Genomic DNA, 140,754 nt, shown 5'->3' on the forward strand with positions numbered 1-140,754 from the left:
CTACTGAGAGTCACTACTGGGTCAGGGCACAAATAAATAAATAAATTAAAGACTTCCTAGAATTCAATAAAAATGAGTGTGCAACATACACAAACCTATGGGACACAATGAAAGCAGTGGTAAGAGCAAAGTTCATAGCACTGAGCGCCTTCATAGAGAAACTGCAGAGATCCCTTACTTGCAACTTAACAGCTCACCTGAAAGCTCTAGAACAAAAACAAGTAATCACACCCAAGAGGAGTAGACAACAGGAAATAATCAGATTGAGGGCTAAAATCAATAAAACAGAAACAAAGAATACACTACAAATAAACAATGAAACAAAGGGTTGGGTCTTTAAGAAAATCAACAAGATAGACAAACCCTAACTAAAAGGCAGGAAAAATATCCAAATTAACAAAATCAGAAACAAAAGGGGGGACATAACAACAGACACTGAGGAAATACAAAGAATCATTAGGTCATACTTCAAAAATGTGTACTCTACAAAATTGGAAAATCTAAAAGAAATGAACAAATGCCTTGATAGATACCACTTACCAAGTTTAAATCAAGGTCAGATAAATAATTTAAATAGACCAATAGCCCTTAAGGAAATTGAAGCACTCATTGAAAGTCTCCCAAACAAAGAAACAAAAAAAGCCCAGGGACAGATGGTTTCAGCGCAAAATTCTACCAAACTTTCAAACAAGAGCTAAACTAATACTCTTCAAATTATTCCACCAAAGAGAAACAAAAGAAAAAATGTCATATTCTTTCTATGAGGCCACAGACATCCTGATACCCAAACCACACAAAGACCCAACAAAGAAAGAGAATTACAGACCAATTTCCTCCTGACCATTGATATAAAAATACCCAATAAAATACTCCCAAATCAAATCCAAGTACACATCAAAAAGATCATTGGCCATGATCAAGTACGTTTCATCCCAGAGATGAAGGGATGATTCAACATACAAAAATCTGTCAATGTAATCCACCATATAAAGAAACCAAAAGAAAAAAAGAACACATGATCATTTCCTTAGAGGCTGAAAAAGCCTTTCACAAAATCCAACACCCCTTCAAGATAAAAGTCTAGGAGAGATCAGGGATACAAGGGACACACCTAAACATAATAAAAGCAATATACAGCAAGCGAGTTGCCAACATCAAATTAAATGGAAAGAAACTCAAAGCAATTCCACAAAAATCAGGAACAAGACAAGGCTGTCCACTCTCTCCATATCTCTTCAACATAGTTCTTGAAATTCTAACTATAGCAATAAGACAACTAAAGGAAATCAAGGGAATTAAAGTTGGAAATGAAGAAGTCAAAGTACCATTATTCGTAGATGATATGATAGTATACACAAGTGACCCCAAAAATTCTACCAGGGAACTCCTACACTTTCAGTGAAGTGTCTAGATGCAAGTTTAACTAAAAAAATCACTAGCCCTCCTATATACAAATGACAAATGGGCTGAGGAAGAAATAGGGAAACAACACCCTTCACAATAGCCACAAATAATATAAAATATCTTGGGATAACTCTAGCCAAGCAAGCAGGAGACCTGTGTGATAAAAACGTCAAGTCTTTGAAGAAGATATCAGGAGATGGAAAGATTTCCCATGCTTGTGGATCAGTAGGATTAACATAGTAAAAACGGTCATCTTACCGAAAGCAATCTACAGATTCAACACAACCCCCATCAAAATTCAACACAATTCTTTACAGACCTTGAAAAAACAATATTCAACTTCATGTGGAAAAGCAAAAAACTCAGAATAGTTCAAAATAATCCTGTACAATAAAAGAACTTCTGAAGGTATCACCATCCCAGATTTCAAACTCTACTATAGCTCTGTAGTAATAAAAACTGCATGGTATTGGCATAAAAACATGACATTACAGAGATGGATTGATGCAATTGAATCAAAGACCCACACATAAATCCACACACCTATGAACATCTGATTTTTTTATAAAGAAGCCAGAAATATGCAATAGAAAAAAGAAAGCATCTTCAACAATTGGTGCTGGTCTAACTGGATATCAGCACGTAGAAGAATGCAAATAGATCCATATCTATCACCCTGCACAAAACTCAAGTCCAAGTGAATCAAAGACCTCAACATAAAACCAGATACCCTGAATCTATTTGATAGATGAAAAAGTGGGAAATAGCCTTGAACGCATTGGCATGGGAGACAACTTCCTGGACAGAAAACCAACAGTGTCGACACTAAGATCAACAATAAATGGAGTCTCATGAAACTGAACAGCTTCTGAAAGGCAACAGACATGATAAATAAGACAAAACAGCAGCCTACAGAATAGCTCCACATCTGACCAACTCCTCATCTGACAGAGAGATAATATCCACAATATATAAAGAACTCAAGAAACTAGGCATCAACAAACAAAATAATCCAATTTTAAAATGGGGTACAGATCTAAACAGAATTCTCAACAGAGGAATCTCAAATGGCCAAGAAACACTTAAAGAAATGTTCAACATCTTTATTCATCAGAGAAATGCAAATCAAAAGGACTTTGAGATTCCACCTTGCACCTGCCAGAATGGCTAAAAGCAAAAACACAAGTGACAGCTCATGCTGTTGAGGATGTGGAGCAAGGGGAACACCCCACTGCTGGTGGGAGTGCAAACTTGTACAGCCACTTTGGAAATCAACATGACAGCTTCTCAGAAAATTGGGAGTCACTCTACCTCAAGGTCCAGCTATACCACTCCTAGGCATATACCCAAAGGATGTTCCATCCCACCACAGGAACTCTTGCTCAACTATGTTCATAGCAGCTTTATTCATAATAGCCCATAACTAGAAACAGCCTGGAAGCCCCTCAACCGAAGAATGGATAAAGAGAACGTGGTACATTTACACAAGGGAGTATTACTCAGCTGCTAAAAAACAATGGCATCATTAAATTTACAAGCATATGGGTGGAACTTGAAAAGAATCATCCTCTGTGAGGTAACCCAGACCCAGAAAGACAAACACGGTATGTAATCACTTATAAGTGGTTATTGGCTGTAAAGTAAAAGATGATCATGGCTACATCCACAGACCCAGAGAGGCTAAGGAACAAGGAGGGCTTAAGGGGGACACAAGGATCGCTCTGGGAAGGGGAAAGATTTCATGGGTAGACTAGGGGCATGTTGGATCGGGAACAGAAGGGACTAAGTTGGATGGGAGAGTATATACTGGGAAGAATGACGATTTGGGGATGGAGGCATTTCAGAGTCAAGGCGGAAACCTAATGCGAAGGAAACTCCATGGAATCTACAAGAGGAACCCTAGCAAAACTCCTAGTATTAGGGGACACGGAGCCTGAACTGGCCATCTTCTGTAACCAGGCAAGGCCTTGAGTGGAGGGGTTGGGATACCAACCCAGTCACAAAACCTTCGATGTACAGTGTGTCCTGCCTGCAGAGTGTTCTGGAACTGGAGCCTAGCAGAATCCTCATCGAAGAGAACAGAGAGACTTCACCCAGCAACTGATGGGAGCAGATGCAGAGTCCACAGTCACACATTAGGTGGACTTGTAAAGGAGGAGGAGGAAAGATCTGAGGAACCAGAGGGTCGGGGACACCATGAAAACACAGACCACAGAATCAATTGACCTGAACTCATAGGCTTACAGAGATCAGGAAATCTGTAGGGGTCTGACCTAGGTCCTCTGCAGACATGTGTGTGTGTGTGTGTGTGTGTGTGTGTGTGTGTGTGTGTGTAGCTTGGTATCTTGTGGGATCCCTAATAGTGGGAGTAGAAGTGGTCACTGACTTTTTTTGCCTACTTATGGGACCCTTTTCCTCCTACTGGGTTGCCTCATTTAGCCTTGATTTGATTGTATGTGCCTGGTCTTATGGTAACACAGTATGTTTAATTAATGTCTCTGGAAAGCATGCTCTTTCCTGAGGGGAGCAGAGGGCAGGTGATCTGGGGGAGAGGGGAGATGTGGGTGAGAGACTGGAGAGAGGGGGAGGGAAAACTGGTTGGGATGCAGTATATGAGAGGAGACTTTTATTTTTTAAAAAAAAAACTGAACCATATATCCATGTCTGAACATGTCTTGATTATCTTCGAAAAGGATAAGGAACAATCCTCCAGGAATGAAGGCTGGAGTCCAAGGCCAGAGGCAAGGCCACTTCCCGTCTGAGTGGCCCAAATTTCCTCCTGACGTTTCTGTGGCTCTGAAGGAGGATGAGAAGAGATGGAGAGACCTGCACACCCGTACCCACACTCAAATACCCACACTCACACAATACACACACTCACACATACACACACTCACACACATACACACACTCAAGCACACACAGGCACACTCACCTGCACACACTTGTGTACACTCACAACACATGTCAACTGAAGCAGGATCGTGGGGCTGAGGAGCCCCTGGCCTTCTGCAGGCACAGGGTGGGCTGGATCTGGCTGCCAACTCCCTGGTCTCTCTGAAGCTGGAATTCCTTTGCTGCTGTAGCTGGGTGGGAGGAGACCAGGGCTCCACCAGTGGGTGCGGATCATGGAGAGCCCTTGAGTGAAAGGGGTCATACAACGGAGACTCAGGTCACAGTCACTCCTTGCACACAGGATACATATTCAGAGGGGTTCACAGGCCAGTGAGGAGTGAGAAGAAAGGGTTCACACAAGAGTTCCAAGAGGACGAGGACCCAGACACGAACCAGAAGGGGCTGAACTACCTGGAGAAGCATGGGGTAGCAGCAGAATCTCACCATCAGACTTGAGCCTGGGAAGGAAGGCGGGAGCAGAGGACGGGCTCTGAGGCCTATGGGAGCCATCAAGAAAGAGCTGAGAGAGGGGACTTGGGGGCCTACTGGCTTCATAACAGCAACCCCTGCAGTCACCATCTTGAGATTCTCAATGTTCTTCCCTTTGAGCCTGTGCCTGTAAGTAAACAGGACAGTGGTGCCCAGGCAGGAATAACAGCCAGCGTGCCTAGGACAGAGTGCACCAGCCTGGCTCCACGTGTGCAGAGCCCCAGGGAGAACAGATACAGAGAGAACAGAGCTCTGACTCCCAAGGCACAAGGACTTCTGGGAAACTCAAGCAGCCAAGAAACCCTGGCCAGCTCTTTCCTGGTGGCCCTCATTCTGTGCCAGCAGAGGCGGAAGTGGGAACAGGAATAGAAGCAGAGCCGTGAGAGTCTTGACTTAGGCTTGAATAATGCAAGTGTGGCAGTGGTCTGACAGTGACCCAGTTGTGAGGCTGACAGTAGAGAGATGGATGACAATGTGTGTGTGTGTCCGCTGGGGAACACTGGCCCGTACACAGGCCTGCGGCACTGGCACCTGCCACAAGGCCAACAGACCTCAAAAGCATGCTCAGTATAAAAGTCACATTCAACAGGCTGCATCCTTTTGGGTCCCGTGTACGTCATGTGGCCAGAATAGACAAATGCAGAAACAGCGGAGCCATGGCTGCCAAGGCTCAGGGCTCAGGGGACTAGTGCGAGGCTGTTAGTAGGCACAAGCTTTCCTTTGGGGTTGGTAGAAATGACCTGGAATGAGAGGTTGAGGTTACAGTCTTAGAGAGCTTCCCCTGAGACCTTGAGTTCAAAGCTGAGAGGCCACAGGGCACCAGTGACAGACTCTGGCCCGACCAAGGAGTATGGCCTGCACCACGGGCTGGCAGGGACAGCCAGTAAGCACACAGTCACACAGTCACTCTGGGTCGTTACACTTCCCTGCAGGAGAATCAAGGAAATGTCCCAAAAGCAACAGGGCACAGTGCCCAGCAGGACATCCCATCCTGGCCCATGACACACTTGGCACAGTATGGGCCCTTCGGGGAATTGGCCTTCCAATGTGCCCTGCACAGGCAGCTCCTCCTTGATGTCATGATCTCCACTCTCCGCAAAGAGCAAGTGTCTCCTCACTCTGACAGAAAATTTTAGAAAACTCGAGAAAATCACCAGGAGAAGACTAAGTCACCCTGAGATAACCCAACCCCCGAGGCTTGCTCAACACCGCCTGCCTTGTTTCCTGTGTGACTCTGTACGAATCTGGAGCTCAGAATGTCCTTTGTCTGTGAAGGGTTCCAACCCAACCCTTCTAAGTGGCACTTTCCCATTTGTTACAGATGCTATGTCTTCCTTCTCTGCTCCTTGATTTTCTTCATTTTCATAATAAACATGTAATGGCTTTTAAATGGAAAAAATGATCACCCTTACAAAGAACTTTTTAAAAAAACTGTGGCCTCCATTGTGACAGCTGTTCCTGGCAACCTTGGCCTGCTCTGCTTGTGGGTCCAAGAAGGAAGTGTCTTAGGCCCTCTACGGCTACGCCAGCCTGCCCCTCCACCCCCACCCCTCAAGTCTTCCTCCTGTGGGTCCTTTAAATGCACCCCAGGCACTCCGGCTGCTATCAGTCATCTGCCTGCCATTGTCACCATGCGCTGCTTCATCAGCCTCGCTCTCGGCCTGCTGGCCCTGGAAGTGGCCCTCGCTCAGAATCCACGGGAACAAGTCTTCGACTCAGGTAGGCCCCAGCTATTCACCTTACTGCTGGAAGCAGTTTGGAGCGTCCCCCAGACTGATCTCAGCCGTCTCTGCCCAGGGTGATGAAGAGGCAAGGAACAAGGGCTCCCCTTGGGGAGAATCCATGGCTGGCAGGAAATCAGGGCCCTCAGACGGGTTGATGGGTTGATGGGAGTTGCCCTCAGGCCCTGACCACTTCTAGTCAGGTCCTCAATGAGCCTGTGACATGCTTCTTAATGGTCACAGCGGCCTTCATACACTTCTATCCCCCGGGTCACAATTCTGGCAGATCTTTGGCCTTTAAGGCTCTCAGAGACTGAGCTTCTTATAGTTTCTATCCACATCTCCACGTCTCCTTCTGAGAGGCCCTAGAAGTGAGGGTGACAGCTAGACCCTCATTTTTCGCCCTATCTTTTGTGCAGTCCAGGTCATGTGCCCTGAAGCCAGCGCCAGTGAGAACCCAGAGTGTATCAACTGTCGCACCAAAGCAGAGTGTGCCCAGAATGCCTTGTGTTGTCGCAGTTCCTGCAATGCCATTTGCAAGACTCCTGTCAACAGTAAGGCTCTGTCCAGTCCTGGTAGTGGGGAGGGGCCAGCAGGGTCAAGAGTCTGCCTGAAGAGGACACACAGGCCTTTGCAACCACGCACCAGCTCTGTGAGACCCACTCACCTGCCAGAGCCTCCCTGCAACCTCCTGGACAACCTGGGTCCTGAGATCTCTGGGCTACCAAGGGTGTTGCCTAACACCAGGGGAAGGACCTCAGCAAAAAGCCCATCCACAGAATGGGGTCTTTTTAGTCAAGGGGTCAGTAAGGTGGATTCAGCAAAGCTGGGGCATGAAAGGGCTTTGGGTGGTAAGAAAGTGACCATCTCTCCCCAGTTGATGCTCCAAAGGCTGGCCACTGCCCCTGGAATCCAGTCAACCTGATCCCCACTGGCCCATGTCTGGTGAAAGATTCATGTTCCAGGGACAGTGATTGTACTGGCAACAAGAAATGCTGCAAATACGGCTGCGCCATGAAGTGTAAGAGCCCACAAGCAGGTATGTAGCCTTGGGACCCCGGAACCCCATTTCTCCCTAGGCCTCCTCCGCTATCACCTTACCTTCCATCAGACCCAAGAACAGATGCAACGTGAGAACAGCCCCAGGACTAGGTCCCAGAGTAGGAGGAGAATGTCTTGGCCAAACCGCATACAGCATGTTCGGGCTTATAGGTGCTTGATATTGCTACTCACGGTAGGAATGAGTGTCAATGAGCAGGGCCTGGAAAAACAGATGGTTCTGCCACTCAAAGCTAGTCCTGGTGAGTTTATGAGCCAGACTGGACCTTTCACACTTGACCTGAGGGCGCACTGACATGTTCAAAGTTAAGAACATGAGCAAGACATCAGCTCAAATCCAACTGTCCATGTCTACCTGTGACCTGGGTATCCCTCTTATAGGTGAGGGTGTCTCACCCACCTGCCTATTTGGTGATATAAAGAACCGTACACGCTCACCTGCAAAGTAATAAAAGTGCCTTCCCTTCAGGTCCCTGGAATGATGGGTATGACTAGGTTAGAAGCAGCGGTAACCCCCCCCCTTCATCCCCACCCTTTTCTCCTACAGAGCAGCAGCCTGCCCTGGGATCCCTGACTGCCAGGAGTGACCAGTCCTAGCTTGTTCCGCAAGAACCTTCACTCCTGAACCCAGAGAGAATATAATGCCTTCTATCTGCTGCTAATAAAAATCCACTTGGCTCTATGTCTCTTTTGGTCTGTCTGTCTGTCCTGAGATCCTGAAGGAATGACAAAGCAAACCCAGGGCTGCCTTACCCTAGGCTCTCCAGGGTCACCGGTGAGGCAGCCACAGGTGTTCCCACATGAAGAGCTCGTGTGGGAGGGTGGGATACTGAGTCAGGTTTGCTGAGCCACAGCCAAACCCCATCAAGGCTGTGGTACCACAGTGGATCTCAGGACCAGGAAAGGCCTCCTCACCTAGTGCCGGGGTGTGAGAAAGGTCTTCTACATCTGAACCCTTCAAAGGTGTGGCCAATTCCAGCCCTGGGACAAGGCAGAAGCTGAGTCTGCAAGGGACTTCAAGCTGGACAGCAGTATACAATGAACAAGGCATAGTCACTGAGTGTGCAATGAACTAGGCATAGTCACTGAGTGTGCAGGAAAGGGTTGGCCACACACTGACACCACTCCAAGTCAGCGTCGTGTGTCCTACTCAGACACAAGCAGCATAACTCCTAGCTCATGCCACTCCTGACACTGTCAGCCTGGGTTCACATCAGACTCCGTGTGTAAGGGGTTTAATTCCAACTTCAGACAGCAGCTCCAAGTCTAGAGCCTCCCACACTCCTGACTTAGTCACTCCCACTGTCCCTTTGGAAGTGTGTTGGCAGAAGCAGAGATGTTCTAAAGAGACAGTGGCATCCCTCCCTTTGGCTGTTGAGACAATGGATGTCCAGACTGGAATTTCCTCAGGAGTCTTACTCTGGAAGAGGAAAAGAACCATAGCTCTGGTCCAGTCAGAGGAGAAGCCTGCCTCTGGCACTCATTAGTTGCTTTTGCCTTGTTTTTTTGTCAACTAGACCCAAGCCATGGTCATCTAGAAAGAGGGAAGCACATTTGAGATCCCCTCAGATTGGCCTGTAGAAATGGGGCATTTTCCGGGTTAGTAATTGATGTGGGGGACCCAGCTCTCTGTGGGTGGTGACATCCACGGTGGCCCTAAGATGTATAAAAAAAAAAACAGGCTAAACACCTAAGATGAGCAAACCAGTAAGGCCATTCCTCCATGATCTCTGCTTCAATTCCTGCCTTGGATTCCTGCCCTGACTTCCCTTCAAAATGAACTAAAACTGTAAACTGAAATAAGCCCTTTCCTCCCCATGAGCAGTTTTTGATCATGATCTTTATGGCAGCAATACAAACTTCGCAAGAGGAGATTTCACAGAGTGCTGACAACTTCCCACACTGCCTTGCCTTTGGATAAACTGCAACACAGATGATGATGGGCCAGTGGTAGGCAGGATCACATCTTGACAAGGGCTGCTCTTCATTTCAGGACCTCAAAGGTAGACCTGCAGAGTCAGAGGATCTCTTTATTTGTCCCTTTTCCTGGTGTGGCTGCACTGAACAAATCTCCTTTCTCTGGTTCTCACTACTAAATGACTCTTCAGTTGCTGTGCAGGTGACTAAGCCCAAAAACTGTTGTGGTTAATTTTAATTGTCAATTTGACTAGATTTAGAATCAGCATAGAAACAGACCTCTGAGTGTGCTTATTAGGATGTTTCTTAAAAAAAATTTAACAAAGAGAGAAAACTCATCTGAATTGGGGGCAGGGAGACGCCATTCTGGGGACTGAACTACCATACTGAATAAAAAGAAGAAAGTTAAGACTGGGCATGGCGACTCACACCTTTGACCCTAGCACTCAGAAGGCAGAGGCAGGAGGATCTCTGTGAGTTTGAGGCCAAACTGGTCTACATGGTAAGCTCCAGTGCAGCCAGGACTACACACAGAAACCCTGTCTCTAACCCCACCTTCCCCTGCTGTGGGATAATGCTCTTGGACACTATAAAGATTTGTAAATTTCTTTGGGACTGAATGGCTGTGGGACTGGGCAGGACAGAAACTTCTATCTAACCCCCCTCAAAAAGTCCAGCTCACCATCAACATTCATGTTTCTCTGCTTCCTGACTGTAGAAGTAATACAGTGGCAGCAGAAAGGGGCCATGGTTAGCACAAGGTGTTAGAGAGCCAGCTCAGTGGGTAAGAGCACATCCTGTGGAAGTAAAAGGACCTGAGTTTAAATCTCTGGCACTCACATAAAAGCTGTGCATGGCTACACAGTAACATGGCCTGTGACTCCAGCACCAAGGGGGAGACACATGCATTCTGGGAACTTGCTGGCCAGCAGGCCTAGCTAAAGTGGCAAGCCTCAGTTTCAGTAATACTCTGATCAACACTCAACATTCTCTTATGGCCCCCACATTTGCATATACAGGTATGTGCACCCACACACACACAGAGAGAGAGAGAGAGGAAAAAAGCCAGTTACTAGAAAGACTGGAAACCCCTCCCCACCAGAGCAGCATATAACAAAACTGCAGGCTTGAGACAAAGCTGGGGAGATGTCTTGGAGAAAGAAGCACTTATGCAAATGACCTATAAAGGCCAAGCCACTAGGGAACTCACATTTTACATATGGGGCCTGCCCCAGCTTGTTAGCCCACTTCCATTCTCAGGAGTATTTTTCTTTCTCTCTTTTTTATAAACGCTTATTTTACATACTTCTTTTTAAATATTTATTTACTATTTTTATGTTTGTTTACATAAATTTGCATGCACTAGGAGGCCAATTTCCTTGGGGGTACAGGCAGTTGTGAGCTGCCATGTAGGTACTGGAAACCAAATTCCAGTCCTCTGCAAGGGCACTAAGTGCCCTTAACCCCTGAGCCATCTCTCCAAGCTGCTTTTCTTTTTCTCAATAAAACATCTCTGTTTCTATCATAATCTAAGAGTCTCTGGTCCAGTTCCTTGTTCTGGGGCCCAGAAAGCTGGAAATCTCAGCAGGTGCTCCTCTAGACACAGATCCACACCTGTAACAATATGACTAGCTGTGTCTGGCTCCTGCTGCCAACCTTCTCCTCTACAATGGACTGCACCCTCAGAATCTGAGCCAAAATACCCCCTTTTCTTTCTTTCTTTTTTTTGTTTTTGTTCTTACTTTTTATGAAGTACTATATACAAGCAAATATAAAAAGTTATAAAAGCTTTTTTTAAAAAAAACTATCTTTTCTCATTTTATATACCAATCCCAGTTCCCACTCCCTCTCCTCCTCCTGTTCCCTTCCCTCCCCATCCCACACCTCATCCATTCCTCAGAGAAGGTAAGGCTTCTCATGGAGAGTCAACAAAGTTTAGCACATTGCTTTGAGGAAGGACCAAGGCCCTCCCCCCTATAACTAGGCTGATCAAGGTATCCCTCCAGAGAGAATGGGTTCCAAAAAGCCAGTATAAGCAGTAGGGATAAATCCTGGTCTCACTACCAGTGTTCCCGCAGTCTGCCCCAGCCATACAACTGCTACCCACATTCAGAGGGCCTAGTTTGGTCCTATGCTGATTCATTCCCTGTCAGGCAGAGTTGGTGAGCTCCCATTAGCTCAGGTAAGCTGTTTCATTTGGTATCCCCATCATGGTCTTGACCTCTTTGCTCATATCCTCACTCCTCCCACTCTTTGATCAGTCTTTGAGAGCTCCCGGTGGAAAAAAGAAAGCATCTTCAACAAATGGTGCTGGCATAACTAGATGTCAACATGTAGAAGAATGCAAATAGATCCATATATACACCCATGCACAAAATGCAAGTCCATATGGATTAAAGACTTCAATATAAATCCAACCACACTGAACCTTATAGAAGAGAAGGTGGGAAATAGCTTTCAATGAATGGGCACAGGAGACCACTTCCTAAATATAACACCAGTATCACAGACACTGAGAACAATAATAAATAAATGGGACCTCCTGAAACTGAAAAGCTTCTGTAAAGCCAAGGACAGTCAATAAGACCAAAAAAAAAAAATGTATCCTACTGAATGGGAAAAGATCTTCACCAATCCCACATCAGACAGAGGAATGATTTCCAAAATATATAAAGAACTCAAGAAATTAGACGTCAAAATACCAAATAATCCAATTAAAAAATGGGGTACAGATCTAAACAGAGAATTCTCAACAAAAGAATCTCAAATGGCCGGAAGACACTTAAGGAAATGTTCAACATCCTTAGCCATCAGGGAAATGCAAATCAAAACAATTCTGAGATACCATCTCACACCTGTCAGAATGGCTAAGATCAAAAACACCAATGACAGCTGATGTTGGAGAAAATGCGGAGTAAGAGGAACACTCCTCCATTGCTAGTGGGAATGCAAACTTGTGCAACCACTCTGGAAATCAGTATGGCGTTTTCTCGGAAAATTGGGAAGCAACCTACCTCAAGACCAAGCAATACTACTCTTGGGCATATACCCAAAGGATGCTCAATCATACTACAAGGACATTTGTTCAAGTATGTAATAGCCAGAACCTGGAAACAACCTAGATACCCCTCAATCGAAGAATGGATAAAGAAAATGTGGTACATTTACACAATGGAGTACTATTCAGGGGTAAAAAAAAAAATGACATCTTGAAATTTGCAAGCAAATGAATGAAACTAGAAAAAAACAACATCCTGAGTGAGGCAACTCAGCCCCAGAAAGATGAACATGGGATGTACTCACTCATAAGTGGACACTAGCTGTAAAGCAAAGGATAGAAAGCCTATAGTCTATGGCCCCAGAGAAACTAAGTAACAAGGAGAACCCTTAGAGAAACATATAGATACATACCCCTGGGAAGAGGAAATAGACAAGATCTCCTGAGAAAATTGGACCTTGGGGGTGGAGGGAGAAGGGGGGCAGCTGAGGAGGAGGAAAGAAGGAAAGTAGGGAGGAGAACTTGAGGGACCGGGATAGTTGAGATGGGGGAAGGACAGAGATGGAGAGCAATGAAATATCTTGGTGAAGGAGCCATTATGGGGCTATCAGGAAACCTGGCACTAGAGAAATTCCCAGGAATCCACAAGGACCTAAGCTAAGGCCCTAAGCAATAGTGGAGAGGGGGCTCAAACTTGCCTTGCCCTATAGTCAGATTGATAAGTATCTTAAATGTCACCATAGAGCCTTCATCCAGCAACTGATGGAAGCAAAGGCAGAGACCTACATCAGTGCACTGGGCTGAGCCTCACCTTTTTCTCAAAGCTCTACTCTCCACCAGAAGGTTGCCTGTCATGGTGGCTGACCTGCATCTGCAGCTGTATGGCTCTTGCTCCTCACCACTGGGATGCCTGCCACCAAGTGGCTGACCTGCTTGCTGCCCAGCTCAAACTGCCTGGCTCTTGTTCCTTCTCTTCTCCATTCCCCTCCTCTCTTCCAGGCAGCTTCAAGATTTATGGCTCACTTGCCCTGGGGTTTTCTTTTATGAACTCTAATAACTGTCCTCAGATTCTGTTTGTGTGTTCATAAATTCTTTTATTAATAAGTAAGAACCCGCAGAAGGAACCCTGATTCTCCAGGTGCCATATGATGGCTCAGGTGGGATTCCCCAAGATTCTTACTAACATGTCTTTCCTGTCTTTAAATTGTTCAGTTGGCAGAGAAAAATGAACCCGTTCCTATACCCAAAGCTGGCATCGGCTCTGCTGGCACCTGGCCTGTCCCTGTGGCTCCAGGGAACTGTGACTTGGTAAGGGCATGAGGTGAGGGTACGGCCCCCTTGAGGAGCCTTGAGTGGAGGTGCTCCGTCTACAGAGGCTCCAACCTTTCTCTCTGAACACACGGGACTCCACTGTCAGCCCTTTCCTGAAGCAACACTGTTCTTTTTTTTTTTTTTTTTTTTTTTTTTTTTTTTTTTTTTTGGGTTTTTCGAGACAGGGTTTCTCTGTGGTTTTGGAGCCTGTCCTGGAACTAGCTCTTGTAGACCAGGGTGGTCTCGAACTCACTGAGATCCGCCTGCCTCTGCCTCCCGAGTGCTGGGATTAAAGGCGTGCACCACCATCGCCCGGCAGCAACACTGTTCTTAAGTTCACGCTCTGACTTGAGCCTGTGCCTTCATGGTTCAGAACCCAGTCTGGTTTACCAGATGTGGTGTCAAATGAGAGTGACCCTCATGGGCTCATGTATTTGAATACTTGGTCCGCAGTTGGAGGAACTGTTTGAGAAAAATTAGGGTATGTGACCTTATTGGAGGAGGTATGTTATGGGGGTTGGGGGGGGGGGCTGTGAGGTTTTAAAAGCCCCACCATTCCCAGGTAGCCTCTGGTTCTGGGTCTGGCTTGTGGAGCAGATATGAGCTCTCAGCTACTGCTCCTACCTGCTGCCAGGCTCTCTGCCATGATGATCCTGGACTCATCCTCTGAAACTGTAAGTAAACCTTCAACTAAGTGCCCCAAACTAGAAGCTTGCCTTAGTCATGGTGTTTTGACTCCCAACAGAAAAGTAACTAAACTGCCAGAGGTGATTTCCACCACTGGACGGGCTGGGATGGTTGAACTCCCTTCTATCCTGCTCTGGGAAGACCCTTCTCAGAACTTACAAAGAAGGATAACAGTGTACCTCATGGTGAGCCACACTTAAGGGACACCACAGTCACCGGGAGCCTACCTTCACAGGGAGCCCATAATCATAGGAAGTACCTATCTAAGAAACTACTGTCTAATCAAAGATAATAATTTTTTTCCTTAAGAGTTCTATACCTTTATATCTCTGGTCTATTTGAGTTAAATTTTGTTTTCAGCATGAGACTCTGAAACAAAAACAACCAAGGTAAGCTACCATGGCCCTACAGTCCCAGCTACTGGGAAGGCTAAAGCAAGAAAATCTTCCCTGGGTAATATAAGAAACCAGAGTTTACACTCGATTTTAGCTAAAACGAAGAGAAGCAATACACTCTTACAAAAATAAAAAAGCTTTTGTTTCGTTTTGTGCTGTTGTTGTTTGTTTTGTTTTACAAAATTAGAGCCAGCAAGATAGCTTAGTGGGTAAAGGTACTTGACCTGACAGAAGTCAATTTCCAGAAACCAATTCCCACAAGTTTTCCTCTCTCTCTCTCTCTCTCTCTCTCTCTCTCTCTCTCTCTCTCTCTCTCACACACACACACACACACACACAATTATATATATATTAAATACAGTATACAGTACAGGAAGAAAACCTCATAAAGTCAATTGGGGTAGAGTGAATATAATTGGCCTCCATAATCTCATAGGGAGTGACATTATTAAGAGGTGTGACTTTGTTAGAATGGATTTGTTGGAGGAAGTGTGACACTGTAGGGGAGGGCTTTGAGGTTTTCTATGCTCAGGGTACTGCTTAGTGTCTCAATCAACTTCCTGTTGCCTGTAAGATGTAGGACACTTGGCTATTCCTTCAGCAGCACATCTGCCTGCATGCTGCCATGCTCCTCATCATGATAATGGACTGAACCTCTGAACTGTAATCAAGGCACTACAATTAAATGTTATCATTTGTCAGAGTTTCTGTGTTCATGCTGTCTCTTCACAGCAACAGAAACCCAAACTAAGACAGAAGTTAGTACCAGGGACTGGGGTATTGCTGTGACAGGCCTGACCAACCATGCTTTTGTCTGGAATAAATGGATTTTGGAAATTTGGATTAGGAAAACAGTGGATTACTTTAAGCACTGCTTAATGGGCCACACCAGTAGGAGAACGGAAGACAGTGGTGCTGAGTGTGATTTAATGAACTGTAGGGATCAAGTGGTTTCAGAGGAGAATTTTAGTATATGGCCTAGAGATCGTTCTTGAGATGTTTGGTGAAGAAAGTGGCTGCCTTTTGCCGTTGTCCGAAGAGTCTGCCTGAGACTAAAGTGAAGAGTTTTGGATTAATTCGGTTGGCAGAAGAAATCTCAAAAAAGCCTAGTGTAGACTCTGTCATGTGGTTATTGGTGTTCATTCTTTTAAATATTTATAGTAAAAAGGAACATGCTGAGCAGGATAAATTACAAAATGTAAATTTTGAAGAGAAAAAAGAGCATCAGGAAGTAGAATGGAGCGAAATCCTATGTTCAAGGAGATAGATTAAGAAATGGAATACAGGGAATGTGATCTTAGGGCATGACCCCACCCAGTTAAATTTCCAACTAGTAAAAAAGAATTAAAGAGAAGTTTAGAGCCACGTGTGGTGGGCCACACCTTTAATTTCAGCACTGAGAAGGCAGAGGCCGGCAGACCTCTGAGTTTGAGGCCAGAGTAAGTTTCAAAACAGCCAAGCTTAGGTAATGAAGGACACAAGCTGGTAAAGACGTAACTGAATGAGAGGGTCATGTACCAGCCTCAGTAAGCACCAGAACTTGCCAGCTTCAGCTATGTGGTTCTGCTTTAGTGATAAGGACAGAAAAAAAACAGGATATGGAATCGTCTTCTGTGGCAAAAGAAGGCCAAAGAGGCCAGGCATGTGTTGGGGTGTCCCTGAGTGGAGGCTTAGTAAAGAAGGCATTTCCTGAAGCTGTGAAGTTAAAGCCTGCAGTGCCTTGGAGACCCCAAGATGTTGGAGATGCCTGCTGAGGAGAGCTGCTAACAGGAAGAGCTGCTAACATCCCGAGAGAAAGAAGTGTGCTGCAGTCAACGAAGCTGAATGGAGCTGGGGATCCAGAGTATTTTAACATCAGACATGGAGATGCATGCAGAGTTTGGAGTTTGCCCAGCTGGTGTATTTTTCTGGTCCAGTATTTCCTCACTATGTTCCCTTCCCTGCGTTTTGGAATGGTAATGAATCTCCTGTGTCATTATATGTTGGAAGTGTGCAGTATGCTTTTTGATTTTTACAGGTGATTACAGTTAAGAGATTGCCATGAGTCTCAGAAGAGACTTTGAACTTTGGACTTTAAAATATTGTTGAGACTGTGATAAACTACGAAGACTTCTCAAGTAGAACTAAATGCATTTTGCACTATGATATTGTTACAAGTTTATGGGGCCAAAGGGTGGAATGTGGGCATTCGCACAGAATTCAGTTGTGAGGACAGAGGTCAATGGCAGGTGTCATTCCTCAGAAGCCATCTTTAGCCTGAACTCCAGTAGCTTAGACTGGCTACCCAGCAAGTCCCAGAAATCCAGTCTCTGCTTGCCCAGCACTGGGATTACAAGGAAAACTCACCACCTCACCAGCCTATCCAACCTATGTAGTTTGTTTTCTTCTGTTCTTAATGTTTTGGGGAACAACTTAGGCCCTCATGCTTGTATAGCAAGCATTTTATGGGCAGAGCTATCTCCCCAGTCCCATTGGATTTTTGGTTTTTGTTTGATTTTTTGGGGGGGAAGGGGGTGGGTGGGTAGTTTTCCGAGACAGGGTCTCTCCATGTGGTTCTGGCTATGCTGGAACTCGTTATGTAGACCAAACTAGCCTCAGCCTCTAACAAAGTTCCTTCTCCCTCTGCCTTTTGAGTGCTGAGATTAAAGGCGTGCACCCCTTATGCCCCGCTGCTGCTCAGCTTCTTGAATCAGCCTCAATAGTAGCACAGGCTAGCCTCAGACCCCTGCTTCGGCCCCCAGTACTGAAATTACAGAAATATATGGGTGTGTCATTGTATGTGGTGTGCTTTCGTCGTTTAACCTAGACAAACAGCTTATATTTCCAAAAGACCTTCAGAGCTATACAACTCGCTTCTCTGTAATTAGTCGCCGTTTGGCAGCGCTCTCCAGCCCCACACCACCTCCACGGGCTGCACCCCCAGAGACGGACAGACTTTGGAGTCGCTACCCAAACGCCGCACAGGAAGGACGTTCTAGCCAGACGAACCCTGCCTTCCAGAAGTCCCTTCCTCCCCTTCCGTCTGAGTTTCCCATCACCCGCCTCCCACTATGCTTCCCTATACCGGAAGCCTGTACTCAGCGAAGATGAAGAGGGCCGGGAAAAGGAAGAGGGCGTGGCCTGCGGCCGACTTCGCCAGGCTACGTCGCTTCCGGCGGCTCGCTGGTGACGTATTCGAGCGCGCCGGGCCGCGTGGAGACCGTTCGGCGAATGGAGGTCAGCGAGGGTGATCGCTGCACCGGTCTCGCGTTATGGAGAGCCCGGGTTGCTGAGCGTGGGTACCTGGTACGGGAAGGATTGCTGGGGAGGGCAGCAGTTAGAAAGGGCCAGCGGGGCTATTGTGTGTGGGGGCTAGAGGGGATGAAAAGGAGCTTTTGACTCAGTGACCCAAGGGCGCTGGCCGGTTGCAAATTCGGTTCCGGCCTGCTATTGCGCACGCGCCCCTCTGCCCACCTTGGACACGAGGCCTAGCCGGCTAGGCAAATCTACCCGCAGTGACCCTTGCGTCCCTTCCCAGTAGGTTGTCGTGGGTCTGCATTTTAGGTTTTAGGGTTGATATTTACTTAAACGCAGATTCGATTTAAATTGCTCTTAGAAATGTCTTGAGAATCGATACGGTTGGCCAGCGCTTCCTTGCTGTTCGTCAAGTGGTGGCTATTGAACTTGGGCAGATTTCCCCCTTATGAGCCATATTTTATTTACTCGTCAGTGTAAGTTAAGCAGGTCTTTTTGCGGCTGCAGTAGTCTGTTCATCAGCTGGTCATGTACCCGATTCCCGGAAACAAAAAAAAAAAAAAATTAAGGTGCTTTCTGCTTCAGTCGAATCAAGGTTTAGTAACTTCTCTCACCTGGTTTCTGTCTCACTTTAGGGAACAAGACTGGGGCAGAATTGTTGAAAGAAACATGAATATGTAACATGTTCTCGAAGAAGGTCACGTTTTCCAGGACTTGAAAAAAGGTAGTGTGTTTTGCCGTGCCCTGTGGTTAGCCGGGAAGGCAGTTGCAAGTCTTGCACTGTGGGCTGAAAGTTCCAGGTTTATCCTGGTTTGCGGGAATTGGATAAAACCCGGGAAGGTGACTCTGGGTGGTGCCAGTGAGTTTTGCTGTTAAAAGTTTAGGGGTGTGACTCCATTGCACCTGCTTGCCTGACTCACGTAAGACCTACAGGTAGGCTGCCTGTAATCCTAAGGCTTAGGAGGCCAGAGGAATAGAAGGTCAAGGGCATCCTCGGTGATAGAAGTTGATTGAGCCAGCCTGGGCTGTATAGGATTCAGTCATAAAAAGGGAGGAAGAAAAGAAAAAGATCCCATTAAAATTGTTTTCTCTGTTTGTGTGTCCCTGTGTGAGCATGGACACACGTGCAGGTGCTCACAGAGACCCAGGGAGTTAGCTCTCTGGAGATGCAGGCATTTGTGAGTCACTTAATAAGGGTACCGGGGACTGGATTTTGGTTATCTGGAAATAACAAAATACTGTTAACTGCCAAGCTACCTCTTCAGCCCTTGCAAACACACACAGTTAGGGGTGGTGGCATTTCTCCAGACCTAACACCTGTGTCAGCAGTGTTCACATGTTTTCCCAGACATTTCAGGAACATAAGTTATATATCTGAGGTTTCCCAGAATCACTCTGACTTAGACTGTCCTGTCATGTTTCTTTAAGCCAGTAATTTTTTGATCCTGGATACCTTGGAAATTTAAAAAAAAAAAAAAAAAAAAAAAAATGCCCAGATTGGCAGCCAGGAAGCATTGAGCGGGACCTGAGGATCTGGGTGCGATTGGAAGCGCAGCTGGGGCTGGCGCCTCCCAGGCTGGAATGTGAGCTGTGGTGTCTGAGCCTTTGTATGCTGAAACAGAAACTCGGGACTTTGGCTTCAGAAAATGCTGTTATATATGTAATGGGTGTTCAGAACAGGGGAGGATTGGGGCCAGGTATATAGGGTGACTGTATCTTCATGTCATTGCCATGGTTTTCTTCTAAGTTTATGTAATCCTCCCCTCTCTTTTCAGGACTTTGGAATCACTTGCTAGGAGTCTTCCTCCCTCCCTCTCCCTGCTCCCACCGTCATGGCGGTCCGCCTGATGAAGCAGTGTGCGTGCCTGTTGAGAGAAGCTACCCGTCTAGTCCCCGCCATTGCTCCAGTTGGCCGACTGAGACTTGCCAGGGTGGCCTGTAAGCATTTGGCCTCCTCAGTCAGTTCCCCCTCCTCGGGTTCCTTGACGGAGCTGCTGGGAAAAGAGCAAGTGTTTACACCCTACCCAGAGCACCAAGAGGTGGACGGCCTCATTGAGAAAGCCACCAGGCCAGAGGAACTGCTACAGCTGCTAGGTGGGGGTCATCGCCTGCACCACAACCATGCGGCCCTCATACTCATCCGGCTCTCTTACCTGCTGTCCGAGAAGCCGAAGGAGAAGGCTTTGCTTTTAGAGGATGCTCGCTTTCAGCAGCTTGTCAGTCGGGTCAACAGTCAGGTGAGCGCGAACATCTTCTCTTTAGGTCTGTGGAATCCTTGCAAGGAGACAGGGCTCCTGGTATTTCTTCTTCTAGATTGCAAAGAACTTGCCTGTGCTTTTTGTTCCTCCTCCTCCCAGGAGCCTGTTAGGTAAATGCTTGAGTCAAGGACAACCCAACACCTGATATCAAGCTGCAAGGGACGAGCCTGGTTCTTTTCAGTTCCTTTGGTGCTTTGTCCTTACATTTCTGCTCCCACCCCCAGTGTCTGATTGCCCATTGACACCACCTGAAGTCAGGAGGTGCCCTGTGACTAGTGGTGGGCCCTGAACCCTGGGCTGTTTTCGAGTTACATTCAGATCCTCAGAGCATGAACAGGAGGAAAAGATAAGGCCTATTTGCTTGGTTCTGCAGCAGCACTCAACTACAGCCAGTTTAGTCCCTAATCAGGATAGACTCCTTCACAGAGCTGCTTCCCTGGATCCCATCGACTAAGGAAGTACAATCCTACCCTAGCTAAAGGCCTCATTCCCTCATCTCAGTGTGATAAGGAAGGGTTGGGCTAAGTGCGTTAAAACCCCATTTGCAGTTTTTCTGTGTAGCCCTGGCTGTCCTGAAACTTGCTTTGTAGACCAGGCTGGCCTTGAACTTAGGTAGTATAGGAAGAACTCTTGTAGTCTTGTAATTAAGCATGTTACTTAGCTTGTGCTGTGTGTATTCACATCAGATTAAAGTGTTTCTCCCCAAGTATATAATGTATAAATAAACTTAATAAGCCTCTTAGTCTGTGATTTAATTCCAGATGTAGTGTGTTTGGTGATTCTTAAGATATAAGACTCAATATTGGAACAGAATAGTAAGTGACAGTAACTTGGAACAGTAACAATAGAAACAAAAGGAGGTTGTGTGACATGTGGAACTGAGTACACCTTAGAGGCGTCAATTCATCAGGCTTAGCTCCAAGCACTCTCCCTGCCCAATTATCTTCCCTGCCATTCCCCCTTCTTTGGAGGCTGCAAGAGCAGACTCAGGAAACAGTTCCTACGAGGCTGGAATGAGACTAGCTGCTCAGAGTAGTTGTATTAAATACCTTTGGAACTGGCTTCATGTTGTCCTTGTCCTTTTCTGTGTAGATAACTTCGATCTGGCATGGGACTCTTGTGAAGCTGCTGCGGAGCCTGTACACGCTCGTGCTTCCTCAGACCTCCAAGGAGCTGCAGTCGGTGGAACAGGAAGTGCGCTGGCGTCTGCGGAGGCTCAAGTACAAGCACTTGGTCTACCTGGCTGAGTCCTGTGCCTCCTTCATGCAGCAGCAGCACTCGCAGGAGCTGCTGGCTGAGCTGCTGATACACCTGGAGAGGCGCTGGACAGAGATCAATGACAGCCGCACAGTAGTGACCATGATGATGAAGGCAGGACACCTTTCAGAGTCACTAATGAACCGCCTGGAAGACAAGGTATGAGGCTGAGAACAAACCCTCTGGGGCTTTGGGCCTACTCCGTGGGTGACAGTCTTCTGCAGAAAGGGAAGTTTGGAGCCCTAGAAGCCTCTCGGGTCTTATATGGGAAGTCAGTATTAGAAGTCTCAGGTGTTATATGGGAAGGGGTCTAGGCACATAAATCCAACACCTGACGTTAACACGTGAATCCTGAGCTGTCTTGTGTATGGTTCAGCTTCTAGATAAAACTAGAGGTAGCTAGTCTGCTGCCCCTTCCGTGTTGCTTTCTCTGCAGTCAAGTCAAATTCAGTTCCTGTCTTCTCATGGTGGGAGCTGGCCCGGATGACTGCCACAGCAAGCTCTGCTGTTCATGGGCCCTATGTCCCCTGCCCTTGGGACCTAGGGATAAATTTGGCTGCAGACATTCTACTCTGGGCCCAGGAGCCTCTGGGGCAGGCAAAAAGGCTGATTCTGTGCAGCCAGGCCTGTGTTGAGTCAGCTCAGGCCCAGTTGCTATCTCACAGGGGCTGCACTGGATGGGACCCCTGCCCCCAGCTCGTCCCAACCACCTCAGCTGATCCCTGCGCGGCTGTGGTTGACAGTGCCTGGAGCTGGTGGAGCAGTTCGGCCCTGATGAGCTACGGAAGGTGCTGGTGACGCTGGCAGCACAGAGCCGGCGGTCGGTGCCTCTGCTGCGGGCCGTCTCCTACCACCTGGTACAGAAGCCCTTCCCGCTGACGAAAGGCGTGCTCCTGGACCTGGCCTATGCCTACGGTGAGAAGAGGGAGTCCTGGCCATGGACACTGCAGCCGTGTCAAATTCAGTGCCTGCCCCAATGATGGCAAGCACTGGCCCAGAAGGCTGCCATAGAAACTGTGACTCCTGAGCCCTGTTCCCCATGCTTGGTTCCGGGATAAAGTTAGTCACAGACACCAAACCTAGAGGTCAAATCTGAGGTGGGTAGGGCTGTGGATGTGGGGCACTGCCCTACCCACATCTAATCTCTGGTATCTGCTCCATCCCAAAGGTAAACTCAATTTCCACCAAACCCAAGTGTCCCAGCGCCTAGCTGCTGATCTCCTGCCCTTCATTCCCAGCATGACATTTAGCGAGGTGGCCCGTTGCGCCAAGTCCTTTGCCTTCCTCAAGTGGCTCAACCTGCCCTTGTTTGAAGCCTTTACTCAGGTGAGTTAGGACCAGTTCTAGGGTTCTCTATGTAGAGGCTCTTAAAGCCTTCATTGGGAACTGCTGCTTTGGTTATGGAAGCAAAGCCATGATGAAAATGCTTCTTGGTGGGTTGTAAATGCACACTTTCTTACTGAAGCACTTCAGAGCGCTTGCCTGTTGGTTTGTAGGGGGCACCTTTGTACTCCCGGCTGCTGACCACTCCAACCTGCCTGCACTTGTCCCTAGAGCTGTCAAAGAGTTTCTAAAACACCTGTTGGGAGTTGGGTTCTGGGAAGCTGCTGCTGGGTGAAGTCTGGGCTCTCAGGAAGGGAGGGGACAGCTGCTGTTGGGGTGCTTACTTTGTCGCTCTGGCCTAGCACCTGCTGAGCAGAGCCCAGGACGTCTCCCTGTCCCACCTGTCCAGCATTCTTCTCGCTTTTGCCCGTCTGAACTTCCATCCTGAGCAGGAGGATCAGTTCTTCACCTTGGTATGAGTACTGAACTGCCACTAAGAGTGGCAGGGTGGGGAGAGGGCACAATATTTGGCAGGGGAAAGGGGGCATTTCTAGGGACCATTGGAGGGCATTGCCTGGTATGATTCTGAGCGCAGCCAGCCAGGGACAACAGCTATATCGCCACCTAAGTTCTTCCTTCATCACAGTGCCTGTTGCAGAGCATCACAGGGATTTGAGACCTTGGGTCCCTGCTGGTGGGCAGATATGGGTAAACCTGACTAAATAGCACCAGGATACTGGGCTCCTTGTACATGAGCCTTGGATTGGTGCCAGCCTTAGTCAGAATGTTGGTCTTGCTTTCCAGTAGCTGCCTCTGGCTGCACTATGACCAGGGCTTGGCTGCAGGCTTTTCTAGGATGTTGCAGTACTTGGGCTGAGCCTGCTTTCTCCACTATACTCTCCTTGCTCAGGTACATGAGAAGCTGGACTCCATGCTGGGGAGCCTGGAGCCAGCCCTGCAGGTGGACCTGGTGTGGGCACTGTGTGTGCTGCAGCAGGTTCAAGAATCAGAGCTGCAAACAGTTCTCAATCCTGGACTTCACAAACAATTTCTAGGTGAGGATTCTGCCCCGCACACATCCTGTAACATGGAAACTTCCTTGTCTACCAGCCAGGGAAGAAACTGGAGCAGAGACAGAAGGCCAGAGCACACAAGGCATACCCCTGTGGCTTTTTTCAACAGCTCCCTGCAGTTGGCCTACAGATCTTAACTTTGGAGCCCCAGCCTAAGTTCCCCTAAATGGGCACCACTGCCTTCCCATGTTATATCTCTTGTGATCCTCACTTCTGCACCTGCTGCTGAACGTCAACCCACCTTTTCTCTCATTCTCCCAGAGAGCAAGTCTCCAAAGGAGCAGAGCACCTTCCAGAAGTTGGTCCACATCAACACCACCGCCCTGCTGGAGCACCCTGAATATAAAGGCCCTTTCCTGCCAGCCTCAGCTGTAGCCCTCAGTCCCTCGTCCTCTACCAAGAAGATGACACCGCTGCAGAAGGAGCTGCAGGAGACACTGAAGGCACTGCTGGGGGGCACTGACCAGGGCAGCCTGGACGTGGTCACCCAGTATGGCTGGGTACTGGGTAAGGGGTCCCTTCTGCTAGGGAAGGGTCTAAACCTTTCAGGCACCTACCCCGTATGCTTATTTGTGTGTACACTGTGGGGTCTCTAAGGCATCACCTGCAAGTTCTCATCCCACTCCTGCCTCTCCCGCCCCCCAGATGCAGAGGTGCTCCTGGATGCTGATGGCCACTTTCTGCCCCTGAGAGATTTTGTTGCTCCTCACCTTGCCCAGCCAGTAGGAAACCGGCCACTGCCCCCAGGAGCTAAAAGGTAGGTGGCCAGGGATCCCTGCTAAAGGATACAGCAGTACTGCTCTTGACTATCTGTTAACTCCTTGTCTTCATCCGAGAGCCTGCCTTTAAGCACCCTTGCCTCCTGCTAGGATCGCTTTCCTGCGCTGGGAGTTCCCTAACTTCAACAGCAGAAGCAAGGATTTGTTGGGCCGTTTTGTCCTGGCTCGTCGACATATACTGGCTGCAGGCTTCCTAGTAGTAGATGTGAGTACCTGTTGGGCAAGGGACCACTGCCCATACCTGTTTAAAGAGCTAGAAGGATCCAGAGAGGGGCCCAGCTCTGGACCCTAAGCCAGGTTCTTCCCTCCCACAGCCACACAGAGGCTTAGCTGGCCTCCTGTGGGTGCCCCGTGTGCAGCACAGCCACTGGAGCTGCTCCCTCTGACTGTGCTGTGTGACTGGAGCTGCTCCCTCTGACTGTGCTGTGTGACTGGAGCTGCTCCCTCTGACTGTGCTGTGTGACTGGAGCTGCCACACAGGAGCGCTCGGTGCTCCGCGCATGTGGAGGGCGGATTTCCTCCAGAGAGAAAGTTCAGAGCTTTCAGGGCTACATAGAATTTCTATCACATTTTCTTCAGATGCCCTGCTGGGATGGATCTCTCTGGTTTGCAATCTCTTTGCCCCTCCCAGAGCCAGGACCTCTCCACGTGCTTTTCCTGAGGACAAAGGCTGGGTATTTAAATCTGTCAGGCACCAACACTAACAGAACAGGAGGGGCTACTGGCCATGTGAAGACAGGAAAGGACTCCATGGCCCATGTGACCTATCTCCACCACTTTCTTCCAGGTCCCATATTATGAATGGCTGGATCTCAAGTCTGAATGGCAGAAAGGCGCCTACCTCAAGGACAAGATACGAAAAGCAGTGGCTGAGGAGTTAGCCAAATGACCTTTCCCATTGCTTCAGGCTGCATCCCAGAGACCTGACTGTTCAGTGGCCCAGCAATGAGTGCTGGCAAGACAGAGTTGTCACCCTGAAGGATGAACCATCTCTATAGGACCTTGGCCAGAGCAGTGGGGTGCCGAACAGGTGGACCTAATAAATCTGTAGTTTTGGTGGATGCCAGGTATCCTCCTGGGCTCTTTATGTGTCTCCTCTATCCCTGCCCCCCTGCATTTTGGACACAGAGACCCTACCTCCTTCCCCAGTGTACGCTCCTCCCCCAGCTCCCCAATAGTGTCTGTGTGGTGCGGCACAGCATAGGGCTGGCTTGGGAGACAAAACCTGGGTCCTGGACTTGTGGACTCCAGGAATGAGGAGCTTCCCTGGAAACCCACTAGACTAGAAGTGTGAGCAGAATTCTGATTATGGACCTGAGAGGTTCCCTCCATGCCCATGTGACTACAGAGTTTCTAGTGGTAACTGCTGGTCTGGGAGCATTTGGAAGAGAGAAAAGTTCACTTGGCTGACATTACAAGGTTCGTGGCCAGACTGGCACTCTGATGGTAGCCTTAACCTTATAGACAAGTCAGGAACCACCAGTTCAAGATGGCAGCCTAAGCACTTGTTGGATAGCAACAGAGTATCTACCTTTACAGGAGACCCCCATGGACAAGGCTTGCCCAAAGGGGAGTCTAAAGACGAAGGAGGTTTTGTCCTACTCTGCATTCCTTCCAAAGCACCAGTCCTCATCCTGTGTGGCCTAGCACTTCTGTTGTCCTGTACAAGCCTGCTGGTCACCACAGGTGAAGGGGAAGCAGAAAGGTGGCTGCAGGAAAGGAAGAGCTGGCCACAGATTGTCTGAGTTGGGGCGGCTGGTTGGTGTTGAGAAAATAAAGATCCATGCTGCTCACCACATGGACCACTGGCTTTTCTTCAGAGCTACCTAGACAGCACCAATTAATTAATACTCAGGTGACTTCCTCCATGGTAGGGCTGTGCTGCAAAGTCACTGCGGTGCTGACATGAGCAAAAATCAGCGTGGGGGGAGGGCACGTGTTTCTGTCACAGGATCCATAAGACCTGGCCTATCAGAATTCCATTGTTAGTGTCTTCAGTCTAAGAATGTTACATGGAGGACTCAGGATACAGACTTTGGGATTGGATTTAGGGAAATGAGTGTTTTAGATTATCTCATTTAATAACACCTAACATCTTACTGATGGCGTTTGTATTTGTTTCTAGGGTTAATTTTAGTTTTGTGTAGGTGTTGTTTTCATGTGGGTATATGCAGATGAGTGAAGGTACCTGTGGAGACAGACATCAAATCCTTTGGGTGCCAAGAACTAAACTCAAGTCCTGGAAACGCAGCAGGTGCTCTGCGCTGCTGGGCTCTGCCTCTGCTGTCTGAGTAGTTCCTGCGCGTCTCTTGTGATGAGGGCTTCCACTGCGTTCGCAGGCAGGGTCCCAGTTCTTGGGTTGAGGTGGTCTGTCTGCAGTGCTGGGGATCAGACCCAGCATCTATGTGTGCTAGGTTGGTGCTCTGCAGAGCTACACTTCCAACCTCGGTTTGTTTTATGGATTCTAGATCTTAGTCCTTTCTTGACTGCAATTTGCAAATATTTTCTCCTAATGCATATTGCGGTTTCTTTAGTCCTTTTAATTGGGATCTATACAGACTATAAAATTTCCATTAGATTCAGTTACTTTTTTTTTAAATTTATTTATTTATTATGTATACAACATTCTGCCTCGATGTATGTCCGCACGCCAGAGGAGGGCGCCAGATCTCAGCACAGATGGTTGTGAGCCATGTGGTCACTGGGAATTGAACTCAGTACCTCTGGAAGAGCAACCAGTGCTCTTAACCTCTGAGCCATCTCTTCAGCCCCGATTCAGTTACTTATTAAACTCACTTTTATGGGTTGTACCTCAGTGTCAAGTCTTGAGAATTGTGCCTAGGGGGCTGGAGAGATGGCTCAGTGGTTAAGAGCGCTGGTCACTCTTCCAAAGGACCCAGGTTCAATTCCCAACACCCGCAGGGCAGTTCACAACTTTCTCTATGTAACTCCAGTTCCAGGGGATCTGGCACCCTTACACAGACATGCATGCAAGCAAAACACCAGTGTACATAAAAAATATATATTTTTTAAAAAATTGTGCTTAGCCCCAAGAGCCCTGAAATTCTCTTCCTAAAAGTGTTAAATTTAAGGATCATCTTTACCTAGCTTTGTGCACCTGTGTTCATATGCACTTGAGCATGCAGGCCACAGACAAGCCTAGGAGGTGGTCCTTAGGCACTGTCCACTGTTGTATGTTTGTTTGGAGGTTTTGTTGTTTTGAGACAGCTTTTCTGTGTAGCCCTGGATGTCCTGGAACTTACCCTAGACCAGGCTGGTATCAAATTCAGAGATCCACCTGCCTCTGCTTTCCAGGTGTCGAGTGCTAGGATTAAAGTTGTGTACTGCCCAGCTTTGTTTTTGTTTTTTTAAGTTTTCTCTCTGGCCTGGATCTTGCCAGGTAGGCCTGGCTAGCTAACCAGGAAGCCCTGGGGTCCTTCTGTCTCTTCCATGCTATAGCTGGAACGCAAGCATGCATGCAGGCATCAGACTCGGGTCCTCAGGTACATCAGCAATCTGCTATCTCCCCAGTCTTTGCACTTGTGTTTGGGCACATGGCCTCGTGACCAGGTGCTCCAAAACCCTCTGTTGAGAAGCCCTCTTCCCCTGTTGATTTTTATATTTGTACTTCTGCAAGAAGTTTGCATGTTTCCGAGTTCTGCTATCGATAAACTTTCTGTCCGTGTGACAGTGTTACATACAATTACCATGGCTGTAAAATAGCCATAGGCCAGGCATGATGCTCCATATCCAACACTTACAGGGCCTGGGCTGAACAGGAGGATTGCAATTTGTGCTAGCCTGAGCTATTGCTTTGCCTTAAGTAGCCAAGAATAGTGACTCAGAACTTTATTTGCAGGTGGATCTCTGAGTTTAAGGCTAGCCTAGTTTACAGAGTGAGTTCCAGGGGACAGCCAGAAACTCTTGTCGGTCTTTGATAGCTTTCATCACTATTGTGGAGTTTTTGTTTCTTTAGTGTATGGCCAAAGGCTTAGAATGATTGATTCCCGTGGCACTGTGCTGTTTGTTCAGTTTGGGGCAGGAGGTGTTGGAGAGAGGAATTGAGACAGGGTCAGCCCTGGAATTTGCTGTGTAAGCCAGGCTGGCCTGGAACTCACAGAGATCACCTGTGTCCTTAGTGCTGGGAGTAAAGGTGTGTGCTACTACACCAGGCGTATTTTGTTTAAGATTTAATTATACAAGAGCATGTGCAGGGTCCTGATCTAGAGCTGGAGTTAGAGGCAGGAATGAGCTGCCTGCCTGATTCTGGGAACCAAGGGGAGCCTCTGAGAGAGCAGCCCTGTGTTAGTTATTCTTCTCTGTTACTATAGAAACCCGGACTGTCACTTCTGTGTTCTCTTAGTCTCCTGTCCTTGGAAGCTGACCTTGAATTTCTGCTCCTGATCTTCCTGCTACCTCCTCCCAACAGCACCTATTGATGGGTTTGTTAGATCGGCTTACAGTCTAAGTAGTCAACAGCAGATGGATTAGATTGACTCACAGGTTAGGTAGTCAGCGGGAGCTGCTTAGCACACAGACTGGTTTAGAATTGTCTCAATCTGGCGCTCAAGATCTAGAGAATTCCTGAAGAGCCACTTGTCTTCAGTCCAGTTTGGAAGGCTGAAGATGCTGAGTTCCAGTGTTAGTGACAGGCGGCTGCAGCAGCAACAGGTACAGATGTGGACAGACAAACTGCTGCTTTCTGTAAACAGAGACTGCTCGTTCCTTTCCTGGCTGCCCAGACCCAAATAATCACACAGAAACTCTATTAATTATAACACTGTTTGGCTAATACCTTAGGTGTAGTCCTAGTTAGCTTTAACATCTTAAATTAACCCATTTCTATTCTCTATGTCACTATGAGGCCTACCGGTAAGATTCCCACATCCTCTGGCAGCTACGTGGTGTCTCTCGGACTTTGTGTACTCTCTTCCAGCCTTGATGTATTTTGCCCTACTATAGGGCCAAAGCAGTTTCTTTATTAACCAATGTAAATAAAATATTCACAGCATACATAGGGGAATCCCACATCAGCTTTCCCTCTGGCTGGTGTGGGTACATCTGCTCCTTCTGTGGATACTACTTGGTCTTTGGCCTCTGGTGTCTGGTGAGCCACCATGCACAGCACAGGTCTTCATGAGTGGGGCTGTTATGTTTTATCTGTACATCTGGACAGGCCAGAAATGTTCGCAGCTTGTCTAGTGTCTCTTAGTTGGTCCCATGTTCGATCAAGTTGAAAACCAAGATTAACCATCAAACATAAACACAAATGTCTTTCTGTGTGTGTGTGCACAAACTAGACAAACACGTCACTCAGAGCCCTTGTTCCTATGACTTAGCATGTGGCCTTAGCTGGTGTCCATAATCACCTTCCTCTACTCCCCATTCTGTATTCACCCTCTGCGAGCACTTCAGCGGGTCTTGGTTCTTTCCTTTCACCCCTGAATGCTCTGGGCCCTTTTCATCCTACTTGGATTGATTGGATTGGAACTTCCCATTGGACTTAATTACAGGACATGGCAACACCAGTGCCCCTAAAAGGAAGGATCTCCTGTATTCCATACACCCATATTTCATACATATATAGGATTTATATTGGGTAATAATTCAAAGCATATACAAGCTTCTGGAAGATCCTGTCTGAGTCCTTGAATTTTGGTTGAATTTACCCCCTGGTGCACATAAGCTTTACCAACGAGTAGCCGCTACTTTCAGCTCGTTTGGTCTAATCAGTATGGTGTCGTTGATGTAATGGACCAAAAACAGCTAAGCGCTCACACCAAGCTGGGGTCAGAGAGCACGCTGGGATGGCTGAATTCTTTTGAAGTCTCAAAGCCTGCTCCAGTGACATACTTCCTAATCCTTTCTTAACAGTTCCACCAACTGCCGGTGGGGCTGTTTTCACTCAAACCACATGGCTTCACAACAGGCGGTAAGTCTGATTATATCTGAAACTCCCGCAGAGACGTCCTGGCATGGGAACCGTACTAGATACTGCTCTCCTGGGGCTTGGGCACCAAGTACGAGGTTGGGAGGAGAAGAGAAGCGGTTAAAGGGAAAGGTGTTGAATGGAGCCATCCTTCAGTACGCAGTAGGTGTCTGAAGATCAGGTCCCTTTGAACAAGGCAAGGAAGGGTTTTACTTATTTTTCCCCAAAGACTTATGTTTGGTGTATTTATTGGGTTTGGTGCCAAATTATCTGATTTGTAAAATTATGAAATAATCTTTTTTTTTCCTCTGGGAGAAGATTTTCAAAGTTCTGTTAATTTCACTTTAAAATTTTGGTAGAGGGCTGGAGAAATGGCTCAGTGGTTAAGAGCACTGTCTGCTCTTCCAAAGGTCCTGAGTTCAATTCCCAGCAACCACGTGGTGGCTCACAACCATCTGTAATGAGGTCTGGTGCCCTCTTCTGGCCAGCAGGCATACACACAGACAGAATATTGTACACATAATAAATAAATAAATAAATTTTAAAAAAATAAAATAAAATTTTGGTAGAAATTTCCAATCTAGTTTTTTGCAGGTGTTGTTGTTTGTTTGGAGATAGGGTGTCACTAGGTAGTCCTGGCTGGCCTGGCACTCACTATGTATATTAGGCTGGCCTTGAACTTGAACTTAGTGTAATTCTGCTTCTGCCTCCCAAAAACTGGAATTATGGACATAGCTTCAAACCCTGCTTTATGCATGAATTTTTCTTTTCCTATTTTTATTTCTGTTTTGCATTCATGATGGTATGGATATTTTTGTTGTTGTTGTCCATTCGTTTTGGATTTTTTATTTGTTTGTTTTGAGACTGGGTTTCTCTTTGTAGCCTTGGCTGTCCTGGAACGAACTCTGTAGACCAGACTGGTCTAGAACTCACCTGCCTCTGTCCCCCAAGTGCTAGGATTAGAGGTGTGTGCATCACCACTATCTAGTTCCTTTTGGGTTTGTTAGCCAGGGTCACACTGGTTAGCCCTGGCTATCCTGAAACGTACTACCAAACCCTGCTATTAATTATGTTAATACTGTTTTATGGACTAGAAAAGTGGTCTCTTTTGAGGAATAATCTAAGGGCATATTTAAAATACATATTTTCTGGAACTACCAAGATGGCTCAGCTAGTAAAGGCATTTTCTGCCAAGCCTGACAACCTGAATTCAATCCCTGGGACCAGCACAATGGAAAGAGACAGCTGTCTCATGTGAGCTGTTCTCTGACCTCCACATATTCAGTAATGTGCACGTACACACATTTGGGCCCGGCATGGTGGTACACTCCTTCATTCCCAGCACTAGGGAGGCAGAGGCAGGCGGATCTCTGTGAGTTCAAGTCCAGCCTGGTCTACAAGAGAGTTCCAGGGCAGGCTCCAAAGCTATAGAGAAACCCTGTCTCAAAAAATTAATAAAATTTTGGCCGGGCAGTGGTGGCGCACGCCTTTAATCCCAGCACTCGGGAGGCAGAGGCAGGCGGATCTCTGTGAGTTCGAGACCAGCCTGGTCTACAGAGCTAGTTCCAGGACAGGCTCCAAAAAACCACAGAGAAACCCTGCCTCGAAAAACCAAAAAAAAAAAAAAAAAATTAATAAAATTTTGAAAAAAATTCAAACACTTGAAAATTTCAGTCTTTTAAAAGTGTGCTCTCAGCTGGGTGGTGGTGGCGCACGCTTTAAACCCAGCACTGGGGAGGCAGAGACAGGCGGATCTCTGTGAGTTCGAGGCCAGCCTGGTTTACAGAGTGAGTTCCAGGACAGCCGGGGTAGTTAAACCTGTCTCAACAAAAACAAAAACAAAACCCACCTAAAGTCCAGTCTCTTAACTTTGAGCTCCTGTAAAAATTCCAAAATAGGGTACTTCCTCTTCCAGGAGGGAAGAACCAGGGCACGGTTACAATCAGATCAAAGTAAAACCAAACTCCAGCAGTGTAAGTAGTTCAGTGTCTAACGTCTAGACTTCCTCTGGTCTGGGCTTTAACAGGCCTGAGGAGTCTTACATCATGAGCTCTGCAATACTTAACAGTTTGTCTCATAGACTCGGGCCACTCCACCCACTGCTGGGTTTTGGTGTGATTTGGCTTATTTTTTGGTTGGTTGGTTGGTTGGTTGGTTGGTTGGTTGGTTGGTTGGTTGGTTGGTTGGTTTTTCAAGACAGGGTTTCTCTGTGTAACAGCCTTGGCTGTCCTAGAGCCAAGCATAGACCAGGGTGCCTCAAACTTACATAACAAAGATCTGCTTGCCTCTGCTTCCCAAGTACCGGGATTAAAGACATGTGCCACCACCGCATCCAGCCCCACTGCTGTTCTTCGTGTTCTCACAGACCTGGTGTGTCTCCATACACTGGGATCTCAGCTGCTCTCCATAAGCCCTTCGTGTCCTCAGTCCCAGTAGAAAACTTTCAGAGCCATGTGGAATACTCTTACATATTACTAAGCTCAACTGCCAGCCTGAAATTAAGCCTTCACCCTACTGGACCATGGTTTCTGTGTGCTGACCCTGAGAAAATCCTTCTCGGGAGATTTGACTCAGTGAGACTGGTCTCTTAACCACGCCTTCCTCCCTCCACCCCCAGCCCCAGTTAACCATTGTCAATTGTCCCAGTAAAGCAAAAGTTTCACTTCAGTGGTGCTGATCTCTTGTTAAAATCATGGCTAATTCTTCAGTCCCAGCTGACCAGAAACCACAGATTCTTAATGCAAAACATCACACAGATGGCCCCAGTAGAGTCTTTGGAACCTCACAAGCCTCATCTGCACCTCCCTCGACATTCCTGTCTCCCAACCTTCCGGGACAGGTCATTAAGCGCTGAGCATCCAATGACCCTTTTTAACCCAAAGCTCCAGATACCTCCACAATCCTCCCACAAAACAGCACGCTCCGTCCATCACAGCAACAGACCCATTTTCTGGTACCAACTGTTGGATGAGGTTGCTTCCTGTTGCTGTGATGAACACCATAACCAAAAGCAACTGGGTGGGGCACTTGGGAAGCAGGTGGATCTCTGAGTCTGAGGCCAGTCTGGTCTACAGAGCAAGTTCCAGGACAGAGCTATACAGAGAAACCCTGTCGAGAGAGAGAGAGAGAGAGAGAGAGAGAGAGAGAGAGAGAGAGAGAGAGAGAGAGCAACTTGGGGAGGAACAGGCTTGTTTAGCTTACATGTCCTGATCACAGCTGACCACTGAGGAAAGCCAAGGATGAGCAGAGACAGAAATGGTGGAGCAAAGCTAAGCACTGGCTTGCTTTCTTTTTTTTTTTTTTTTTGGTTTTTTTTTGGGGGGGGGGGTTTCAAGACAGGGTTTCTCTGTGGTTTTGGAGCCTGTCCTGGAACTAGCTCTTGTAGACCAGGCTGGTCTCGAACTCGCAGAGATCCGCCTGCCTCTGCCTCCTGAGTGCTGGGATTAAAGGCGTGCGCCACCACCGCCCGGCACTGGCTTGCTAAGAAAGACACCACCCAGGAACCCAGGACCAGCTGCCAAGGGTGATACTGCCCACAGTGAGCTTGCCCTCCCACATCAGTCACCAACCAAAAGAACACTCCCCTAACAGACTTGCCCACAAGCGATCTGATAGAGGCAGTTTTTCAAGGTTCCCTCCTTCCAGATGACAAGCTTCGGTCAAGTTGACCAAAACAGAACAAAACAAAAACCCACAACTAACCGGCCCAGCTATGCATGCCTGGCTTTTCGGCTTTCTTGGTTTTGGTTTTGGTTTTCAGAGGGGGCAGAATGAGACATGAGGTCTACAGTAGCCTGAAATTCACTATGTAGCTAAGGATAACCCTGAACTCCGATCCTTCATCCACCATTTCCTGAGTGTCTGTCTGACCTTCCTGAGTGGCATTTTCTTTTGCCAATGTCCCATCAGGACATCCATAGCGCTGGCAAGGGAACGAATATGGTGCCCAGAAGGTTCCCTGGTCCTAGCAGCCTCTGCTGGTGTGGCTGGGCCTTGATTCCATGTGGAATGAGAGATTATATGGTCTTCCTGCCGGCAGGCTGGGGTAAAGAAACACCAGGCCTGGCTCCACCCATCGGATGGGGCACTGCAGGGTTCCTTCCTGTTGACATTCACCTGGTTCCCCGCTACATTGAGGCTGTTTTCTCACCTTCCAGAGTTCTATTTTAGTTTTTTTCAATTTATAGTTGACCTTCTGGGGGGGGGGGGGGGCGGGGGGGGGCACAGAGACAGACCATACCATCTTTTCTGGGCTGCAGGTATCAGGCCTCACAAAAAAGACTCTGGTTTCTGGAAATTCTGTGATGTTGACAACATGGTAAGGAGCAGTCAGCATGGTGGTGGTTGGCATACAACTGTCTTTTGTTTGTGGGTTTTTTTTTTTTTTTAAGTCCACAGGAGGAAACAACTTGGGAGATGAGGTAAGGGTCTTTAGTGGAACGTATAAAGGCAAGGGAGGAATATAAAAATCGGATGGAAAGATGGGTGAGTTGTCAGCAACAGAGGGTTGGGGCAGTTCTGCAGGAGATGCTGAGCTGTTTGGACACGGTGGGTAAGGGCAGCAGAAGTACATTCGTGCACAGGGCTGCACCTTAAGTCAGGTGCAAGGGAGTGGGGAACAGCACCTGGCCAGCTTCCTGGGCTGACTGTATACCCAGAAGATCCTGTACACGGGCGCTCCCTCCCTGCTTGCCTCGACAACTGCTCATTTCCCCAACTCCAGCTCAAAGACGACAATGTGTCATTCATTCATCTCCTGGTGCCTGGCACTGGGAGGGGAGGGGGAACGAACTGGGCAGTGCAACAGCCGATGTGGAAGCAATAGCATATTTCAGGAAGGGAAATGGTAAGCATCATCTCTGGAGGTGGGGCACAGGCCCTGCCGGGAATAGACTGAGGTGCATTTCTTTTCTGGCCTAGAGATCCGAGGGGTGAAGGAAAGAAAGCCGATCGCCGAGCTAGAACTCAAAGATCGGCCCAGGAGCTCCTCTGACGCCGCTTTCCCTGGCGCACGCAGCTCCATCTCCCGTTGCCACAGAGACAGGAGGTGGTTGCTATGGAGACTGACTGCTACGACCAGCCAATCCCGAGCTGCTGTTTCAGCTCATCCTGGGGCCTGGAGGTAATAACTCCTTCCTTGGACTCCCGGCGTCCTCTGCCCAGTCATTGAGCGATAGGTTGGGCCATCACTCATTAAAGTAGCCCTGCCCACTCTGCAAAATACATATCTATCTCCCCAGATTAACGCGCACCCCTGGTTCTGGCAGCACTTTTTGCCTCTTCCAGCTAAAAGACGATGTCACCTTGGGAGGAGCCCGGACTCCAAGTGGATGCTGGATGTTGCTGGAAAGGCGGGGCAGGGCACAGCCTTCTGACCCTAGACTCAGCAATGTGAGAGAAGTGATGGGATGAACGTGGGGAATGAGCGCCCTCCCTCTGGCACTCCGCAGTGCCTGGCGCGGTGGCGCACGCTCACTCGGCTTGAGAGGCGGGCGGGGCAACGCTGACGTCATCCACGCTCCCCCCCCCCAGCAGAGGGGCGGTGGCCGAGCTGGCTACTCCGAGCACATTGACGGACAGAGGGACAGAGAGACGGGGGACCTGCAGGCACACGTCCAGGCCATGCCCGGGGAGGCTGCGCGTGCTGAACTGCCGCTGTCTGAGGCAGGAGGGCCAGGATCCCGCACAGGTGAGACCGCAGCGGCTCCCCGTTCTGGCCCAATACCTTTCTCTGGCTTTCTCTCTCTCCATCCCTCAGCCTCCTAACAGTCCCCTCCTCTATCTTTCCAGACCGGTTCTTCCCTTCACATTGCATCCTTCCCCCACCCCCACCCCCAGGATTTCATGAAAGCCTGGAGGCCGCAGGGATCATCCTCCAAACCTGAAGACGTGAAGGGCAGTGTCTTTCACTCTGGGCTGGCGCGAGGGGGGTGCTCTTTGGACCAAGTCCCATTTGCTTGAGCTTGTGCGCCACATCGCGTTTCTTTGTCCACAGAAAGCTATGGGGCCACAGGACCGACAGTGGGTGGCAGGTTTGGAAGCAGGAGTCCCAGAGGGTACTGCAGGCTTACCCGGTGACCACCAGAGGGTCCTTAGAAGTACCTTAGGTGTTCAGGGCAGCAAGCGGCTAGACTAAGAAAGGAGGTGTAGGACTGATGGGAGTCCAGCCAGAGGACACTGGCAGAGCTGAGTCTGGGAGGTGAGGCCTTGGGAGGTGTCGTGGCCAGCAGTGGTCTTAATATGTAGACCCTTGGAGAAGCAGGGGCATTATGTTGGTGGGAGTCAGTCCACTTGCAGGCCTGAGGGTACTCTTAAGCTTGAATGGTCCCTGCTGGAGATGAACTGTGTGGGGCTTGGGCAAAGCCAAGGGCACCTTGCTGTGTGCAAGAAGTCATCTGGGGACAGGATGGGCAAGAATGGGGATGGCACCAGTGCTGGGCCAGAGGCCTGACTGAGAGCTAACACAGATACCACCCTACTCTTCTTGGGGGACTGACAAGTCAGGCGGGGGACTCCCCAGACCCAGTGGCAGGCAAGTTCCTTTCTGGCTTGCTTGGTGACTTTGGATGAGTCATGAAACAGACAGCAACAACAAAAATCCCCCATGGACTTTGGCCTTTTATTTCCATTTTAACCTTGGCCCAATTCTGCCCTTCTTCTGCCCTGAGGCCACACTAAGAAGTGGAGATGGCCAGAACCTGACTTCAGGACACCCAGTGATGGCTACTAACCACACCCACTTCCAATGCCAGGTGTCCTTCAAGGGACCTGAAGGATCCCCTTCCCTTTCTGTCAAGACCCCTGGTTGCCCTGGTAGCCCAGCTGCAGGCCGATGAGCCCAGCCAGTGTCGAAGAACCCAGTGCCCTGACACGGCTGAGAGCAGATATCGGGGAAGTGGCTGTCTCCTCTTCAGTCTCCCTCTCGTCCTGAGTGAGATCTACCCAGCAGCTGAGAAAGACAAAGCCACAGTGCAGGCCATGTTGCCCTGTCACCAGTGAGCATGGTAGAGCCAGCAGCATTGGCTGTGTGCCTGCCAGAGCGGCAGGCCCCTAGGCACTGCCCCTCCCCCCCTCATGCAGGACTCGGCCTGGGCTCTGGGGACAGTAGGAAGGCTTTAAGTGGATACTTCAAAGTGATGTGTGTTTGGCCTCAGTCCAGGTGAGAGAGGAGCTGTTACAGAGGTCACAAAAAAGGGGGGGTTTACAAAATGATGCTTTCAGCACCCGGAGTACACTGGTGGGGCTGAGCTAAAAGCCACGGGACTCAGTGACTATGCTGTGATCTCAGTGGTGATATACAGGCCAGTAAGACAGCAGCAGCCAGAAAGTTAGGAGGTGGTATGGGTACTGCCATCTGGAGAGATTTGTCTGCTACCTTCCTAAGTCCCTAATACTTTCATATTCACGGGGCATCATGGCATGAGCATGTGTTTGCAATGTGGCATGTCAGCTGAGGGCATGCCAGCCCATGAGTACCTGTGCCTGAAGAGGCTTAGAGAAGGACCCAAGGCAGGCCAGGAGCTCCCAGAATGGCAGGGGAATCTGTTACCATGTACCATGAGTGGCTGCCACCATGGAGAGGAAGAGGCCAGCCTTCTCTCAGCTGTCCTGTTCCCATGGGCACCAGATCACCATTATTTCCCACCACTGCCCTTTGGAGCAGATTCTACCACTCAGGTGCTGGTACACGTCTGTCTCCGTTCTCCAGAAACTTAGCTGCATGCAGTGCTTTGTGGAGAGCTCCGGGAAACTTGAGGTTGACCTCGAGTACAGGCAAGGGTAGGGAGAGATGGGCTAGAGGCAAAACCTCCTGCTTTTCAGCAGAGCTGGAATGTTCCAGAGCTGTAGTGTGTGGGACCCTAGCCCTTGCCACAGGGAGGAGCTGGCATTGTCCTGTGGATTCTCATAGCCCTGCTCCTGCCAAGCAAACCAGACTCTGAACAGAGACAATGGCCGATTGTACCTTTGCTGAAGTGTCCCCAAGAAAAGTCTGGGTTTCTAGTACACATTCCTCTTGACTCCCCTTCATATATAGCCTGTCGGCAGCTGCCTGCTCTGCTGACATCCCTTGAAAGTCTTCCTCAAGTCCACTTAGCCACCCTCATCTCTGCTACCGTCCCCCGCCAGCCCTCCTCTGTAATGTTAGCCATGGAAACCTGCCGTCCCATGTTCAGCTCTTCACCTGGTGTGGCCTGAGATGTGTCCAGTAGGCATCGCATGTCCTTTCCTGTCTCCACAGATATCTCATGTGATGCAGCCAATGCCACCATCCTGAAAGGGGACCAACGGGAGCCCCATGCCCTGACCCCAGGGCCCAGCCTTCTGGCTCTCACATTCCTGTCCAGCAAACCAGGTGCCCGGCCCCAGCCTGAGGGAGCCAGCTGGGATGCAGGGCCCAGTGGGGCTGCCTCAACCTGGGTGGACCCAGCAGAGGGCAGCCCAAGTCCAGGGGTCCTCCCCGAGGGCCTACCTCTCCAGCCTTTGTCTGCTGATGTCCCTCTCCCCACCACCCTGGAGCCCCGCATCGTGATGGGTGAGGAGACATGCCAGGTCATCCCTTCACCCAGGGCAGCCTGGCCAGCGCTCAGGGACCGGGAGGGTGGGCACATGGCCCTGCATCCACCTCCAGAGCTGTGTTCTCAGGGTGATCCTCCTGTGCCTTTCCCTCCCCCTGACCTTGAGTCCTACTTCACACCCCCCTCCACTCCCACCAAGACCATCTATGGCCTGCTCCCTGACCATGGGCCCCACAGGGACGCCTGGGACCTGGAGGCAGAGCTGCTGGATGAGTTACTGGACTCAACGCCAGCTTCACCCTCAGGCTCCTATATTACAGCAGATGGGGACAGCTGGGCCTCATCGCCTTCCTGTTCCCTCAGCCTGCTGGCCCCAGCTGAAGGGCTGGACTTTCCCTCCGACTGGGGCCTCTCCCCGTCAGGGTCTGTGGTAGACGAACTAGAACCACACCCCACAGACCCTCCAGAGCCTCCATCCTCCGAGTCTAGCCTCTCAGCCGACAGCAGCTCTTCCTGGAGCCAAGAGGGCCATTTCTTTGACCCGACCTTCTTGGCCAACGACCCGATGATCCCTGCCGCCCTACTACCCTTCCGGGGTAGCCTCATCTTCCAGGTGGAAGCCGTGGAAGTGACACCCCTGTCCAAAGAGGAGGAGGAAGAGGAGGTAGCTGCTGCTGCTGCCACCCCGGATGGAGACCTGGCCGGAGAGGGCGAGGATGACAGCACATCTGGCTCCTTCCTGCAGTCACTGTCCGATCTGTCCATCATCGAGGGCATGGACGAGGCCTTCGCCTTCCGGGACGATACCTCGGCCGCCTCCTCAGACTCGGACTCCGCTTCCTATGCCGGGGCAGATGACGACAGGCTGTACAGTGGGGAGCCCCATGCCCAGCCCAGTGCCGAGAGTACAGAGCAGGAGCACAGAAGCAGGGTCACATTTCAGGGGACAGAGCACGAAGCCCATCTCACCAATAGCCAGGAATCAATTGCAGAACTAGCAGAAGAGGCTCCAGTTTTAGGCAGAGAGTCTGAAGCTACTGTGCCCCTCCCTGATCTGCGAGCAGCTCCAGACCCCCAGGAAGAAGCTACCACAGTCACCCCCAGGGGAGGGAACGAAGAAGTTGATGCGGTTGCTCAGCAAGCACCCAGCGCACTGCCCCAGCCCTGCCAGCAGGGGCTGAGCACAACTTTAGGCTCTAAGCCTGTCCCTGCACAACCAATTCTAGATCTGCAGGAAGAAGCAAGCCCCACCTGTCCAATCCTTCCTGATAACCTGAAGGAAGGAGGCCTGGTCCTTCCCTCCACACTGGAGAATGTGGCTGTGGCTTCAGTGAGACCCCAGAAGGCCGAGGGAGCTACTGCAGTGCCCCAGGACTCCCCTATTACTTTAGCCCCGTTATTGCAATGTGCAGATCCCGCCTCAGGCCCAGAGTCTGTGGCTGTAGTCACTCTGAGGCTCCGGCAAGATGAGGGGTGTGTCATAGCAGTGCAGGATGCCCCTGTGGCACCATCACCTCCACTCCTACAGAGTACAGATGTGGCTACATTTGGGTTCCAGCAGGCTGAGGAAGGCATCACAGAACCCCAAGACTCCCCTGTGGCATCATGCCCACCCCTGAAAGGCTCAGACCCAGAACCTGAGGCTCTGGCCACATTGGGGTCCCAGCAGGATGAAGGGATTGCCCCAGTACCCCAGGATTCTCCTATAGCATGTCTACCCCTGCAAGGCTCAGACCCCACCTCAGACCCAGAGCCTGAGGCTCTGGTCACACTGGGGTCCCAACAGGATGAAGGGATTACCCCAGTACCCCAGGACTCTCCTACAGCATGTCTATCCAGGCAAGGCTCAGAACCTGAGGCTCTGGTCACACTGGGGTCCCAACAGGATGAAGGGATTACCCCAGTACCCCAGGACTCTCCTTCAGCATGTCTATCCAGGCAAGGCTCAGAACCTGAGGCTCTGGTCACACTGGGGTCCCAGCAGGATGAAGGGATTGCCCCAGTACCCCAGGACTCTCCTATAGCATGTCTACCCCTGCAAGGCTCAAATCTCACCTCAGACCGAGAGCCTGTGCTTGCTGCCACACTGGGACCACAGCAGGCTGAGGAGGGTGACACCATACCCCAGGTTACCCCAGTAGCATCATCTTCACCCCTGCAAAGCTTAGATTCAACCTCAGAACTACAACCTGTGGCTGCAGCCACACTGGAGTCCCAGCAGGCTGAAGGCAATGCCACAGCAGCCCAGGACACCCCTGAGATGGCACCTCCTTCCCCCCAAGATACAGATTCCACCTCCGACCCAGAGCTAATAGTCCAAGACATCGTTCAGACACTGCAGAGAGAAACAAGCTACACCCCAGAGACGAAGCCTTCAGCCTCTGAGGTCCATGAGGAATCAGGCATGGCCTTAGGACCAAAGCCAGTGCCCAGGGAGCAGGATGCAGACCCCCCACTAGACTCGGCACTCCCTGCTCCAAAGCCAGCCCAACAGAATGGCTCAGAGCCAGCTGTAAAAGCTGATAACCCTGGGGCTCCAGAAGAGCCATGTCCCACCTTGAGCACAAAGACCTCTGAGCCTGCATCTTGTGCGGGAGAGGAAGTAGCAGAGAGTCTTTCTGCACTCAAGCAAGGAGCATGTCTTGAAGCGCGTGATGGGGTCAAGACCCACTCACCTCAAAGAGAGGCCCTGGGGGCCAAGAACAAGCGGGGCAGAGGTCACAAAGCACCAGGGCACGGAAATGGGTCTAAATCGGCATCCCAAGGTACAGGGGAGACTTCCAAGGCACATTCTGCTGCAGGCTCTGAGGTCAGCCAGACACAGCTGACCTCAGCTGTGGAGGGAAGGGCCCTGAGCAGCAAGGACACCTTGGGCCCCAGGCTTCCTGCGGCTCTATCCGTGCAAGCCAGGCTAGGTTCCTGCCCAGGGTCCCCAGCAAGGGCCACATGCACACTGAGCAGAATCTACTCTGAAGAGACTGCCAGGTCTGTGCCACCCTTCCTGCAGCTTGAGCCCATGCTAGGCCTGGGTAGCAGAGAACGGTCTCAGAGGACCCCAGGTGCCCTTAATCCTTCCCTGGCAAACTCCGCTAGTGACCTGCCCACCGCATCCCAGAAGAGGTTCCAGGACCCTGACCCTCCTGCTCCCAGTGCCCTCGACAGGGCATCCCAAACATCCCCAGCCTCCTGCCTGTGTCCCACTCCCCAGAAAGCCTCTGTGGAAGAGGAGCCCCCAGCCTCTCGTGGTCTGATGCCTCGGGCAGGAGCCCAGGGACCTGCTGCCGTTACTGCCTCAGGATTCACAAAGCCTCTGGGGGCCCGGCAGCGTGTCAGCCTCTCACCTCACTCCACCCTCAACCCCAAGGTGAACCCCACAGATGCCAAAGACCTGGCTTGCATCATCTCAAGCCCCTGCCAAGTGCCTCCTCCCTCTGGGACCCAGAACCCAGCTGGCCCTCGAGGGTTCCCAGCCCATGAGCAACAAGAGGATGAAGACAGCCTAGAGGAAGGTAAGGGTATGTGGGGGTCAGGGCCTGGGCCAGCTAGACTTCTAGGGAGACACTAGAGGATGATGGGACTGGAGGACCCTCTGCAACAGCAAGAGGCCCTCATACCTCACCCCTTCCCCCAGACTCACAGAGGGCCCCAGGCTCTGGCCAGCATTCGGATAGCCACGGGGAGTCGTCCGCCGAGCTGGATGAGCAGGATATCCCATCTCAGAAAGCGCAGTGCCCGGCACAGGTGCTGGTCCCAGAAAGGGGTGGGTGCCTGGGCATTTCCCCGGCCCCCACAGATGCTTAGCCTTCACCTTCCTACAGGGCTCAGCAGGCAGCAATGAGGAGACCATTGCCAAAGCCAAGCAAAGCCGCAGCGAGAAGAAGGCTCGAAAGGTCAGCTGAGGGCTCCCCCAGAGAGCCCTGGGAGAGAACATGGATACAGGGAGGCACCCTTATGAACGCCCCTCATAGCCTGTGGCCAGTGAAACCCTAGCCACGAAAAGGGCTTTGAGTTAAATCTAATAACCCTCACCCCTAACACTGGGATGTCCTGAGGCCCTTACAGAGGGAGGTCAGCCTGACACGGGGAACGGCAGCCACCCAGATACAGGTAAAATGGTCTGAGTCCCCTGCCCTCCACCTCAGGCAATGTCGAAACTGGGCTTACGGCAGATCCAGGGGGTCACCAGGATCACCATCCAGAAGTCCAAGAGCATCTTGTTTGTCATTGCCAAGCCAGACGTCTTCAAGAGCCCCGCTTCCGACACCTATGTGGTCTTTGGTGAGGCCAAGGTCTGTCATGCTGTCATGTTAAGGCTAAGGCTATAGCCATGCTGTGGTTTGGGGAAAGGCCAGCGGGGTCAGTGAGCTCTGTTCACACAGCTGTCCTATACTGCAGATTGAGGACCTGTCCCAGCAAGTACACAAAGCTGCAGCAGAGAAGTTCAAGGTGCCCTCAGAGTCCTCAGCACTGGTCCCCGAGTTGGCACCTGGACCCCGGGTGAGGCCAGAGTGCGAGGAGCAGGAGGAGGAAGATGAGGAGGTGAGGCCTAGTGGCTCCCAACCCTTGACTGGGGGCAGAATAAGGGCAGGATGGGATTCTGCCTGGGCAGCACTCTGGTCACGGGCCTCAGGCAGCTAAGCCACCCCCCTATACCCTCCACCAGGTAGAGGAGGCTGGACTGGAACTTCGTGACATCGAGCTGGTGATGGCCCAGGCCAATGTGTCCAGAGCAAAGGCCGTGCGGGCACTGAGGGACAACCACAGCGACATCGTTAATGCCATCATGGTGAGCACTTCCGCAGCCCAGATGCCCCTATGGTGGTCCTGCAGAAAAGGCCCCTTTTAACCTGGCTCTTCTTCTGCAGGAACTGACAATGTAGCTACTGACTGGAAGCTCGGGCTGCTCTGCCTCTCCCCAGCCTGTTGCCCAATAAATGAGTGTCACATCATCACCCTCTGAAGTCCCCTCGGTTGTGTGGTATAGTCTCTGTCATCTGTATGTCATCGCCATGCCACCATCACCCTTCAGTGTCCATCAATCTCTGCTGTTACCTGACTGCCCTCTGGTGTCTCCCCAGTGCCCACGGCATCCCTCATCACCCCCAGGGTTCCTTCACCCTCTCTGGCTCTCAGATCCAGCTGGAGCAGCATGGCCGTGTCCTCCCTGTCCTTCCCTTCCACATACACCCTGCTGGTGTGCACACGGGAACATGAGGGCATAATTGGGCACAGGGTGGACTATGGCTTGTCTTCAGTCTCTGTACACATCCAGGAAAGAATTAGCTGCATGTCAATCAAGAGACCACCCCAACTGTCTTGGTTGACTCTCTTGCCTTGGCCTAGGCGCCCATGACCAGTCCCAGGATAGCAGATGACAGGAAAATTCTGTCAAATACTGTCCTGAGGCCATGATACTGCTGAGATCCCGGGGATACTCTAGCTTACCCAGGAGACAATTGAGGTGTCCACAGAGCCCCTGGGGCTCTACCACAACCACCGCAGGGCAGAGACAGTCCTGGTCCTCACACAGCTCTTCTGCCCAGGACAGAGCACTTCCTCCCCGAGTGTGGGCAACAGAGGAAGCTGTCCCCTCAGCCCGGCTTTCTAGGGCTGCCTGAACCCAGGTCACTTCCCTCCTTTCGGTGGCTAGGAGAGCTTTAAGGGGTCTGGAGGGTAGAGGCCAGAAGGAACTCAGCAAGGCTTAGGAGAAGAGCTGACTGGAGAAGGGGACAGAATGAGGCCCATTGGGCCAAGTCAGCCTTTCAGAAGCCCCAACTCTCAGCTCTTGTACCCTCACTTCTGATCGTCTAGGAGGCCTTCACAAAGGGCCAGAGCTGCTACTGTCCTGGAGATGATCTGTACAGAGAATGCAAAGAAAGGAAACCCTGCCGAGTAAGAGGTTCCCAAAGCGTCTGCTCCTGTCCCTTGTTCAGAGTCAAAGCAGAAGCACTGATTATCTCTTCTACTCCGGCCCTGGACACTGTGGGCACTCATGGTCCAGCAGACAAGGGTCAGGATGGAGTGCACCCCCACCCCCACGACAACATGGCTTTCAGCTAACTGAAACAGAAAAAAAAATGCTTGACAACTGGAGATTAAATTATTCACATTGTAGTAAACTTTTTTTTAAGGTCTCTGAGAGTTAGAAGAGGAAAATCATGTGCAAAATATCAGCTGTCCAGGGCCAGGCCGACAAAACTGGCTCTTCCTGCCAGCTGCAACTGGCCCTCTCCGAGTGGGGATATGCTACAGGCATTGCTGGGCCCCCGAGGAAAACACAGAGGCTTCCGCCCTGTGCTGGAGCACATGTCCTGTGGCAGCTCTCCACTCCTTCACAGTAGAGGACCTGGCCACCGGAGCCACCTGTGTCTGCAGCACCTTCCTAGCTCCTAGCCAGGAAGGCCTGGGATGGCTGTGTGAGACAAGTGGATGCTGTCACGACCCATCACGCCGAGTCCTGGTCCATGCTGCAGCCTAGCGCTTCAATATCACTACTGATGTCCAAGATCATGCGGTCCCACTCATCTCCTTCCGATGGCGCTGACCGGTCATCAGGGCTGCCTGTGGTCCTGTTCCCATTGGTGGTGGAGGTGGAGGTGGTGCTCAGGGCACGGCGATGCCTGCCAAAGCTGTCAGTGATGATGCCACGGCCGTCTTTCACGCCAATGGTCTCCAGGAAGTTTTCAAAGTGCTGACTGTCCTTCTCAGGGATAAAGGGCCTCAAACCTGCCAACACACGACCCAGAGTGACATCTCAGGGGAGCTCAGGACCCTCACACCATACAAGCTATGCCCTGGGGCCAGGTGTAATTAAATCTGACTCTGACAAGAGGTCCCAGCTATGGATAGCTTGGTATCTGTCAATCTCACCCTCTTTGGCTTTGAGACGTGACACAGGTCAGGGGCCTCTGACCTTCAAAGCCCCTATCTTACAGGGCAGAAAGCCAAGGCCACAAAGCCATTTGTAATGAGGTCTGTCCTCAGAGCCAGGACTCGTGCCAAAGCCGGTAACCAAACCCAGGGTAACCTTCCCAACCAGGAAGCTGTCCTACTCAGGAAGACCAGCGTCTCAGAGTCCGGGAGCCAGAACCCTGAAGAGGGCAGGCAGCCTGGGCCCATCCAGTCCGTGCATACAACAGGTGAGTTTACAGACAGCAATCCTGAGGTGGAGCCTTACAGGAAGGAGGAAGAGCGGAGTTCAAGGTCATCCTCCCCTAAACAGGGAGTTCACGAGACTCTATATCATAAACCCAAACTAAAATAAGCCAAACACATGAAAAAGCACCCTAAACGCCTGCTCAGGTGAGGGCCAGGAGATGGTAGAAAGGCTTAGCGGCTAGCAGAACTGCCTGCCTGACGAAGGGCTTTCTAGCCCACTTTTTCTGAGTCTTCCTAGCCAACTCAAGCTATCCCCCTGCCTCAGTATCCCAAGTGCTCAGATGATGGCTGGGTCCTTCATGCCTCGCTCTATACCCACAGCTGGCAAAGATGCAGCTGAGAACAAACTGGGGAGGAGCTGGCTTCAGGCTTGTGAAGGACCATTCTGGGCTGGGTGACAGGGACCTGGAACCTGAGCCTGCTGGCTATCTGAGCTGGGAGTGAGGAGCTCAGACTGGACCATTGTGGGTCTAGTCTCCAGTCCTTCACCTCCCAACAGTGGAGAGCCCCAGGCAGGCAGCTGACGCTCACCAGGCCAATAGGAGCCAGGTCAGCTGACCTTCCTTGGTTCACTGAGAGCACAGATAAGACCCTCACGGATCTCAGTGAGCTATTGCCAGTTCACTGTGTTCTGAGTGCTGGCAGAACGGGAAACTACAGACACCAAGGTCCCTTCCAGGTGTGGGGCCGATGTGTCAGTGACCCTGCCACATCGGAATGAGCTGGGCTCTGCAGGGCTCTTGGACAACAGCTCATCCTTCTATCTAGACGGTGTCTTTGCTTTCACACTCACCAGATTCCTACATGCTCCCCAAAACCCCCTTCAAGAGCCCCCTGACTCTTCAGCAACCACTCCTGACTTGGAGGGTTTGTTTAGAGCCCGTCTCAGGACCCTGTCACACTTCCTGGCACAGCCAATCCAGCTCAGCTCAAGGGGCTAAGCTATGCCAATCCTGAAGCCTCAAACAAGCTTTGGAGACAGACATGTCTGATGGAGCTCCTCCCCTCTGAACTGTGCACATTCTCAGAGGGGACCAGGGACCCTCCTGAGCCATACTCACCAAGCAGCAGGAACTTGCGGCTGTCCCCATAGAGCTGCCGCAGGCTGATGCAGAACTCATGGATGGAGGCCCCGTTGCGGTATTCATGGAGCAATGCTGCAAACTGTTGGATCTCCTGTGACGACAGCTTAGTACGTAACTGTGAGGGAGAGTGCAGAGCAGTGAGGGCTGGCACCGTGAGTGTGAGAGAGAGTGTGTGTGTGTGTGTGCGCGCGCGCGCAGCGCGCGCACGCGCTTATCTGTGAGGGAAGAGTGCAGAGTAGTGAGGGCTGGCACAGGTAAGTGTGTGAGTGTGTGTGCTCATCTGTGAGGGAAGAGTGCAGAGTAGTGAGGGCTGGCACAGGTAAGTGTGTGAGTGTGTGTGCTTGTGCAACAACTGGACCACACCCTTGCCACACCCCCAGTGGCCAAGGTTCAATACTTGGGTATCAGGCCCTGCTGCAGATCAGATACACTGGTCATGTCTGGCTTCATGTGTACCTGCCATGGGATCAGAATGCCCACCATATGTCCCTGTCATCAGGCCCAGCATACAAACTACCCAGAGAACCAGAAGGAACACAGATCTGCTGCCCCAGAACAGAAAGGTCCTCAGGACGGCTGAACAGAAGGAAGCTAGCTAGCTAGCTCTACGTGGAGCAGCAAGGATGTAAATGTGACCTGGGGGTAAACAGATCTAGAAGGTTGACTTTTTAAATCTAAGATGCAAGGAGGCATCAGGCCTAGGCACCTGACCAAGCTGCTGTTCTTAATCTGCACCAGCATGGTCCAGGCCAAACAGCCCAGCACCAACTCGGGCCAATAGACCCCCGCCCCCACAGAACCCCCACCACGGACGCCCGTTCCCACAGACTCCTCCCGCTCCCACAGACTGACAGCAGCAAAAGCCGGCAGGTGGCGGAGCCGCTGCCTACCGTGAGCATGTAGTCCTGCAGCAGCTCCGTGGCGCTCGTGCTCAGTTCACTCTCGCTGACAGTCTTGCGATGGGGCGAGGCCTGCATGCAGAAGGGCAAGGGCGGCAGGCCTCCCACATCTCCGGAGTCAGAGAAGCAGCTGCAAAGACAAAAGGTGGGTGGCCCCTGACCACTCAGCTCCTCAATACACAGCCTCATGTGCCCAGTTAGGGCCGAGGCCTGTCAACCTGCTTACAAACATGACCCTAGAAGCAAAGAACATAGACTAAGGAAGAACTGCCTGGGCGTAGCTGACTCCTGGGATCAACCTTACAATGGAGCTGAGATGGGTTCTGGGCAAAGAGAGGAATTCAGTGAAAGGGCTAGGACAGAAGGCTTGGCCTGCTTAGGTGGTGGTCCAGGGAGGGACGGCAAAGAGGGGCGGGACGGCTGGGAGGATGAAGGCTGAGCTAAGAGGCTTCAGGAAGATGCAAGTCACCACACTCTGAGCCTTTCCCAGTGGCCCTTCTGGAGGCCAGAGAAGATACAGGGAAGAAAGGACTGCCAGGGCTCTAGGGGTGGACATCTGGGGCGCTGGACTCAGAGGGGCTGAAGAGAACTTGTGGGGCTGCCGAGACAGAGACTAGACACAGAAGACCATGAATTGGATGAGCCAAACCCAGAGCTCGGGACATGTACTCACAAGGTGCTGGCTTCAGCATCGTAAGTGTCCTTCATGTCCACTTTCGTGGAAGAGTCATCTGTGCAAAAGATACAAGACACGGGACTTTCGAGTACTGGGCAGGTGCTTCAGTCCCAAGTACCCAGCCGGCCCTAATGTGAGCACTTGCTGCAGGTAACCCCAATGCCACATCTACAGGCAACAGTAGCTGCCCCAGCTTTGGGAACTTCCTATCCTGGTGAGTGCTGAGTGTCCAAGGCAAGGTTCCTAGACTCGAACCCACATCCCTCCTGAGGATTTTGGTCAAACGCGCATCCTGTCATAGGCTGGGATGGAGCCCACACAGGACTCACAGATGGCCAAGGTAGTAACAGCTGCTTTTGGAGATGTCAACCATGTGCTCAACTAAACCAGAGGGATAGCGTCATTTGTCTCAGGGGACGCAGACAGTTGAACCTCAGCCTGCACGTGGCTGAGGCCTCAGAATTCCGAGACCCCAGTATAGCAGAGGATGAGGCTGTGTAGTTAAGACTGCACTCTGCTTCTCCAAGCCCAAGGAAAGTCACTCCATCACCAGGACAGGCAGTGACGGAGGCGCTCAGAGAGGCAGAGTCTTGAGAAAGATTAACAGGGAGCAGGAGGCTGGTGATGCAAGAGGGGCCAGGCATATGCAATGGCATCTAAAGATGTCACTTTCTCTCCTGGGACTGGGACTGCAATAGTGCAAGGCAAAATAATGAAGGTCACTAATTAGCAGACCCTGAAACAGGAAGATGACCCGTGCTGTGGGGTGGACGCAGTGCACTAAAGGCCTTGTCCTAGCTGAAGCTCTATTTTGTAAGTTCTAGAAACATGAAGCTATGGGGCCCAGCTATGCAGGTGGGTCACCGGGGCTATGTTCAGGACTATGCCCACTAGACCTGTGTCACGTCCTGCCCTCCCACCACGTGGTCTCACCATGGTCCAAGAAACCTCTACAACAGTGGTTCTCAGCCTGTGGGTTGTGACCCTATAAGCTTTGCATATCAGATATATACGTTACAATTCATAACAAAAGCAAAATTACAGTTATGAAGTAGCAAAAAAGATAATTTTATGGTGGGGGGGTCATTACAACATAAAGAACTCTATTAAAGGGTCACAACATTAGGAAGTTGAGAACCACTATTCTAGAAGCTGGAAAGATCGGGAAAATAGAATCTCTGGAGCATCTAGAAAGGCTTCAGCGTCACAAGGCTTGTGCTGAACTCTGAGAGAGCTCTGATAGGGCACACTTTCTGACTGGACATGCTTCTGACAGGGCACACTTTCCGACAGGGCACACTTTCCGACAGGGCACACTTTCCGACAGGGCACACTTTCTGACGGGAACTTTCTGACAGGGGAACTTTCTGACGGGAACTTTCTGACAGGACACGCTTTCTGACAGGACACTTTCTGACAGGGAACGTTCTGACAGGGAACGTTCTGACAGGGCACGCTTTCTGACAGGGGAGCTTTCTGACAGGACACACTTTCTGACAGGGGAGCTTTCTGACAGGACACGCTTTCTGACAGGGCACGCTTTCTGACAGGGCACGCTTTCTGACGGGGGAGCCTTCTGACAGGGCGAGCTTATGCTGTGTAAGACATTACACACTGGGATCTGTCAGGGCAGGTAGGACCCAGCAAGCAAGCCAGAACTGCTCCTAAAAAGTATGTCTGCCAAAGACAGCTACATCACTGATGTCACCAGTTCAGGAAAGAGGCTGTGCTGCAGGCAGAGGAGCTGGGGCACCCACACGAGCCCAAGACACAGGGCGGCAGGATCTGGTACTTCCACTTGGTTTTGGTCCTACAATTATCATGTCTTTCCTTGCTCTGCCTCATCCTTCCTTCTGAAATAAAAATGTTCACCCTCAGCCGGGCAGTGGTAACACACACCTTTAATCCCAGCACTCAGGAGGCAGAGGCAGGCGGATCTCTGTGAGTTTGAGACCAGCCTGGTCTATAGAACTGGTTCCAGGACAGGCTCCAAAGCTACAGAGAAACCTTGTCTCGAAAAACCAAAAAAAAAAAAAAAAAAAAAAAAAAAAAAAAAGTTTCACCCTGTAACACTGTGCCTTGAAGGTACATTCAAATTATGTAGCTTGGTTTTGGGGGTTTTGGGGAACTGCCTTGTGTCTGGGGAGACTGGACTTCTGCAGCGACCTTAGGGCTTGGAATGAACTCATTTTGCAGCACCTGATTGACGAGCATACCAGGAGGCGCCAGGGACACAAAACTGGTTTGCATGTGAAATATTTCCGAAGGATGTTTGAACACTTGTCATGTGTTTGGATGCCTGGCCCCTAGTTAGCAGCACTATTTGAGAAGGCTGCAGAACCTTTAAGAAGCAGAGCCTTGCTGAGGAAAGTAGATCGCTAGGCTTTGATGTTCTAGCCTGGCCCCGCTTCCTCTTCTTTCTCTCTGCTTCCTGACCGTGGATGCAAGCAGCCTCCAGACTTTTGCCCCTGCCACCATGCCCTCCCCTCCGGCTACTATGCTTTCCCCACCAGGAGGGAAAGACAATGAACCATTCTGCCCTCAAACTGCATCTTGTTCGGTATTTGGTTACAGCAATGAAAAAACTAACTTATATTCAAAGTGTGCTATTTTGAAACGGTTTGTTCTCAAATTTGTAGCAATCTTGTCTTCATCTCCTGGGGTCCTGGACTACAGGTATACGTCACCATCCAACTAGAAAGTATCCATGGACTAGGAAGAGGTCCACACAGCACCACAGCCAGCTTTCACGGATGATGCGGAAATGCAGACCCTCCTGGGTGCCTTCCTGCCCCTCCCTAACTTCCTGGTCTCAATCTCTCACGAAGCCAGAGCAACCTCAGGCTGTCTGGTTGTAGTCTTGCAAGGGACTACACACTGAGAACAGTCCAGGTATATCAAGAGGGAGGCTCCTCTGAACATGCTCAGCCTCCCCAGTTCCACAGCATCCCCTACTGGGAGCCTGTACCTCCAGATGAAGCGCCCACACCCCCACTTTCACTCAACATACCGCTGTGCAGTGACTGGTGGTGGGTGGGTGTGGAGGCCCCATCAAATATTGCTCGGTCCAGAAAGTCGATGGTAGACTCCGTGTAAACAATCTGGAAGACCTGGCTGAGCAGGGAGCACAGCTCTTCCGCGGCGACCTACAGCGAGGAGTGAAGAGCGGCAGCTGTCCTCAGTGGCAAAAGGCTGCAGGCAGCCCTTCCCACAGTCTCTAGGGTTCCCATGAGGCCGCTTCCCATGGACCTGGTGCCTTTCACAGCCCAGAGAGGTATTAAAAAAACAAAAAACAAAACAAAACAAAACAACAACAACAAAAAAAAACAGAAGCAATGTTTGAAAACAGATTGTAGCCTAGATGTGGCCTCACAGGCGTCTAGAGACCATTCTAGACACAGTGTTGGCATCAGTTTTGCCTTCTCTTCCTGGCCATCAACATGTTCAAAATTCCTATTCCCAAGTAAGAGAGAAAAGACATCACTGGTCTCACTTCCGACCTTAGAGGCCTTTCCAGAAGCACTGGAGTCACCTGGTAACAGTGTGCTGTTTAAAGCAGGGCTTCTCTAGTGGGCTGATTTTGTCCAGAACCCTTGATGAGACAGGGTCTGGGGACATTTTTGATCATTACAAGGAAAAGCCAGGAATGCTGTTTGATACTCTACAGTGCATGAGTTAGCTGTCCATACAAAGAAATTATATTTTAAAAACTTTTTTATTGTACATGCATTGGTGTTTTGCCAGCATGGATGTCTGCGTGAGGGTGCCAGATCCTCTGACGTGGAGTTACAGACAGTTGTGAACTGCCATGTGGGTACTGGGAATTGAGCTCAGGCCCTCTGGAAGAGCAGCCAGTGCTCTCAACTGCTGAGCCATCTCTCCAGCCCACAAAGAAAGTATCAGATTGAAAGTGTCACTAGCACCAAGGCTAAATAAGGTGAACTAGGGATATTTAGGAAAGCAGTCACCATTAGCCACTGAAAGTAAGAGACAAAAACATACAGTTATCCTCCTGGATATGGGAAGGAGACAAGATTGCCGGGCAAAAAACTGGGATCTTGAGGGTGGGGTGGGATGGGGGTAAGGGGAGATGGGGAGAGAAAAGTGAGAAGGGGAGGATGGGGAGAACTTGGGGAAATGGGATGGTTGGGATAAAGGAAGGGTGGATATGGGAGCAGGGAAGTATATATCTTAATTAAGGGAGCCATTTTAGGGTTGGCAAGAGACTTGAACCTAGAGGGGCTCCCAGGTGCCCAGGGCGATGTCCCCAGTTAGTTCCTTGGGCAGCTGAGGATAGGGAACCTGAAATGGCCCTATCCTATAGCCATACTGATGAATATCTTGCATATCACCATAGAACCTTCATCTGGCGATGGACGGAGATAGAGACAGAGACCCACATTGGAGCACTGGACTGAGCTCTCAAGGTCCAAATGAGGAGCAGAAGGAGGGAGAACATGAGCAAGGAAGTCAGGACTGCGAGGGGTGCACCCACCCACTGAGACAGTGGGGCTGATCTATAGGGAGCTCACCAAGGCCAGCTGGACTGGGACTGAAAAAGCATGGGATAAAACCGGAATCTCTGAACATGGCGGACAATGAGGGCTGATGAGAAGCCAAGGACAATGGCACTGGGTTTTGATCCTACTTCATGTTCTGGCTTTGTGGGAGCCTAGCCAGTATGGATGCTCACCTTCCTAGACCTGGATGGAGCGGGTAGGACCTTGGACTTTCCACAGGGGAGGGAACCCCGACTGCTCTTCGGATTGGAGAGGGAGGGGGAGAGGAGTGGGGGGAGGGGGAGGGAAATGGGAGGCTGGGAGGAGGCGGAAATTTTTTTTTTCAATAAAAAAAAAAGAAAGTAAGAGACAGAAATGAAATGGAAGGTGCCAAGTGATTCCTGGGGCTTCACAGCCCCCCTGTATGCCTCTGCGGCCGCCGTGTGCTGAGGAAATGCTAACTCTGTCCACAGCACCAGGCAGGTGTGGGGAGCAGGTCACCATGCCTGTAGCCATCACCATCCATCAGTGTCGGGGCAGAGAGGAGACGGGTGAAAAAAGCTCTGCTGGCCACATCTCAGATGGTGTGGAGGAGTGGCAAGGGACAGCACAGGAGCACAGCTGGCAGAGGAGGGTGAGGCGGGTCTAGACACAAGAGGCACCCTTGGGACCAGCCAGGGACTGCTGTGGCTATAGTTGGGACATTGACTAGGCCATGGAGAAACAGTAGGAGGACAATGCCTGAAGTGCTGCTGGACAGAGCTGGAAGGGCTGGCTAGGGTCAGGAGTGTAGAGCGGTCATGCAAACTTGTGGGTGGCATCTGATCTTGGGAAGGGTTGGGCTAGAGACAGGACCAGGCTGTGAGCTGGGTCATGGGCAAGGCTTGGACTAAAGTCAGGAAGAGGCTGTGGATGGCTCTGGTCCACAACAAGGAAGTCTTACCTTGCTCTCTGTGGCCATGATAACCAGGCAACATGCCTCTACCGGCCCCACGGCGCTTTCTGACAAGGAACCTGCGCTGAGGCCTCTAGAACTTTCTGCACACAGACTCTGGCTGGGAGAGATGCCTGGGTCCTGAGCTAGAAGTAAACACATCCGGTTAGTGAGGTGCATGGGGGGCAGGCTTGAGGACAGCTGAGGCACCAGCAGGCCCCTCATTCCTGGGGCCTGCGAGACGTCTCAGTGGGGCACCAGCAGGCCCCTCACTCCCAGGTCTCAGTGGGAAGCACTCGCCATGCAAACCTGACAACCTGAGCTCCATGCTCAGGAACCCACACAATGGTGGAAGGAGAAACCAACTCCCCCCTAAGTTGTCCTCTGACCTCCACATGCATGCCACGGCACACACATTCACCACGGCACATGTGCGCACCTCCACAACATCAATGTATGTGTGTGATACATATATATGTGTGTGTGTGTGTATATACATTGTGTGTATACATATATGCATAAAATTAAAATATTTAATTAAATATAAGTCAACAAATAAAATCCAGCACACCAGGTTTTAAAAAAAAACCTAGCCTGTGAGAGCTCCGGGCACCAAAGCACCATCTTCAGACTCCACTGTGTGCCAAAGCATGCCAGCTGATATCACTGCTTAGATCTACATAAAGACAGGAACTCACACAACTCACATTAACAGACAACAGATCACAAATAATCCAGACCTCCAGCGAGTTTCTGGCCTAAGACACCCTCTTCCTCCAGATGGATAACCTAAGGCAGGGGACCTGAAAGCACGTGAATGGTCCAGCTGGGGTATGGCCAGAAGCCAAGGCCACACCCTCACACATCAGAAAGTGCACTGGGGTTCCAGAGTCGTCCAGGGAGTGGGCCTAGCCTGAGAGCAGCACACAGGGAGACCAGCCTGGGAAGGGTGAGAACTGTAAGCTAAGCTTAGAGGTGGCCTCGCTGTCACTCTCCTCAGGGGTGCTCAGAAGGCACCGCTGGGGAAACACAGGCAGACACCGGTGAGAGCGCAGACAATGGCTAGGAACTACCAGTGAGATCTTGGGACAACGTGTCCTTACGTAGCCACAGACCACAGAGCTACTGAATGTAGGGACCATGACAAAGCTATCCTGAGCTGTGCACGGGTAAACCACACCCAGAGCTTGATTTATTTCTAACTAAATAATAACAGCTCAGTCATTTTCACATTGTTCACATGCTCTCAGCCACAGCAACATATTAGATACAGGAAACAAAATAAACATGCTATTTATATACTATAAAATATACTATGTAATCACAGCACTTGGGAGACAAGAAGCAGAAGGACCACTGTGAGTTCAAGGCCTGCCTGGGCTAGATAGTGCGTTTAAAATCTACCACTGGGCCAGGCGGTGGTGGCGCACGCCTTTAATCCCAGCACTCGGGAGGCAGAGGCAGGCGGATCTCTGGGAGTTCGAGGCCAGCCTGGTCTACAAGAGCTAGTTCCAGGACAGGCTCCAAAGCTACAGAGAAATCCTGTCTAGAAAAACAAAACAAAAAAAAGCATAGCCAAGATAAAACACTGTCTCAAAAAATTAAATTATTAACTGAATATAAAACTATAAAAATATAGAGAAGAGTGGATGTATCTCAGCTGGGATATGTGTGTGTGTATACACAACCTCACACACAGGACAGACTATATGTGTGCATGTATACACAACCTAACACACAGAACAGACTATATGTGTGCCTGGATACACAACCCCCCACATAGGACAGACTAAGATAGTATTATCAAAACTAGTCTGACTTGTTTCTATTTCTGTGACACTCTAAACTGGCTTCCTGGCCCTCTGTGGGCAGCTGTGAAGTGTGGGTACCAAGCAGGTGCTATCTGTGAGGATGCCACTTCTACCGTCTGGGCAGCAGGCCGAAACACAGCCACACAGGCTGCTCTGTGCCACCAGCTTCAGATCTGCCTCCTGTCCCTCCTGCATCATTCAAAACACTCTGGCAGAGAGCCTCTGCTTCACCCGTTTTCCACACTAGACTGCCCCAAACACTAGCACCCTCGGGACCGAAGAGGCACACAGAGGTGACACGTGCAAGGAGGTGCCGAGGGGATGCCATCTCCTGGCTCTGTGTGGGGAAACCACAAGTGTGCTCAGAAGCCTGACTCTGAGGGGCCACACACACACTCCTGCCGAAATGAGACCTGTTGCTGGGACATTCTCTGCTGGTGAGAGGAACAGGATCTCAGTACCTCTTCTCATGTTTTCAGAAAGTTCCCTATGTGGAGGGAATTTTCTATTTTCTCTTCCCTAACAATTTATTCTAACAATTCAAGCAGAGAAACATTCCTGTAGCACAAGAAACACAGGGACCACTTCTCTATCCCAGCCTAAAACAACACAGGAACCTGGTCAGGAACGAGCCTCCTCCCTCCTTGTCTCTGAGGGCTAAGAGCCAGAACGAGGATCACTTTGGTGATGCTAGACAGAGTGTCTGGGGCCTAAGGCCAGAAGGAACTAGTTCAAGACCATCACCCACATGTAACATGAGATTCATGGAATCCTCTTAGGTTTATTATAGATATTAAATGATATTATAATTCATGTCAGATGCTTTTAAGTTTGAGTCATGCTAAACTGACATTTTTAATATGAAAATGGTCAGTGACAATTTCACACCATCCAGCATGAAACAGACAATGCCCCTTCAACTCTAAGAAGAAATCTTATGATGTGGATGCTAAATGTGTGGTAAAGATTTGACCCCAGAATGGCGCTACTGGGAAGTGGGGAAGTTTTCAGGAGATCCTATGATCACAGGGCATGCCCTAAAAGGAAACCATGGGGCCCAAGCCTCTTCTTCCTCTTTTTGGGCTTTCTGGTCATGAGCCAAGCAGCTTGGTTCTGCCATGTAATCCCTACTGTTGCCATCTGGCAGGTGCAGCATGAGCCTAAGAGCAATGGGTATACTTGATCACGGACTGGAACCTCAGAGGCCACGGACCAAAGAAACCTTTTCTTTGTAGCTGGGAATGGTGGCTCGCTTGTATAATCCCATTACTCAGAAAGCGGGGTATGACTGCTATTGAGTTTGTGGCTACCCGGACCTCAGAGTGAATTCCAGGTCAGAGGAGACAATTATGAGATCTTAACAAAAATAAAACTTTTTCGTGCTTTGGGAGCTAAATATCTCAAGGGGACCGTGTTCAGAAGTCCTTGGTAACAGCACTAGTATCTGTGTGACTAAAAGTGTGGTCAAATGTGTGTGGGGGTTGACTGGGTTGGGCAGACAAGGGCATTTGAGTGTATGCGTGTGGTGTGGGACATGTGAGATGTATGAAGGAAAATGTGCTGTGTAAGTGTATTGGGCAAGGAACGAGCTATTCTACAGACAGGGCAGGGCAGGGCAGCTAGAACCTCCCCACAGCCCTCTCAGCTGCCTGGAGTCGGCCACTGCACTAGGATTAGCATCCCAAGACAGGCACACTCCTCCTACACCACGCAACAGGCTGGACCAGTTCTCACCCCTTGTGCATTGTTACCAGCACACTCAGGCGCATCCCAACCACTCAGAGTGCCCTAGCAAGCCTAGGCCAGTGTGCCTGCGGCAACACAGCTAAGGCAGCTTCTCCCCTCGTTTCTCACTGGGTTCCGTGTTAGAATGGAGGCCCAGAAGCTGGGAGGAGCTTGTACACTAGCGTCCAGGAAGGCGGGCGCTGTGTGCATGGGCAGAGGAGCACAGCGAATGGAAAAGAATACCCTGCTGTCTCTGAACACGAGGGCAGCGCCACAGCCTGGGGAGAACTGACTTTGCTGTCCTAGCTTTGGGAGCACTGGGGCACAAAACGTGGGCTGGAGGCTGGATGTGGTAGTGTACACCTTTAATTCCAGTATTCAGAAGGCCAAGGCAGGAAGATCTCTTGTGAGTTCTAAGACAGCCAGGGCTATGTAAAGAGAACCTGTCTCAAAATCAGAACAAAATAAATTTGGGCAGGCTCAAGTCTCTGCTATAGCTTTTGGCCATCACCCTTCTCTCTGGGGCTCCACTGTCCCTGAGCAGTAGAGACAACATCAATTATGAGCGCAGGCACTGAGGACTCAACAGGAGAAAGACAAGGTCTCACTATGTAGTCCTGGCTGCCCTGGAACTCATTTTATAGACCAGGCTGCCCTCAAGCTCAGAGTTTCATCTGCCTTTGACCACACCTGGCTCAAGAAAGGCCTTATTTGACCAATGACCCCCAAATATTGCACTCCTCAAAACTCCAAAGTCCCTGAAAATGACAGGGACCCTGGGGCCACAGAAGCTCACGGTAGGAAAGCCAATCTATAGCCACAACAGGTGGCAGCACTCAGCCTGGAGCTGCAGAAGCTATGCCATGAAAGCCAGGGCTCCTCCTCAGGCTTCATGACCTCCAGACCACTACCCCCAAATCCATACCTGTCTTCAGGACCACCAGGTGTGCAGCGTCATCTCGGACATAGGAGACAGCAGCGATGTCGTGGATGGGCACCCTGAGGATAATGTCCTCCCCGTCCCTCCAGGCCAGCTTGACATTGTAGGCAGACAGACTGAGTACAGCATCGTGCTCCTGGGTCAGGTGTCCAGGGAGCTGGTGGGCCCGCTGTAAAGAACCACAGGCATCAGAAATGCTGGGCCACTGTATCAGGCTCTCCTCTCCTCAGGGAGCGCTGTGCTGGCGGATGTCCACACATGACTGGTTCTAGCGAAGGACAGGTGAAGTAAACGCTGCTCCCCTTGGTACAGTGAAACTCACTCCAAGGATGTCGACATGTTCCAATCACGTGGGAGGTTCTTCTGGAACTGCCTTTTAGATTCAGACTTACAGTATGCACTAATCTAGAACAGCTTCAAACGGAGCTTGGGGAGCAGCCCAAAAACAAGTCTAGAGATTAAAGGCTCGACTAAGAAACAGTCTCTGTCGTCGAGTCAAGAACACCCAGAAACTGATAGAGCCGGGTCACCCCTCAGGCTGAGGTCAAGACTCAGGGGACCAGGGGCTGATGCTGGCTAAAGAGCAGAGCACACGCGGGAGGGGCCCTTACCTTTGCCTTGTCTATGAAATGCAGTATCTCAGTCCTACTGGAGGGGTTCAGGTAGCCGGGTATGGATGTTAGCTGACCTAGATACTGCAAGAGAGGGAGAAAGCGCTGTGAGAGACAGAGCCGGACCGCCTGCGATCAGAGCACAGACCAGCGCCTGCCCCCAGGCTACAGGCCCACGCGTCATCCATGTGCATGGAAAAGTGTTTTTGTTTCTTTGCTTTTTCGAGACAGGGTTTCTCTGTGTAACCCTTGCTGTCCTAGAACTAGATAATTTATTTTTTGTACGTGGATTGGTGTTTTGCCTACATGTATGTCTGTGTAAAGGTATTGGATCTCCTGGAACCAGAGTACAGATAGCTGTGTGCTGCCACCTAGGTACTGGGAATTGAACTGGGGTCCTCTGGGAGAGCAGCCAGTGCTCTTAACCACTGAGCCATCTCTCCGGAGAGTCCTGAGTCCTATATTCTTACTGAAGTCTCAGCAGTTGTAGAAATCGTCCCACATTTCCCACTGCTTTGTGTTCACAATTGTCATCAAAAATCTTTCATAGCTACCTCAAGACTGGTTTTGATAGAACAGGGATGGCAGGTGCTTCCTGGTCACTCTTGGGGTACTATGTATAGCCCCACTAAAAATTAAAAAAAAAAAAAAAAAAAAAGAGAAAAGTCAGCCCAGCTGACGAACATGCACAAAGAGAAAGATGAAGCCGTGGCTTGAATGCACCCTCCCAAGACTTAACCCCTAAACAACAGTGTGGAAAGGTGGGGCTGTGGGAGGTTCACAAAGCCTCGGCCCTTAGAAATGAACGAACGACATTGTAGCAGAAGCAGAATCTTGTTTTACATGTACGGACGCTTTGCCTGCATATGTGTCCTGTACCACTTGTATGTCTGGTGCCCATGAAGTCAGAAGGCATAGGATCCCCTGAAACCAGAATTAAAACAGTTGTGAGCCACCCTGTGGGTGCTGGGAAAGGAACTAAGATCCTCTGAGAGGGCAGTCATTGCTCTTAGCCAGAGCCACGTCTCCAACCCCTGCAGGTTCTCCCCCTCTCCCTTCCATTCATACACTGCATGCAAGCCTAGTACCCACGGAGACCAAAAGAGAACACTGAATTCCGTGGGACTGGAGTGATAGACAATTGTGAACCAATCAAACCCAGGTCATCTGGAAAAGCAACACGTGTTCTTAACTACGGAGCCATCTCCTCCACCCCTCTTCCACTCTTTCTTTCTTTTTTTTTTTTTTTTTTTTTAAATTATTTATTATGCATACAATATTCTGTCTGTGTGTATGTCTATAGGCCAGAAGAAGGAATCAGACCCCATTACAGATGGTTGTGAGCCACCATGTGGTTGCCGGGAATTGAACTCAGGACCTTTGGAAGAGCAGGCAATGCTCTTAACCTCTGAGCCATCTCTCCAGCCCGTCCACTCTTTCTTGACAGGATCTCACTATGTTCTGGTTGGCTGGCCTGCAACTCACTACACAATCCAGGCTGGCCTAAACTCCCTCTGCCTTTTTGTTTTGTTTTTTGTTTAGAGAAGGGTCTCATATAATCCTGTAGGCCTAAAATTCCCCTATGTTGCCAAGTATGACCTTAAACTTCTGATTCTTTTGTCTTTATCTCTTGAGTGCTGGCATCAGAGGCCACCACCCCTGGTTTTTGCAGTGCTGGGGATTGAACACAGGGCTTGGCAAATGCTAGGCCAAGAGCTCTACCCACTGAGCCACATCCCCAGCCCCTGGGCAACCCTCCTGCTTCAGCTTCCAGTCTTGCGATTACAGGCACGGCCAGCACCTATGGACGGATGTGGAATCATAGAACAAGTCCCATTCCTTTGGCTCTGTCATCCTCTTAGCGGCAGGTCTGTCTGGAGCTGTAACCTTCAGTCTGGGCTTTTTTTTCCCCTCATATAAAACATACATATGCATTTTAAAAGTTATGAGTGTTTTGCCTGCATATATGTATGTGGATCCTGTACTTGCCTGGTGTCCGCCAAGGCCATAAGAAAGCACTGGATCCCTAGAACTGGAGATGTGGACGGTGTGAGCCACCACGTGGGTGCCGGGAAGTGACTCCAGGTCCCATAGCCATATCTTTTACATTTTTATTCTATAATTACTGTTTGTGTGTACGGTGTGTGTGCGTAGGTGTATGTAGGATGTCTGCATACACACCATGGTACATGTGTGTTGATCATAACTTTTGGGAGATAGTTCTCTCTCTTTCCACTGCTGGTTCTAGGGATCAATCTCAGACCATCAGTCTGGCAAAGCAAGGGCTTCTACCCCAGAGTTACCTCACTGGGGAGCCACCTCACTGGGGAGCCACCTCACTGGGGAGCCACCTCACTGGGGAGCCGCCTCACTGGGGGACTGCCTCACTGGGGGTCTACCTCACCGGGAGGCTGCCTCACTGGGGAGCCGCCACACTGGGGGGCTGCCTCACTGGCTTCATAAACACCAGAGGGGCAGAACTGACTCCCAGAGTTCAGAGTCCACACCTGAACTAACTGGAGCTTATCTAGGTGACTCCTGCAGGGTAAGTTCTCATCTCTGGAGCTCCTTGTTCAAGTGCCCAGAAGTTGAAGGATTCACTCCATTACAGCACAGAAGAGGCATGGCAACAGAGTCCAGAGGCACCTGGTCACAATGCGTGTCTGTAGCACCCAGCAGCAGTTTGAGTCACGGCAAATTTCTACAACCCAGGTAACCCTCCATGTCTGGTTCTTATGAACCGACAGCCTACCAATACATTCCTCCATAGAAGAGAATTCCTGGACTAAACATTTCTCATTTACTAATTCATATATTTAAGATTCTTTATTTAAAGGGGAGTAAAACTGAACTTCTAGTTTCTGGTCAAGCACATAAAGAGCCCGGGAAAGTCACTCTCTTCATCACAACAAGAAAACTGCTAGGGGCTGGGCATTAGTGACATATACCTTTAGTCCCAGCACTTGGGAGGCCAAGGCAGGTGGATCTCTGTGAGTTCGAGGCCAACCTGGTCTACAGAGTGAGTTCCAGGTCAGCCAAGGCTACACAGAAAAACCTTGTCTTGAAAAACCAAAAAATAAAAAGGAAATGAGAAAAATCTGAAAGTATGAACAGAGCATTCTGTCATTCCTAATACAGGCATTTTCCTCAAAGAAAACATTTTCCCAGGCCTAACCACCTACCTACAAGAGAGTAAATGTGTAACTCCTACTCCCTCTAGCCTCTGGTTCATCCTACTGACAACAAAAGAAAACAAAATCAAAAAGCACACTGAGTTCAGAGCCCAGGGCCTAATCACAGGACTATCAACACAGCTCTCATCCATCAGCAAAGGCTCCTTTCAACTAGCAAGAACTACACCAAAGGAAATTTTAGCTGCTGGCGCGTACACTTACAACAGTCAGGATAGCTTACTTACCATCATAGCAGACTACCATAAACCCTCACGCTTAATCTCTCTGCCCCATACCTAAATTCCTTACCCCTAGAGCATCATGCCTAGAGTTCAATGACTTACAAGGCATACAAAAAGGCAGGACCACAGTTGGGAGTGACCACAAATGGTAGCATTTCAGACAAGGCAGAGACACAGTAATTGTCCGACTGGGAATTTCAAACAACCATCGTTAGCGTGGTAAAAGATGAGATGGAGAATGGTACAACACAGGAGGAGACACAATGGGGGCAGGAAGACGGCAGTCTAAGAGGGTCAAGAAAGCAATCAATGGGCGTGGACTTGAGACTATATCAAAAGAGAATTCCCAAATTGAAAACAAAGGAGAGCCAGAGAAATAGGGCACACCTGTAACTCAGAACTCTGGAGGCAGAAGCAGAAGAAGCTGGAATTTGAGGGCACCCTCAGCTACATCACGGTGACTCTGAGGCCGAGAGCGGGAAGGGAGAGCGAGAGAAGGAAGAACTGCAGGTGTACTGTGTGAGAGACGACAACGCTGGGAGGGTCGTGTAAAGAGGTGGCCCCGTGGCTAGAGCACTGGCTCGGTTTCCATCACCCACCTCAGGGGCCTGCATGCTCATATGCTCACACAGACACACATGTACACACATGTACACACATAAATTAAAGGGAAACTTCAGAGAAAAGCAAAAGAAATATTTAAAGTACCAATGCCTAAAACTTTCTCCATTTAAGGTGAACATACCAACCCAGAGCCAGAAAGATCGTAGGACAGAAAGCAAAAAGTCTACACATAAACATATACTCAGTTTCCAGGAAGAGAAAAACAAAGGTTAGATTGTGTAGGAAGCCACAAAGAAAAAACACTCTATAAAAAAAGGCCGAAGTTAAAAATGACACTGAGCTTCTTTTCAGAATACAAGACAAGAGTGTAGAATTTAAAGATTCCAGAGGCAAAGCTTCCAGCGTGTAACTGCGAATCCAGCAATTACTCTTCAGCAGAGGAAGAGCTAAAAATGGAGCTGCAGCCAGGGGTAATCACAGCACTCAAGAGGCTGCAGCAGGAGGAGCCGCATGGGGCAGACCAGGCCCAGCTATGCGTTACAGGCCAGTCTGAGCTAGGACTGAGGCTCTGGTCTGGTGCACAGACCATTAATCCCAGTATTTCAGAGGCAAGGCGAAGGCAGGCAGCTCTGTAGGTCACCCAAGGCTACTTAGTGAAACCCCTCTTAAAAAAAAAAAAAATGAGTCTCGGGTAAGAAATGTTAGGTGCCTGGAGAAATGTCTCAGCAGTTAAGGGCACTGACTGTTCTTCTAGAGGTCCTGGGTTCAAATCCCAGCACCCACATGGAGCTCACAACTGTCTGTAACTCCAAGATCTGCCATTCTCACACAAATATACCTGCAGGCAAAACACCAATGCACATAAAATAAAAGTAAATGAGGGGGGAAGAACTTCAGAGGGGCTCAGCAGTTAAGAGCACTGACTACTCTTGCAGGCAGAGGACCTAGGTTCAGCTCCCAACACCCACATGGTAATTTGTTACCATCTGCAACTCCATTTCCAGGGAATCCAACGCCTCTTCAGGCTTCTCCAGGCACCACACACACACACACACACACACACACACACACACACACACACATACACACACACATTCAGTCACATGTACACATAAAATAAGCAGATCTCCAAAGACCTTCAGAGAAAAGGAAAATTACTTGCCCAGAATCTGTGATCTACATAGACAAAGAATATGTAAAGAAAGGAAAAACAAATCTTCTATTTTCTTATTTTAATGGCCCCAGCAGCAGCTGACTGGAAATAACAGCAACCATGCACTAGACGAGGGGAGCTTATGGGTAAGAGAAGCAAGCAGCACAAAACTGTTACTGGGATGGGGCAGACTGAGTACAAGACTAGCACCCTCACTGAAAACTGAACACTGAATATCAACACAAAGCTAGAAAGTTCCAAACTGTGAAGTGGCTGAGAGTTTCAGGGACGCTCAACCCATAAAACATTATGCAAAGATTCCAATGCCAGAAAAACATCAAAATCTGAATCGCTTTTGGTGTTTTCCTGATGAGTGTTACTCAAGCTGCTTTCAGTGATAAAATGGCCATAGTGACACATGAAACAGGACAGCACTGTCTGAAAATGGAATGAGGTTAGTTGTAAATGCTTTCTGCAAATTCTAAGGTGCTGTGCAATAATTCTCTTGTACACTGAAAAGATGTGTCACTAGAATTGGTTTAACGACACGCTGACTGACCTGTAGCCAGGCAGGAAGTACAGGTGGGACAACCAAACTAAGGATGATGGAAAGGAGAAGGGAATAGTTAGGAGACGCTGGCCAGATGGCAGAGAGAGCAAGATGGGCATGCTGTACTGAGAAAAGGTACCGTCACGTAGTAGAGTGTAAATAAGGAATATAGGTTAACTTATAATGTAAGAGCTAGTTAATAATAAGCCTGAGCTATTGGTCAAGTAGTTATAAGTAATATTAAGCCTCTGAGTCAATTATGTGGGAAGTGGCTGCTAGGTATTTGGGAACTGCCAGGCAGGATGGCAAACTGGAAAGAAATATGTTTATACCAAGGCATTAAAATAATACATTTGAATTAAGTTAACATATAAATATATACGTAAGATACTCAGAGAAGAAAAACACTGTACAAAGTGCTCAAATAAAACCAGAGAAAGCAGAAAAAGGGGGAAGAAAACAAAAACAAGGGAAGGAAAAAGGTTAAATACAGTAAAGTATTAATCTAGCTATATCACTATTTACTTTTGGACATTAGGGATATAGTATGTGTGAGGTCCTAGGTTTAATGCCCAGTAAAAACACACACATATACGCATACACAAGCACATGCACACACACTGGCGATAGGGAGATGGCTTAGCAAGTAGAAGCACTTAATTTGAAAGCACAAGGACCTGGGTTCAAATCCCAAGAGCCAACATAAAAAGCTGGGCATGCCCCACAGGTAGAGACAGAAAAATTGTCATACTTGCTAACTGACTGCCAGCCTAGTTCAGTGACAGACCTTGTTTCAAGGGAATATGGTAGAAAGTGACAAAGCAAGACACCTGATGCTCTTTTCTTTCTATTTATTTATTTATTTATTTATTTATTTATTTATTTATTATGTATGCAATATTCTGTCTGTGTGTATGCCTGCAGGCCAGCAGAGGGCACCAGACCCCATTACAGATGGTTGTGAGCTACCATGTGGTTGCTGGGAATTGAACTCAGGACCTTTGGAAGAGCAGGCAATGCTCTTAACCTCTGAGCCATCTCTCCAGCCCTCCCCCCGATGCTCTTTTCTCTGGCCTTTGTGATACCACAAGTGTATTCACACCCACCCACATACACCCCACATCCACACATCACACAGATACACACTACATCCACACATCACACACACATACCACTCACACACATATCACACACCACACACACATACACACACATACATACACACCATACACAGCATACATATTAGAAAAAAATGACAAATATTGTCAGGCTGGATTTTATTTATCATCGTTGTCGTCTGTTTGTTCTGAGACAGGGTCTCTCTGTTCCCTGGCTGACCTGAACAGCTGGCCTCTAGCACAGAGATCGTTCCTGTCTCTACCTCCCCAGTGCTGAGATGAAGGCAAGCACCAGCATGCCTGGCTCCGACTGGATTTTAAAGTAAAGTAAGATGGAGTTCTGCTCTCCACATGTGAACCGCTTTGATTATGAAGATGCACACAGATAGAGAAAACAGAAAAAGTCATCTTGAGCTAGTGCTCAACGGAAGAAAACCAATGCCTACTTTCAGGAAAGACTCTGGATAAGAAAAGTAGAACTGGAGGGTGGAGCTCAGTGGTGGAGCACCCACTAGGTGCTCGTGAGGCCGTGGGCTCAAGCCCCAGCAGCACAGGAGGGAAATTAGAGATAAAAGAGGCAGACAAGCTGATAAACGAGTCAATTCTTTTTGCTTTGTTTCGGAGACAAGCTCTCATTATGTAGCCCTGAACTCACAGAGATCCGCCTGTCTGACTTCTGGGTGCTGGAATTAAAGGAGTGCACGACCATGCCGAGTCAGGAGCCAACTCTTCAATAAGACATAGTAATCCACATGCGCTATGCTTCTTTTGCTTGTTTTCAGTTTTTGTTGGTTTTTTTTTTTTCTTTTCAAGACAGGTTTTCTCTGTGTAGCCCTGGCTGTCCTGGAACTAGCTCTTGTAGACCAGGTTGGCCTCAAACTCACAGAGATCCTCCTGCCTCTGCCTCCTGAGTGCTGTGATTAAAGGCGTGCGCCATCACCACCCGGCTCCTGTGCCATGATTCTAACCATGTGCCAAAATCTGTGAAAGTAAAAACCAGTGTAACTACAAGGGAAAGCGACGCCTCTAATACGGCTGAGACTTCAACCTCAATCAGAAGTGGACAGACGCAGCAGGCAAAAGATCAGAAGGGAGCTGGAGAAGCACTCAGTAGCTAAGAGCTTACTGTGCAGGCTTGAAGATCTGAGTTCTATCCCCAGCACCCCTGAGGAAGAATACTCTGGTACTCCAGCTGAGGAGTCAGGCACAGGAGGATCACTGAGGCTTGCTGGCCAGTCAGGCGAGTGAGAGATGCTGTTTCAGAGAAGCAACATGGGCAGCAATGAAGGAAGACACCTGATGTTGACCTCTGGCCTTTCCACAGGTGCACACACATTCACATGTCTTGACCCTTGGCCCCCCAGCAATCAGAGGGACAGAGCTGGACTCAGCACCATCACTCAATGGACTGTGCCTGCCAGCTACAGTCAACACCACCCAGCAACAGCAGACTGCACATCCTTCAGCTCCTACGCAAGATCCATCCAGTGACCACATCTGGGTCGTAAATATGCCTTACCTTTAAAAGAGGCCCGCATACAACGTCTGCTTGTAAAAACAATCTACCAAAGGAGGAGGAGCTCACAGAAAAACATACAATCCGAACATCCCAATGATCTATTAAAGAAGCAGACTCAGTAACAACTGAGGGCCAGATTCAGAATGGTTCATTATAAATTCTACTGAATGTTGCAGAAAGGTATGGGGGCCGAAGGGTGTTTCAGGCAGGGCATGGTGGAGTATACCAGTAATTCCAGTATTCAAGAGGCGAAAGCACAGTCAGTAGTTCAAGGGCTTTCTGGACTACGGGGCTGGGAAGATGGTTCAGCAGGCAAAAACATTTGTCATGCAAACATGAGCCTGAGTTAAAATCTCCAGAAGCTACATCTGGAGTAATAACTCCAAGGATTCTATGGCAAGATGGGAGAACGGAGAATTTCCACAAGCTCACTGGAGTACAAAGAGGCAAACAATGAGAGATCAACGTCTGAGGTCGCTGTCTGACTTCCATACACACACACACACACACTCACATGAACACATACATATACGTGAGCACACACTCAAGATTAATTCTGCTAATATTGTATCTAGCCAGGCATGGTGGCATATGCCTTTAATCCCACTTGGGAGGCAGAAGCAGGAAGATTTCTATGAGTTCCAAGCCAACCAAGATTACATAGTGAGTCCTTGCCTCAAAACAAAGCAAAAAATAGTATCGTATATACATTTATTTTTTTAGGGTTGGGGGGGCATATGATGCCAAGGCACAAGTAGATATCAGAGGACAATTTGAAGGAATTCATCCTCTCAGTCAGCTAGCTTCCGAGAATTCAACTCAAGTCACCAGGATTAATGGTGTCTTACCCACTGAGTATCTACCTGTCCTGAGCTGGACTGTAAAGGTGCCTCAAAGGCCCTCTCTGCCTGCTCGCCATGCTCCGTGTGCTTGTGTGTGTACAGAGGGAGGGAAAATTGCTACAATATTTATCACTGATAAAATGCTGAGAATAAGATGCGGCTGTTGAGCACCCATGGCTAAAATAGAGATATTTACACTCCTTCTAAGGTCTAGAACATTGCTGATGAGGGAAAAAATGTGAGAGCCAGAAGATGGTGAAGTGCCACGTCTGACCTCTGTGCGATCACTGTGAGCATGGACTTAACAGCACCTCAGTGATCTGCACGGGGCCGCACAAGATGGACTCTGTCAACTGGCAAGTTGTGGGTGGAGCAGTGCTCCTTACCCCTGAACTATGGGCTACCGACAGATTCTGGGAGCAGAACAGTCATTGTCTTCAGCTGTGTACCCACTGCTGCGCCCACCAGTTTCAACAGATAACCCCAAACCCATGGTCACGCAGGTGGCCCTGGTTAAACTAAGTGGGTCACAAAACAAAACGAACAAACAAGAATGTGGGAAAGAGATGTTTAATGGGAAGTGGTGGTGCACGCCTTTAATCCCAGCATTTAGGAGGCAGCGGCAGGTGGATCTCTGTGAGTTTGAGGCCAGTCTGGTCTATAGAGCAAGTTCCAGGCAGCCAGGACTATACAGAGAAACCCTATCTCAAAACAAACAAACAAGAAAAGATGTTTAGTGAAGACAGGGCTGTAGACAAGGTAGTCAGAGGAGGACAGGAGAAGATGGGAATGGTCAGCATACATTACGTACATGTATGTAACTGCAAAGGATGGGAGTGGTCAGCATACATTACATACATGTATATAACTGCCAAAGGGAAAATTTAATTAACAAAAATATTCCAGAATAAAGCAGCAAAAATACCTTTGGTTTGTTTATTTGAGATGGGGTTTCTCTGTGTAGCCCTGGCTTCCTGGAACTCACTCTGTAGACCATGCTGGCCCCGAATTCACAGAGATCTGCCTGCCGCTACCTCCCAAATGATGGAATTAAAGGCCTGCGCCACCACCGCCCAGCTGATACAACTCTCACAGATGACCACAGAGCAAAGAAATCACAACGTGGGCATGCTGGGAAGGACCCACAAACCCCATCAGTCCCTCAGGAGGCCTGAAGGTGCTCTAACTACCATGGCACTGGGGACATTCGGGAAGAGCATGGGTGCCCCGAGGCTCTCTGGAAGGGTCAGCCTCTGCATGGGAAACTAACTGTGGAGTGTGATCACACAGAACTGGGCCCCCAGGACAGAGCGGCTGCAGGCCAGGCGGGTTGGGCTGGTAACAGGCAGCGAAGTCAGCATGACAGCGGGACACCTGAGCATCTGGCGCACTGAATGGTGCAGTCCCTTGGAACAAGAGAGATGGAGCCAACGGTCCACTGTGTAATTTAGAAGCCATACAGAAATGGGCAAGCAGAGGGCTTCTAGAACAAAGTACCAACCTGACTACTCCTAGTTCTGAAGCAGCTCTTTCACCCTATGGTGATCGAGAGGCAAAGCCCGAAGGGGAAGGACTCCAACTTTCTGAAGGGAGTTTTGTAGACCAGGCTGGCCTCAAACTCACAGAGATCCGCCTGCCTCTGTCTCCCGAGTGCTGGGATTAAAGGTGTGCGCCACTACTGCCTGGCTCTAAAGGTATTTTGTTGACTTGGGCACACGTAACTGAGAAAATGATCATCTTCAAAGGTTTCTGGAATAAAAGTTATAGGTGATGTTGACACTTACGAGACAGACACTGCCAACAAGCCCTATGTGTGGTGTGGACATACGGAAGTTGGGGAGTCACTGTGAGAATGAGTCTACTTTCTAGGGTCCCCTGGATAAAAAAAGAGTTGGTGACTGGCTACCCACCACTTACTGAACACAGGACATAATCCTCACACTGGCCCTCTGACTTGTGAGTTACTCAAGCGGAAGAGGCCATGTGGAACCTCTAAAACCCATCTCAGCCCGAAACTGCAAAGCAAAGTGGTGACGCAAAGCCAGTCCCGCTGCCTGTGGGACACGCAGGGAATGAAAGCTGTGTCACAGGCCTGGAGTCCACTCAGACACCCATGCCCCATGAGCAAGTAGCACACCAACACAAGCCAGAGGTCAGCATGGGATGGAAAATGCCTCACTTGGGATGGTTTTGTGAGCATCATGCAGGAACGTCTGTGAAGACGGTAAACACGCTGCTGTGTGGACCTAGCACTCACTAAGGTCACTCAAAACCTAAATAGTTCCTTAAAGAACCACACTGGTGCCGGGCGGTGGTGGCGCACGCCTTTAATCCCAGCACTTGGGAGGCAGAGGCAGGCGGATCTCTGTGAGTTCGAGACCAGCCTGGTCTACAAGAGCTAGTTCCAGGATAGGCTCCAAAACCACAGAGAAACCCTGTCTCGAAAAACCAAAAAAAAAATAAAAAAAAATAAAAAAAGAAAAAAAGAAAGAAAGAAAAAGAAGAAAGAAGAAAGAAAGAAAGAAAGAAAGAAAGAAAGAAAGAAAGAAAGAAAAGAAAGGGCAGCCATCAAGCCAAGCAGTTTTCTTTATTAATTAACCAATGACAGCAACAGATAGACAAATGACCTTCCCACATCACCCACTGGAGTAAAGAGAAGTGTTTCCTTGCCACTGGCGTATTTGTTAGAGCAACAAATGTGCATAACTAAAAAGCCCAGTTGTGTGTAGACTAACATGAAGACCACCAGCCCAGTCAACCAGACAATCTTATAAGCCACACTAACCTTGCTTAGAGCTTACCTTCTGGCACATGGCCATTTTTTTTTGTTTTTTTTTTTTGTTTTTCGAGACAGGGTTTCTCTGTGGTTTTGGAGCCTGTCCTGGAACTAGCTCTTGTAGACCAGGCTGGCCTCGAACTCACAGAGATCCGCCTGCCTCTGCCTCCCAAGTGCTGGGATTAAAGGCGTGTGCCACCACCGCCCGGCACATGGCCATTTTTTAAAATGAGTTTATACTGCTGGTTTTCACTTATCATTTTAAAACATCTTCCAGTTTTCAATTACATCATGAGTGCCCTACAAACCCTTTGGAAACAGGATCTCACTATGTAGACCATGAAGGTCTCCTCAAACTCATATCTGCCTACCTCTGCCTTCTGAGAGCTGGGGTTAGAGGTCTGAGTCACTGTGCCCAGTCCCTGCTTCCCCTTTAACCTACCCGTTTCTCAGAGTTCTGCCATCTACACATCTTTTTTGTTTTCCGAGACAGGGCTTTTCTGTGCAGCTTTGGTTCCTGTCCTGGCACTCGCTTTGTAGACCAGGCTGGCCTCAAACTCAGAGATCCACCTGCCTTGCCTCCCGAGTGCTGGGATTAAGGGTGTGCGCCACCACTGCCTGGTTCATCTACAATGCTCAGGAATTAGTCTTGCTCATGCACTGCCTGTTTTTTTGTTTGTTTTTGTTTTCTTTTTACTTGCCTGTGTTATTTGCCATTTTATTTATTTAATAATTTATTTGGCTTTTTTTTTTTTTTTTTTTTGGTTTTTCGAGACAGGGTTTCTCTGTAGCTTTGGAGCCTGTCCTGGAACTCCCTTTGTAGACCAGACTGGCCTCGAACTCACAGAGATCCGCCTACCTCTGCCTCCCAAGTGCTGGGATTAAAGGCGTGCGCCACCACCGCCCGGCCCGGCTTTTTTTTTTTTTGAGACAGGGTTTCTCTGTGTAGCCCTGGCTGTCCTGTAACTCACTGTGTAGACCACACTGGTCTCCAACTCAGGGATCTATCTACCTCTGCCTTCCAAGTGCTGGGATTTAAGGTGTGCGCCACGGCGACCAGCTGGTTATTTGATACTTGAAATTATTATTATCACCAATAATCATTTCTTGCCCCCTCTGCCCAGGATAACTTTGAACTCTTGGGCTCAAGTGATCCTCCCCTCAGTCTCTTGAGCAGCTGGAATCACCACCTTACCCAGTTATACATAAGCTTTTATTTCTTTTTGTTTGTTTTGGAGACAAGGTCACTATGTACCCTGAAGTAGCCTGGAACTTCCTACATAGATTAGGCTGGCTTTGATTCATGGAGAGCCACCTGCTTCTGACACTGACTCACACACATGTGCACAGGCACACATACACATGTGCTTGTAAAAAGTACTCTGAATATGCATATACCATTTTCATACAAATAAAATCATGCAGCTCAGTGGGATAAAAGGCTTAGAAACGCAAGTGTTGAGTAGCTAATAACTAATATTGAGGTTTTAAGAAAGCGGCAGACTCCCTTCTGACATCAGGATGTGAGCAGCCCCATGCTCTGCATCCTCAGAGGTACCGGGTGCTGCCACTGTTTTATTTTCGGCATTTTGTTAGCAGCGTGCTGATAGCCACTGTGCCTTTTGTCAGCATCTCCATGATGGTTAGACTTAGGCATCCTTTCATCCCTAAATCACTTCCCGTATGCCCTTCCCTGCAGGGTCCAGCTGGACTGTTTTTTTTGTTTTTTGTTTTTTTTTTAAATTATTTATTATGTATACAATATTCTTTCTGCATATATGCCTGAAGGCCAGAAGAGGGCACCAGACCTCATTACAGATGGTTGCTGGGAATTGAACTCAGGACCTTTGGAAGAGCAGGCAATGCTCTTAACCACTGAGCCATCTCTCCAGCCCAGCTGGACTGTTTTAACACTGAGTCTGGAAAGGGGTTCTAGATACTAGTCTTGGTCAGATACGTGGTTCCAAATATTTTCTTTCTGTCTGTAGTATGTCTTCTCATCTTTTCTTTTGTGGTATGAGGACAGACCCCAGGGTCCTGTGCACACTAAGAAAAATCTACTGCTATTTTATCCTCACATACAGACTGAAGTCTTTGCATTTTGAAAGTCTGGATGACCAGTTTTTCTTTCTAGTATCATCTAAGAACTCTGCCTAACCTGACACCATGAATTGTTTTCTGTTCCTCTGCAATGCCCTTACCAGTTTTAGAAGTGGACACTTAAGCCCACAGTCCCCTCTAAGCTGACTTTTGTGAAGGTATAAAGTGCTGAGCAAGGTCCCTTTTCGTCTCTATCGTCCAACTGCTCCTGCACGGCTACTGACATGGTCCTTCTTCCTCCACGGAATGGCTCCTGCACCGAGAGAACCAGACGGCATACCTGTGTGGCTACTTCTAGGTTCACAGCGTTGTACCCCAGCCCATGGCAGTTCTCTGCCATCTTGGGAGCAGGAACACTCCAACACGACCTGATGCTGGGCAGCTGACTCCTCCCTTATTCTTGTTTTCTCAGAAAGAACTGTTTTAATCACTCTTCTCTAGCCTTTGCAGACAAATTTCTGACTAATCTTACGTCTGCTGGAATCGTGGCAGAAACTAGCTGTGCTGTCATCTAGGCATCTGCTTCATATTGGGCGCCCTGTGTAGTTTATGCCTTTAAAGGGCTGGTCCCTGCTTATGAACCTGAGAACTGACATGAATTAAGCCGAAACTTCCAGCATACGATACAACACAACATTTCTTTCATGTCTCCATTTACTCAGCTGTTCTCTATTTTCTCCTCAACACTGTGGTTTGTTTGTACTTGTGAATGCACGTGTGCATGCATGCATGTGCGTGTGTGGGGAATGTGTGTGTGCATGCGCACACATGAAGAGGTCAGAGGTGGCTGCTTCTCGGGAGCTGCCCACCTTGTCTATTGAGACAGGGTCTCTCGCTGGGTTCTTTAAGAGGACTGACATTCCCAGCACCCGCATCAGACAGCTCCAGGGTGATCCCATGCCTCTAACCCCTGTAGGCCCTGAACTCACCAGCACACAGCCACACACACAAGTGTGTACACACATACCCTCAAAATTAATATAATAAAAATTAATTTAAAAAGACAAAAGCAGTCCCAGCACTCGGGAGGCAGAGGCAGGCGGATCTCTGTGAGTTCGAGACCAGCCTGGTCTACAAGAGCTAGTTCCAGGACAGGCTCCAAAGCCACAGAGAAACCCTGTCTCGAAAAACCAAGAAAAAAAAAAAAAAAAGACAAAAGCAGAATCTTTGTTATTATATTATTAACAATATGTCCTCTTGTCTTCTTGAGACTATGAATCACAAGCCAAGTGCCTAATGATTTGATCAATGACAGCCAATGTAACAATGGTTCCTAAAATCATAAAGGCTTTCCTCGTGCTGGCGAACTTTGCGGCTATGCTAACGTCACAGTGACATGAACAAGCCAGAATATATTAATAGCTATATAACAGCTATACAGCACACACACAGTATTTGACAAGCATACTAAATGTCTGTGATGTTACTGCTGTCACTTGACAGAACTATGGGGATGTCTGTGGAGTCTCCAGGCTGGGTAGTGTGAAGACCCCACCTGCAGACAGACTGTGGGGATGTCTGTGGAGTCTCCAGGCTGGGTAGTGTGAAGACCCCACCTGCAGACAGACTGTGGGGATGTCTGTGGAGTCTCCAGGCTGGGTAACGTGTGAAGACCCCACCGGCAGACAGACTGTGGGGATGTCTGTGGAGTCTCCAGGCTGGGTAGTGTGAAGACCCCACCTGCAGACAGACTGTGGGGATGTCTGTGGAGTCTCCAGGCTGGGTAGTGTGAAGACCCCACCGGCAGACAGACTGTGGGGATGTCTGTGGAGTCTCCAGGCTGGGTAGTGTGAAGACCCCACCTGCAGGCTGCACAGCGCCATCCCACAGCCTGGGACGGGAACTGAACTGAAAGGAGACAGTGAGCCGAGCACCAGCGCCCATCTCCCTCTGCTTCCTGACTGTGGGTGCCTTGTGAGCAGCTGCCCCACTGATGCCTTCCCTGTCAGGATGACGCACCCTCAAACACAAGCCAAGATAAAGCCTCCCTTAAGTTGTTTTTATCAACGATTGTGTGAAAACAAGGAGCAAAGTAACTAACGTAACTATGCTGCTGGCCTGTGTGTTACTACGCTGTACTTTTAGCATTTCTGAGTGGCCTCCTGTCATACCTGTGATCCTGTCACTTGGAAGGCTGAGGAAGGAGGATCCTGAATTAAGGACACTCTGAGATACAACAGTGAGACATTGTCTCAAAGAAGCAAAGCAGGCTGGAGAGATGGCTCAGAGGTTTAGAGCACTGACTGCTCTTCCAGAGGACCTGAGTTCAATTCTCAGCATCAGTTCCAGAAGATCCCACGCCCTCTCCTGGCCTCTAAGGGTACTGCATGCATGTGGTGCACAGACATATAAGTAGAACATCCACACATATAATATTAGTCCATTAAAAAAAATTTCTAAGCAACCAAAAACCCAATTTATTATCACCAGCGGCCAAAAGCAGCCCCATTTATTTTGTAGTGACATCACAAACACATGAGTACTGATACACCCATGTACGTGTAGGCCCCCACACTGCGATCTTCATACCAATGAAGCCATCCAACAATGCTTTTCGCAGAATAGGACCCACTACCAAGCAATGCACAACGCCCACAGGTGCTCTTACTCTCGGGCCACTGTTTTCTCACTGGTGGTTATTCTCTTGTGCTCAGTCTTTAGGTTAAAAATTTGTCTCGAATGTGGACTTATCCTCTGCTGCCTGTGTTTGAAACGGGGCCCTGAAGAGCTGATGGAAGCTGTGTTCCGGGCAGGCTTCCCTTAGCTGATTGAGGGGCAACTCCTAGGGTAGTATGGAATTCCCCAGCTTCCCCATCAAAGGAAGCCACACTTGACTGTAAACTGTTTACGGGAGAGACCTGTTCAGACATTCTGGATGCCTGAACATAAAAAGGGGGTTCTGTTTTCTCACCATCCTTAATAGGCTCTGACTTAACTTCCCCAGCTTCTTCACTTGTGTCCGGTATCAATATATCCAAGGCCCCACTTCCCAGTGTGGAGGTGGCTGACTAATCAATCCATCCCTGGGGTACTTAGTCACCCCGGGAGCCTCCTGAGCCACTGGACTCCGTCCTCGGGACCCAATCCCGCTGGGTCCACTAACCTCCACTGGCTTCCTTCTTTCCATTCATGGGTTCCCAGTCGTTGCCCCCCTTGCTCTCTGTGAGCTTATTAATTTATTTCCATTTTAGGGGTCATTACACAGCTTGACCGGTCTCCCTGAGACATAAGACGTCAAGCAGTCAGGCTAAGGGTCTGGGCCCTGAACATGCAATGTCTCCTGGGCCCAGAACAAGCACAAGCTGTCTTCTGCAAATGGGGAAGACGTGGTTTCCCTGTTCTACAAGCCTTTTCAAGAGACAAAGTAGCACACTACCACAAAGGATGAGAAACCAGAGTTAAGGATGGGCTGGTTTTGGGGGTTTCCAGTTATTATCCCGAGGCAAGAAAGTGGGTAGGGCACAGGCTAAGGTACCTATGTGGAGCTGGCAATGGGCTGTTTGGCAGGAGTGCCCTGTGGCCCACAGTGACTTACCTTCACCTCCTTCTCAATATAGTCGCTCAGCAGTCTGTCTGGCTCGACGCGCTCAGGTAATGACAACACCACAGTGTGCAGAGGGCGCCTCTCTGTCACCTTCTCATGGGCTTTCTTATCTCTACTCTTTTCGCCTTTTAGGAATACTCGTTTAAATGGCGACACAATTCCAGGCTGCAGGCAGAAACGGCAATGATTGGAGTTCATTATTCACACATTTGTGCTGTACGTACTAACAAACAGAAGTGCCCAAAACGATTAGCACAGTCGCCATGAAAACGGGGACTGACCACAGCAGCCTGTGAGGGAGGACCAAGAACACACGAGGCTGCGCGGCTCTACAGCTAGCTCACACACCTGTGAGGGAGGACCAAGAACACACGAGGCTGCGCGGCTCTACGGCTAGCTCACAGGCCTGGCAGGGTAGTGTCCAAGCAGACAGGCCTGTTATGGAAGCAGCATGGAAGACAGACAGGCCTGTTATGGCTCCTCTAACACTCGGATGGCAACTCTCACTGGCAGGGGACAGTCCCCAGAAGACAGCAGCACAGCACAGCTCCAACTCTTCCCAGCTCTGTGCGGGCCAGGTCATCACGGCTCTGAGACAGCAAGTGGGCAGGGGCTGCCACCCACAAAGGCGTTTCCACAGTCAAGGGCAAATGAGCTCCAAGAAGTTCACGGCAGACTAGGGACTCACACGGCTCCTTCGCTCTGCTAGGGCTCCGAGCTGGTCACCTACACTCACAGCTCCACATCCTGCTGGATGTGAGGTTAGTACCAGGACTTTGAAGACAAAACCTACATGTAATCAAAAAGAACTTGTGAGCTAGGGAGAGGGGAAGCAAACCTAGTATTTCCTACCATGACCACAAACAGAAGCTATCCCCAGCTCTGCGTAAAGATGGCACTGCCGGCCATTTCTTCACTCTAGAAACCAAGACACTTCAATGTGTCCTCTGCAGGAGGTCACAGAAACCAAAGCCATGAGCAATGCAAGAAAGAAAAGGACGTCCTAGCTGTTTTCTCTCCAGTGCAGTAGACAGCAGCTGGGAGACCACACAGGCTCAGCTCTGCCCTCCCCTTACTCCACAAACAAACAAATAAACAAAAAATGTATAGACTAAATTATCAGACAGGACTCACATGGCCCAAGGCCCAGGGAACCCTGCATAGGGGCTTCTCCCCAGCCTCACTCTCAGGCTCGGCTCTCTGGCACTGGGCGAGAAACCAACAAGCAAACAAGACCCACCCAGCTCCAGCCTCAGAAACCTATCCTGACACCCTTCCTGCACCTGCTGCCTCCTGCCACGGACAGCTTCCCTGCCCCTTGGCTTCACATCCTTGACCCTCTGACATCTGGGTTTTATTCCACTGGTCCACTGGAATGGACACAGATCCAGGAAGCCCACTCAGCAGTCAAAACAGCCCTGGTGCTAGAGCGGCCCGCTCACTGCCACCATGCCGCTCCCCCCACAAGCCCCCGCCAACTCAGGACCTCAGGCTCAACCCTCACCTGCTCTGATGTGGTCTGAGTTACCCTGCTTCCCACACAAGACAGTCAACTGAACTCTATTGTCTCTAAAATGAGCCTCTGCCAGTCATCAAGAGCAGTTTGTGAGCAAGCTGTAGAAAGCTGAGCGATGACCTGATACATTGTAAATAAGTTTTACTTGACAACCCATCTCCTCCTCAAATGCTCTTTATAGCCTGGCGTCAAAGCTTCAGACCACAGACTGAGTAATAAAGAGGGGCCAGCATCTACCCACCTCTGCATCCGTGCACCCAAGGGAGAGTAAGACTGTGACCAGAGCTCTATGAAGTATCTCCACTCCGTGAGCTGATTCTCTCATTGACCACACACACACACACACACACACACACACACACAGCTGCCATGGTGAAGGGTGAAATAAGATGCTAGGAACTCTAACAGCTGGAAGTCCGTGATGAGCACAGGAACCTCAGCTGCTTTTGAGACAGGGTCTCCTGTGGCTCAGGCTGGCTTCCAGCTCACTGTATCGCTGAGAACTCTGAGCTTACACCGTCTCCAGCTCCCAAGCGCGAGTGCTAGGATTACAGGTTCGCACCACAACGCCCTTTTTTGTTTTTCTGCAGTGCTAAAAACAGAACCCAGGGCTTTGCTCACGCTGAGCAGGGACTATATCATGTGAGCTATATCCCATGCCCCTCCGTTGAAAAAAAATTATATTTCATAACAGTACATTCTTGAGAAGGATGAAGAACTGCTGCCTATTGCTGCCCACTCCTAAACTATGAAAAGATGTAAACACACACAAAGTCATGAGAACCGAGATCCATAGAAGATGACAAACACCAGAGAGGACAGAAAGCACTTCTACAAGAGTCTCTAAGATAAGTTAAGTCAGGCCATCTTTAGGACCCTTCCGCTTCATTCTCCTCAAGCTCCCACAGGCTTTCTTTCAGGCCCAGGGTGAGTTTAGACAAGAGGTGGACAGGACAGGGGCACTTGGACGGGATGACCTCATGGGGGTTCATACGGGAGAACAGTGGGAAATGGTCATTTGAGACTCATCAGACAATCTGACAGTGAACTGTGGGCTAGAGATGACCCCCAAACGTAGTGACACATTTGAACAATGTACAAGTCATGTTTCATCTCCCCGGTGAAGAGCTGTGATTGCTTCACCATGGCACCACCTGTGACCAGACAGTACTCCAATTATACCAAATGTGTATTCCTGAGTTCTTAAACATCCATGTGTTCATGGTCCATAAACCTGACCCTCCAGAAGCACCAAGCACAGGCACAGTACCTCACTCTGTCAGGACAGAGTGTCCGTCCCCACCCACTCCCCCAGCAGCCTCACAGCGCCTTCTCTCCACAGCAGTTCCGTGTAACAGACAGTGACCGAAGGCTGGCTCCCATACACAGGCGGCTCAGCTGTCAGTCTGGGCTTACAGAAGCTGTCTGTTAGTCCAGCTCAGTACTAAATTACACATGGAAGCAACAGGAAACCAACTGTGAAACCAGAAGTTTGCCAAGATCAACCTCTAACCAAGAAGCTCTCACCAAATCAACAGGCCACTTTCACTGTGACTCTAACAGCGATACGCAGCTCATAAAACAGAATCTGTGTTGGCAAGAACCCTGGGTGTGTCTTGTAATCCCAGCCCAAAAGACAGACTATAATGAGCCGACACTGGCTAGAACTCTACAAGGCAAAGAAACGAGGCCAGCTCAATGCCCCTAAATATGCCCCTTACTGTCTGAGAGTCCATTCTTTCAGTTCTGCACATGCCCAGCCAAGTGCCCTACCACTATATGCCCAGCCCTGCCTCTGGCAGCTTGCATGACCTCCAGCATCCAGTATGTGGCTTGTAAGTAACCAGTACAGGCTTCAATAAATAATAAATCCCAATGCAGACCCTTTATTTTTATGCGCCTACCAGATCAGGAGTCCAAAAAGGCTGTGGACAGAATAGTCTCTGCCCTCGAGAGGGCTATAGTGAAGCAGAAAAATTAGAACAGGAGCAGAGCAAGAGAAACTAAACTCTAGCCAAAACAGCAGCAGCTGAGCAGACGCTGAAGGCCTACTGTGATGTTAAACCACCCTGTTTGTGTGCTACCCTAAGCGGTAAGGAACAAGGAGAGCTGAATGGAAGCAATGTCACCCTTGGTCCACTCACAGACTAGCCAAAGAAAGCGCAATCCCTAAATCCCAAGCCTGAGTCATGTGGGGGCAACTCCAGTGCCTCTTGGACTTGGGCCTTCAGGTCTAAGGAAGCACAGACACCACGGATTGCAACGACCGCCCCCGCCCCGCATCCATGGCCTCACTTTCCTAGATTTCAGTTACCCACAGTCAACTGTGATTGGTAAGGATTAGATGGAGAACTCCAGAAATTAACAATTCGAAAGTTTGGAATACATTTACTGCAGGACAGTGTTACAATTATTACACAGTAATATCTAGTGCTCATCTCTTATATACAGAACTTCAGCACAGGGAAAGGTCTAGATAGACACCGGGCCTAGTACTGCCATCAGTCTCGAGCATCCACCTTCAATGCAGCCGTGGAGACAGGGACAACACTGTGTGAAGGCAGACCCTGGAGCTGAGCCTGGGTACAAGTACTGCACGCTCTTCCTTTTCTCCAATGCCTCAAATGACTGTAATTCGTTCTTACAATGTAGAACACTGAGACTGAGGAGTTCCTCTGCAGGCATCACTGTGACATCTCGATAGAGTAACTGATCAACGTGCTAGTGCTGCCTCAGCTCCCAGCTAAGACAGCAGGATGGGAGGACAGCATTCTGACATCCCAGAAACAAAGGCACTCCTGAACAAGGAGGAGGAGTGCGATGCTGAGGCGGGACGATCTCAAAATAAAATACCATGCTGAGGGTGTACCAGGTGAGCAGAGCTGCTGCCTAGCACCAGAGAACCACTAGGTTCCATCCCTAGTACTACACGGGAAAAGGAGGGGAGGGTGCATCTCAGATCTGAAGCTGCTTTTTGTTTCGCCGGCTTGTTTATCAGTCTATTTTCAGTTGGTTTCTTTTTTTCTTTTTTTTTTTTTTTTTTTTTTTTTTTTTTTGGTTTTTCGAAACAGGGTTTCTCTGTGGTTTTGGAGCCTGTCCTGGAACTAGCTCTTGTAGACCAGGCTGGTCTCACAGAGATCCGCCTGCCTCTGCCTCCCAAGTACTGGGATTAAAGGCGTGCGCCACCACCGCCAGGCTTTCAGTTGGTTTCTTTTCAAGACGGTTTATGCTGTAGCTCAGGCTAGCTTTGTGCCAACTTTCCTGCTTCAGACTTCTGAGTGCCCCGATTACAGCTGAGAGCCACCACACCAGCTGTTAACATGGACATGCAAAAGGAAATTCTGTCTAGAAAGTAAATGATCTGGGCCTGGTGGCACAGAGACAGGAGAATCTTTGTGAGTTCAAGGCCAGCCTGGGAAACCCCTACGAATGGAAAAAGAACCTTGGCATATGGACCAATGGGCACAACATGCCCGGCATACATCCCTATCTCAGGACTCCCGAGTTCAAGAGGAATGGGATCAAAAGGGATCTCTGCCTCCTCTACCCTTCTGCTCTACTGATAAACCCACAGAGGGCTATGCTGGGGTAGGCCTGGGTCCGTGCTGGCGGCCTAGTTGTTATGCACTCATGGATAAACTCCAGGCACACATCGTTCCAGATCTGAGTTCCCTCACTTTCTCAACTTTTCCCCACCACCATTTTTCAACTGTGATCTTAGAATTCAATGGTCTAGAAGTCCACAGGGAAGTATTTTCCCTGGAAGATATAAAACCCATGACCTCTCATTCCTTTAGACGAGTGAGTGCAACAGCCTGGACCTCAGCTGAACGAGCCAGCTCCTCACACGCAGGCCCAAACCTTGCCACCACTCTCCTCCAGCACACGGTCTTCCAGCCTCAGCCTGGGGAAGTTGGTGAATGAACTCCACCAGCAGCCCAGAGCAGGTCAGGGTCCCAGTGTGCAGGCACATCTGGAAGCAGCACGGATGTTTGTTTTTCACACTGGGTATGAACCTACCTCGTTCTCCATGGGAGATCTCCCGGGACACTCAGAGAAGTCCTTTGGAGGAATCCTGGTTCCTCCCCTTCTGCCGACAGTTGCCGTGTATTTCCTAGCCCTTCTGAGCTGGTTGAAAAATATGGTCAGAAGTTAAGCCCTCCCTCTGAAAAAACATGAGCGCACAGGAAGACCAGAAACCACAGCTTCCTTCTGCAAAGCTTACTGAAGTTGTTTACAGTTTTTAGAAAGCTTAAAGAGCACCAGCACCCAGAAGCTGTTGGCCAGTTCCAAGAAGACTGCATGCAAAAGAGTCACACAGTGACGGCAAACATCACACCGCTGCTCAGGGCAGTGGGAGCCCACAGGGAGCCCGCGTCCCGTTTCCAGCCAACTCCGGGCAATCAACTGATGGACGTTACTTGAGAAGTCTGGCCATTCTGCAGCTTCAGGTGCCAAAGCCACACAGGCAGAAGACAGACACGCAGGACTACATCCACCAGAGAGGACCCGGGACCCTTGGTGCTGGTGGCAGGACAAGGACCAGCCTGCTCTGCCATGTTTCAGCACTTGTCCACAGCAGCCAGACCTTTACGGTGGCAGGGGCATGTCCAGGTGTGCCCAGATGAAGGCTATATCTGTGTCTAAGTGCTCACTCTAGAGCTGCCCAGGCCAGCAGACTCTCAAACTTAAGTCACCAACTTGCAACCAAGCAATGTATGTTCATAAACAAGCTTGTCTTAATTGCCTCACAGTTAAACTTCCTCATCCAGGAAAGGAGAAGTTAAAACTGTTATGATAAACGGTCCTTACAGCCAGGCAATGGTGGCACACACTTTTAATCCCAGCACTCAGGTGGGAGGCAGGCAGATCTCTGAGTTCAAGGCCAGTCTGGTCTACAGAGTGAGTTCCTGGAACTACAGAGTAGTAGCCAGGGCTATACAGAGAAACCCTGTCTCAAAAAAGCAAAACAAAAATAACATGAAAAAAAGGCCCTTACAACTGAGTATCACAGAATGGCTTGCAAATAGGAATAGCTATTTAACTGCCTGATTAGTGTGACTCTCTCTCTCTCTCTCTCTCTCTCTCTCTCTCTATATATATATATATATATATATATATATATATATATATATATATATTTAGATATATCTACCTAAATAGATTGATATAGATATTCTCGACCAATAAACGAATGTAATAAAAATGCAGATGTTCCTAGCCCTATGGTGAATTAAGTCCTCAATAAATCCATAATAAATTAAGTCAAAATGCACTTGGCCCACCTAACTCCCATGTGGCTGTGTCTGCCCTATGTGTCAGAACACCAACATCAGCCCCACCAGACAGCAGCACCTAACCCTAACCCAGCAGCAGCATTCTGTACAATCTACTGAACTCCACACACTGAAAGTGAAAACTTCTTGGTAACAACTGTGTGGGTATCTTCTGTGCCATCATAAAGCTGAAAATTCACTAAGTTAAACCATCCTATGGGGAGGGGCAGTCAACGTCTTATTAATTCCAGGCTGAACCAAATCAAAAGGCTAACACATGCAATCTCTCTTTGTCCATAAAAGGGGCAATTTTATAAAGTGTTGCTTCACTGACCTACAACAAATAAAGTTTAATCCTTCCTGGTTTCCAAACCCCTTACTGCAGACTACTTCTGTCTTTCACCTGTGTGCCAAAAACTCAGAAAGCGTTCAGAGAAGGAGTGCAGTCCCACACACTCATGACTCAGCACCTGACACCGGCTGGCCTGTCATGACCTTTTTTTTTTTTTTGGTTTTTCAAGACAGGGTTTCTCTCTGTAACAGCCCTGGCTGTCCTGGAACTCACTCTTGTAAACCAGGCTGGCCTCAAACTCAGAGATCCACCTGCCTCTGCCTCCTCAGTGCTGAGATTAAAGGCATGAGCCACCACCACCCAACAACTATAAATAAATGATAGAATAAACAAATAAAGTTTGTGCCTACATCACTCTGAACCCGCCTATTCTCGTCTGTCACGACCTCTGTAAAACCCAGAGCAGTCGCCTTCTCAGGATCCTCTCTAAATGTTGCCTTTACAGAAAGGAAGCAGGCGACACTGACCGTCAGAACAGATGCGGGTGTGTGTTTGTGTGTGTGTCCAAGTGAGACATCAGGAGGCTACCTTGTTTTGTTATCCCAGGGGGCTCCTCCCAGGAAAACACCCATGACTAAGAAGATAACTATCACTAATTCCTCACACTAATCCACTAATAAACACTGTCCGTCCTGCACAAGCCAGTGGACCAACATGACAGAGAAAGGCTACAGAGCAGAGAGGTGCCCAGGGCAAGCTGTTTGAGACCGACACCACACAACAAGAACAGACTGCTACATAAAGAAAACAAGAACACTATCTTAGAAGTCACAGAAACTTCATTAGGATGATAAAAACAGAACTAGGACCAAAAAGAGAGGCCTGGGATTGGACAGACTAGGATCGGCCGACATCTGTCTGCTGCACACACACACACACACACACACACACACACAAAAAACCAAAAACACAAATGTTCGTTTTTATTTTGTGGTTCTGGGGATTGAAGCCTCAGGGCCCTTGCATCGCTAAATATGCATTCCAGTCCTAATCCCACTATGACCGCTTTTACGAGCAAACCTTTGTGCCAGGAACTATGGCAAGACCAGCAATCTCAGCCCTCAAGAGGCAGCCGGAGGAGCAGAAGCTTAAGGCCAGCCTTGGTTACAGTGAGGGACAGCAGCGAAGGGATCCCATTCTCAGTAACAGAATCCTACCGGAAAACTGCCCTGGGCTGGAGAGACGGCTTGGCTGCTGAAGGCTAGTCTCATAACCGAAAGTACAAGAAAAACTGTTTTCCACCAGGCATGGTAGTACATACATGGTAGCACAGGAGACAGAGGCTGGCAGATTTCTATGAGTTGAAGACCAGACAACCAGGCCGGCTGAAGATACGCAGCAAGACCTTGTCTCAAAAAATTACAAACAACAAACCACTGCTCACTTGGTGATTATGGTCTTCTAGTCTTCTCAATATAAGAAGCTTATAGCAGTTTGTTTTCCCTTTTATTACCTAAGTATCTACTTAATTTTGGTCTGAAGTCTAATAAAAAATATCTCTTCCTGGTCTTTACAGGAAGGTTGTTTTTGTTGATTTTTTAAAGAGTTACTTTGTTATGTGTACAGTGTTCCGTTCGCATGTTTGCCTGTACATCAGAAGAGGGCACCAGATCTCATTGCAGATGGTTATGAGCCAACATGTGGTTGCTGGGAAATGAACTCAGGACTCCTCAAAGAGCAGCCAGTGCTTTTAACCTCTGAACCATCTCTCCAGCCCCTTGTTGATTTTATTTTATGTGTATTCGTGTTTTGTCTGCATGTATGTCTGTGTACCCAGAACATGTCTGGTGCCTGATACCAGAAAAGGACATGGGATCCTCTGGAATTACAGACAATTGTGAGCTGCCATTGGGTCCTCTGGAAGGCAGCCAACGCTCTTAACACCAAGCTACCTTTCCAGCCTCCTATACGAAGTGTGCTGTGGTGATCAGTCTTAACACTATTCAAAGCGAGTTTCTGGGAGCTTGGGGCGAGGGTAACTGAGGTCAGAGTCACTCTGAGGAACAATGGGCAGAACTACTGGCTGGCGAGAAAAAACAAGTTTCAAGGGAGCTGAGACTTGCTTTGAATAAACAAGGCTAGCAGTCTTTTTTTTTCTTTAAAAGACTTACTTTTATTACTTTTAAGAGTGTGCCCTGGTGACTACACACACCCAGAGGTCAGAGGCAGTGGCTCTCCCTGCGTAGAGTACTGGGAGGCAGCTGTGGTGCTGGGAACTGAATGCACACAGGTCTCTAGGAGCTGCCTCTCTGGCCAAAGCACTAGAGTGACTTCTTTGTGAGACTCTCAGAAAATCCCAGTTTCTAATTGGGAAAGGAGTGGGTGAAAGTCAAGGTCAGATGCTCTCCAGCCTCAATCACAGGTGTTTTTGAAATATCTCTATCAAGTCAGACGTGAAGGCTCAAGCTTTTAATCCCAGCACTCAGGAGGCAAAGGCAGACACAGAAACAGGCAGATTTCTGTGAGTTCTAGGACAGCCTGATCTACATAAAAGTTTTAGGCCAGCTAGAGCGACACAGTGGGGCCCTGTTTTAAGAAACAAAAAGCACTTGGGAGGCAGAGGCAGGCAGATCTCCGAGTTCGAGGCCAGCCTGGTCTACAAGAGCTAGTTCCGGGACAGGCACCAAAGCTACAGAGAAACCCTGCCTCGAAAAACCAAAAAAAAAAAAAAGGAGGCTACAGACCGCTCAGCCCTCAACAGAACATCTGGACTGCACCCCTCCTCCCAAGGCTCAAGGGATCATTGCGGAAGGAGAAGCAAGACTGTAAAAGCCAGAATCGGTGAATGGATACAAAGAACCCTGTTCTCCAGCACAACAGGGAAGCCTCACACACGAACTCACAGCAACTGTGACGACATGGACAGTCCCTGTGCGAGCTCAAGCCAGACCAAACCCCAGCATGGAGAGGGGAGGCGGACGTGAAATTCCACTCCTGCCAGGCAAGAGGAGTAACTGGCAAGTTATACCTGCTGGGAGAGGGAGGAACCGTTCTAACAGTGTTACCCCTTGTAGGTCAGCCGTGACCCAGGGAAAGGCTACACACACACCCACGGCAGCACAGACTGGACTTGCTGTGGTCAGGGAGAGAAAGGTGGAGGATGGGGAAGGAGGTAGAACATGGGAGAAGCTGGGAGAGGGGCGAATATAACCAAACTCACTGTACAAGATTCTCAAAGAAACTATTTTTAAAAAACAGTTATCTCAAACCTCAGGAGGCAGAGGCAGGCGGATCTCTGTGAGACGAGGCCAGCCTGGTCTACTGAACAAGTTCCAGGACAGGCTTCAAAGCTACAGAGAGATCCTGACTAGAAAAACCAAAACCAAACAAAGACATCTCTATCAACCCTCTAAGGATCAGGGTCCGCTGCAGACGAGGAGGCAGAAGGAACAGAGAGCTGGAAGGTAAGGAGAGCTGTGAGACGCTGTCTTCCGGAAGTGAACTAACTCACAGCAGCTGTGGTGACCTCATCAACATTCCGTTCCTGGTGAGGAACTCAGGCCCCACCCTAGTGAAGAGTTACTGGGGGTTAGTAGATGTGAGGGGTTGGTACTATAGCTACTGCTAAGAACCCCATGCTCCGGGAAATAACCCTATATCCGCATTCAGGCAAGCAATCCTAATAAACTCTAAATGGAAAGTCAGCCACTCAGCAACTAAGAGCTCTCCTGAATACCGGAGTTCAGTTCCCAGCACCCACACTGGTGGCTCACAACCACCTGAGACACTGTATTCTAGACTTCACAGCCACTGTATCAACATACACACACCCATACCCATACACACACACACACACGTACACATAACTAAAAGTATTCTGTAAACTCAGTGGATCATAACACACATATATAGAGGTGCTTTAAAGAAGGAAGGGTTCAGAAATGCATTATGTAGATGTAAGAAATCGTCAGAGAATAGTTTTAATTAAAAAAAGACTCAGAGCTGGGCGGTGGTGGTGCACGCCTTTAATCCCAGCACTCGGGAGGCAGAGGCAGGCGGATCTCTGTGAGTTCGAGACCAGCCTGGTCTATAGAGCTAGTCCCAGGACAGGCTCCAAAGCCACAGAGAAACCCTGTCTCGAAAATTAAAAAAAAAAAAAAAAAAAAAAAGACTCAGAACTACTTCAAATTCAAGCAGCTCAGAGGCAGTGAACCGAATGATCCTCCAACTGTAAGATCTATGCACCGGATCAATGAAGAACAGTCGAGGAAGCAACTAGCAGATGGAGCCGGCAAGCTGGCGCTAACAGGGAATGCTTGCCAACTTCCTGGCTGTCCTGGTGGCAGTGATGCAGTGGCGGGTGTCCCTGTGCCGAGGGACAGCGTTTAAAGGAAAGGAGGTCGTGCGTGTCTGCGGTTCGCTCTCTCTGCTGTGTCCTTGCTTTGTCACCTCACAGTGTATTTTGTTTTGTTCTGGAGACAGGGTCTCATTACACACGAGCCGGCTTCAACCTGTGCTCTCGCTGCCCCTTCTCAGACGCTGGAACTGCGGGCATGTACCACGACCTCTGCCTTACAACTCACTGTTAACTAGCTCTGAGATGGAAACAACGAGGAATCTTGGTAGAAGATATATAGGTATTCTGTGTGATAGGAAAATGATTCATAATTTTAAATTTTCAACATAAAAACTTGAAAAGTCAATTGTTTAAAGGAAAAATAAAGTCAGTCACAGTGACACATAACTGTAACCCCAACACTTGGGGGAGGTGGAAGCAGAAGGAGCAATTGGGGACCGTCCAGCTTTGGCTGTATAGTGAGTCACCTGTGACGCTGTCTCAAAAAAGAACAGCCCTGACGTAATGCTGGAACTGCAGCACACGTGCAAGTAAAACACCTTGGAAACGGCTCCAAGTGCAGAATGAGGTTTAACCGACTGATACCACTAACAGCTTCCACACTGCAAAGAAAAGCGACGGAAAAACATGGACTTATGGCAGTCTGTCACAAACTACAGCTGAGCGCCATAATCCCTAAAGACGACACACACAGCTCAGCAGAACTAGAACACAGTACCTAGTGCTCAACCCTAAAGATGACACACACAGCTCAGCAGAACTAAAACACAGTACCTAGTGCTCAACCCTAAAGACGACACACACAGCTCAGCAGAACTAAAACACAGTACCTAGTGCTCAACCCTAAAGACACGAAACAAAGATCAACTAAAATACTGGGGAAGGAAGATAAGCAGAAAATCAAAGCCAAAAGACTCCAGGAGAGTGGGAATGGGAGAGAGGGGAGAGTAAAAGGGAAAGGGGAGGGGAGGGAAGGGAAGGGGAGGGGAGGGGAGGCAAGGGAGGGAAAGAGAGATCTGAAAGGAGGAAGTGTGATGAGGAAGAACAGAAAGGAGCCCAGCAGGCAAGCCAGTCAACCCAAACCTTTGGTCTAAACATAGCTACAAGGCAGAGTTTTTCTGTTAAGAAGGGAAACTGGAGTCGGGCGGTGGTGGCGCACGCCTTTAATCCCAGCACTCGGGAGGCAGAGGCAGGCGGATCTCTGTGAGTTCGAGGCCAGCCTGGTCTACAAGAGCTAGTTCCAGGACAGGAACCAAAAAAAAAAAAAAAAAAAAGGGGAAACTGGGATTGATCTCTACACCCACAAATAAAACAGAAAAGCAACACAACTCACATACACACATTAAATGTAAGTGGGAATTAAAAGACAACTAGCCCAGGCATTTAAGTCCCAAACTCAGGAAGTTTAGGCTGAAAGAGCTCTAGTTACAGCCAGCGCATCTGTATAATGAGAAGTTGGGAAAGAAGAAAAAGAGGTGGGGAAGAGGAGGGAGGGGAAGGCAAAGAAGAGGGGAAGGAGGAACAGAAGAAATTCAGTGGGAAACAGTTTGGTATTATCTCATAAAGCTGAATATGGCTAGCTATGGTGGGTCACAACTGTAATCCCCGTACTCCGGAGGCTGAGGCTGAACTGTTGGGAGTGGTTCAGGTCTGCCTGAAAGAAAAAAAAATGGGGCTAGAGAGATGGCTCAGTGGTTAAGAGCTTTGCCTGCTCTTCCAAAGGTCCGGAGTTCAATTCCCAGCAGCCACGTGTGCTCACAACCATCTGTAATGAGATTTGGTGCCCTCTTGGGGCCTGCAGGGATAAATTAATTAATTAATTAATTAATTAAAAAATAAATAAGAACGATGTGATAGTACACACCTTTGATCCCAACACCTGGGAGGCAGAAGCAAGCAGATCTCTGTGAGTTCGAGGTCAGCCTGGTCTACAGAGTGGGTTCCAGGACAGCCAGGGCTGTATAGAGAAACCTTGCCTCAAAAAAAGAAAAATAAAAATTAATTAGTTTAAATTCCTATTGGAGGTGGGGGATATAGCTCAGTTGGTAGAATATTTGCCTAGAAGCATGAGACCCTTGGTTCAATCCTTGAACACAGCAACAAACACTTGAGTCATGAAACAGGAAGGATACTCAAGGTCCTCGCTATAGCAAGGTTGAAGCCACCTGGGCTACACGGTACCTTGTCTCAGGATAACGCCACCAACGAAACCTTCAGTGGCATGAAGGAATATTCCCATGGATGGTGGTGATCTATTTCTCAGTAGGATTTTGGGGTCTGGTATAGTTTAGATGTTCAATCTCTCCCCCAATGGCCTGCGTGGTAAATGTTTGGTCCCCACCATGGTACTATTAGAAATGGACATTTAGAAGTGGGACTTGTCCAAAGGTCCTGAAGTCATGGGTGGGGTGACAACTTCTTTTGCCCGGCTTTAGAGCAGCAAGTGCTCTGGCACATAAGGCTCCTCCATGTGCCACCTCACACAGAACCAACACTACGGGGCAATAAAGCACAGAGCAGAGTTTGATATCGTTATAGAAAGCTAACAAGCTGCACAGCATGTGCACTTGTCAAACTTAATGAACAATGAAGACTGTGTACATTTCATTGTTTATAAACTGTCTCTCAAAAAAAAATTAAAATTGCAGGACCTATATTGACCCAGGGCACTGGAGGCAGAAGAATCCTTATAAATTCCAATTCTGAGCAGCCTGTTCTACATAGCAAGTTCAAGCCAATCAGGGATGCATAGTGAAACCCTACTTCAAAATAAATGAATGAACGGCCTGGGCAGTGGTGGTGCACTCGGGAGGCAGAGGCAGGCGGATTGCTGAGCTTGAGGCCAGCCTGGTCTACAGAGTGAGTTCCAGGACAGCCAGGGCTACAAAGAGAAACCCTGTCTCAAAAACTAAACAAACCAGCCAACCAAACAAGTAATAAATAAACAAACAAACAAATAAGGGTTAGAGAGCAGCCACAGGTTAAGAGCACTGGCTACTCTTCCAGAAGACCTGGGTTCAATTCCCAGAACCCAACTCAATTCACAACTGCCTGTAACTCAAGTTCCAGGGTATCTGACACCCTCACACAGACATATATGCAGGCAAAACACATAAAATTTAGCAAACTAATTTAAAAAGGAAAAAAAGAAAGAAAGAACAAGTTAGGTGTGGTGGTGCATGCCTTTAATCCCAGCACTTGGGAGGAAGGCAGATCTCTGAGTTCGAGGCCAGCCTGGTCTACAAAGCAAGTTCCAGGATAGTCAGGGCTATGCAGAGAAACCCTGTCTCGAAAACCCAAGAGTAAATAGAATAACACTGATGCTGACACACTCTGGAGTAAAGTGATGTCTGTGAAATCCTTTGAAATGGACCCCAAGAATCAGAAAAGTCAGTGACTGGGCAGGAAAACTGGGCTTGGGATAAAGGAATGCAGCCAAGGTCAGTGGTAGAATCTAGATAGTGGATACACATACGTGCACTACAGAGCCTAGGGCATTCCAGCACTTGACACGTGGAGTCAGGAGGGTTAAGAGTTCAAGGTCATTCTCACTTAAAGTTAGAGGACATCTCGTCTAGAGGTGATCCTGTCGTTCTACCACCACCATCCACCAAAAGAACAAACCAGGTGTGGTGGCACATGTCTTCAATCCCAGCACGTGGGAGGCAAAGGCCAGCCTGGTCTACAGTGAGTTCCAGGACACCAGGGACTACCTAGTGAGATACTGTCTCAAAAAACAAACAAAAACAAAAACCAAAGTCAAGTGTAATGCTATATTCTACAACCCCAGAACTTGGGAGGTAGAGGAAGGAGGCTCAGGGTTCAAGGCTAGCCTTAACTACACAGTGAACCTGAGACCAGCCTGAGTTGTGAGAGACTGTAACTCAACAGGATATGGAGTTGTAGAGACTGGTTCAACTTCTGTACCCACATGGTGCTCACAAGCATCTGGAACTCTGGTCCCAGGGGACTGGATGCCCTCTTCTAGTCTTTGTAAGCAACAGACACACGTGTGGTACCCAGATAAAGGCACAGGAAAAACAAGCACATAAAATTTAAAACTTTCAAGTAAGGGAAGAGCTAGGAATACGTAAACATGAGAACCTGAGTTTAAGTCACCATAAAAATCGAGGTGCAATTAAGTCCAAGAACACTGGAAGGCTGGAGAGACAGCTTAGCAGCTCCAGCACTGGCTGCTCTTGCATAATATGTGGGTTCACTTCCCAACACCCACAAGGCAGCTCACAACTGTCTGCAGCTCAAGTTCAGGGGACCCGTTGCCCTCTTCTGGCTTCAACGGGCACTGCATGCACACGGTGAGCAGACATTCCAGAAAAACACTCATACACATGAAATAAAAATAAATAAGTGTTAAAAAATAAAATAAATGCTTCCACGGTGGCTGGGTTGAAGAAGTGAAAGCAAATGAGCCACAGGCACCTTGGGGGTTTCAAGATAGAGACAGACAACATTGTGAGAGGAGTCTCAAAAAAGAAGCTGGCCAGGGTCTGACATCAGATGCCCACCAGCCAGGAGCTAGTGAGCTAACTAACAGCAGACACAACAGTCAGACCCAGGGCATATTCTGACATGTGAGCCTGCTAATCTAGGTCATCTCCTTTTTTCTTTAAATTTTCTTTATTTTTATAAGCCAGGGTAATTTGCTTGCATGTATGTCTGTGTACCACATTCCTGCCTGGTGCCCAAGGCTAGGAAGAGAACAATCAGATGCCCTGGAACTGGAGTTACAGATGGCTTCTGCCATGTAGATTGTAAGGAATTGAACCTGGGTCCTCTGGAAGAGCAGCCAGTGTTCTTTCTTTACCAATGGGTTATCTCCAGGCCCTCCCCCTTTTGAGACAGGGTCTCACTAGGTAACCCTGGCTGGCCTGGAACTCACTATGTAGACCAGGCTGGCCTCCAATCCCCAGAAGATATACCTGTCTCTGCCTTCAAGTATCAGGATTAAAGGTGTGCACCACCATGCCCAGCCCCTAGACCTCCTTGATAACATTCACTTCAAGTACACCAACAAAGAAGACTGAATACTGCAAGTCACAGAAGATACAGGGCTCACGTCACAATACACACAAAGTAGGTTAAAGATTTGTGGAAAAAACTTTCATGGAATTTTAAACTATAGGATGGACACAAACATTTTCATTTTTCTTTTTTCCTGACAATGTTACAAGTAATCAAGCACATGAAATGTGCTTTGCACCCAAATGCCACCACACATGATGTCCCGTGAGGCAGGCTGACCAGTTTGCTCACTTTCAGCTCCCACCTCCCGGGGTTACAGGATACGCCAACTTAAGCCCCAAACAAAAGCCAAAGTCCGGCTTCCTGCTGTGCTCACTGAAGAGGATTACTTTCAACGTATGCACTAATGCCTGAATCTTTACCCAAGCCAAAGAAAAACTGTTACCAATCAGGTACACTTGGGAGGAAAAAAATGTCACATTTTTGGCACCAGCACAGACCTAAGGGAAAAAAATTTCCTATTTGTACTAGAAAGAAGGACAAGAAAAAGACTGTGGCTCAGTGATAGAGACCCAGCCTTACATTCCTGAGGCACTGGGTTTTCAACCCTCAGCTCCAGAAACCAAAAACCAAACCTCTACTGGCTCTCTGGACAATCCAAGCACAAACCCTTTCACCTCTGCAGAGTGAGTGATGGAGAACTGCTGCTCAGCCAAGCACGCATATTTCGGAGTTCAAGACCAGTCAGGGCAGCTACACAGTGAGATCCTCTCTCATCAACTGAACAAAACGCTGTTTCTCTCAGACTGAGGGACAAGTGCAGCAGCAGCAAACAAACTGAAGGGATCCAGTCGTCCAATGACAGTGTGACTTATGCAGGTCATAGCTAGCCATTCCTCTAGAGACTCCTAAAGATAAAACCTGTTTCCCCTCAGAGTCATTCCCAAAATACTGAGTTTCCTTGGTCATAAAGAAGGAACTGCAGTCATCTATGATGGTTTGCCTACAATCCCAGCACTCAGAAGGCTAAAGATAGATCTACAAGTTCAAGACCAGTCTGGGTAACACAGAGTAAACTCTGGGGCAGCCAGGGCCAGAGTAAAATGCTGTCTCAAGTATTTCAAATAGATGTAACCTCTGATCTTGACAAAATCCGAGAGCTTGTCCAGAGCAGCCGTGCAGATTGGCTCCTCAGAAACCTTCCAGAAACACAGTCCTCCCAGTCACAAAGTGTCCTCTAGAGTAACCTCGAGACACCCTGCTAAGGGACTGAGGATAATGCCTTAGTGGGCAAAATGCCTGCTGCACAAGCACAGATCCCGCGAGTTCAGATCCCTGGCAACTCATGAAAAAATCAGGCATGGAGGCGCGCATCTGTAACCTAAGAGGTGGAGTCTGGAGTCAGGCAGATCACTGGCCAGCAGGCCGGCCTTAACTGAAACAGACAGCTTCAAGCTCACTGAGACCTTGCAAATGTGCAAGCGATAGAGGACAACAGTGTTCACCTCTCCCACCACATGAACAAGTACCAAGTACACCTCTTATTGAAACAGGCACACAATCTCTCTCTCTCTCTCTCTCTCTCTCTCTCTCTCTCTCTCTCTCACACACACACACACACACTCACACACACACACTAAACTGCGTGGTGGTGGCACACACCTTTAATCCCAGCACTCAGGGGGCAGTAGGCAGAGGCAAGCAGATTTCTGAGTTCAGGCCAGCCTGGTCTACAGAGCAAGTTCCAGGGCAGCCAGGGCTGTCACACAAAGAAACCATGTTTAAAAAAAGAAAAAAAAAAAAAAAACCAGGTGTTCACTCAGCAGCATAGCACTTGCCTAGTATGGTTAAAGTCCTAGGCTCAATACCCAGTACTGCCAAAAACAAAGTTAATTTAAAAAGGGGGAGGGGGGGCTGAGAGATGACTCAGTGGTTAAGAGCAATGGCTGCTCTTCAAGAGGTCGTGAGTTCAATTCCCATCAACCACATGGTGGCTCACAATCATCCATAAAGATCTGGTGCCCCCTTCTGGTATGCAGGTATACATGCAAGAGGAACCCTGTATACATAATAAATAAATGTGAAAAAATAAAAATGGCTTGCTTGATCAGCTGAAGCTTATTTTCTCCCAGCTCCAGGAGTTGGAGACTCAAGATCAAGGTGTAGGCAGAGGCGCTGCCCCTGGGCTTGTCCTGTGCTTGTAGATGGATGGTATCTTCGTCCTGGATCCCAGACTGTCCTAAATCTTCTCATAAAAACACCAATCAAATCAGGTACCCCATTTACATTTAAGCATCTCTTGCCAGGAACGGTGGGGCACGGCTGTAATTTCAGGTCTTTGGGAGGCTAAGGGAGAAATCTCCACAGCTTCCAGGCCTTCAAGGACAACAAAGTTCAAGGCAGCCTAAGCTAGAGATCCTGCCTCAAAAACAATTAACAAGAAACATTTAGCAGTCAGGAGGTGGTGGCGCACGCCTTTAATCCTAGCACTCGGGAGGCAGAGGCAGGTGGATCTCTGTGAGTTCGAGGCCACAAGAGCTAGTTCCACAGGCTCCAAAGCTACAGAGAAATCCTGTCTCGAAAAACCAAAAAGAAAAGAAGAAGAAACATTTAGGCACCTCTTTAAATACTTCTTCCTCCTTATACAGTCACCTCGAGAGATTGTGGGGAGGTTGAGCTAAAGGTGGGAGCAGAATTCAGCCTACACCTGTACAAGCAGGAATGAGAATAAATAATTAAAAAAAGGCTGCCTACTCATCAATCCTGTTTGAAGTCAGGCAAGGGGGTTGCCTTTGTACTTGAAGTTTTTATAACAGGAAGGCTCTCTGATCATTTGTATCAGAACTTCTCCCACTCGCCCTTGGCTCCGTTTCCTACCCAGAGGCTGCTCTGTGCAGCGTCTGTGCCTGCCACTGGTGGTGCTGACCAACACTCATGTAGTGGATAAATAGGCAGACTAGTACAGAACATCAGCTTGAGTGTACAGACCCGACGTCAAGCTCCTGTGGCCTAGTGAGCCTCGGCACAGTATGGTTATCTATCCCTTCCCTGCTTCTGACTTTGGCAGTAGCCCCAAGCCCCCACCTAGAACTTCCTGGTGCCGCCTTCCTAATACACTGCAGCACCTCTCATAGTCTCTGATTTGACATCCAGGTGGCCAACTTCCCAAAACTGCATGGTCTCACTATGGGAAGCATGGCACGGGCACTCCAGTAAATAAAGCCGACATAAATACTGGGCAGTAGCTAGGCGGGCAGTAGCTAGGCATGGTGCCATGCACAGCCACCACCCCAGCATCTGAGAGTGGTAGCGACAAGAGTCAACAGTTCAAGGTTATCCTCAGGTGCAGAGCAGATTCGGGCCAGACTAAATACAGGAGACTCTGTTCAAGAAAAAAAAAGACCTGGCATAGTGGTGCATGCCTTGAAGCCATCTGACAACCTGAGTTCAAACACCAGGACCCACGTGGTGGCATAGGGCCATCTTTTACATTTTATTTTTAGCTAGGTGGTGGTAAAGGCAGAGGCAAGCGAATCTCTGTGAGTTCAAGGTCAGCCTGGTCTACAGAGCGAGTTCCAGGACAGGCTCCAAAGCTATACAGAAAAACTGTCTCAAAAAACAAAAACAAGTATTTTGACTGGGTATGGTGGCCCCCCTCCTTTAATTCCAAAAGCAGGTAAATCTCTGAGTTTGAGGCCAGCCCGGTCTACAGAGTGAGTTCCAGGAGAGCCAGGGTTATGCAGAAGAGACACTGTCTCAAAAACAAACAAAACAAAAAGAAAAAATTTTATTCTGACTAGGCATGGCTCTACATACCTTTAATTCTAGGACTTGGGAGGCAGAGAAAGATGAATCTCTGTAAATTCAATGCTAGCCTGGGCTACGCCAGACAGGAGCATATGGTCAGATTCTCTCAAGGGGGAAAAAAAAATTATCAGTATGTGTGTGTGTGTGTGTCCACAGAGGCCAACTGAAGGCGTCACCGCCCCTGGAACTGGAGTTACAGGCACTTTCAAGTCACCCAAAGAGGGTCCTGGGACTCTTACTCCCTCCTGCAGGTTGTTCTTTGACCTCCATATACCAATTAGTGGACACACACAACTAAGTAAGGGCTGGAGTTGGCTCAGCCATTGAGTTCCATTCCCAGCACCTCCAGGGGAACTCACAACTGTAACTCCAGATTAAGAGGGTCCAATGCCCTCTTCTGACTTCCTTGGGCACAGGTACACACACATGCAGTGTACATTAGGCAAAAACACACACAATAATAAACCTAAAAAACTAAAAACAGTAATTTAAAAAAGTAATTACTAGCCAGGTATTACATGCCTGAAATCCCAACACCTACGTAGAGGGGGACTGTCACAGATTTGAAGCCAGTAAGTTTCAGAATGACAAGTCTACACAGCCAGACCCTGCTTCAAGAAGAGGATCAAAGAGTAGAGTTCTGGCATGCACAAAGTCGTGGGACGGATCCCCGACACCGCATGAATGGGATAAGGAAGTTCTAAACCCATCTGGAACATGAGGCCATCTCCAAAACCAAACCAAAGAGAGAGAGAGAGAGACAGAGACAGAGAGAGAGACAGAGAGAGACAGAGAGAGTTAGTTACAGGGTCAAGGAAATAGCTTAGTTAGCGGAGGACCTGCTTGGCATGCACAAAGGAGTGCGGGTCCTATCTGACACTCCATAAATCCAGACATGGTGGTGTGTGCCTGTAGTTCCAATACCGAGGAGGTAAAGGCAGGAGGATCAGAAGTTGAATGGGTTAAAGTCATTCTGAGCTTCAAAATGAGTTTCAGTCCAGCCTATGGGCTAATAAGAGCCTGTTTTGAAAAGGTGGAAAAACAGAATATAGCTTAATTGATAGTGATTAACTGTTTATCCCACACAAAGCCCTGGATCTAATCCCCAAGTAACACTTAAAATCCCAGTCCTCAGAAGTGAAGACAGAAATATAGGAGTTCAAGATCATCATGCAATGGTGGTACACACCTTTAATCTTAGCACTCAGGAGGCAGGCAGATCTGAGTTCAAGGCTAGCCGGTCTACAGGGTGAGTTCCAAGATAGCCAGGGCTATATGACAGGGAAACCCTAAAAACCAAAAGAAGTGGTATGGGGTTTACATTCATCACGACAGAATAGTACTATAATATACATATCTGAGACTATTCCGTAAATAATGTAAATAAGAGCCTTACTCAAGGCTGGGGAAATGGCTCAGGAGATAAACACACTTACTGCTACTGCACAGACTCCAGTTAACTCCCAGCACCCTGTCTGCTGGCTCAGAACTGCTTCTAAGTCCAGTTCCAGAGGGTACCTGCATACATGTGAGCCTACCCAGATAAGCACACATATACAAAACTAAAGGGGCTGGAGAGATAGACCTGGGTTCAACTCCCAACACCCACATAGCAGCTCACAGCTGTATCTTCTGTTACATGGGGTCTGACACCCTCACACACAAAGGCACACAAAGCACCAATGTACATAAAATAAAATCATTAAAAACTTTTTTTTTTTCCGAGACAGGGTTTCTCTGCGGCTTTTTTGGAGCCTGTCCTGGAACTAGCTCTCTAGCTCTTGTAGACCAGGCTGGTCTCGAACTCACAGAGATCCTCCTGCCTCTGCCTCCCAAGTGCTGGGATTAAAGGCGTGCGCCACCACCACCCGGCTAAAAACTTTAACTAAAAGTAAACTTTACTATAAAAACAAGAGTCTCAATACCAAATCCAAATCAGGTACTTTGAGAAAAGTCCCAGCCACTGCAGACGTTCCTTCACAGGGCCCACAGTTTAAGCAGTCAGTTTCTCTGGAGCACTCAATCCTCTGGATTGGTGGGACAGATCCAGCTCTACCAGCTAGCGTTAAAGCTCTCTAGCTTTTCTGGAATTTCCATTACTATGGGCTCGTGGGACAGAGCAGAGATTCAGCAGACTGCTTGAACCATATCCTGCTAGCACCATACTTCTGTGCGCTACAGCAGCTTGAAGAAGGGCAGACTACACCTGGACCACTTCCGTGACATCTACTTGGTCTTCTGAATCACTAGCAGGTCACTGATGTCTGTCTGAAGAACAGGCCAGAGTAAAATGAACCTCAATCATTGCTTGATGACATCAAAACAAGTTAAGTATCTGAGACCTAGGAAAGGCCTGACAGTCCCGTTTTGGTTGTTTTGAGACAAGTTCTTATATCCCGGGTTGGCCAAAGATGTGCTTGAACTTTTGAGCCTCCTACCTCCCCATCCCAAGTGCCAGGATTACAAAGCACCATCACGCCTCTTTATGAAGCACTGGGATCCAAACCAGGGCTGCAGGTCTGGCTGGCAAGCACTCTACCAATTCAGCTATATCTTCAGGCCCCATTCATGTTTTCATAGGCTCAAATCTGTACCTTACTGAAGGGGCAAACTACATGTCCAAACTGTAAGAAAATTTATTAAGACTGAACTTTGTAGCGGAACAGTGGTGGTACACACTTTTAATCCTAGCACTCAGCAGAGGCAAGTGAATCTCTGAGCTCAAAGCCAGCCTGGTCTACAGAGTTCCAGGACAGCCAAGCCTACACAAAGAAACCATCTGGGGTGGGGAGTGGGAGGTGGAGGGGGATGTAAATTTAAAACAAGTTATCTCTGGTTAACTGATCATTATGAGAAACAAACTCCTAAACTGGAGGAGATATCACATATTAAAAAGCACACAAGGAAGCCAGGTGCAGTGGCCCTCGCCTGTAACTCAAGAGGTTGGCTCCCTGTGAGTGTGAGGCTAGCCTGGTCTGGTCCAGATAGCAAGTTCCAGGATAGCCAGGGATACATAGTAGAGAAACCCTGTCTCCAAACAAACAAACAAACAAAAACAAAAACAAAAAAAAAAAAGCACAAGAGGAAGGTTCTGCCAGCTTCCAATCAGAAGACCTGGTAAACTGTGTTAAGTCATGGCCTACATAGAAATCCATGTCCCAAAGGCTGTCTCTCTTGCTTACAGGGGACAAATTAAAGTGGCAGAAAGCATACAACTGCTAGTGTAGGCCCTGACACAACTCATTACTCCTTAATAGACAATAAGATTAACCAGACTGTCTATACCCATAGTTCTTTTCACTACCCACAACTCTTAACATCTTCTTACTACTGATCCAAAGCTCAGGGAAGTCCTAATGCATCTCTCTGCTCCTCAGCTTTCCGTCCAAACTGGTACCATACACAAAACAGCAAAAGTCAGCCAGCCAATTTGTCCAGACAAGAATGTGGGCCAGGTGTCCTATGGGCACGTAAGCGTGTGGTGCAAATACAGTAGGTGACTAGTCCCCAGGGTTCTAGGCTACTGGCAGTGCAAAGATAAGCTGGCACCAATTTTAGCACATCCACACTTAAGCCAGGTCCTTCCTAAACAGCACCCCTCTTTCCTAGCTAAATCCTTTTACACTACTCAGCTCCCCCTTTTTCTGTAGAGCACTTGTAGACTGAATCACCCTATTGGGCTCTTTCCCAGCCTTAAGCTTTAAGCTATCTTCAGAGGGAGCAAACTGATAGGGCATCCGAACGGCAAGTGCACGTTTCTGTCTTAAAACAATAAGACAGTGGGGGCAGCGCAACTGGCCTGGACTCCCTGAAGGCCACCTGGCTACACTCCATTCCAAAGAAGACTTTCTAATAAATGGGGCACCTCCTAAAACAAGGTGATGAGTAGTGCGGCCAATTAAAGAAAGAGCTAGGACTTCAAAGTCTGTTTTAAACTTGTCCAGAAAGTACACACATTAACCAAAATGAAAATGACAGGCAAAACATTAAGATTGCAAAGCATTTATTTGAAAGAGATACATTTTATCAAACCCCACTTTCCACTTTAATGGCAGTTCATCCCCACATGGTCTTCTCAGGCTCCTTAAAACGTTCTTTATCAACTACTCAAGCCTGTAATTAAAGCCACATTTTAAAACTACATAAACGAAGGAGTCTCTTGAACCATGTCCTAAATCTTACTGCCAAACATAACGTCACTAAAATCACTCAATGGTATTAAGTACGAGCGACAGTAGATGAGCAAACCGGCCGAGAAGCTGAGCCCATCTCTGCTTTTACTGGACATCCAAAAACAAAGCCAAGTGGGCAGTAAAAAGCCTCGCCGGTCACCGTACAATCCTGGCCACCTCCTGGCCCCTCACTGGGCCCACTTCCTCTGCGGCCCCAGCCCGTCGCGCGGAGAAGGCGGGCCCCCTGGCTGGCCGTCTGAGTCGGCCCCGGGCGAGCAGCTAAAGGGACCCCCACCCCCGGAAAGGCGCGGCACTTCCTCCGCGAGCCGCAGGCCCACCTGACCACGGTCCCAGCCCGCTCCGCCGCCCGCCCTCCCGGAGGGACCCCCCACCTCACGCCCCGGTCCCGCAGCAGGACGCGCCGGTGAGCGCTCACCTTCTTGCCCTTCTTGCCCTCCTCCTCCATGTCGCCGCATGCGGCCCCCGCGGCCCGCCCCGGGAGCCCCACCGCCAGCGGCCGCTACATGCTCACTCTGGGCCCGCCACCCCCGCGCTCACCGCGCCGCCCGCCCGCCCGCAGTCTCCGCCCCGGCCGCGCCCCACCCGCACTTCCGGACCTGGGGAGCCGGCCCACCGCAGAGACCCCGCCCCCTCTTGCCCCGCCCACAGCCTCGGCGCGCCCGCACTTCCGGCCCGAGGGAGGCGCGAGGCCCGTGGAGGGCGCCGTCCGGCCCGACGAAGACGACTCCCCTGAGTGCTCCCGGAGAGGCCCAGGGTCACAGCCTCGTCGGAGCCGGGGAAGCACGCCTGCCTTCCCTCCGCCCCGTCCCGTCCCCTCTGGAAGGGCGTCCCCCTCCACTCCAGCTCGCCCGAACCCTTCACGGCCGCGAGAGCACGCGCGGGAGTGGCTCCAACTTTTCAATTCTGCCGCCATCTTTAGAGAGGCCGACTTCCCAGCCTGCCTCGCGGCCGGGGGGCGGGCCTCGAGCCCCTGGGAAGGGGCAGGGCCATTCTTCAGCCCTGGTTCTGGGCGCGCTGCCACTTGCGTTTTCTTATTACTGTGAGCCACAAGGAAACCCTTTTCTAGTAACTTTCTGTTCTGGCTGGGTGTGGCGACACACTCCTGTGTAATCCTAGCCCTTGACTGCTAGAGACTGGAAGATGAGGAGTTCAAGGTCATCCGTAGCTACAAGAGACTTAGAAGAAAAAAACTGAATCCAGAAATGTACAGTGACTGCCAACAGCAGCCTCCTAGGTAGTGTGTGCAACCTGTTGTCTGCGTGGGTCGTCCTAAGGGGCCTTGAAGATAGTACTCTAATGGATACTAATGTTTCCGAGCTTATGTTATTTCCGGTCTAGGCTCCAGCCACGCACATATGCAGGGTGCATTTGGGAAGCTGGAAAGTGTAATGAGGCCACGGTACCCACTGGCCGGGTTATCGTGTCCATTTTCAATAAGGAGGTGTGGTTGGGGCTTATACAGGACCAGCTCTAAGAAGGGAGGATTCACTTTAAAGCCTAATGAAAATGAATTTAAAGACACGGTAGCTGAGCGGCAGCTCAAGGGTTATGGCTGTGGACCCCCTGGAAAGTTACGGACTCTATGGTCCACCCAACCCATTATGTTCACTAATCTCACACCCATGTCAAAAAAATTTAAAAAAAAAAATTTATTCTCTCCTAGCTTAGGTACCTCAGGAAAATAAGAGTTACAAGAACAAGGGCACTCAGAAATAACTTGTCATCGTATATAGTTAACCACATCCATAGAACAGTTTCAGAGAACAGCAGGGGTGGGGGGTGAGTCTGAAAAGCATGCTGCACCACTAACAGGCCTCTACTTCTTGCTGTTACACCAACCCACAGTGAGGACTTGGCTGATGGTAAGCTAATGCTAAGTGAAGCCAATATCTATTTTAAAATACTAAGGAGCCTGCTAATTGTAATCGATTCTGTCAGGGCCTCATGCACTTTTCCTTTGCAATAGGGAGTCACACCCGCAAATAAATACGGCTCCTCCCTTTCCGTTCAATAGTTCCTCTATGGGTGGGGAGAGGCTCATGAATTCCTTTCACTCAGAGCTAGAATGGTAACTGTTTTGGTCTGGTGCAGGTCTTACTCAAACATCCACAGCTGCTTGAGTTCGTGAGGGCAGGAATCCTTTGTCCAGAAGGCACTCTTACAACCTTCTCTACAACCTCCAGCTTTTTTTTTTTTTTTTTTTTTTTTTTTGAGACTGAGTATCTGTAACTCTGGCTGTCTTAGCACATGCTGTGTAGAGCAGGCTGACCTAGAAATCTCAGCGATCTGCTTGTCTCTGCCTCCCGAGTGCTGGGATTAGAGGCGTGCCGCACCACCATTACTAACACCCTGCACGTCTGGCTTTTATAATCTTTGTGCTCCCTCTTTGCTGATGGTTCCTGAGCCTCAAGGTGGGTGTGATGTAGATGTCCCCTTTGTGACTGAGCACTCCACGGCTGCTTATTCTATGTAGTGTTCTCATCTTAACCATTGAACCATCTCTTTGGCACCTACGGCCTGGGTTTTATTTCATCTTTTCACAAATTGTAGAGGAGACTCTGAATGGATGTGATTTTTCTCTTCCCAGTTCTGACCAAAGCTATAAACGGAACTGAGGCAAGCAAGCTTAGGAAATACTTTCATAGCCCGAGATTCCATCTTGTTCTGCACAACCCTCTTCTAATAATGCAACCTTGATCCTTTTCTGCACACACTATGCACAAAAATCCTCTCTGAATAATTGCATCTGCCAATATTGGACCCAAACCTGAATCAGACACACATACTGCCTCTGCCTCCCAAGTGCTGGGATTAAAGGCGTACGCCACAACCGCCCAGCTAGTCGACCCTATCTCAAACAAAACAAATGAAGAGTGATATATGTGGAAAGGTACATTGATGGCAGACTGTAGAATGTCTTAAGTACCAGGCACCTGCTGTTAAAGGGTTAAAGACTAAATAGACTTTCATCTGTGTCTATGGATTAGCACAGGAGGAGGACTAGAAGGGTACTTCCCATACCCGCGCTCGATCTGCCACGCGGTGGAAATATGCATGCTTCTGAGACGCGCTAAAGGCTGGAGGATTTCTTTGACATTGTAAGCAGAATCTGACACCTCCTGCCCCCACTAGCAAAACACAGAGAGACAGAAATCTGTAGAAGGAAACGAGTCTATTACTACTGGTCAGGGTCCTGGATTTCCAGGTTCTTGGCCTCCTCTCCCAAGAATTTAAAATGTGGTGCTGGTTGTAATATCTACTTTTCTATTGTGAGAATAAAACACTGGCCAAAACCATCTTGGGACTCACGTTTTATTTCACGTTGTAGGTTACAGATCATTGAGGTAAGTTAGGGCAGGAACCTGGAGGAGGACCCAAAGCAGTGGCCATGGGGTAATGCTGCTTCCTGGCTTGCTCCCCAGGGCTTGCCTGCCTGCTTTTTTATGCCACCCAGATCCACCTGCTCATAGGTGGCACTGTCCACAGCAAGCTGGGCCCTCCCATATCATCACTGATCAAGAAGGTTTGGAGCTGGAGAGGTGGCTCAGGGGTTAAGAGCACATACTGCTTTCCCAGTCAACCTGAGTTCAGTTGCAAGCACCCACATGGCAGCCCACCGCTGTATGTAACTCCAGTTGCAGCGGATCTGATGTCTCTTTCTGTCTTCCATAGGCACCAGGCACATGGTACATACAGTTACAGACATGCAAACAAAATACTCATATACACAAACTAAAAGTAATAAATCTTTGAAAAAAAAATAAGCCAAGCAGTGGTGGCACTCGGGATCCCAGCACTCAGGAGACAGAGGCAGGTGAATCTCTTCTGAGTTCAAGGCCAATCTAGTCACCGAAACAAAATCCAGGCCAGCCAGGGTGGTCCAGAGAAACCCTGTCTTGAAAAACATGAAAAACAAACAAAACCAAAACAAACAAAAAAACTTCTAAAGAGTCTGATGCCAGGGGGGTTTATTGCCAGTATATTTAAATACAGTAAAATTTTTAAAAAAGCATCCTGGTATAATACAATCCCTGGAAGATAGGTAGGTAGGTAGATAGATAGATAGATAGATAGATAGATAGATAGATAGATAGATAGATCAAAATTAAACTCAAGGTACATGTCATTTCTTCCAAGAAGGTGGGTTCTGAAAATAGGCCACCTGTACTAGTTTAATGGCCTAAGGAAGGATCTGGCCTGGTCTTAGTCTTACAAATAGTGTAGCGGTCAATTTGGACATTAGCCACCTCTGGTCCTGGCTGTGGGAGCTTGGGGCAGTCCCTGGCTGTATAGGTAATGTAATGGTCATTTAGACTATTAGGTATCTCTGCACTTGGCTGTGGGAGCTTGGGGAGGCCTTGGCTGTAAGAGTCATTTAGACTACTAGGTATCTCCAGTCCTGGCTGTTTGAGTTTGATGTGGCCTGGCCCAATAGATAACAAAGATCACCAATTCCCAGCTTTCTGGAGGGAAGAGCAGGCTTTATATCCTTTCCTTTGAGAAGACAATCCTGTGTGCTCAACATTACTGGTTTTCCTGGACACTGGACACCTGTGAGCCTTAGGGGACATGTGCTGTGCTCCCAACAGCCTTGGCGTACCCAGCTTTTTTTTGACCACCTACCAGTTCTGAAATCATGACGTGCAAACTTATTATTCATTGTAAATGCTCGGCCTAGCTTAGGCTCTTTTAACCTGTTTCTCTTTATCTCCTTTGTCTTAAGGCTTTTTACTTCTCTTTCCTTCTGTACATCTTACTTTCACTACTTTTCCTATCTGACTGGCATTGCCTGGCTCTTTTTTTTTTTTTTGGTTTTTGGTTTTTCGAGACAGGGTTTCTCTGTGGTTTTGGAGCCTGTCCTGGAACTAGCTCTTATAGACCAGGCTGGTCTCGAACTCACAGAGATCTGCCTGCCTCTGCCCCCCGAGTGCTGGGATTAAAGGCATGCGCCACCACCACCCGGCTAGTTGCCTGGCTTCTTGCCCCAGATGTGACCCTCTCTTTTTCCCTTGCTCTCTCCTCTTCTTCTTCCCTTGTTCTTCTCTTGAACCTAGATTTCTCTCCCTATTTATTTTCTCTGCCTACCAGTCCTGCCTATCCCTCTCCTGCCTAGCTATTGGCCATTCAGCTTTTTATTAGATCAATCAGGTGCCTTAAGTAGGCAAGGTGAAACAAATGAAATATATCATTACATAATTAAACACACATCCTTACATCGCTAAACAAATACAGCATAAGCAATGTAACCCACCTTCACAAATTTAAAGTAATATTCTGCAGCATAAACAAGTGTAACACATCTTTACGTAGCTAAATCAATATTCCACAACACCTTAATGGTTTACACCTATAACCCCAGAACTCAAAAGACTGAAGAGAAGGATTGCCCTGAGTTTGAGGTTTGAGGCCAGCTGGGGTTACATAACAGGTCTACAAATAAATATGTAAATAAATAAAGCAAGAACAAGGCAGAGAGGGAGGAAGAGAAAGCCCTGATTAGAAAACTTAGAATCTGCCGAGCGCTGGCGGCACGTGCCTTTAATCCCAGCACTTGGGAGGCAGAGGCAGGTAAATTTCTGTGAGTTCAACGTGGTCTACAGAGCTAGTTTCAGGACAGCCAGGACTACACAGAGAAATCCTGTCTCAGAAAAAAAAAAGAAAAGAAAAAGAAAGAAACTTAGGATCTGTCCTCTGTGGGTACCTCACACATAGGGTCTGTCTGCTATGCATCTCTCATACATCCGGTTAGGGTCTGTCTGCTATGTATCTCTCACACATCCGGTTAGGGTCTGTCCACTGTGGCCACCTGTTCACACATCTGGTTAGGGTCTGTCCACTGTGGCCACCTGTTCACACATCTGGTTAGGGTCTGTCCACTGTGGGTACCTCACACATTAGATTAGGAGAGCATATTTATCTTCTTGTAGTTGGTCTTAAATTAAGTTGAAAGACAGGTCACAAATTTGGGAAGCTACCAGTTATTAATCAGGTTCTGCATATTTGGAGGTGGCACAGAAGTTATAGATTTTTTTTTGTTATAGGCTTTTTTGGCTGTTACCAGAGAGCCCTTGGATTTCTATAAGTCTGACTTACAACAAACTGGCTTCCTGTGCCAATGACTGTAACTGAGGGTTGGTTTCTTGTGCAATCTACTGCAGGTTGTGGGTCAGGTTCTCAAATGTATAAATAGTCTGATTGTTTAAGGGACTGATGTCATAACATACCAATGAAAACAGCTAGATCATAACACAGTCTCATTTCTCCCAAGGTGCCGCTGCAAAATAGCCTCGTTTTCAGCGATTTTCTTTTTCCTTTTTGAGCCAGGGCGAATCTCAGGCCTGACAGATGGCCAAAGGTGACACTGGATTGTTGACCCTTTCGCCTCTTTCTCCCAATACTGGCATTATCACCCTGGCTGATTACTCCTTTTTCTTTTCCTTCCTTCTAACACATTTACTTAGTTAATGTGTGTGCACGCATGCACACATGTGCTTGTGCCACAGAGCACGCGTTACTTCATGGTTGGAGGACAGTTTGCGGAGTCGATTCTCTCCTTCCACCATACAGTTTCTAGGGATGCAGTTTAGGTCTTCAGGATTGGCAGCGAGCCCCTTTCCCCTCCAAGACACCTCTCCATCCACTGGATCCTGCTTTCTTACCAATAAATTCCCTACCCCGTTTTGTTGTTTAAACCTCTTGGAGAAAAATGGCCGAGTTATCCAATTACCAGACTGCCCCTTCATGAGGGCCATAATCTGGTGCCAGTCCTTCTCTTCCTTTCAGAAGCCCAAGCTTTTCAAACATCTGCTCCACTTCCCCACAGCGAGAGCCCCACATCCTCTTTGAGGTGCTCTTCTTGGCTGTAGCAGGTTAAACACGCCAATTTGATGCACCCGAGGTAAATGTGGCTATTGGACTTTGTCACCCAGCTCTGCCATCTTTTCCACTAACTCTCTGGATGTGGCTTCTCCATCCTCCGGTTCCTGGAGTATTCATTCCTAGTTCTGTCATACTATATTTAACCATGTTGGAGACATTCCTTCATAAGCATCTCTGCAGGTAAGGCAAAATAAAAGGGTCCTATGGCCAAGGCTCGGGGTCAGCAAGAGCCTGGCTTCTCATCCCTCCACGTGCAGCCACATGTGGAAATGCAGCTGAGAGAAGCTTCTCTGCCCTGGTCTGGTCAAACCACCACTACAAAAGTCTCAGAGGTCCTAAATGCCTCATCGCCATCTTGAGAGACTTCATTCCAGTCACGGCTTCATCAGATACCCTATCACCGCCAAGGAAGATTTACTTTGGCTGTGGCCCTTTAGATAGCCTTTTGCTTTTCCAGGTGACTCTGCCCCTCTGCAGCCATTTTAGATGCCCCCATAGCAGTCTATGAGGGAACACCACCAGACCCGTAATGGTCTGGACAAGAGGTTGAGTACACTTGTACAGATTGGCAGGCACAGTTGTAGGCCGAGTTTTCCTGTCCCGACTGCCTGCTCCCAAATAACCAGCAGCTGCTTCCCAAATAACTGACTTGGAGGTTAATATAAATTACAAATGCTTGGTTGATAGCTCAGGCCCATTACTAGCTAGCACTTACATTTAAATTAACCCATATTTCTTATCTACGCTTTGCCATGTGGCTCATGGCTTGGTACCTCATTTTCTGCATGTTCTGCTTCTTCGGTGGCTGGCTGGCATCTCCCTGACTCCACCCTTCCTCATCCCATCATTCTCAGTTTGGCTTTCCCACCTAAATTTATCCTGTTCAGCTAGTGGCCAGTCAGCTTGTTCATTAAAGCAATCATAGTGACATATATTCCCAGCATGCACAGGTACTCCTACTGGGTCTGCTGGACCCACACCTATGATTCCACCACTTAAGAGACGGAGGCAGGAGGACCGATGAAGGTTGTGGTGTTCATTTTTTTCTTCTTGTTTGCTTGCTTGCTTGCTTGCTTGCTTGAGACAGGGTCTCAAGCCTAGCTGTCCTGGAACACATTCTGTAGACCAGGCTGGTCTTGAACTCAGAGATTCACCTGCCTCTACCTCCCAGTGCTGAGATTAAAGCTGTGTGCCACCACACACAGCCTTTGATTTAAGTTTGAGGCCAATGATTAGTGAATTTCAGTCCCTCCAGGACTACAAAGTGATAACTCGTCTCAAAATACCAGAGTGACCAAACACAAGCAGCATCCTCTCACTGTCGTTGTCAGGACAACCCAGGGCCACCTCCATTCTACACACTGAAGCATCGATCACGGTTAAGCCTCCTTGGGACGGCTTTACTTTGCCTGTTTGTGATTTCCATCTCAGGCAGAGCAGGTTGCTCTCATTAAGATTAAGGAGTTGATAACATCCAGGACTATTATTAGCCCTGAGTAGTTGCCAGCTAGCCTCCAATAGCTGAAACAGAAGCTCCCAGAAGAGCCTATTAGAAAACTGCAGGAAGAGCTGCTGGCCCCAGCTGCCAGGGAGGCTGCAGATTCAAGCTCTGGATGCTGGAAGAGCGCAGAGAGCCACTCAGAGCCGAGAGCTGCTGCCACTCAGAGCCCAGAGCTGCTAACACTAAGGAAGCTACACTTTGCCTACTTTTTAATTTCTATCTACACTGAACAAAAGAGGCCAGGCATTGAGAGCGCACTCAGGTAATCCACTTAGGAGCAGAGAGGCAGGAGCATCATTAATTCAAGGTCACAGCAAGTTCAAGGCCAGCCTGGTCTACGGAGAGACCACTAGAAGAGTGGTGTCAGGGCAACCAGGGCTACACAAAGAAACCCTATCTCCAAAACTCAAGTCAAATAAAAATCAAGTAAATAAAGATAGCCCAGCTAAGTTGGCAATGTGAGCTGAACATTCCTAGTCAGCCGATGTGTTAATCTTCATTACAGTGTGGCATCAGGGTTCTTTAGTTCACCGTTGCTTTATCTGGACCACATAGAGTGGCTGTGCTTCGGAGAGGGCACTGTGATCTAGAGATTGTTTTTTCTCTCTCTTTTCTTGGCTTTTTGAGACAGGATTTCTCTGTGTAGCCCTGGCTGTCCTGGAACCAGCTCTTATATACCAAGCTGGCCTCAGACTCACAGAGATTTGCCTGCCTCTGCCTCCTGAGTGCTGGGATTAAAGGTGTGCACCACCACCGCCCAGCTCTTTCATTATTTTTGTAGGTCTTGAAATCAGAAAACACAAACTCATTGAACCCTTACTCTAATTGGCTCTGAAGGGACTGAGCCTTCAGTAAGTAAATGGGACCTTATCGCATGTACAGAGCATCTATTTTTGAGACAAGATCTCGTGTGTCCCAGGCTGGCCTCAAATTTTTATGTGAATGAGGATAGTCTGAACTAAAAGGGATAGATTACTATACCTGGCTTATGAGGACCTGAGGGCTAAATATACATATGGCTTTGAGCATGCTAGGTAAATACTCTAGGCTATATCCCTTCCTAACGAGAAGTGACTACCAGGGGCTGGATAGATGGCTTGGTGGTTAAGATGGCAGTTCTTCCAGAGGACCAGAACTTGATTCCTAGCACCTACATGACAGCTCACAACCAGCTGTAACTCTGGTTGTAAGGGATCCAGTGCAGTCTTCTGGCCTTGGGAGGCACACACATCATACACAGACAACATACAAGCAAAACACTCAGACTGTGCTGGCTAATGTCAACTTGATACATGCCAGAGTTATCTAAAAGGAGGGAACCTCAATTGAGAAAATGTCTCCATGAGATCTGACTGTAGCACTGGGCGGTGGTGGTGCATGTCTTTAATCCCTGCACTCAGGCAGGTGAATCTCTGTGAATTTGAGGCCAGCCTGGTTTACATAGTTAGTTCCAGGACAGAGAAACCTTGTTTCGAAAAAACAAAAACAAAACAAAACATGATCTGGCTGTAGGGTATTTTCTTTTCTTTCTTTTTTTTTTTTTTCTGGTTTTTCAAGACAGGGTTTCTCTGTGACTTTGGAGCCTGTCCTGAAACTAGCTTTTGTAGACCAGGCTGGCCTCGAACTCACAGAGATCTGCCTGCCTCTGCCTCCTGAGTGCTGGGAGTAAAGCTGTGTGCCACCACTGCCCGGCTTGTAGGGTATTTTCTTAATTATTGATGGGGAAGGGCCCAGACCATTGTGGGTGGTGCCATCGCTGGACTGGTGGACCTGAGTTCTATAAAGACACAGGCTGAGCAAGCCACCATGAGCAGCCAGTCAACAGCCTCTATGGCCTCTGCATCAGCTACTGCCTCCAGGTTCCTGCCCTGCCTGAGCTCCTACTCTTGCTGCTTTTGATAATAAACTATTATATGAATATTAAATAAACTGTTTGAAATAAACCTTTTCCTCCCTAAGATGCTTTTGATCATGGTGTTTTGACAGCAATCAGAATATCAAATATGAATATTGAATATGAATTTTGAATATGAAATAAACAGTTATATGAATATGATATAAATTGTTATATGAATATGAAATAAACCCTTTTCTCCCCAAGATGCTTTTGATCATGGTGTTTTATGACAGCAATAGTAACCTTAAGATACACACATAAAATAGACCAGGCTGGCCTTGAACTCACAGATTCGCTTGCCTCTGCCTCTCAAGTGCTGGGATTAAAAGCGTGTGCCACAAAATTATATTTAATGTGTGTGTGTGAATGTCACACTGGACACGGGAAGTCAGAGAACATGTGGGTGTTGGTCCTCTCCTTCTTCCACATATATGTCAAGGATCAAACTCTGGTCATCAGACTTGGTGACAAGTGCCATTACCCAGTGAGTCATCTTGTTGGCCTACAACAGGCAGGTTTTGCAATTTGGAGTCAAGGAACAAGCTCTTGTTACCAAGACATTGAAGGATGGAGCTTCTAGTCCCTTGACAGCTACATTTCTTTTTTTAATTATTTATTTATTATGTATACAGTATTCTTTCTGCATGCATGCCTGAAGGCCAGAAGAGGGCACCAGACCTCATTACAGATGGTTGTGAGCCACCATGTGGTTGCTGGGAATTGAACTTAGGACCTTTGGAAGAGCAGGCAATGCTCTTAACCTCTGAGCTATCTCTCCAGGCCCGACAGCTACATTTCTGAGAGATGACTTCCAGCTGGGCCTGGTTTGTAATCCCAGCCTCTTGAATAGGTAGATCCCCTGGAACTGAAGTTGAAGATAATTGTTTTTTTTGTTTTTTTTTTGTTTTTTTTTTGGTTTTTTCGAGACAGGGTTTCTCTGTGGTTTTTGGAGCCTGTCCTGGAACAAGCTCTTGTAGAGGCTGGTCTCGAACTCTGCCTCCCAAGTGCTGGGATTAAAGGCGTGCGCCACCACCGCCCAGTTGAAGATAATTGTGAGCCACCATGTGGGTGTTGGGAATTGAACCTGGATCCTCTGTAAGAGAGGCAAGTGCTCTTTTTTTTTTTTTTTTTTTTTTTTTTTGATTTTTCGAGACAGGGTTTCTCTGTGGCTTTGGAGCCTGTCCTGGAACTAGCTCTTGTAGACCAGGCTGGTCTCGAACTCACAGAGATCCGCCTGCCTCTGCCTCCCGAGTGCTGGGATTAAAGGCGTGCGCCACCACCGCCCGGTGGCAAGTGCTCTTTTTGTTTTCTTTTTGAGACAGGGTTTGTTTAGCCCCGGTTGTCCTGGAACTCGCTATGTAGATCTTGAACTCACAGATGTGCCTCCCTAGAGCTGGGTTTAAAGACGTGAGTCACCAACTAGCTGGCAAGCACTCTTAATTACTGAACCATCCTTACAGTCCCAAGAATTTTTACATGTATTTATTGTGTGTGTATGTGCACGCACACGTATGTAATATGTGGGTGGGGTTGCAGAGTTCACAGCCCACAAGCGGAGATTGAAAGGAAAAGGGTCAGGATCCTCAAGACCAAGTTCTCAGCACAAAGATTTACTTTCCCCAGAGGGACAGAGGGCAGGGAATAAGAGACAAACACAGGAAATAGAGGAAAGAGGGAGAAGAAAAAGGGAAAGGGGGTAGGGGTATTTGTCCCAGAGGGACAAAGGACTACCTCTGAATAGAGAGGAAACAGCTGTGACACAGGAAAATGGCAGTACAAGGAAACCCCATATGAGGATAAGGTGTTTAATTTTAATTGGGCATGTTAATTAAGGGGCTTATCAAAGGGGGCTTCTGATCGCTGAACGTCAGACCTTCGTAGTCAACCTCAGGAGGAAGAAGTGGCCAAATAAGGGAACAGACCTTGGAGCTAGCTTTAGAACTGGAATCTAACAAACGTAGCAAAGCAGAGGGGATGGGAAAGGCCTGTCAGACCCATGCTCAAGCTGGCCAGAGTCCTTTCGGAGACGGGGGGAACAACTTGCTGGAGTTGGTTTTCCTTTCATCGTATGGATTCTGGGGTTCGAACTCAGTGGCAAGGGCCTTTGGCTGCTGATGCACATTCCTGGGCCAAGAATAAAGTCTTTTTTTTTTTTTTTTCGAGACAGGGTTTCTCTGTTGCTTTGGAGCCTGTTCTGGAACTAGCTCTTGTTGACCAGGTTGGACTCGAACTCAGAGATCCACCTGCCTCTACCTCCGGAGTGCTGGGATTAAAGGTGGCGCCACCACTACCCAGCTCCTTTTTCTTTCATTCAACTAGCAAATTCATGAAACAGTTCGTGTTTGAAGAAAAAAAAAAGGAAGGCATATATTTTAAAAGGAGAGAAAGCGAAAATTCTGTAAGAAAGGGTTTCTTTCCTGCCCCTCTCATTTGTATTCGCTGGTCCATGCACATCAGCTTCCCAAACGTTGGTCTTTCGAGGGCCCCGCGTCCACGTGTTGCCCAGCTGGGGCACCCGCCCCTATGGCACAGCCGGGGCTTCCTGGGCTCCGTCCGGTTCCAGTCCCTAGCTGTGGCACCGGGAGATAAAGAAGTTGGCCTAATGGCCTGAGGATCACCAGCCACCGCCCGCCACCACCAGGGCGGGCCCTACGCTCAAAACCGCCCTCGAAGCCACGCCCTGGGTCCGCCGACGTCACCATCCTAGAGCCCGCGCACCCGGCTTCGGGGAGGGGCTGCGCGATGACGTTAGGCGCGTGCGTGGCTCGCTGTTCTGTCGATGACGCTAAATACGGGCGCGCGTGCGCGGCTGGTAGCCATGTGTGTCGTGTCCTCACTGTTGTGTGTCGTGCTCCTTCCCTTTTCTCCATCTACCGCCATCAAGGACCAGGGGCCATGCCGGGCTATCCTGAGGCCAGGTAGGGATCGCAGGGCTCGGTGGCGGGAGGCGGGAGGTCAGGCTGCGGGTAGGGACGGTTTCCCCTGGGAAGACACGTGCCACGGGTTAAGTTAGGCCTACTTCCGGGGTACGCTTTCCAGACCTTAGCGACTTCTGCCGCCGCGTTGAGGTTCTCCCCTCGAGAGAGCCTGCCCCCGGAGAAAGTTTCGAGGGGCTAGAATTGGGTGATAGGCACAGGCCGGGGCTGAACGTGCCTTGTCCCCCTCCTTAGGTGGAAATCGAGGCCAGGAGGATGGGCCCACAGCGTGGAAGGGCTGACCGAGCTCTTCTGGAAGATGTCCTGGTAAGTCAGCTATGAAAGCTGGACTCTGCCTGTCTGGAAGTGAACCCTCATTTCTCTGAACCCTTACCAGATTAACTTAATGTGTCGCATTTTTCTCCAGCCTCGAAAATACATCTTGAGAAGAATAAGGAAGAAAAGGCCCATCGTTTTTGGGTATGTGTTACATAGATTATTTCCGTGGTCATGACAGAACAGTGGTCTAAAGTTAGTGTCGCATAGACTGATGGAGCAGCTTATACCGTCTGATCTTGTAAATAAGATACCCACTTCCTGATGGCCTTTCGTGCTCCCTCAGCCAACACAGGTAATCCGGGGCCTCTGGAGCCAAACTCATTTTCTAATTCACCTTTAGGACTGAGTCGCCCCTGCAGAGTTGTCCGGGCACTTGGGTCTTGGAGACACTGTGTGGGTTGTGCAAGCCTCCAGCGTGCTTGGGTCTGCAGTGACCCTGTGCATTCCTACAGTGCTTGCCAGAGCAGCTTGAAGTGGTTTGAGGCCTTGCCCTGCTCTCTCCAGAGCAAGGTTATAGAAATTTCAGACAATATGGCAGACTCCTGCCACGTGGGTAAATTCCATGTGAATAGAATTGACAAATGCTACACTTCCTTGTTTGTTTTGACTGTGGTGGGAAGGTTTTGCGCAATTCTGGTGTAGAGGCGAATAAGTTGAATATTTTTCTGTGCTCCGGGGTTAGTACAAACTTTTAAATTCTTAAAACAATTACAAAGTACACAGCATGGAGACCAAGAGTTTGGTCCCCATACTCAGGTGAAAGTCCAGATGTGGCATGTGGGTCCTGGGCTTGTTCTTAGAAGGCAAGGAAGTCAAGGGCTGAGTGTCTGCAGATTGTGGAGGTCTGACCTGTACGCCAACCCCTAAGGAAGGCCTCCCTGGAGAGGAGGGCATTGGTACGGGGGCGAGGGGGGGGTTGTTTGTGAGAAGGCCTGAAACTTAGATAGGTGAGGGTGACCTTCGATTCCCGGTCCTGCTGCCTCACTGGTTCTGGATATGGCAGGGGTCTCACTGGCCCTGGATTACCCTGAACACCTATCCCCTGCCTCCCACGTGCTGGGATTAAAAGTGTATACCACCATACCAGGCCCTGATTCCAGATCTTTAGTTTATTGCCCCCCCCCCCCCCCATCCCCAAGACAGTGTTTGTGTAGTCTTGGCTATGCTAGAGCTAGTTCAGTGGAACGGGCTGGCCTTCAGCTCAGATCCGCCTGCCTCTCAAGTGCTGGGATTAGAGGCGTGTTCCACCACTGCCAGCGCCAGGTCTTCCGTTCTATTTTTTGTGCATGTGTGAGCCGCGGGTGGCACATGTAGGTCAGAAGGTAACTGGCAGGAGTTGCTTCTCCCTCCACCATGTAAGTCCTGTGTGTCGAGGGGTTTCCCCGCAGGAACTGTCAGATTGAGGTTTGGTATTTCTAGCCCCCCAGCCTGTGCTGTTTTCCAGAGTTCCTGCCAGAGAAGATGGGAAGTTGGGGGGTGGCGTTGAAGGGAAGTGTGGGAGCTGCTGGGTAATTGATATAGACAGTCCTTAGTTTATGATCGAGGCTTCCTGCTCACTGACTCTTCTTCAGCCTAGGGAACTCAAGGTGCGAGCGCTAAAGAGACCTGAGATGACACATAGCTGTTACCAGGCTGTTTCATGGAACTTCGGAAGAGGTAAGGATGCAAGAAGACACTACCAGGTCACTTCTGGATTTTTGTTTCTGTTTTGAGGAAGTGTCTTCTGTTAGTTAGGCTGCCCTCAACGTCTCCATGGCCGAGGATGACTCTGAGGTCTTTGTCCCCTGCTTCCCCTTCCCAGGAGTTTGGATTATGGGCCTCTACTAGCAGGCCTAGGCTTCACTTCTGTTTGTACTATAGATGTCCGTCAGCCGGTCATCTGACTTAAATAGCCAGGTCAGGTGCATGCCTTAATCCCAGCATTTAGGAGGCAGAGGCAGGCAGATCTGAGTTTGAAGCCAGCCTGGTCTACAAAGAATTAGAACAGCTGTAACAGAAGCAGCAACAAAAAAGGGCACCAACTCCCCCCCCCCCAAAAAAAAAAACCTGTGGCCTTTCCGTAAGCCATGTGATTGAATTGAATCTCAGAAAGTTCAACTGTGTTAAAGTTTACAAGACTATTTCAAAACTTCTGTATCTGAACTTGGACCCTGACATTTGGTTGCTTCTGTGGTTTGAATTTAGCGTGGTGCATATGAGGTCATGATTATGTCTAGCTGGAATGGGTGTGGGCTGCTGCATAATGTGGACCACAGGCCTTTTGATTCACTGGATGCAGTAAGGATCCGAAACTTGGGTCAGGTTTTGTTATTGCCAGTCACGGCAGTGGGTACTTAAGGCAGCCCTTGGTTTTGTGATAGTGCCTGATTTTCACTGCATGGTGTTTCTGATCTCTGCAGATGGAACATCTGAGTTTAATAAACCATGGATACTGGAGGCAGCTAGAGAAAAGCACACCTGCTATCCGAGCTCTTGGAGGTGGAGGCAAGAAGATTGTGATTCAAGGCCTACCTGGCTGGCCTACAAGAGGCCCAGTCTCCAGAAACAATAAATGCAGTTTTATCTATGATCCATCTTTCCATGTTCGTTTGTCTGTTAAACTGACTCAGCTCGAGTGAACCAAGGTGCCTTGCCCTTCTAAACGTTAAAGCACTTTGTGGTTTTGAGGAAGGGTCTCATTGCCCAGGTGCCCTCTCAGTGCAGTGATAACATGTACTGCCCCATCCCTGGATATACTTAGAGTGGCCATTTGGGACTTAACTTGGTTGAGTGAATGAGTCATGCTGGAGTGGTGGTCACCTCAGGGCTAAGTGGGAGGGAGGGGTGAGGTGCAGAGGAACTGCCCTGAGACCTAAGGATCTGAAACTTAGTTATGGCTCAGCAGTCAAGGGTATGCTTCTAGTACCAACATCGGGCAGCTCACAGCTGTAACTCCAGTTCTAGAGGGTGTGATAACCCTCTAATGGTGTTCCCGTGTCTTCCCACCCTGGCTCTTCCAGAGGACTTGGGTTCAATTCCCAGCACCTATATGATCTCACAACCTCTTGAAGCTTGTTCCAGGGGATCCAGCACCATTTAAAAGTTTAAAAAACCCATTCATGCGCCAGGCGGTGGTGGCGTACGCCTTTAATCCCAGCACTCGGGAGGCAGAGGCAGGCGGATCTGTGTGAGTTCAAGGCCAGCCTGGTCTACAAAGGGAGTTCCAGGCAGGCTCCAAAGCCACAGAGAAACCCTGTCTTGAAAAACCAAAAAAAAAACATGTTGCCTCTTGGAATACCAGTAGTTATCTAAGAAGCCAGGAAGAGATTCCCTGGAAAGTAATGTAGTCTACCCATAGGTGTGCACACAGGGCTAGTTCACACAAGGATGTCAGAAAACATGGACAATGAGGGTACAGTGAATAGATCAGGTTTCAGGGCTGGAGAGATGGATGGCTCGGTGGTTAAGAGCACTGCCTGCTCTTCCAAAGGACCTGGTTCAATTCCCAGCACCCACACGGCAGCTCACAACTTTAATTAACTCCAAGATCTGACACCCTCACACATACATGCAGGCAAAAAAAACCAAGGCACACAAAGTCAGGTTTCCTGACTTGGCATAATGAATAGAACAGTGTCCGTAGATGCCAGACCCTGTGTGCAACAAAAACCACACAAACCCAAGTGGAAGGTGGGAAACACTACTGCCATACGTGCAGGCAGAGGGCGAAGTCATCCTTTCCCATGTTTCCCGCCCCCACCCCATACAAACTTTAAAGCTAGATTAAAAGAACTAGTTCAGGGGCTGGAGAGATGGCTCAGTGGTTTAAGAGCACTTACTGCTCTTCCAGAGGACTGGGGTTCAATTCCCAGCACCCACTTGACAGCTCACACAGATGCTGTAACTCCAGGATCCAACACCCTCACACGGACATACAGGCACAAAAGCTGTGGTTCAGTTTCATAGGGGAAGCAGGTACTTAGGTAAGTCTTGTTGCAAAGACCAGAAGCAAACACCATCATAGATGGCCAATGTGACCCTGAGCATTTAACAGTAAAACTACCAGGATTTTCTCAGTCGCCAGCAGACTTGAGTGGTGTCTACGTGTTAGCTGGGTTCGGCTAGTCTGCCTTTATAAGGACTATGCCATGAGGAAACTGGTTACAACCTGTCCAGAGTGACAGCCATTCTGTTAAAGCTGGAGCCTCTGGATTCGGTGACAAAAGAGCCCAGAGTTGGTTCAATCCAGGAAGGAATTAAATGTGATGTCATCTCCTTGGCTTCAATAACGTGAAATGAGAGTAACTCCTGTGTGGCTCATGGGAGTCAGTGCAAACATGGTTGTGCAAGCCACCAGGGTGGGAAGGGCTGAGTCATGCACTGATAGCGGAAACAGCCAGAGTCTAATACTACACCCACAGGTCAATCTCCGACTATGAACAGTCTTGGGATTTTTAAGTGGTTAGGAGAAAAACCCGAAAATACACTATATCATAACAGGTGAAATTTTTATCGATTACAGAGTTCTGTGTCTCAGATTTTACTGGAACTCAGCCACGTCAGTTCTTGATTGAATCAGTACAAGTTCCAGATCTTTTTAAGGCCAGGGGTTTTGGGAAATGAAACCCAAGGGTGGGAGTCCCCAGGTTGGGAAAACCCTACCAAAGACTACCCCAGGAGGCTGGGGATGAAGTGCTTCCATGCCAGGCTTACTAGGATGCAGACCTATACCACCCCAAGGGTGAAGGCAGAGCCCTGCTATTGGATCTGGGGTATTTTTGGCCAGTGGCTCATTTTATCACTAATGATACTTGCTTTTACTACATGGTGGACAAAAACTTACAATTTCATTAGATATGTTGCATTATCAAATAATTTTAAAAATCAAATTAAATGATTGAAATAAAATTATCTGCCGGACGGTGGTGGCACATGTCTTTAATCCCAGCACTCAGGAGGCAGAGGCAGGTGGATATCTGAATTTGAGACCAACCTGGTCTACAGAGAATTCCAGGACAGCCAGGAATACACAGAGAGGCTGTCTTGAAAAGCAAAAAGACAGACGGGGGGGGAGGGGGGGAGTACAATGATCAGGGATTTGTGAATACAAGAACTCTCAAAGTTGACCAGCAAATAACTCATATTTGGGAACATGGGGGGCCTGCCACCTGACCTCCCGGCATGAGAGAAGGGAGCAGAGAGAGCTGGTCCTCTGGGGCAGACCTTGCAATCAGGAGAACTATTCAGAGAAACCTGAGTGTCCAGCCAACTATTTCTAAATGCACTGTTCATCTATAAACTCAACGATGAGTAGCAAGTCTTTCTCTGTACTGCTAGCTCCCAAATAACAACACAGAGACTTATAATTAACTATGAAAAGTCAGTCTTAGTTTAGGCTTGTTCCACTAGCTCTTATAACAAATTAACCCATTAATTTTAATCTACAGGCCGGGCGGTGGTGGCGCATGCCTTTAATCCCAGCACTTGGGAGGCAGAGGCAGGCGGATCTCTGTGAGTTCGAGGCCTGCCTGGTCTACAAGAGCTAGTTCCAGGACAGAAACCAAAAAGCTACGGAGAAACCCTGTCTCGAAAAATCAAAAAAAAAAAAATTTTTTTTAATCTACATTCTGTCACATGGTTCATTACCTCATCTCCCCACTGTACCCCTGTAGTTTTCTCTGCATCAAGTGACTCCACCTTTTTTCCTCTCTGAGTCCTCTCTGTCCCCAGAAGTCCCATCTAACCTCTTCCTGCATAGCTATTGACCATTCAGCTCTTTATTAAATCAATCCCAATGACACATCTTCACACGGTGTAAAGGAATATTCTGCAGTGACAAAGGGTTGAGACCTGTGACAACTAAGCTCAAGCCCCAGAGCTCCAAGAGGTGTGGTCTTATCTCAGAGGCTGGATGAAAAGCAAAGCTGAGCATATGCAAGAGGGTCCTACTAAAGGCTAGCCTGCTAGAAGGCTGCGCCCTGCCATTGTTACCGCGGTGAGGAATGGCGTGGTGCTGAGTCGCCACCTGTAACAAATCTTTCTCTGTCCTGCCAGCCAGCTTCCAAATAATGACACGGAGAGTTCTTATTAATTACAAAAGCTCAGCCTATAGCTTAGACTTATTCCTTACTAGCTCTTACAACTTAACCCATATGTTTATCAATCTACGTTCTACCACATGCCTTTTACCTCTATCCCATTCTGTGTGTCCAATTCATTCCACGTCTGGCTGACTTCTCTATGGCCAATTCTGGTCAGCTAGTCACTGGCTCCGCCCCCTGATCCAAGGTATAACTTTATAGGACAGTCTTGGGAGTGTCAGAGTGGAATCAAAATAGCCCACAGTACCAACCATTGGCTCATCTGCAAGGTCAGGCAGGAAGTCTTTATGGCTTAAACTCTATTGTGGCCACCCTTGGCTAATGTCGAACTGTGGGGTGACATACAGCTGGGTAACCATGACCATGTGGAGAAATTTCTCTTGGGCTGGAGAGATGGCTCAGCAGTCAAGAGCCCTGACTGCTCCAGAGGACTGCGGCTTACAGCTGTCTACCTCCCTAGCCTTCTGCAGACACCGGGCATGCACACAAAACTCTTGTGTTAAGCAAAGGTTTCTGTTGTTTTGAGATGGGTCTTGCTGTATCAGGCCTTCAACTCATTGTGTTGACTATTTTGGCCTTGATTTTATAGCAACCCTCAAGCCTCAGTCCCTCCCCCCCTCTACTTTTTTGTTTGTTTGCTTTTTCTTCTTCTTTTTTGAGATGGGGTTTCTCTGTGCAGCCCTGGCTGTCCTGGAACTCTGTAGACAAGGCTGACCTCAAACTCAGAGATCTGCCTGCCTCTGCCTCCTGAGTGCTGGGACTAAATACATGTGCCAACACACCCTGTTTCCCAGTAACCCCTCTTGATACAAGGTGTCATAGCCCAGACTGATCTTAGACTTGCTATATAGTAAGATATGACCTTGAACTTCTGATCCTTCTCCAAGTGTTGGGATTGTAGGCTTGTACTACCATGCCCTGTTCTTATAGGGTGCTGAGGGTTCAACCAGGGCTTCGTGAATGTTGGGCAAGCCTTCTACCTACTGAGCTACACCTCCAGCCTGCCCTTAACCTTCAGAGTGCTTGAGGTTACAAGCCTGTACTACTATGCTACCTTGAAGTTTTGAGGAGGACAAGGACCCCATCGGAATAGAGGACCGGACCGTTAGGCACAGACTTTGTGGGCCGGGGAGCAGGAAGCAGCATTTGAAGCACCCGGGCAAAGGAGCTGTAAGTGGGCAGGGCCAAGCTCCCCCAACAAAACCCACTTCCTACTTTACCGCAGCACTGTAGGAGTTAGGCAGGGCTGGGCCTCCCCTTTCTGTCTGCCCCTTCACCTCCGTACAGAAAGCTCTGGTGCCCTGACCTGGGTGCTCCCAGTGGGTAGGATGGAGGACGAGGAAGGCCCCGAGTATGGGAAGGCTGACTTTGTGCTTTTGGACCAACTGACAATGGAGGACTTCATGAAGAACCTACAGCTCAGGTAGATGGGGCATGGGTGCTGGGCTCCTTTCCCTCCTCTCCTCCCTTCTCATCTATGCAGACCTGAAGGGAGTAAGGAAGGTACACCGGTCCCATCATCAGGGCCTGAGACAGGGTCACACACGCCTAGACAATACAGGCTGAAATAATGGTGTCTCGGGAGGTAACGGTCACCCAGAAAGCAACCAATTTTCAGAGTTGGAGCTGCGCACTGGCTGTCACCACACCCTAAGTGACAAGACCAGAATGTGGTGTCCCCTTGAGAACGATGAGCAAAAGCAAGGGGACCAGGAACTCTAGCGCCCTTTTCTTTGTACCTGCAGATATTTCTTCCCGGGGTCTTATGTGGGACCTGCCTCCAGGCTCCTTGGGAACTTCAGAATAAAATGGGATCCATCCTAGGGTCCCGAAAATCACAGCAAGTTGATGTGATGCTCTGGGTTGTTCAAGAGAGGGGTCCAGGCTACCACGGATGGGTAGAACCGATGCTGGAGCCCGCTTTCCTGCTGAGGAAGGCTGGGAGGGGTCCAGGAGCTAAAAACATGGCATGACAAATGGCTTTGTTGCAGCGGAACTTCATGCCTGCCTCCTAGAGGGGTCTGTGGTGTCCTGGGAAGCTCCCTGGAGAGCACCCGAAGGCAAGGAATCTCCCTAGGCACAGAGGTGGAGGCCGCAGGCTGACCCATGGAGAGGGCTCTCCAGGAAATGAGCCAATGCTTTGTTAGCAGTCGGCCTCATTCTTGTGGAAAGCAAGCTCAGGACCATGCCACCTCTGCTTTGTACACCGAGCCACAGAGGACAGTGGCGGCAGGTCACACAGCTTGTAGTCCCTGGGAGTACCCATGTCACAAGTGGCAGAAAGAGGAACCCTGAGGAGGCCTGCCTGGGGTTGGGCGGGTCCCACACACCAAGGGCAGATGGGACCTCAAGGAGCAAGCAGGCCGGGACTCCTCTCAAAGGACAAAATCCCAGAGAGGGACAGCCCCAGGCTCCTGCTGGTGACTTGGTTTGTGAACGGAAGGGTGGGGAAGTCTGAAGATGGGCTGGAGAGTGGTGGTGGCCATGACTAGGGGGTGAAAAGCAAATCACCACCCTATGATTTGGGTGGGGCAGGGCGAGTCCCCTTCCGGCTCTGGTCCCGCCTAGACTCTGAGACAGGAAACAACCAAGGCCCCCCTCCCTGGAAGAGTCCCCTTTTCTCAGTCTCATTAACCCAGCTGCCCTGCAGGGGTCACCTGGGGCCAGCCCTGATGCTTGAGAAAACGAGGGTTCTTTCATAAGTCAGTCCCCTTTGTGGAATGGGTAAGTCCCTGATTCCTGGAACCTGAGCATCCTGCAGATAGCAGTGTGGACCACTCTGCACAGTGCTAAGGACTGCTCTGGGTAACTCAGTTTACTCAGGATGCATCTTAAGTCAATGAGGACCTTCTTTTCTCCTCTCTATGATCTTCTCTGGGAGGGGCTGCTGACTGCTTGAGGCCTCCCACGTGGATGTGAATGCTGAGGCCTTGTTCTGCTGTACCTAGGTTTGAGAAGGGCCGTATCTATACCTACATCGGTGAGGTGCTGGTATCCGTGAACCCCTACCAGGAGCTGCCACTGTATGGACCAGAGGCCATTGCCAAGTACCAGGGCCGTGAGCTCTACGAGCGACCACCACATCTTTACGCTGTGGCCAATGCTGCCTACAAGGCAATGAAGCGTAGATCCAGGGACACCTGCATTGTCATCTCAGGTACCTGTGCCTGTGAACCGGATGCCAGAGTCATGCCTCACTAATAAATGAGGGGGGGTGCTTCCACCTGTAAGCATGGGTGATGCAATGGAGCTGATGCTCATTCCCTCTCTTCTTGGCAGGGGAGAGTGGGGCAGGGAAGACAGAAGCCAGCAAGCATATCATGCAGTACATCGCTGCTGTCACCAACCCAAGCCAGAGGGCTGAGGTGGAGAGGTGAGCACTTAGGGGCCCAGCAGCGCTGAGGCTTTTTGCTAGGGGATGGGCCTTGGGCTAGGAAGCAAAAGATGAAAGGCAGAAGCCAGCTCAAGCCAACATCTATCAGGAAGGCTCCAGGTCACTCCCCGTACCCTAAAGCCACAGATGAAAGGGCTGAGACCAAGGCAAGGTGTGCACACTGCCAGCTGGGGAGGAGGTGTCATCAACAGGTCTCAAAGCAGGAAAGGGAACATCTTGTGGAGTCTACCGAAGCCTGGAGAAATTGACAGACTGGTGAGGAGGGCCAGGCAGCGTCTGAGTTCCAGTTGCCTTATTCAGGATATGGGCTGGAAGCCCAGCCCTCTACTCTACATTCAGGCCCTGCAGAAGTACCCGGGTCTTAGCCTGTCTCTTCCAGTGGTAGTGTTGTGGTGGGGCCTTGCAGGACACCTGGAAGAATATCAGTCTCCCAGCAGGTGACCATCACTGCTACCTAAGGCCTGCTGGAAAAGAGATGATGGGACCCGGGGGTGCCACAAGAAACGGTACATGGCATTGGCTGAGCACTTGTCCTGGGCTCAGAGCTTTATGGACAATGTGTGTGATACAAGCAAGGTGGACAAGAGCACCTCCAGTTCTCAAAACGAAGCTGACAGTCATGCACAGCGCAGGGGACACTCTGAACACGGCGGACCACTCCCTCCTCAGCCAGCTCAGCTTCCTGGCCCATCCTGAGACGCTGTGGTTATTCTCTAGATGGGGGTCTTTGCACTGAGTCCCTAGTCCCTCTGTCCACAGGGTGAAGGATGTACTGCTGAAGTCCACCTGTGTGCTGGAAGCCTTTGGCAATGCCCGAACCAACCGCAACCACAATTCTAGCCGCTTCGGCAAGTACATGGACATCAACTTCGACTTCAAGGGGGATCCTGTTGGAGGACACATCCACAGCTATCTGCTGGAGAAGGTGGGCGGGTGGCCTGAGGTGACCCTTCCCTGACGCGAAGGTCCCAGGGGCTGGGAACATACATGGGGAAAGCAGAGCCCTCAGGGGCCCTTCTCTGGGCCTCAGTGTCCCTATGTCACAGCGTCCCTACTCCTGGGCTGCTTTCCTCCTGGTAATACACAGACCGGGTCCTTGGTGCGGACCCACTCCTGGATTGGAATCCAACTACCCCTCTTGCCTCAGTCTAGGGTCCTCAAGCAGCATGTGGGTGAGAGGAACTTCCACGCCTTCTACCAGGTGAGTCTCTGTGAGTGGAGAGGGGATGAGAGCAAACTAGCAAACAAAGGGAGAGGTGGGGAAGGGCAGTAGGCTGGACCTGTCTTCCTTCCCTTCCTCACTGCCCCCAATTTCCCCTCTCTGCCCAACACTAACCAGCCCCCAACCATGTCTTTATTCCCCTTACCTCTATCCCAAAGATCCCTGGTGCTTCACCCCAGGCACCAAAGAGTGGGAGATTCTTGAGAATGGAGTTGTCTCCAATATCTGAGGCCCAGAGACTTTAAGTACCCTGGGACACAGGCAGTTTTCCTATGGGTTCTGTGTCGGAATCATCCTGTTTCTGTTGGGGGATGGGGTTGATAAAGGAGGGTCCTTGAAACTCAGTGCCTAACGAAAGGACTTATGTGCCTTCCAGTTGCTTAGGGGCAGTGATGACCAAAAGCTGCAAGGACTGCATCTGGAGAGGAATCCCGCTGTGTATAACTTCACACGCCAGGGAGCTGGGCTCAGCATGGGTGTGCACAATGTGAGGGCAAGGGGTACGGGTCTCAGTCAGACTTAGGGAGTAGACAGCGATTGGCTTAGGCCAGAGGGTGTGAGCCGTTCAAGTAAGTGGGAGAGAAAATCATGTAGGATCTCCTCCTGCTTATGTGTTGCTTTATTGGTTGATGAATAAAGCTACTTCGGCCTATGACAGGGCAGGGTAAAGCCGGGTGGGAAATCTGAAGAGATATAGAAAGGAATAGGCAGAGTTAGAGAGGCGCTGAAGGAGAAAGATGCCCACCTGCCAGAACCTTACTGGTAAACCACGAGCCTCGTGGTACAATATAAAATAACAGAAATAGGTCAATTTAAGATGTAAGAGTTAGGCCGGGCGGTGGTGGCGCACGCCTTTAATCCCAGCACTCGGGAGGCAGAGGCAGGCGGATCTCTGTGAGTTCGAGGCCAGCCTGGTCTACAAAAGCTAGTTCCAGGACAGGAACCAAAAGCTACGGAGAAACCCTGTCTCGAAAATCCAAAAAAAGAAAAAAGAAAAAAAAAAAGATGTAAGAGTTAGTTAATAAAAAGCCTGAGCTAATAGGCTGAGCAGTGGTTTTAATTAATATAGTTTCTGTGTAATTATTTTGTGTCTGGGTGGCCAGGAAATGAACAAGCAGCCCCTGCCTACAAGAAAATAGTTCAGGGAGGAGACAGGATAGTGGATGAGCACATATGGATGGAGGAATAGGGATTCATGGAGAAGAGAGGGTGAGCAGGTGAGGTCTAATAAGGGCAGGGGTCCTGGGCCCATGTTACGTGGGTGGTAAACACCTTCTCCCCTAGGCTTTGGATAGTGATGAGAAGAACCACCAAGCCGTGATGGAGGCTATGAGGATCATTGGCTTCAGTCCTGAGGAGGTGGAGTCCATCCATCGAATCCTAGCTGCCATACTGCACCTGGTGAGCTTGGCCTGGAAACCGGGAGGGCGACCTCTCCTCCTGGGAGCGTCCATGGAGGAAGGATTGGACTTAGTGGGGGATATTCCCGCAGAATCATTGAGCCGCCTTCCTCCCCTGCTGAGTCTGAGTGGGCCATGAGTAGGGTCTGATACGGAGTGGGGAGCCTAGGCTCTTTGACAGCTGAGTCTGACTCTCACACCTCTGGCGCTGTGGCCTCTGAGCTCTTCCTCAGCACCTCTCTGCTTCGGTTCTTCTTGAGAGGCCTCAGTTGCAGGTTTTAGACCTCTGCTGTGTCCGTGGCTCACAGTGGTCAGTTGACAGCGCTGGCTGGGTGAAAGCTGTGTTCTCCCACGCCCACATCCTCTGTCTCCATCTGTGTCCATCGGTCCTCTGTCCTCTCCACGGAAGGCAGCCAGCCTGCTCATGATTCCTTCGTCACCAGGGCAACATCGAGTTTGTGGAGACGGAGGAAAATGGGCCACAGAAAGGAGGGCTGGCAGTGGCGGAGGAGGCCCTGGTAGACTACGTGGCCAAGCTAACAGCTACACCCAGAGACCTTGTTCTTCGAACCTTGCTGGCTCGTACAGTGGCTTCCGGAGGCCGAGAACTCATAGAGAAAGGCCACACTGCGGCTGAGGCAAGCTATGCCCGGGACGCCTGTGCCAAGGTATTCAGTTCTTCTCAGAGCAGCTGGAAGGAGAAACCATGGGGCCTTGATAGGGATGGTGGGCTGGTCACACAGAAAACACGTCCTACTCCAGGCAGTGTACCAGCGGTTGTTTGAGTGGGTCGTGGACAGGATCAATGGCATCATGGAACCCCGGGGCCGTGACCCTCGGCGCGATGGCAAGGACACAGTCATTGGTGTGCTGGACATTTATGGCTTTGAAGTCTTCCCCGTCAACAGGTAGGCAACCCAGCCAACTGCAACTGTTCATTTGATCCTGTAACCACTGTGGCCACCGTAATCCAGAAACTTTGGGCCAGGAGGAAGGACTGTTTAGATTCTCCTGCTGGCCCTTGAGTCTAAGCTTGCCTTAGTTCTACCCCCCGGCCAGTTATGGTAACCTGATGGCAGGCAAAATTTGTGGGCTCGGGGGCTGGAGAGATGGCTCAGTGGTTAAGAGCATTGCCTTCTCTTCCAAAGGTCCTGAGTTCAATTCCCAGCAACCACATGGTGACTCACAACCATCTGTAATGAGATCTGGTGCCCTCTTCTGGCCTGCACGCATACAAACAAACAGAATAATGTATACCTAATAGATTAAAAAAAAATGTGGGCTCCCTTCTCTTGATGGTGGCTCCCAAGTCCATTCTGGTACACGGGGTGGTAGGGTGGAGAGCTCATACCTCACAGTGCAGAGCTATTAGGAGACAGGCAGCTGTCCATCACTACCTAACACCCAAGGAGCGAAAGCCCCTCTGAAGGTCCCACCCCACCCCCAGCTTTGAGCAGTTCTGCATCAACTATTGCAACGAGAAGCTCCAGCAGCTCTTCATCCAGCTTATCCTGAAGCAAGAACAAGAGGAGTATGAGCGCGAGGGCATCGCCTGGCAGAGCGTGAGCACAGCCGCTGGGCTGGCGGGGGCGGTGGGGGCTGGGGTGGGACAGGGGAGGGGGGCTGGTGGCTATCAGAGAGGAGCATGCCTTAGGAGCCTCAAGGGACCTGGAGGGCAACAAGCAGGTCCTGAGCAAGGGGAGGCGACTGGTCAGTGTCGGGAGTTTTTCTAGAGCCTCCCTTCTGGTGTCCTCCACTCCAGATTGAATACTTCAACAACGCCACCATCGTGGAACTAGTCGAGCGGCCCCACCGAGGCATCCTGGCTGTGCTAGATGAGGCCTGCAGCACAGCAGGCCCAATCACTGACCGCATCTTCCTGCAGACCCTGGACACACATCACCGCCACCACCCACACTATTCTAGCCGCCAGGTGCGCTAGCTGTCCCCGTGCAGTGATAGCACCGAGGGTGGGGATGAGTAGAGAGGTGTTACGATGCTCCAACTAGCCTGATGCTGCTGTCATAGTTACCTATGGGTGCCTGTGGGATTGTCCCTCACACAGACTACAAAGCTGCCCCCATTGCCCATGTCTTACCATTGCCTGTACCACAGCTTTGCCCTACAGATAAAACCATGGAGTTTGGCCGAGACTTCCGGATCAAACACTATGCAGGGGATGTCACGTGAGTAGGACCTTCAGTCCCAAGAAGCATAGGTACAGGAAAGACACAAAGTTTTGGGTCCTACCCCAGCTGTATGCATCTAGACGCTCCTTTAAAACACCCAGGTCAAACTGGGCATGGTGGCATACACTTTCAATCCCAGCACTTAGAAGGCAGAGGCAGGCAGCTATCTGTGAGTTCAAGGTCATTCCACTCTACATAGTGACTTCCAGGTCAGCCAGGGCTACACAATAGGGAGACCCTCTCAAAAAAAACCAAAACAAAAACCTAACAACAACAAAATACCCATTCTAGAGCCCTACCTTATCCATCTTATATGAAGGAGCTTCAGGTTGGAAGATAGTCCCTAGAAAGCAATAATCCTGCATTTCTTTTTTTTTTTTCTTCTTTGTTTCCCTTACCCTTTTCTTCCTTCTTTCCTTTCTATCTTTTTCTTTTTGTCCTGGAGATCAGATTTGGGGTCTTTGTGCACACAGCAGGCAAGCACTGTTCCAGTGAGTACCTCCCGAGCCTTTACGTGGTCTATGTAGGTTGTCACTACTGGCCTAGAACCCGTGGCTCTCCTCCATCAGCCTTCCAATTGTTGGGATTGTGTGCACGTACCCCCATGTCTGGCTAATACCTTGCGCTTACAGTTGGCCCCGGTGGGGGCTCACTCCAGTTCCCAGACAGCTGTCCTGGATTGCTTTCTATTGCTGCCATAAGGGCCACGACCAAGAGCGACTTGGGGAGGAAAAGGTTTATTTCAGAAACATAATCCAATTATAGTTCCTTGTTGAGGGAAGCAGGGGCAGGAACTCAAGGCAGGAACTGAAGCAGAGGCCCTGGAGAAGCGATGCTTGCTGGCTTGCTTTCCTTGGCTCTCTCAGCCTGCTTTCTCACACTACCCAGGACCACGTTCCCAGGGATAGTTCTGCTCACACTGGTCTGGGCTCTCTCATACGGATCCAGAGAATGTCCCAGGGCTGGAGAGATGGCTCAGTGCTTAGGGACCCTGGTTACTCTTCTAGAGAACTTTGGTTTGATACCCAGCACCTACATGACAGCTTACAACTATCTGTAACTACAGTCCTAGGGATCTGATGCCTTCTTCTGGTCTCCATGGGCACCAAAGACACAAGTCATGAACTGAAATACATGCAGGCAAAACATCCATACACATAAAACAAAAATAAATGAATAAACCTATAAAAAATATACATAAAAACATGTCTTCCAGACTTGCCTACAGCCCAGTCTGATGGAAGCATCTCCCAGTCAAGGTTCCCGTTTCTCAGATGTCTCTAGCTTGTGTCAAGTTGACAAAAAAACTAACTAGCACCACACTTCTGAGCTTCCAAGTCTAGGTTTTCTTTCTGGGCTTGTCATTATGACCGATAATTTACCTCTCATTCCTCTCTGAAGTGCAGTATTTGATGGAAGCTTCCCAAGGAGAGGAAATTGATGATCATACCTGTTACAGTAATCCACACTTGTGTCTTCATCAGTGCTATAAGCAGAGCCAATATTTATCAATTAACTTTCCAGTGGTCCAAGAACCAAGAATTATTCTGAGGTTCTATGTCACAAGGCTGGAGTTTTTTGTCATGACTGTAATTGCTGGTATTCATAGAAACCCAGTAGACCTGGCTCAAGTATTTAATGTACCTCAAGAAGCGGAGCCATGAGATAGCGTTTCCAAAGCCACCCAGTGCCCTCGAGGAAGAGCTAGGATTTGGTGCTGGGATGTTTGGCTTTAGTCCTGGGACCTCCGCCACTGAGTCCTTTCCGGGAGGGGAGTTTATCCTAAGGAGAATAGGTGTAGGGGACAAAAGAGAACGCAGACCCAAGGGAGACTAGGAAGCAGAGGATAGCAGCTGGAAGATACTAACCCAGGAAATTAGAGATAGGTGCCAGAAGGTGGAACTCTAGGTAGCCTGTCTGCTGGGCCCTTGATCTACTCACCCACTCTTGTCTTGGTCAGGTACTCTGTGGAGGGCTTCATTGACAAGAATAGAGATTCCCTTTTCCAGGACTTCAAACGGCTGCTGTACAATAGGTGAGTGCGGCTTTCGCCAGGCCAGGCTGGGGGCTAGGGACTCTGAGGTCTAATCCCTACTTAATTCACAGACAGCCTGAGAGGTTCAAAAATAAAACTACGTAGTTTGGAGCCATCTTAGGTCACGCGAGCTATGCCTTGCCAGGGCATCTGGGTAAACGCAGCTTGTGTCTACAGTGCAGATCCCACCTTGCGAGCCATGTGGCCTGATGGGCAACAGGACATTACAGAAGTAACCAAGCGCCCCCTGACAGCTGGCACACTTTTTAAGAACTCTATGGTTGCGCTAGTGGAGAACTTGGCTTCCAAGGTATTGCCTTTCACGTCCTTCTCTGTCATGAAGGGGTGGGCATTCTTATTCTGTCTGCTTGAGTCCTGCTTGCCCCACTAGGGACCAGATCCGTAGTAGAGGTTAGATACGGGACTCAGAGGTCAGACTTGTACAACCACTGAACACAGGGCAGGCTTTGAAAGCAGTAAACCCTTGGCCTCCTGGGTAAGAGTGTCTGAAAGTCACAGGGACCGTAAATCGGCACTAGCTCTCTTGGGGAACTTCAGACCAAAAGTCAGAGGAGCAACTGAGAGGAGGGTATGGAAGGGTGTGTTAGCAGAACATCCAGAAACGGTAGCCTCTCTGGGGCAAAGGGAGAAGGCAGGGAGAAGAGTTCCTTCCTCCTTCCTGGACTGGAACCTAGCTCTGGGCTCTGGTTGGTGAGGCTCTAGGTCTCTTGTTCTGCTGTGATTTCCCTTTTCCCAGCTCTGCTAATCCAGCTCTTTGGGGCCTGAGAAGCCCTGTCTTCTTGGGGCAGGACACACAGAAACCACGAGCTTAGGCCCCTAAGTGTCCTCTGTCCCTACAGGAGCCCTTCTATGTACGCTGCATCAAGCCCAATGAAGACAAAGTGGCTGGGCGGCTCGATGAAGCCCACTGTCGCCACCAGGTGGCGTACCTGGGTCTCCTGGAGAATGTGAGGGTCCGAAGGGCTGGCTTTGCTTCCCGCCAGCCCTACCCGCGATTCCTGCTCAGGTACAGGCTTCCACACCCACCACAAACGTGGGCGATGACTCCATGTGGAATCTGGCAGGTAGAAGCAGAGGGACCCTAAATAATGTCTTAAATGACAATGCAAGTTGGAGCCAGTGTACCTCTGGCCCCAAGGCACCGAAATGTCAGTGAGAAAGTGTGGGGAAGATGTGTGTATGTGAACATGTGTATATGTGCAAGGCCATATGTGGGGACACATGTAATAGGTATGGGAAGAAATTGATGGTGAGGGCAAGGCCCAAGGTCATAACTGTCAGTCCCGTGGATTCCCGGTACCCCTACATTCTTCCCAGGGCTGGTCACAAAGGGGGGATAGATGTGTACTGTCTGACACCAAATTCCCACCTTCCTATTCTGTGGTGACAGGTACAAGATGACCTGCGAGTACACGTGGCCCAACCACCTGCTGGGCTCTGACAAGGAGGCTGTGAGTGCCCTGCTGGAGCAGCATGGGCTGCAAGGGGATGTGGCCTTTGGCCACAGCAAGCTCTTCATCCGATCCCCAAGGACGCTGGTCACTCTGGAACAGAGCCGAGCTCGGCTCATTCCCATCATTGTGTTATTGCTGCAGAAGGTGCGAGGAGGGGTGCCGGTTGGACACCCTCTTTGGGGGGGATGGGTGTCCACAGAGAGCTGCAGACTATGTCTTGCCCATTGCACTCTTGATGGTGTTCCTGATATTTTTTTTTTTTTTTTTTTGGTTTTTCGAGACAGGGTTTCTCTGTGGTTTTGGAGCCTGTCCTGGAACTAGCTCTTGTGGACCAGGCTGGTCTCGAACTCACAGAGATCCGCCTGCCTCTGCCTCCCGAGTGCTGGGATTAAAGGCGTGCGCCACCACCGCCCGGCTGTTCCTGATATTTTGAAGTCATGCATGGGTCCCTGGCTGCCTTCCTTGTCGAGGTTCAGTCTGAGTTCTGATGGTCACATTCTGGGGATGTCCCTCTGTCTCTGGGAGCCATGGAGATGTCCATCTCCTGTCTCCTCTCTCCCACACAAGCTTTCTGCCTAGGGTGCCAACAAGGCCCAGCTTATAAGGTCTGGTACAGAAGAGCTGCTCTTTCCTGAGAGCCCGCAGAGCCTTAAGCAGGGCTTGTCTATCCTCGAGGGCCACACGCTTACCCAAGAACAAGCCTCCAGATGGAATTGGCTCCAAAGAGCAGGAGGCATGGTCAGCCTTCTTGAAGACAAGCGAGGGGTGCTCAAGAAAGACTAAAGGCCATCTTAGAGTAGGACATTAGTGCCTTGCTTGGGAATGACCCCATGTTCTATCCCATGGGTTCCATCTAGGCATGGCGTGGCACCCTGGCTAGGTGGCGCTGCCGGCGGCTAAGGGCCATCTACACTATCATGCGCTGGTTCCGGAGGCACAAGGTGCGTGCTCACCTGGTTGAACTGCAGCGAAGGTTCCAGGCTGCACGGCAGCCCCCACTCTACGGCCGTGACCTTGTGTGGCCACCACCTCCTGCTGTGTTGCAGCCCTTCCAGGACACTTGCCATGTTCTCTTCAGCAGGTATCATCCCAGTCCTCCATATGATTTCCCATGCAGCTGATGTCCTCTGAATCCTTGAGCCTGACTGGGAGACCCATCCTCACCCCCTGAATAAGCAGGAAGATAGGGTTGAGTAGTAGTAACTGGCCATCGAGGTGCCATGATTGTACTGGTCCAGTGCCATGGCCTCCACAGGGGACGCTAGTTAGGGAGGCTGGGAAATGGGGACTCCGTGTTGGCATGGACCTAGAAGTCTGAGTAGTTCTCCGGAAGGAGAACACAAAACAAGTGTCAGGCTGAATGACTGTAGGTTTGGACACAAAAGGTCAAGGCCAGAAAGATAGGTGGGGATGGAGACCCAAAGGGCAATCAGCATCAGATGAAGAAATGGCTCTTTGGGGGAGGAGCTGGAGAAGCCATGAACACAGATAGGTGTCTTCTGATCCTTGTCCTCTTCAAGGTGGCGGGCACGGCAGTTAGTGAAGAACATTCCTCCTTCAGACATGACCCAGATCAAGGCCAAGGTGGCTGCTATGGGGGCCTTGCAAGGACTGCGTCAGGACTGGGGCTGCCAGCGGGCCTGGGCCCGAGACTACCTGTCCTCTGTGAGTATCGTCCGGTCCAGGGCAATGAGTGCTCAGAACTGAACTAACACTGGCATGGGTCTTACCAGCTCAGCTATTCTGTCCATCCTGGTGTTGCCTGGCCTGTTGAATGTTCTTCTTGGCCCTGCTCCAAACGTTCTTGCTTGAGGTTTTGGGATTTTTTTTCTTTTTTGTTTGTTTTGTTTTGTTTTTCGAGACAGGGTTTCTCTGTGGTTTTGGAGCCTGTCCTGGAACTAGCTCTTGTAGACCAGGCTGGTCTCGAACTCACAGAGATCCGCCTGCCTCTGCCTCCCAAGTGCTGGGATTAAAGGCGTGCGCCACCACCGCCCGGCAGAGGTTTTGGGATTTTTCAACCGTACCCAATCCTAGATTCTGTTGAGCAACGCCGGCCCCCTGAGAATCCGGTGTTCTCAGGCACAGGTGCCCTTCATATTCTCGGTTACAGTACCCATTCAGACACAAGCACACACATGGGCATGCGTGCACATCCTCTCACACGTCACATTTACCAATGTTCCTGTTGCCATGGCTCCCTTCACCTTCTCCCGGCTACTGTCAGTTTGCCATCTCTTTCGCTTGCCTTCTGTTGCTGTGATAAACACTGTGGCCAAAAACAACCTGGGTGGAAAAGGGTTCATTTCAGTGCATAGAGTATAGTCAACCGTCCAGGGAAGCCCAGGCAGGGACTCAGGGCAGGAACTGATGCAGAAACCACAGGGGGGTGTTGCCAACTGGCCCACTCTCCTTGTCTTGCTCAACCATCATTTAGGTAGCCCAGGCCCACCTGCCTAGGGACACCACCCACAGTGGGCGGGGCCCTCTTGCCTCAATAAGCAATTAAGAAAATATCACGTAGGCACTTCTCAGGTGTGTCAAGTTGACAACTAACATTAGCTATGACATCATCCCTGGGCCTGGTCCCCAGAGTACTTCTGTGTGGTTGGGTGAGACATGCAACCCATTCATGCCTTCTGGAGCCTTTCTCTAGAACTTCCACATAAAATCCAGTCCAGCCAGGCTAGTTTGCAGGAAGAGGAGGCCATTCAACTGTCAAAACAGTGAAGTTCTGTGTCCTCCGCTCTCAAAGAATCCGTGTGCTCAGTTGCGGAAGTACAGGATCTTGACTTAGATTCACCAAGGTGGAGAAAGATATTTTGCTGAGAGTTTCTGTCAATCCAGCATGATTCCAGCCCCCACCCCAATTACCCTCTTCCCATCATTTGTCCTCAGGACACTGACAACCCCACAGCTTCTCACCTGTTTGCTGAGCAACTGAAAGCTCTTCGGGAGAAGGATGGTTTTGGGTCCGTGCTTTTTTCCAGTCACGTGCGCAAGGTTGGTACTTGGATGGAGGTCATGGGGCACAAAGATGAGAGACACTCAGGGGAGACCTGAGACTGCCCCAGCTAGTTCTGGTGGCTTCTGATACCCTAGAAAGCGTCATCCCCGGTCAGTCAGTGAGGAGAGGACATAGAGGGGGAGGAAGTTGGGGTTGCTGGGCCTGGAGAAGAATGGGCAGTACCAGCCTGGGCCCAGCCAGCTCCTCTGCAGGTGAATCGCTTCCGCAAGAGCCGAGACCGGGCCCTCCTGCTCACCGATCGGCATCTCTACAAGCTGGAGCCTGGCCGACAGTACCGGGTGATGCGGGCTGTGCCCCTGGATGCGGTGAGCATGGTAGACATTCTCCACCACCTGTAGAGTGTCAGTGAGGACCCTGGGAGCCTTACCTCATCTTCTCCATCATCTGTCTAGGTCACCCTCACTCCACGGATGGTAGCACTCCTCTGAAAACACTATAGTAACTTTCTTTCTCGAGTACCTCGACGCCCCTTCCTCAAGCTTTCACGCTCTAGCCAACTCAAATAGTCCCTCTCTCTCTGCCTTTGCTGTCTTAGAGAATCTCCTGCCTGTGTAGATCTGAGCCCTCACCATAACTTTCAGTCACCTCCTCTGGGACACTGTCCCTTCCTCTGCCTGGCCCTATGGCTACTTGGTTCTTTGCATGCCAGCTTCAGTTCCAAGAATTTTCTTTCTCATAGGACAAGGAGAAGCCTGAGACAGGGATGGGGCTATGTTACCTCTCATTCTCCCACCCCTGGTGACTCCATTGCTATGAGTGCCAAAGGACCAGTGGTATCACTCTATGTGATACAGTAGCTATATCCTATTGTATGATGTCATGCCCGTCTTCCCCTCTGTCAGCAGGGATCAGAGAGGGGAGGCAGGGATGGCAGAGAGTGGCTGGACACTGGAGTGGACACTGCCAAAGATAGGGCTCCCCAAGTGGGGCTCAGGGAAGTCTTGTTGGAAGGAAGAGGTTTGCTTGATGTGATTCTGATCCCAAGCTCTCTGTTCAGGTGACAGGGCTGAGTGTGACCAGTGGACGAGACCAGCTGGTGGTGCTACATGCCCAAGGCTATGATGACCTTGTAGTGTGTCTACACCGTTCCCAGCCACCACTCGACAATCGCATTGGGGAGCTGGTGGGCATGCTAGCTGCACACTGCCAAGGGTGAGTCTGGGGTCCTTTTGGGAAGTGGGCATACAGAGCTCTGCCACCCTGACCCTCTGCTCTTCCTGCTGCAGGGAGGGGCGAACCCTGGAGGTCCGTGTTTCTGACTGTATCCCACTGAGTCAACGTGGTGCCCGGCGCCTCATCTCTGTGGAGCCAAGGCCAGAGCAGCCTGAGCCAGATTTCAAATGTAGCCGCGGTGCCTTTACCCTCCTCTGGCCAAGCCACTGAGCCGGCCCAAGCCAGTCTAGCTTGGTTTCCACAGAGTTCTAAAAACACCTGGCTTTGCCGTGGCCACACCAAAGGCCAGGACTTGTACACTCCTGCCTGGAACATCACACAATAAAGATGCTATATTTGTGTCTAGTGTGGCTGCTGCTGCCTTGGCCAGTGTTTACCCAGCATTCCCTGCTCATCCACTGCAGGCCTACATAAATTGAAGCAGAAGGCCTGAAGACCCAGTCTGAGGTGTGTGAGAAGACCCCAGATGTAAGAGCACCAACCCACGGCCAGGCTCCATTCAGAGCCCATGGTTGGAGGGAAGTGTTCTCCATAAACGTACCTCCCTGGACACCCAAGGCAGCTCTCATGGTCTGCCTGCCTCTGCCTCCTAAGTGCTGGAATTAAAGGTGTGCACCACCACTCCCAACAAAAGATTTTACTTTTAAAATTATGTGTATGTGTATATTGGTGTGTCCCTATGAATAAAGGTCATCTTATTTTGTTCCCAAATAAATAGGTTTCTTTCCTCTCTTTTAAAAATGTTTGTGTGTGTTTATGTGTATGCCTGGTGTCTCTGGAGGCCAGAAGAGGGTGTCAGACCCCTAGAGCTGGAATGTTAGGTTCCTATGCGTCGCCTGAAGTGGGTGCTGGGATCCGAGCTCACCTCTCGGCTGAACCCTCTCTCAGCCCCGAGACTGTCCTTTGCAATGGTCTCACACTGTGCAGGCTAGCCTTGAACTCCCTAGGTAACTGAGAATGACCGTGAACTTCTAGTCCTCCTGCTCATACCCCCAGAGCGCTAGGATTATAGGTGAGCAGCATGCACCCAGTTTGTACAGTGTGAGGCACAGGTGGAGACCAGCATCTATTACCAAACAAACCCAGGTCTTCCTGCAGGTCAGGTGAGCATTCTGCCGTGTGCCCTGCATGGCTATTCCCAAAGGGGACCTTTCAATCACCAGGTCCTACACAATCCCAGGCATAAAGTGTCTCCTGGTCTTTGGGAATTACCTCATCAGAGAGCTGGTAATATCTGCTCACTTTGATCTAAACCTCCAGTTTTTATGCTCCGGGAGAGTCTAGAGCAGCCAACCTTAACCTGTGGGTCCCGACCCCTTTGAGTCTCATAGCAGACATCTTGTATATCAGCTATTTACATTACCATCCATAACAGTAGCAAAATTATACTTATGAGGGAGCAACAAAATAATTTTATGGTTTCAAAGGCCAAAGCCAGTTCCAGTGTCTCTCTCTTTTCTTGCTACCTTCAGATCCAGATGTAAAACTCTCAGCTGTTTCTCCAGCGCCATGTCTACTTTCTTGCCACCATGCTCCCTGCCATGACCATAATGGACTAAACCTTTGAAACCACGAGCAAGGCCCAGTTAAATGTTTTCCTTTCTAAGAGTTGCTATGTTCACGGCATCCCTTCACAGCAAGAGAAGACTAAGACAGCCGCTCAGAGACCCAGAGCCAGAAACCCCACAAGTACTATATAGCATAATACCCCCCAGAAGTGTGCTTGCCAGGCTTTGAGACGTGAGATTGACTAGACAATATGGAGGGTGCCTACAAGAGAGGTCGTATAGCCAGGTGGTGGTGCACACCTTTACTCCCAGCACTCGGGAGGCAGAGGCAGGTGGATCTCTGTGAGTTCGAGACCAGACTGATCTACAGAGGGAGTTCCAGGACAGGCTCCAAAGCTACAGAGAAACCCTGTCTCAAAAAAACAAAAACAAAACAAAACAACAAGAGAGGTGGTACAAATGGAGATAGTCAGAAAAAAATGTACCATAGAACCCAAGTGTGGCAAGAGGGTTACCTGGGAAACAGGTAGAAAGAAACAAGGAGCTCTGAGAACTTTTGTCTGACTTATGTGATTACACAAACACTCGCTCGCTCTCTCCCTTTTTGGGTTTTTTGAGACAGAGTTTCTATATGTAGCCCCGGCTGCCTGGAACTCACAGAGATCCTCCTGCCTCTCCCTCCCGAGTGCTGGGGTTAAAGGCATGCACCACTGCTGCCGGGTCACCCATCTTCGTTTTGCAAGTGTTTGCCTGTTTTCTCTCAACTCCTATAATGACGGTTACAACGCCGCGTGAGCTCCTGGGTGGCAGTGCACAACACAGGCTACAAGTTCCCCTTGAAGTCAGGGGCCCATGGGTAGCCAAGCCCACTTCAAGGGCAGAGCTCTCAGGAGACTCCCAGCATTCCACTGGGTAGGGCCAGTCAAGTCCTGTCTGCATCAAGCCCCTCTGACCCCCAGCATCCACCACCTGGACTCACCAGTCAGAACCACTGCTTTCGCCCTGTCTATCCATCTGCGGATGGCAATGGCTATCTATTGTCCCCTGACAGATGGGAATTTTCCAGGTTGGATATGTGGAGTTTGACCTTCCTATGGTGCGTGTACAGGTAGAATTTACCTCATCTTTGATCTGGGAGGTAGGAATAGAGAAGACTTCCATGGGGCGTCTCAACCCCCAGCTCCTGTTAGGGGTGTCCTCAGGTACCCACTCTCACAGGGCGGGGGCAGAGAGAAACCTGAGATTCAAGACACAGAACCTAGCAAACACAACACCACTGGGGTGTGCTCTGCTCTCACTGTGTCTTGGAGGAAGAAAAGGTTAGAACATTCCAGAAGCAACTTTAGACAAGCGGAACCATCTGTTCAGTTTAAATCCTCACTAAGAATAATCCCACAGATGGAGATAGCCCAAATTGCAAGGTGCCTGTGGCAGGACTGGGGGATTATTAGTTCTGTGACTCCATTTCCCATGTACCACCTGTCACTCTGTCCTACTTATCAGGAATGAAAATGTGCCACCAAGAACACCCCACACACTTTCCAGGGGACCGAGCAGCACCACAGGAACCGCAAAGCCTTGCAACTCTGCCCCATCGGGAGCCAGCCCGTATGTCCTTTCCCAAAGCAAGGCTGACCTCCCTATATCTCCACAGCACAAAGCCAAGCACAGGCGGACACACGGTGGGGGGGGAGTGTGACTGTGCACAGATACTGCCCATCATGTTGGGCATAGAGGTAACGGCACAGGACTGCCAGCAGCGCTGGGATATGAACGCCTCATCACTCTTTGAAATAAAGCTGCTGATAGCAGCGTGTGTGGATGAGTAACAGGGGAGTGTGGAGCAAGAGGGTGAGCTCCAGAGAGTTCCTGGAGGCATAGGAGTCCAGGGCAGTCGGTGATGGCCACCAAGTAGATGGTCTTGGTTGTCAAACGATTGGATTGAGAGATGTCGAGGACTGGACTCGGGAGGAAAAGGTGGAGGAAGAAGCTAGAGAATGTGAGTGTGTCTGTCACTGTTGGCGTCACTGGAGGGCACTGGACTTCAGCATCTTCAGCTTTTCAACGTGGACATCAAACCAGTGACTCTCCAGGGAGAATTCAGGCCTTCAGCTTTGGACCAGAACTGCGGAGG

The 140,754-nt window shown here is 49.3% G+C and overlaps 5 protein-coding genes, 1 long non-coding RNA gene, 3 other non-coding genes and 1 pseudogene across 14 annotated transcripts; 9 read left to right on the plus strand and 1 right to left on the minus strand.

Moving 5' to 3' along the window:
- The first annotated feature begins 6,419 nt into the window (after positions 1-6,419).
- Positions 6,420-8,155, plus strand: LOC130876328 (whey acidic protein-like). Its single transcript, XM_057772857.1, has 6 exons — positions 6,420-6,507; positions 6,929-7,063; positions 7,387-7,548; positions 7,748-7,810; positions 7,950-8,013; positions 8,116-8,155. Exons 1-6 carry the CDS (start codon positions 6,420-6,422, stop codon positions 8,153-8,155), a joined length of 552 nt encoding a protein of 183 aa, XP_057628840.1.
- Positions 8,156-18,045: 9,890 nt separating this feature from the next.
- Positions 18,046-26,577, plus strand: Tbrg4 (transforming growth factor beta regulator 4). Of its 4 annotated transcripts, none has more exons than XM_057773193.1 (12): positions 18,046-18,161; positions 18,746-18,834; positions 19,886-20,347; positions 21,461-21,784; positions 22,369-22,540; positions 22,794-22,951; positions 23,311-23,421; positions 23,859-24,003; positions 24,283-24,528; positions 24,667-24,778; positions 24,891-25,005; positions 25,588-26,577. In XM_057773193.1, exons 3-12 carry the CDS (start codon positions 19,943-19,945, stop codon positions 25,687-25,689), a joined length of 1,890 nt encoding a protein of 629 aa, XP_057629176.1. In that variant the 5' UTR covers positions 18,046-18,161; positions 18,746-18,834; positions 19,886-19,942; the 3' UTR covers positions 25,690-26,577. The 4 variants fall into 4 exon arrangements, with proteins under 4 accessions (XP_057629176.1, XP_057629178.1, XP_057629177.1 ...); XM_057773195.1 differs by having other exon boundaries at positions 18,053-18,092; XM_057773194.1 differs by having other exon boundaries at positions 18,069-18,154.
- Positions 22,057-22,193, plus strand: LOC130876638 (small nucleolar RNA SNORA5). Its single transcript, XR_009057298.1, has one exon. It is a non-coding gene; the product is annotated as a small nucleolar RNA SNORA5 (small nucleolar RNA).
- On the plus strand, positions 22,571-22,701 carry LOC130876637 (small nucleolar RNA SNORA5). Its single transcript, XR_009057297.1, has one exon. It is a non-coding gene; the product is annotated as a small nucleolar RNA SNORA5 (small nucleolar RNA).
- Positions 26,578-35,959: 9,382 nt separating the features above from the next.
- On the plus strand, positions 35,960-44,194 carry Nacad (NAC alpha domain containing). The gene is given in 10 exon segments (XM_057773180.1): positions 35,960-36,248; positions 36,250-36,326; positions 36,329-36,418; positions 38,969-42,754; positions 42,877-42,986; positions 43,064-43,135; positions 43,388-43,534; positions 43,641-43,784; positions 43,909-44,031; positions 44,111-44,194. Coding segments are annotated over 10 exon segments (4,662 nt in total). The 5' UTR covers positions 35,960-36,150; the 3' UTR covers positions 44,126-44,194.
- Positions 44,195-45,358: 1,164 nt separating this feature from the next.
- Positions 45,359-102,131, minus strand: Ccm2 (CCM2 scaffold protein). Of its 3 annotated transcripts, none has more exons than XM_057771955.1 (10): positions 102,004-102,131; positions 77,156-77,329; positions 59,584-59,667; positions 58,958-59,141; positions 54,506-54,642; positions 52,074-52,209; positions 49,061-49,118; positions 48,379-48,517; positions 47,465-47,603; positions 45,359-45,971 (listed from the first exon to the last, which is right to left on the minus strand). In XM_057771955.1, exons 1-10 carry the CDS (start codon positions 102,031-102,033, stop codon positions 45,691-45,693), a joined length of 1,362 nt encoding a protein of 453 aa, XP_057627938.1. In that variant the 5' UTR covers positions 102,034-102,131; the 3' UTR covers positions 45,359-45,690. The 3 variants fall into 3 exon arrangements, with proteins under 3 accessions (XP_057627938.1, XP_057627939.1, XP_057627941.1); XM_057771956.1 differs by lacking the exon at positions 102,004-102,131 and adding an exon at positions 82,701-82,800; XM_057771958.1 differs by lacking the exon at positions 77,156-77,329 and having other exon boundaries at positions 102,004-102,112.
- Positions 102,132-102,778: 647 nt separating this feature from the next.
- LOC130876633 (small nucleolar RNA SNORA70) lies at positions 102,779-102,879 on the plus strand (annotated as a pseudogene).
- Positions 102,880-114,689: 11,810 nt separating this feature from the next.
- LOC130876107 (uncharacterized) lies at positions 114,690-117,671 on the plus strand. Its single transcript, XR_009057274.1, has 5 exons — positions 114,690-114,783; positions 115,036-115,107; positions 115,208-115,260; positions 116,691-116,775; positions 117,519-117,671. It is a non-coding gene; the product is annotated as an uncharacterized LOC130876107 (long non-coding RNA).
- Positions 115,520-115,651, plus strand: LOC130876643 (small nucleolar RNA SNORA9). Its single transcript, XR_009057302.1, has one exon. It is a non-coding gene; the product is annotated as a small nucleolar RNA SNORA9 (small nucleolar RNA).
- Positions 117,672-122,451: 4,780 nt separating the features above from the next.
- On the plus strand, positions 122,452-137,814 carry Myo1g (myosin IG). Its single transcript, XM_057771719.1, has 22 exons — positions 122,452-122,622; positions 124,148-124,356; positions 124,479-124,572; positions 125,353-125,518; positions 125,741-125,794; positions 126,192-126,302; positions 127,100-127,216; positions 127,659-127,883; positions 127,978-128,123; positions 128,663-128,777; positions 128,978-129,148; positions 129,331-129,401; positions 131,365-131,439; positions 131,617-131,749; positions 132,300-132,466; positions 132,851-133,058; positions 133,772-133,995; positions 134,435-134,579; positions 135,810-135,914; positions 136,131-136,244; positions 136,937-137,091; positions 137,166-137,814. The coding sequence occupies exons 1-22, from the start codon at positions 122,528-122,530 to the stop codon at positions 137,320-137,322; spliced, it is 3,057 nt and encodes a 1,018-aa protein (XP_057627702.1). The 5' UTR covers positions 122,452-122,527; the 3' UTR covers positions 137,323-137,814.
- Positions 137,815-140,754: the final 2,940 nt, after the last annotated feature.

Source organism: Chionomys nivalis, chromosome 6 (assembly GCF_950005125.1).
Source record: "Chionomys nivalis chromosome 6, mChiNiv1.1, whole genome shotgun sequence".
NCBI lineage: Eukaryota > Metazoa > Chordata > Mammalia > Rodentia > Cricetidae > Chionomys > Chionomys nivalis.

Bases quoted from the DNA above. Each gene is read 5' to 3' on its own strand.
- Tbrg4 (XM_057773193.1), top strand. From the start codon at position 19,943: ATGGCGGTCCGCCTGATGAAGCAGTGTGCGTGCCTGTTGAGAGAAGCT. The intron at 21,785-22,368 runs GTATGAGGCTGA...TGTGGTTGACAG, and splicing joins TGAACCGCCTGGAAGACAAG to TGCCTGGAGCTGGTGGAGCA. The intron at 22,952-23,310 runs GTGAGTTAGGAC...GCTCTGGCCTAG, and splicing joins TGTTTGAAGCCTTTACTCAG to CACCTGCTGAGCAGAGCCCA.
- LOC130876328 (XM_057772857.1), top strand. From the start codon at position 6,420: ATGCGCTGCTTCATCAGCCTCGCTCTCGGCCTGCTGGCCCTGGAAGTG. The intron at 6,508-6,928 runs GTAGGCCCCAGC...TCTTTTGTGCAG, and splicing joins GGAACAAGTCTTCGACTCAG to TCCAGGTCATGTGCCCTGAA. The intron at 7,064-7,386 runs GTAAGGCTCTGT...ATCTCTCCCCAG, and splicing joins TTGCAAGACTCCTGTCAACA to TTGATGCTCCAAAGGCTGGC.
- Ccm2 (XM_057771955.1), bottom strand. From the start codon at position 102,033: ATGGAGGAGGAGGGCAAGAAGGGCAAGAAG. The intron at 52,210-54,505 runs GTAAGACTTCCT...TCCTCGCTGTAG, and splicing joins TCATGGCCACAGAGAGCAAG to GTCGCCGCGGAAGAGCTGTG. The intron at 45,972-47,464 runs GTGAGTATGGCT...GTGTGTTGGCAG, and splicing joins CCGCAAGTTCCTGCTGCTTG to GTTTGAGGCCCTTTATCCCT.
- Myo1g (XM_057771719.1), top strand. From the start codon at position 122,528: ATGGAGGACGAGGAAGGCCCCGAGTATGGGAAGGCTGACTTTGTGCTT. The intron at 131,750-132,299 runs GTATTGCCTTTC...CTGTCCCTACAG, and splicing joins TGGAGAACTTGGCTTCCAAG to GAGCCCTTCTATGTACGCTG. The intron at 137,092-137,165 runs GTGAGTCTGGGG...TTCCTGCTGCAG, and splicing joins CTAGCTGCACACTGCCAAGG to GGAGGGGCGAACCCTGGAGG.